This window comes from Meleagris gallopavo, chromosome 2 (genome assembly GCF_905368555.1).
Source record: "Meleagris gallopavo chromosome 2, MGAL_WU_HG_1.1, whole genome shotgun sequence".
NCBI classification, from domain to species: Eukaryota; Metazoa; Chordata; class Aves; order Galliformes; family Phasianidae; genus Meleagris; species Meleagris gallopavo.
Window position 1 is genome coordinate 16782585 of NC_139405.1, and position 144179 is coordinate 16926763.

Below are 144179 nucleotides of genomic sequence, written 5' to 3' on the forward strand. Positions count from 1 at the left end.
TTTTCCATGGGATTTTATTTATGTTCTAACGTGGCACACAGTTTGGTCTCCGTATTCGCAGAGAATTTGGAGGGAAGGGAAAGGGAAGGCTGATGATAATTTCTGGAGTGTTTACACATTTGTTTTGGTGGTTATATTCATTGTTCAGTCCTTCAGCTTAGTTTTAGGTCATCCTTGTTCACCAGGAGTTGGAGTCAAAACGCACTTTCAATGCAGTACTGGTAAAACAAATCCTGTAAAGTGGTTTTGGTTGCAACGAGGTACAAGATATTTTATAAAAAGTGGGATAATTCAGCTTTGGCAAACATTGACACCAGTGCCATATTTGACACCGACTGTAACAGTTGTTAAAGGGTTGAGCTGTTTTTTGTTTGTGTTTTTTTCTTTGTTTTAGTAAAATTGTCACTGGATAATAAAGCAGTCTGCTAGAACTGGGGTGGCATTTTGGCAACACTCGTACAATTCCTCATTTAAATTTCTGAATGCTATTGTGAAATCTGTCCATCGATGTCTAGAGACATATGATGCTTGTTCTTTAATGTTGCGTATTGTAGAAGTAGAGGAGTGGTCTGAAGACCACTGAATCGAACTGATGATTATGACACTATAACATTTTTAGAATACTTGCCAGGATATCTCAATAACAATCATATAAAGCTTGCAGAATGAGAAGATGCCTTCTTTTTCTGGTAGGGGGACGTAACTAAGCTGTTGGGGAGCAAGGAAAAAGCTTCCAAAGCTATCCCTGTACACAGGCTTAACAGTTCTGTATTTTCCTGACCTCATACGTTCTTACTGCTGGGTTTTTGATAAAGAGCAGATGAAAAAGAAAGAAGTGATTTCAGTGAAAGTGGGGCCAGAGCATATTACTTGAACAAGTTAGCATTCACTGAAATTGTTTAAGAACTGTCTTTGGAGTATGGAGACACTGAGGATTAAATAATCTAAATCACATGCTATTTAAGAAGGTTTTAATTGAGGGGGGAGAAATTTGACTATCACAACATGTATTACTGCTTTTACACATTTGAAAGAGTGTTTCTTTCATCAGACATTCATATGGGCTGATTTCGAGTTAACTATTTACTTCAGTTTGGGGGATGGTCACCTAAGAATGTTGAAATTGATATATGATTGGCAATATGTTAAAGTTGATTTAGGTTTATAATTTTAATTAAAAAAAAAAAAGTATATCTTGTTGTAATTGTCTGAGATAGGAAATAGAGCTTAGTTCCTAAATTCTTTGAAAGCTTAGCAAAAGCTTAGGCCCAGGAGTAGTGCCTGCTTGTTACCTTGTTATCTTGCACATTCAGGTTGTAGGTTGGCACAGTGATGTCAGAAATCAAGGAGCCTTGTAGAATTGCCTCCATTTTATAAGTGGATCCCAGGTGTTAATAAATGCCTTTTCTAACTTTTAGAAGCTTTGGTGTCCTAAATTTTACTCAATGAGTATTGTTTACCTTCTGTCCTACCTTGGTAAACTCTGAAGTAGCAAAGATGATGAGTGATTACTACAGTAATTGTTCAGCTACAGGGACCATCTCCTCCCTTCCCAGCTATATTAGAGCTGTTCCTGGTCAGACATTTTCACTTACCATTGTGACAGCATTTCTGTTCTGCATCTGCTTAAGCGCAGTAGAGTTGGAAGTGATCTCTCATGATCATCCCATGCTTAGATACTTAAGTGTATTTTCTTTATCAGTATCATGTGCCTGCTGGAGCCACTTGAGTCCTGACTAAACAGCTTTCAACTCAGCAATAAAGTTATTGTTGCCAATTATGCCACAAACTGAGGTGACTCGCTAGGGAAAGGAGTGCAGATGACTTATAAATGCCTCTTGCCCTCAGTTAGGGATAAGTATTCCAAACCTCTGTCCCAAAGATAGGAAGATTTACATCACCTTTGAAAAGGAATGAGTTGTATTGTTAATTGGATGACTGAGGGCCTTCTTTTGGGAGGACCTTTTTGAGGGAAGACTCCTTCCCTCATTTTGCTAGGACTATGGGTCTGTGGACAGTCTATGGCAGTTTGTCACTGCCACAAAGCTTTGAGGCTGCAGCAGATGAGAAACTTGAGAACTTTGTTTGTCTCTGCCAGTGTATGATGTTCATATCTGAGAAAGAAAAAACAAGGCCAATAATGTGCCTTACAATCTCTACTGAGTATTCTTTGTGTTTCTAATGAAAAAAGCTTTCCACTGCTCTCAGTCCTGCAGGCTGATAACATGCTAGAGGGTCAGAAGTGGAGAGGGGCTCACGAGGATTCCGGTCCCAATAGAGTTGCTCCATCATGGGATTTCACAGGGTAAGTGAAAAACCTTTCCCTTCCTCTGGTGACAGAAGAGGAGTCCTCTAATTGCACAGTTCTGGAAAGTCATTGGCAGTCTTAAAGGGCTGTTATGACCTACACTGATTTTGTCAGGAAGTCTTCAAGAATTGAAAGTGACAAAATAAATGAGAGAAGAACATCTTCCAGTTCATTCTGCCCTTTGGTAATGGAATATTTGCTTGCTAAGGCTTTTAGACTTATGCGCAAACCATCACCTGCATTCAGTTCTTTAATGATGGTCCTGCTCTGTGAGTCTGAAGCTATACATGTGAAGTCAGGCTCCTGACAGTTTGTGTTTGAGTTGGTTGTGGGGAGGGGAAAAAGGACTGCATAGGTTTTTGAGAAGGCTTAAACACCTTTTATTATTTATTTTAAATTTTGGATCATCTGAGATGAAACTTTGTGTGCTTTTGTTATGCTATTTAGCATTAGTTGCATGGAAGTGTCTATCTCAGTTACAGAAGGTGAAGCAGATGCCATTTCACAAGTCCTTCCTCCTGAAACTGTCTTTTTTTAAAATAGGAATTAGTCACAAAGTGGAAGTTAATGCTGTTGAATGACTTGAGTATATGCAAAGGGATGACCATAGCACCCAGTAGCAGCTGGGGAGGAGCACAGTCCTGGCAAACACAAGCAGTTAAGCGGCAGGAGAAATGCAGTGCCTGATAAAGACTCTGTAGCTGGAAGAGGATTGTAGTTAGCATGGGGTGCACAGGCATCGTCTGATTATCAGATGTTCTTATTCCAGCAGTAAAAAAGAAATACTCATTGCCTCTTACCTTTTTTTAATCTTTATTTTTCATCTACTTTGGTTGTGTTCCTTCTTGTCCACACTGTGGTGTGACAGTGTCACATCTTCACAAGATCACATTCCTACACAGGTCTCAAACTGCACAAGGGGTGAATATACAGATTGCTTACCAGTGACTGACAACTTTCAGGTTCCCTTTATGTAATAATAAAGCATTCTTCAGACAAAGCTTGTACAAAATAATTTACAGGTGGAAAACATCCAGACTCTGTAACTTCTGTTATATCTTGACAGTGCTACTGCATTATTTTCTGATAGAACCAGCCCCTGAAATACAGGTGTTCACTTTTGTTTTTACATAGTCTGTTAGTCTACATTAGTTTTCAAATGTATTTTCAGCTGTTGTTTCACTTGTGTAAATGTTCATGAGTTACTAGTTGCTGTAATTGTAGTAGAATCAGCAAGATGCTCTGTGCTTGCATTCAAGGACAAATGGTTGTCCTCAGGTTGAGTGAAACAACTGGGCTTCCTAAGTGTCTGCAGTTAGCTCTGCAGGGTTACTGGGAAGAAAAATACTTACAGGAGCTACTTGGTCATAGAATCATTCATGTTGAAAAAGACCATTAAGATCATCACGTTCAACCCCAACCCATCCCAGTGTGCCTACTGACTGCATCCCTCAGTGCCACACCTCCATGGTTCTTGAACACCTCCAGGGACAGTGACTCCACCACCTCCGTGGGCAGCCTGTGCCACTGCATCACAATAACCAAGAGCCTCTGGAAGTAACCTGAAGGTGCAGATCTGCGCATGTGAGTGAGGGATGGCGTTGAGTGGTGTGCCTTCAGGGAAAGGAGATCTTATAAGTGAATCAGAAGCACAAAGAAGTGGTGGGAAAACTTGAAGACTTCAGGTTTCTGTCAGTCACAAATGCAGTGTTTTGAAGAGAGCTACAGAAGGCTGTGAAGATGGCAATGTGCTTAGTATGTTCGAAATAATGATTGTGGATTGCTGTGTCTGGGTTTGGTGAGTAACCATGCATTGTTAAGGAAAGCAGAGAAGGATGATGCTTAGCATAGAGGAGAGGAGGAGAAATGAAAAAGGAGGGAAAGTCAGAAGTGGAGTATCGCCCATGGTAGGGCTAATTCCCTGTTTAGACTTTCTAGGCCTTCTCAAGCAAGGAATGAATACCTCATAAAATGCTCATTTTCTTGCTGTACTACTTTGCACTTATGCTTTTACTTTTCATTAACATAGAAATATAAGGTGAAAGGTATAACCCGAATCGTGTATTTCCAGTATTTGACTAATGTAATGGGGAAGGAGTTCAGTTGTGAAGCCAAAGTGCAGAGCCTTTCAGCACTACAGCTGAACATTGGGCAGACAGACTCCAAACAGTTCATCTGTGCATACCTGACCACAATTAGGGCCTGCTCCCACAGTGAAGTTTTGGGTTTTCCAGCGTGTAAGAAATTGTTGATTATGTTTGGTGTGAGCTGAAGGTCAGCTTCATTTGCCGTGAAGTCATTGGTCCTTTGGAAGGAAAGAACTGACATCAGTCTGCAACTTTTAGAGTAAATGGGTCATCGTGTATTTATCCTCTATGTTGTCATAAGTGCAGTAATTTCATGCTTTTAAGTGCACCCAAATTGCAGAAATCTCTCTGTATGCTCTCAGCTATGATAAAATACTGTGCATATTCAAGCCCTGAGTCTTAGCTTCTCTGAAGTAGATACACATTGTGTTACACAGTTTGGTTTTAAGTCTCCAATGTTTCTAGACATCAGATGTAATTCTGTCTTTGAGTATTAGTGGTCCTGTATTTATACAGCCTAGTAAATGCTGTCCATCTTTTTTATGCATCTATGAAAAAAAATTGCAAGCAATAAAACACAATATGAATTGCAGGAGGTGGCTGTTTTTCTTTAAACTGGAGGCTAGGAATGCTGCTGCTCATACCCACAGCAGGCAGCAGAACAGCTCATGCTATTTTCAACTGCATACTTAAAATCTCTATGCTCTGGACTTGCATGCCTCATCTGTACAGTGTTGCATGTGATGGATATTCCAGTATCTTCAAATGCTATTAACATGACTGCAACGTAGCACCTGTAGTATGCTGTAAATAACCAATAAAAGATATTTGACAGCATTTCTTCAACCAAAATTGATTTGCTAATTAACTCAAATACAGATACTGAATAAATAAGTAGCAGTTTCTCACCAGTGATAGATCCTTTTTGAATAAGCTTGGTAGTCTTTATGACTGGTGCAGCTTGGAGCAGGAGTTACAGGACAAGGCAGCAATTACACATCTGCTGGGAGTGTATGGGAGTCTTTGGGCTCTGTCTGCTACTGAGTTTTGGTCATACAGAGTTCGATGGAGGTAAGGAAGATAAGGCTTTGTATGGAGAAGTTCCTCAATAGTAATTCGGAAAGGAGTCAGTGTTTGCTTTAGAGTAAGAGTGAGAATGCTCCAAGGGTGGAGTTCTGTCAGTCGTCTTTTCTGATGTGCTATCATTGCCCAAGCTGGTGCTCACAGAGGAGAACTTGGTGCAATGCTGCAGGGGTGGATTGGAGCTGTGCTGAGAAGCATGAGGCAGCCACATGGTGCATGTAATTGTTAGGAGCTGTGAGTAGATTTCACGTTCTCTTGAAAATGTTCATTTGGAGACAGAAGCTCCTATTAAGTCTCAGTGATAACTCATTAGCTTTTTTCCCTCTTTATATCCATGCTTTCTTGCTTATGAAAGGTTCTTTTGATACAGTTCAGTATCATTTTTTTTAAATAAACACTGATAATTAGAGATGAAATGTGAGGATGCGTATTTTTTTTCTTGTCACTGGGTGCTGGTTTTCTGTGTGCGCCATTGATAGGTCATTCCACATCACACACACACACACACACACACACACCTATCTGTGGCTGGCAGGGCAGGCACCAGGAGAGTGTCTCCTGTGTGATGGGTTCCTTTCACAAAAAGGCTTTAGGTGCTCATCATTTAGAGCAGTGAGGGAAGCCAATAGGTTTGTCTTAAAGTCGTCCTTGATTCAGATGAGGGGTATTCCACATGGCAATTCTGTATCATTGACCTGTTCTCTGGAGGATGTTTATAGTCTTAAGTAGCTTCAGAAAAGGCAGAGGATGGCTGTTAAGCCATTCTCTTTTTTTTTAGTTTTAGTAGGATGCTATTTGATGGCAATTTGAATTAATTTGTATTTGTGTACTTCAGCGATTCTCAACTCGAGTACAGTGATGTGAAATGTGTGTCTCTCAGCTCTTGTCCCAGCAGGACAAACCTTTCTTGAGTTTCCCCTCCTGCCAGGTGAGTGTTCCCCAATTGCTATCTGGGTGAGCACACTGGATATCCCATGTGCAGCAGGCAGCACCTCTGCTTGACAGCCTGCTTTGTTGCAGCTGTGGTGGGTTTCTGTACCTGCTGCCTTAAATGATGATCAGAATCAGCTATACAAAACTGAGGGAAGGATTTAAAATAAAGACATCACTGATCCTTTAAAGGTTTTTAAGTTATTTTTAGATTGCTGAATTTGCTGGTTGAAGTTTTGGTCTTCTAAATGGTCTTCTAAAGAATGCTGGAGTATTTCAGTAGAACTCTGTTTGGGTGAGAGATGCGAGGAGGAAGGTTCAGGAAATTATTGGCTTTGTTTCTGATTGGGCATCAATATTGCTTTAAGAGCAAGAGCTTTAAGAGAAGGATTGAAATGCTCTATAGATTATAACCAACCCTAAAAGTGAAATATAAGAGAGCCAAAAGGAAGTACAACTTGACCAAGTCCAAATGATCAGCGTGAAGATAAGTAATCTAAGAAACCTTTTGGAATGGCATCGTGGAAGAGTTGCAGGAGATCCATGCCTTCCAAATCATGAGTTGCAAATTTATGGTTACAAAATAGATGAAAGAAGTTCTTTTTGATCTCAAAATACTTCATTTTTCTTGTAAAGAGATTCTGAAGCCTGAGAAATTAAAATGATGGGCAACTTTTTCTTACTGTATTAACAAAGTTCAGTACATGAATTCTGGTAATTTTTTCCAAGAATTTCTATGAAAGAACCCTTTTCAGCTATAAAAGTTCTTTTCAGCTGCTGTTATTAATGAGTACTGATTCACTGTAAAACAAATATTTGCAATAAAAATAATCTCCAAGTAATTTTGTTACTTATGAATTATGATCTGTCACTGAGACACTCTCACTTGAAACGAGAACAGGCAAATATAGGCCTTGTATTCATTTTGCGTGTGATCCAAACCCAGAGCAGCGTGCAGTGAGCCTGCAGTGTTCCTGTCCCCTCTGCCCACATTAGGGATTCTCTTTGATGCCTGATGGTCATGAGTTTCATGCATGTTGAAGATGCCTTATGAGCTTTAAAAAAGAAAAAAAGAAAGTAAATGATCTTACACCCAGGTTCACAATGGTGCTTAGATACCTTTACATACCTAATTCCCAATGATATTAAGTGCTTCTGTACTTATTGTGGAGTTCCATGCTTTTCTGCTGATGCCTCAATTGCTCTTCTTCCATAGCACAGTATTTCCTTTGTGTGGTGTGTGTTACAGTTACATGTTTGGAGGGATAAAGAGGTTCATGTGGCTTTGTACAAAGAGAAGGATTTTGACTCAGTGCTTAGTAGCACTTCTATGCTTCAGATCATATATATGAACTCTAGAGTCTGTCTCTTAAATAAATCTATATATATAGATAGATAGATAAATAGATAAAAGATGCATTCTGGACCAAACAATAGAATTTCAGTGTTACTGAGCTTGCAGCAGCTGAGATATTCTGCTTTATTCAAGGCAGAGTCTGGAATATATGTTTGGCAATCCTCATTTGAATCAAAGAATGTCTCCAAATATCTGTAATCAGGAGCTATTTTGAAGATCTCTGCTAAGGTGACTTGTGTTACAGTCATTGGATTCAGGTTCCAGGTGATCTGTACCTCACTGCAGTCTGTTGTGAGTTAAATAGTGATTGTGTGCTGCTGTAGTGTTGGTTCCCTGCAGCTGAGGGTTCCACCATATCAATATTCCTGCAGTTATATCTTAACAACAACTGCAAAAGTGATGTGATTATTAAAGGAAAAATGATCTGTCTGCAGCTGTAGAGAATGTGGGGAAAGGAGAGGTTATGCAACCTGTGCTGCTTGACGTAATGCTGTTTGCTTTAAACACGTAAAAGACACCTACCTGCCAAACTTCAAGAAGCAGTGGTACAAATACTCATGCATTTGCTGCAGTATGTAGAATTGAATTTAAAAATGCAAATGTACAAAATGCTCCACAGAACGCTCGGTTCAGGCTGTAGCCTCAGCTGTGGGGCTGTGTGCTAATGAGCAAGTAACCATTTGCTGTGAAATGACCCAGAAAAGGCGGCTGCCCAAGCAAGTTGTGGGGCAGTTCCACTGCAGATACAATGCCCAATATTGTGCTGTGTCATGGGAAACATGTAAAATAGCTGGAGTCAACGAAGAGGAAAAATGCGGTCTGTGGGAACAGAGGTATTGCTTACAATGGAGGGGTTACACTCTGCTAACTACAGTGAGGCAATTAGGGGAAGATGCATATGATTCCTAGGTATGTAAAAACTTGTTTAAAATTGGGAGGAAAAAAAAAAAAAAGACATTTCCAGTGGACAGTAATGGAATTCATGAGATGATGATCTGTAGGATATAGAAGATAGAAGTGTAGCTGGCAAAGCAGGACCAAGAAAGGGAAAAAGTGCTCTAGGGAGGAGAAATCAGAACATAACAGAACAAGGCAGCAGCGTTAGAGAATTAAGAAATGGCTGCGCCAACCTGCGGATGGGCCAGAGGAATTGGAAAGGGCTGCTCTGCCCTCTGTGCTGATGTACCGTTATCGGGATGACGGCTGCTCCTCCCTGCTGTGCCACAGGCCTGGTTGGTCCGTGCCACTTCTTGTGTCCAGAAGCCCTGGAATAAGTCGTGTGTTTAATCACCAATTAGTGCCTCTACTTTAAAAAGATAACTTCTTAACAGCAGCTCCTGATTTTTGAGTGCTAGCTTCTGCCTTCGGAATTCTAGCTGCTTCTTCAATGTAAGCAAAGACAGAATACTACCACACTTCAGTTCTAAAGTTTCTACTGGCATTGGATCATTTTAGTGCCTGATATTCCACAAAGCCAACAACTGCAGAACCATAGCATGATTAAGGCTAGAGGAGACTCCTGGAGTTCATTTGTTTTCCCCCCCATTCTCTAAAGAGGCTTTTCTAAGGCATCTCAACACTCTCACAATATGAATGTGATCATAGCTTCACTGCCTCTTTACCTCATGGCGTGTTTGGTGGGCTCTGTCTGTATCACTGGAATTGGGTAACACAGTCTCCATCGCCAATGAGAAGAGGCTTGAAAAAGGAGACTGGAGGAGCTATGGACACATTAGCACTGGAACAGACTCCCTGAGGCAGTGGTCATGGCATTCAGCTTGTCAGAGTTCAAGGAGTGTCTGGACAACACTCTCAGGTCTGATTTTTAGGTGGAGCTGTACGGAGCCAGGAGCCAAATGAGCCTTGCGGGTCTTTTCCAGCTCAGGATGTTCTGTGACCTGTGATCCTTGGGAGATGCTGACGTTATTAAAATGTGATTATAAGCACCTGTAAGGTAGGTAGTTTGGCTTAAAACAAAACAAATTGCTATCACAGACTTGAAGAGAGCAAACATGTCCAAACCAATTCCTTTGAATGAGGTCACCTGCTTGGTTGATAAGGATGAAGACATCAAGATTGTATCTCAGCTTTAATGATGCTCTGAGAGCATCCCATAAAACCACACAGGAGTGGCAAATGATGTCTCGAGCCCACTGCTGTTACAGTAATGACTCAAACCAGTTCACAGGATGAAGTGAAGATGATTTCATGGTTAATGAGCCTGAAATAGTTCATTCTTGTGTTCTTCACTGAAGGGTTTTATTAAAGGATCTCAGTGATGTCGGCTGAGGGCTACGTGATGGTTCCTCATTGTAGGGGTTTGACTGGATGATGCCTGGAGGTCCAATGCATACCTGCATTTCTGTTACATTTATAGAGACTTTGCTTGTGGAAATTCCATGCGGGAACACAAAGTAGCCTGTGGCAATAGAGGTTTTGATTAGAGGATCTAATCCCTCAGTTCTCATCCGGAACCAAAGCTTCACCTGTGCATAGGCTGCAGGTTTAGACTTTTTAAAAGGAGTTCTTCATACTCAGGATAAATAATCCCAGTAAACAACACGGGTGATATTGCAGGAAGCTTGCCCCCAAGTTCATATTGAGCATACACAAATAGCTGTGTTGCAGCAGAAGCAATTAATATGTCAAGTGATGATGGCAGAGTATAATCGAACACCAGTAGTCACTGGAGTAAAGGAGGAGGGCTCTGCAGCTGCTGCTTCCACTTCCTTCTGTCAAATGTGCAGTTGCTGCAAATTAGTTATATTTTTACACAGGTTCCATTCATTCTTCTGTGACTTTATTAAAGAATCCCTTCTCTTTTTCTCCAGTGTCTGAATGGCTCTTTCCTTGATCTCAGCCTTTGATCATGTTCAAGTGAAAATAACATCCTTCAGGGCAGTGCTTGGTGTTAATCTAGTCAAATTTTTCATGCATTTCCTCATCAGCCTTGGGTACTGTGTAGTAGGAGCTGAGAGAAAAAGCACAAGCATCCAGGCTTTACTTGTGGTAGCAGTATCTTGTGCTAGAAGAAAGAAATGAGATGCAATAAGCTGTATTTAGAAAAATGAAAACCTGACCTGGACTGACACCACTGTATTTCTAAGAGCTGACCCCAAAAAAACTGCTACTAAGACTGAAAGAAAAAAAAAAAAAAAAAAAAAAAAAAAGAGAAGGAAATCTTGGTTCTCTGGTTTGCATTATTTCCTGATATGAAGCAACATGTTCCTTTGCTGTATACCTACATTTAATCTAAGTACACAGAAAAATGCATTACGTAGGGCAGCTAATCTCATCAATGCATTTAGAGTCAAGATGATGAGTGTTACCATCTTGAGTCAAGTCCAGTTGGATGCTGGTAAGGTAAGAAGCTTTGGGGGTCAGTAAAGTTGGTTGTTGCTTAGAGGAGCCTAGCAGTGCTATTTGTTCAGCTGAATGCTGGACCTAATCCACCAGTTGCTTAAACAGCAGGGTGTGCTGGGCACCTGTTGCATCAGCATCAACCCTTTTTGGCACAGACATGGTCTGCAGTCTCCTTAAATGTCTCTTGACGTTTGCGGAACTGTCTTCAGAGTGGCAATGTGTTAATTCTATGATTTGAAGATCCAATTCCATATCATTTGTCTTATTACAGCACCGAATCCACAGCTCATCTCTCCTGGTCTCTTTACATGTCCTTTGAAACAATATTTTTCTTCTGAAAAGTGAAATGCAGGAAGTCAGGGTGTGTGAAGCCTGGCTCACTGTTGTGGTGAGCCGCTCCTTGGATAAGTCACAGCCCACAGCTGCCAGGCCTCAGCACGATGTTTTGGGCCTTATCAGACTCCTCAGGAGCACAGCTGGCAGCAGGCAGAAATATTGTTGCAGCAGGGCTTTCTCTACCACCCTGTCTCTATATGCTTAGCTATAGCTAAGGCATTAAGATCAGTTCTTCCATCTTTTCCCCATAGGAAAAGATGCTGAGACACAGCAGGCTGCCCGTGACTCAGAGAGCACGGGCGGCGGGATGCCACCACTGTCCCTGCTTCCCAATGCTCTACAGTGTCTGTTGTTGTCCACTGAGCCTCCTTCAGGGTGGATTAGAGGAAGTGCCTGGCATCTGCCACACACAGCCTTTCTTCTGGTATCAGATGATACCTTCACTCTTTGCAATGCTGTGGTTCTGTTTCTGTGCTACACTTGAGAACACCCCAGTCTCTGGGAGGGATGGTAATGCTGCAGGATTTGGGGGATTTTACTCCACTGAACAATTGGTGATTTAGGTCATTTTGTAGAGTTTCTGCGTAGGTATTATGTCTAAGATGTCTAAGATGTGCTAGTTAACAAGAGGTCTTCATTAATGACTCTGCTGTGTATTTTATAACAACTTGACTGCAGTGGCATCTGCTGGTAAGACCTACAACTGCAGGGTTTGCAGCGATAACAGATGGGATATCCGTGTACAGGCATTCAGGAATGTTTTCTAGAGCTATTTAAAATGCCATATCAAGGACATGTAAAGCCCCGAGTGAGCAGGCCTGGCCTTACAGCTCACAGTGCTGTCAGCTGCTGCTTGGACTGGGCTCCCCAGCTCTGCTCAGCTGGAATAACCCAGTGATGCATTTACAAGTTCAAGCCTTTGTTCTAAATATCATGCGATATGACATACTTGCTACGTTTTATTTACTTATTTGGGGGATTTGCTTTCCCTGAGATGGTGTCAGGGGTAGAACCCCTCAGAACTGTTGAAATCACCTTTTTTCAAAGTCCAGCCAGCACAGATGGAAAATGTGCCCCATGTGTACGTGATTCCCTACTCAGGCTGGGTAATACCAGTGTCTTTCATTGCAATGCTCTCAAAGAGCATAGTTTGTCCTCAGAGAGGAAATGCAGGCAGGAAGAAGAGCCTCAGGAAGTGGGGAGAAGGAGTGAAAGGACCTGAGGCCTACTGAGGGTACGGCACATCGCTGGCTGGCTGTAAGCAGTTCCCTGGGGCTTATCAATGCAACGTGTGCAGCCTGTAGGTCACTGATGTCATTGATACAGATGTGTAGAGGAGAGAACAGACATAGTACAAGATACTCTTGAATTAATGTTGCTGTGAAGACCTGTCAAGTACCAAGCAAGTTTGGGGAATTACATTTCTTGCAAAGCCTATTTTTCAGTTCAGCAGGGCAGCGATCTCAGGCATTTCTACTTAGGTCTTTGCTAACTTTAGTGCTAAAAAAGTCACTTTTTAGACAAACATTCAATGAGACAAACAAAACTAGCAATTGTTTCTTCTTCTTCTTTCATTTCTTCCTCCCAAGATTCTCCACCAGAAAAGATCTCATTTTCACTCTTCTGAAAGGACACAATGTAGTGTTGTTGTTGTTTTTTTTAAAGTGCAGAAGGGATTCAATCTTCTAAAGGTAATGCAAAAAGATATGTTCAGTTAAAACATATTTTTAAAAATGATGGCATTATATATAAACCTATAAATATTGCTGATAAGTATAGTGGCGAGAGACTCAAAAAGCTACATGGGCCTTCTCCTGTTCTATGTGGTAACTGATCAAGAAAGTGTGTTGTTGGTGTATAGATCAAAGGCATATAAAAAGAAATACTGTCTAACTCTTTTCTGTAGGTTTGCAAGAGCCACATGTACAAGTAACTTATTCTCTATGGTGGGAAATAATGGATAAATTAGGTACAGCAAAGATCTGCTCAAGCTTTCAGAAAGCTGTTGTGCTTAGTCTTGTGCCATGTAAATGAAGCTGTTTTCTGAAGGGCTGTATTGCATTTCACAGCTATGACATAAACCCAGAAAAACTGCTATGATTTTAACTGAGTGTAATTTGATCCCAAGTGGTGTTTGAGGGTTGGGGGAAACTCAGTAAGACTGATGCTCTGATACAGTATATTCCACTCTGGGGATTCTACAACGGTATCTTTTTTTTGAACAGTACAACGAAAGCCCTGCAGTAGCTTAACACTGATCTAAACAGTCCACTATATTATTTGAAAGCAAGTTTCGCTGTACTGTCTGGGTGTTTGATTCCTGACAGCTTACTGGAGCTCCATTTGGTTTTGACCAAATCCTCACTTTGTTGTGAGCACTTCAGCAACAGCACAGAGAAATTAACGGGCTAAGGCAACGAGCAGGAAATGATCTGAAGAAACCGCACTGCTGGGACAGTTATTTGTGCGTGCTGCTGAAGGCTTTCATTTGTCACGGTGGAAAAAAAAAAAGAAAGATGAAAAACAGAACAACCCCCTGCTGCTTCCTCCCCACCTTTCAGAAGGCATTTGGCTTGTCCCAATGGCAACCAAGAACGGAATGGGGTTAGAAGTACTGCTGCAAGCCTTCACACCATGTTATAAGCATGTGCGTCTGCTTGGCACAGCTTCAGGAACCCAAACAAATTCATTTCCTTATGAAGGACTTGACTATGGACTGTGTCTGGCTGCACGTGAAAATTTTAGTTGTGTTTTATATGAACTTGCATTGAACCCAAGCCATAGTTTTCCTGGTTACCATCTCCACCGCTTGTATCAGTAGACAAATCCTTCTGTCAAGCAGAGCTCTGTGCAGAGGTCTGACTTGATGAAGCCCACATGCAGAGGTAGATATGCCAGGCCAGGATATGCAGCTGGTGCATAGACACAGATTGTGTGCTCCTCTGCTGCACACTGAGAGTTCTGCATACACCTTCCTGCTTCCAGACATGCTGAGAGTGGGAGATCAGGATTTCACCTGACTTGCTGAACTGGAATCTTGCTGTTCCTAGAGGCAAACTGAATCTAACTGGCTTCTCTGTAATGCTTTTCCTGAAACACTGCATGGCAACAGAGGAATAATGAAGAAGCTAAAGAATTCTGTCAAGAATTGCCTCCAAAAGTGACAGAAGTATTTGTTTTGCGTAAGTTAGACGTTTAGAAATTCAGATACATGACAATGAAGTGCATGCTACTTTTCTTGTGGGGAGGGGCAGGGGGTTAGGAAAGACAGCAGTAAATCAAAAGCTTTCTACAGAAGACTGCAGGTGTACCTGGATCCAAAAAGTCAGAACTATTTTCTGTTTCTTTTTTCTAAGGAAGGAAAATACTGCAAAAGCTGATGTTGTTTTGCTGTTTATCTAGAAATGTCCACTGTAAACGGGATGAAACAAGAACTGTCAGGTTTTAGCATAAAATGTTGTCTCACCCTGAAACCAAAGCTTGCCTCTGTGCTGCCAAGCACAGCCAACGAGGCAGTAGGTGTAAAAATTAAAGAGATGACACTGGTTCATTCATATAGAACTTCTGAAGTGTTCAAAATATTGATTTTCCAAAGACTGGCATTACTTCTGAGATCTCTTATAAAATATAAATTTCAGTGTTCCATAATTCATAGTTTCAGTGACTTGTGGCAGCTGGGGATGTGAGAGAGGGATCAAGAATTAAATTAGTATTCTGCCACTTGAGGCTAAGCCTCAATCAGAACCACTCTTAAATGTTTTGCTTCGCAACGCGAAAATGGCCCAAGAAATATTCACTTTTTGAACACTTTCTAAGTGTTATGGAATGTTGTATTTTAAAGTATTTCTCCTGAAGTTGAGTTCTGAACTGAACTAAATCAGTTCTGCAAATGAAGTGTATGTGGGTGGGAGGTCCACTGGGATTTGAATTGGACCCAACCCTAAACATATAGATTATAGCTGATGTCGATCTTGAATCAAAAGAAATGCCAGTTTGATTCCCTCCCATCCCAGTTCTCTTCCTACTCCTTTAAACCTATTTCAGTAATACACTTGTTATTTCCTTCTGAGTTTCTGTATGCTGGTATTGTTCTTACCTACATGTTCCCTTGATTACATGGCTGTGTGCTGAGCCTGTCATCGCTGTTGTGGTTCCATTATGTGTGTAATTATTTCTCGGTGGGCTGCCAGAACTGCTAATGATGCTGCATCAACTGCTGCTGCTGTGAGAGCCGACGGCTGTGTGTTAACTTCCACAGAGTGTAATTAAAGGTAGTGCCTGTATGGAAAGAGCAATGTGGGTCAGTGCATTCTCAGGATTCACTTTGTTGAGGCACTGATGGAATAGGGGGTTTTGTACCATGTTCCCAATAATGTGCTCCATGAGAGATCTCTGAGTCTCCTGTGCTTCCACAGTGAGCATCTTCTTGGTAGCTTTTGGTTTGTGCACTGCATGTAGGTTGAGAGCTGCTCCTTCAGTGTGATTGCGATGAGTAAATTCATCCCAGTTCTCCAGATCCTAGCATTGATTGCTTTGCTCTTCTCTGGTCTAATTGTAGCACATAAAACCAGAAGAAATGCCAAATGCTCAAGCACGTGCTCTGGGTTGCACAAGAGGTACCTGTAAATAGTCCCCTGTGTTTTGAGCCTGCTCTCTTTGTTGTTGTCCAGAGTTGCTGTGGAAGAGTGGTTTTTTAAGACCAAACTCCTTTAATATGGAGAAATGGAGTGGCTCCTTTAACATGGACATACCCTTTAGGATATAATAAAACAGTAACACTGAACTAGGGTGGCCTTTTCAACTCGAGCCAGTGCTGCAGGCATCATCTCAGATATGCGCGACAAATCCTCATTTCCACATTGACCATGGAAGTATAGGTTTGCTAAATATTGCCCCTCGTGTGTCTGTCCCTGTGTGAAATGCATGTTGTGCTTGAGATTGCTTTCAAATGGCTTCCTCAAAGATCAGAAAAAACAAATAGATGTATTGAGAAGGTGCTGGATACGGGGCTGAAAAAGCAATTGCCTCATGCAATCATCTCATTCTGGTTCAGCTCACAGGTTAATACTGCAGTCACTGGGCTGTGTTTCTAACCACCCCAGGGCACTGCCCTGCAATGAAAGAGCAATGAAAGCTCTTCAGGTGCCACTGAAGCTGTAACAGACTGAATTTGCAGCTACAATTTCAACAGACAATGAGAATTTAGAAGGAACTCTATGTAAGCACTGGACAAAAATTTTTTCTTCTCACATTAGAGAGGTCTCTAGCTTTCATCAGTTCAGGTGGAGATCTTGCTCTAGTTAGTAACTAAGGTTATTCCTTAATGTACTATATGTTTGTTAATTTTGCCCCTAATACTTTTATTCTTCTGCATTGTATATGCCAGAAAGCAAAAGCATCCTAAGTTTGGTTATGTGGGCCAGGCTGTAAAGATACTGCATCTGAGAATAAACAAGCTGAATGCTGTGTAAAAGATGTATAATTCACTGCAGAACTTCTTCTATCTGCATCCTCCCATTTTTTTCCAACTCTGGAATTTATTTATTGATTTATTGATTTATTTATTTATTTATTTATTTATTTATTTGAGAGCTAACAGAATGTGCTTTAGTGAAATAAAAATCTCTTCTGTTCTAACTTGGGCATCTCCCGAGCTTTCTTCCTTCCCACTTTTCCAGGTATGGCCCTGTATGCTGTAGTGAGAATGATCCCAGGTTAAAGCCACGTGATATTTTGGGCTGGAAACATGTTTGTGGTGTTGCTGCTGTCACGCTGCTATGGTGACAGCAGAGTGCTGCTATTCTCTCATGGTTTCCCTTGCTGCATAGTGCAGCCAAGCACCTACACCCAGAGGACAAAATTCAGTTCTATTGACAGCAGCTTAGGAGAAGTGGCTGAAATAACAGAGCTCCTGAGGGAAGTATCCCAGAACTGCAGAGATGGGGCAGCTGCTGAGGATGCACAGCACAGGAGTTTTCCTGTTGCAGAAGCAAAACAAGGCATGGACATGTTGCTTCTGGAAATGCTCACAGGCAAAGATCCTGCTGAATGGGGTGAAGCTGTACAATAGATGCTAATGGTGTTGTGCAGACTGCAAGCAAAAGCTGCTTTCCAAAATTCCTGTGAAAGCTCAGCCAGTTTTACCAGGTACAATTTAACTCTAAAATTTGTTTCTTTACATTACAGATACAATGCATTTATGTACTGCAAATACAATAAGTATATATATGTTTATGTATATATGATTATTGCGCATACCTGTATGTGCTTACCAATTCTAACTATATATTCAAAAGATGTGCAATATGTGGCATATATAAATCTATATTCATACATGTCTCAGGTTCTTGTGTACACAACATCCTCATGTTTATAAACACAAGATGTTTATAGATAATTACTGCCAAAAGCACTAATTTGCTTGGCACCATTTGCCAACTACCAAGCCAGGTAGGACTTTGCTATGATTTATAACTCAGCTCCTCTGGACCTTTGGGAGCTATGCTATCTTGTCTATCTTCATGCACCTTGCTACTGCTGTTCTCTCTGATATTTGCATGTGTGCTAATAATAAAAAACACATAGAAGAAATAGGGTAAGTATGCTGAAATCCACAAAGACAAAAAGGACTCTCAAATGAAGGTTGCTGGAAATCACTTTTGCTTATTCTCATCTCAGCACTGGAACTGAGCAGAAAAGCAAACCCAAAGCAGAAGTCCTGTTCCTCATCATACAATGAGGCCAAACAAATGATGATTTTGCTTTTTTTTTTTTTTTTTTTTGTCTTAAACTTGTAAAAGTTTAAATAGAAAACCTGGATGATAAGACAGGCGTGCTGGGAGGCGCTCAGTAGTTCAAGAAGAGGAAATTCTCACAGGAAACTTGCAGCACTTGAGAAAGGTCACAAAGCTGCTGGCAGCTGTGTGCAGGAAGAGAAAATCGACTCGTCTTGAACTTGAAAGCAAAACTTGATTTCAAATGAGAACAAAATCAGCAGTGGATTGGCCAAGCTTGCAGCTCATGACCCATGCAGTTTGTTATATAAAACTTGGTATGTAGAAAAGAAAGCACTGAGAGAGATATTTCCCGGAGGTTTTCTTTTTGAAGTGATACAAGAAGCCTCTCCATGTATCATGCCTTCATGAAATAGATGTTTGTGAGATGAGAGGGGAAGGAAGGTGAGACTGCAGTGACGGTGGTTCGATATCGGCTTCGGTGCCCTGAATGTTGTGTTTCTGGATACCCTAAGGGGGAAGTTTCTACACCTGCACCCTTCCCCCCCACCCCAAGTGTTTGTGAAGCAACAATAGCTAGTTTAAAGATATGTTATCGAGTCAGGGCACTGAGTTTGCACGGAGAAAAAAAAAAAAATTTCTACTCCAAATGAGGAAATGCTTTAAAACCCCAGCTCTGAAGCAAGGCTGAAGGATTCAGTGATAATCTCTTCGTGTCTGTTCAGCCTGGCCCGACAGCTGTATGGCTTTTCATGGCCACAGGCAGCTGTCCTGCTATTTCATCTGGGAGAATCCAGGCTGCCATTTTGCATCTTCACCAAGAGGATGGCCCAATGGCAGTCGTAACGTGGGGAGAAGTGTCCAGGTAATAGTTTTGTAAATGGCTGATGGAAAAGGAGGATAGAAGGAAGGTAATCAGATGCCCTGCTGAGGTCTGTGGGTCCTCCGGCTCAGGCAGGTGCTGGATGGGCAGCGTCTGTTCAGGACAGCTTACAAGAGCCATTCTGAAGGGAAAGAAAACTAGATGGAGTCATATTGACTGCTGGCAACAATGCAAAGCATGTCCGAGCAGGAAGCAGCTTTGTGTGCATGCAGAGGAGGGTGCTTTCAGGTCAGGTTTGCACTCTCCGTGACCAGCAAAATGCTGGCTTGCCCCTGCCTGTGCTCCACCACTAAGGCTGGGGAGGAGCCTGGATTTCCCACAGAGAAAGTGTAAGTTGTTGTTTATTTGTTTGGTTTTGCATTTGACTGCATTTCTTTCTGGTCCTTCAATACTCATCAAAGCTCCCTGAGACTGCACAGTTCAGTGTGGGCTGGGGGGAAGTATCTGTGGGCTGAACCATCCCCAGGACACCGAACCAGCGTGCTGATGTCTGCACAGTGCTGTCTTTGAGAACAAAGTGTAGTTTCCCTTTGTGTGTATGTGGTTAAGCAGCCCAGAACAAATAAGCATTGCGTGGGTTTAGATAGTAACAGAAATCTTCTACTGGAGGGCTTGGAAATGCCTGGGGCTGCTCTTAGGAACATGAACATTACGTCTGCATCCATGGTGGGTACAAGTAGCTGCTGCACTAACAGTCAGGGATGGTTCTGCTTTTAACGTTTAGCATAAAGAAGAAGTGTCTGAAAAGTAACAGTCTACCAAATGCCAGAGCTAATTATGAATTCACTGTTTAGAATAGCTTGGTCTGGAGAGCAGCCTAACCACCCTTTTTCCTTTGTTTAAAAGAGAAGTGTGGCAGTAGCTCTGCCTCTGTAGGTCATGTTTTGGGCTTGGCTCAGCTTGCCTTGCAACAGGGAGAACTGGGGAGGAATGGGGAGGAAAGGAGAGAAAAACAAGAAAAAAGAGAAGACTGTGAGGTCTGCAAGTATCGTCAGTTCTTACTTGTTTCCAAGTTTCACTGAAACTTATCATATTATTTCATCACTTCTGTCCCTGGGGTTATCTGCTCAATGCTCACTTAGCCAGAACTGGGAAATCCAAATTCTGTGTTATAAATGTCCCCATAGAAAGTGGTGGCAGTAGGACAGATAAAGTCTTTTAAGGTTAAGGAAGGAAAGTAAGAAAGATTTATGAAAACAAGGGAGGGGTAGGCAAGGCAAGCCCTGAAGGGTTCTGATTCATTTAGTGAAATTGTTCCTAATGAAACTAACTTTCTGTGGTTATTTTTATAACGATCTTAGAAGTCAAGCACTGTAAAGAGTATGGGAAGGATGACCTACATGCATTGAGCTCTGCTCTAATATTTATTAAATATAGTTTCTTACAGCTGCGTGATGTTATGTGTGCTATGTTAGCTTGGTTTTTAGAAACAGTTTTTGTCCAGCTGGTTAGGGCAGTTTCAGTGGCAGACACCAGAACAATGTGAACTGAGCCCAGATGTCATATGTGGGGTTTACATTTTGGGTGGCCACGTTTGAATAAATCTCCCATACATTTTCTTCTGTTTGCTTCTTGCCAGCATTTCTCTTTAAACACTTCATCTTGATTAAATACAGAGTGGAAAACCTATGTACATGTATATATGCTAACATGTTAGTAGAAACATAGCTGTTGAAGCTTAAAGTTAATTAAGATTAAATTACTGTATTTTAAAAAGTAACACACAGGACTAGTTGAACAGGTTTAAATCAAAGAAGTCAATTTAACTGAAAGCAGATATGCAGCAATAGCAGCTCATAAAGCCAAGGTGTGTGAGCTCACCTTCTGTGAGATACGCCAGCCTGATTTCTTTGCTTATTGTCTCTGGCTTGGCCTCCATGTTGCAGTGATCGGATTTTGTTTCATTGTCTTACTAGAATAAGATGATGAGAGGCATGAGGAAAGTAGGAGCACCACAGAAAAGAGACTGAACATCAGCACCATGTTTAATAGAACCAGTTGTTTGCTGTCTGTGGTCAAATACTCTGCTCAAGTATTTCTCTTCTGAAGTAGAATGCTTTATCTTTTTAAATTCTGTTAAAAACATAAAAACCTATTTTTTACATTACTTTGAAAACCGTAATTGGGTGTAATGTCTCTGTTGCCTGGCCTGACTTGGTCTGCAGCCCTGCATGGCTCAGCACAAGTAGCTTTGCAGACTGTCACACTACTTGTTAGCTTGGTACCATCAGGGCCTTAATGATTTGGGGATGTAACATGGTTAAGATCTATAACTGGGGACCAAGGTCGAATTTCTCCCTTCCTCCAATGCAGGTTGTCCCACAAGAACCAGAGGAAAGTCACTTCTGTCGCTGCAGCATCTGCTGAAGTCATAGAATAATTAAGGCTGGAAAAGACCCCTACGATCACTGAGTCCAACTGTCAACCCATGCCCACTAACCCATGTTTCTCAGTGCCACTTCCGCAGTTATTGAACACCTCCAGGGACGGTGCCTCCATCACCTCCCTGGGCACCGTGTGCTACTGTGTCACCGCTCTTTCTGAGAAGAAGTGTTCCCTAATATCCAACCAGGACCTGCCCTGGTGCAGCTTGAAGCCGTCAACTCACATCCTAGTTGCTTTCTGCTCTGTGATGCCTTACTGAAAACTAAGGGGTGTGGATTAAAACGCCAGAAGCCTTCTGTGAATCTGTTTGTGAGTCTTGGAACCCAAGAGTGCACTAACGAATATTTTTAAGTAACTAAATTTTCTACCTTATTCTAGAATTAAAACCACATTCTGCTTAAACATTTACAACTCTTCAATGCACACAACTCTGACATGCCTTACAAATACTGGGAAATACTGCAGTATGTGTTTTTCGCAGTCCTCCAGAGATGGACAGTTTCAAGCGCTTACTGCTGGAGTAATTTAACAGTCATGCTGTGAAAATGGGAAGATAAGCAGCTCAACAGAAGGCACGGTAGTCAAAACTCTTACCTCACAGCTTCGAGAATTGCATCAACTTCCCTTCAATAATGAACCTTATTTATAAATTCACTGACAATACAGAAAGGAAGTTTGTGAGATCAAAGTTTCAATGTGCTTTTTTTCTGCTTCTCTTTAGAGAACTGCTGTTGGTATACATGTATCTGTATCCCTCTCCTCACTGCTGAGCATAGCACTGGTAGATAGTTTTGAACATGTTTTAAAAGCTGTTTCTGAAGATAAACATTTTACAAAACTTCCCAGCATGCAAATGCTCAGCTCAATTTATTTCCATCTGTACCGTTTGTTAGTGTGCACTTCCTCTGCATGGCTTTAAGTTCAAATTTGATGTACTATAAGTTAATATATAACGAGAAACTTCTTCCACAATCAACATAAACTGATTTCAAAACAAACTCCAAGTGCCTGTGCACATTCACATTCCTTAATTTTCACAAAAGCTTTAAAAAATGGATCGACCGTAGTCTTTCCACAGCAGTTTGTGGTGCAGAGATGTTTATTTTTTTGGCAATGCACAGAACAGAGTCTTTCTTTTTTATTTTATTTTTTCCAAAACATACAGTGCACATGTTCAGCTCTCAGATGCATGATGTGAAGCAGCAGCCATTGGGGAGGTTTCTTCCTCTACTGCAAACAGCAGAGATCTTCTCCAAGACAAGCTGGGATGCTTTGGTCATATACATTGCTAGAGAAAGAGGAAAAACATAGCAAGAATATGACTTCTATAGTCTATATAATATATGCACATATATATGTGGTGTGTATGTATATATATGAATAGAAACATTTATGTATATAGTACATATTTTTTTTTCTATAAATGCATGTTTTTATAGTAAGGTGGGTTGTTCAATAATACGAGCGCTATGAGTGTTTTCCTCCACAGAAGCAAAGAGCTAATCAAGAGAGGAAATAGAAGCGAATTACCCCACCCACCTCTGCAGCCTCTGCTGTGGGCATTTATCGTAATGTTTCTCAACCTGCTTAGGCTGGCAACAAGATAGAAGGTCTGTATTTTAGAACCTGCATTTTAAAAGTTTTGTTAATTCCCTCTCTTTGAATTTGGATAAGCATTCTCAGGAGGTAGGATTTATTTTCTAAGCCACACACTTTTTTTGTGTGTGCAAGATGAAAAAATGCGAGATAAGCATTGTGTATGTAAACACTATTATGTAGCAATGGAAAATAAAGGTCAAAGGATTTGTAGCAAAACTTTGTTTCAGGAAGTGTTTACAAATTATTAAATAAAGCAGACAGGTTTGGATACTACCTGAATTTAGTTCCACAGACTTGATTAACTTGAGGCCTCTACTGTGGGACCTGAGTTTTCATACAGCATTTAGAATAGATACATTTAGGAGCTTCCAGAGGTATTAAGCTTGATTATCAGCACATGCAGTAATATCAATAATTAATAATATTACAGGCAGTGATAACCTGGTTAATAATTCGGGGGATTCAAACGGTCACCAATTTGGAGTTGTGAGTCTTGTATTAACATCTGTTAATATCTCCAGACTTAAATCTTTTGATAGATTAAATTACTGAATTAAAGAAAATACAACAGCTGAGACACTAAATTCCAGTCTTGGAGTCATTATTTGGACAGAGGTTCCCTGTTTGACCAAAACCAGCTGGTGTATCTCAACTTCCCAGGACTACGTACATGAGTAAAATCATGTGAGTAGGCATAATATATGGAGGCCCTTAAAACTTATAGTCACAGTTAATTTAGATTTCACTCCTGCAAATATCTCAGATTCCCATTCCTCTTCCCACCTCCAGCTGAGGAGCGTTTTAGGGATGACACTCAGGAGAAGAAAAGGTGGCAGATACCCTCCATGGGACATTCTCCAGCAGCAGCAGCAACCTCTCAGATCCCTCCTGTGTTTCTTAGTGAAATTAAAAGGTTGGAATTTGGAAGGAACAAAATCTGAAGGGAATGGAGTTGTCTTGGTGTTTTCAGGTAGATGTGATACTGCAGTACTTAATGTTCATTGTTAAGACAAACAGCTGGAGAACTTTAGTCAGTTTTATATTGTGAGATCAAGATGCTTTGTTTTGATGGGCAAATTTCTCTGCTTCTGAGTTCTTCGTACAGACATAGAAAACTTGTAGCAGTGCAGAGGTGGTATTTTGATGATGATGGTCCAACTGGTTTCATATTTGTTCCATTTAACAGCTGATCTGAAATGGTTCAATCCATATATCCATATTTCAACCCTGCCAGCAAACCTGTTGATAATAAACAGTTCTTAACGGCCCAACAGCTCTCTCATCCAGGCTCAACAAAAGAAAACCACTGTTCAGAGAGAATGTCCGTTCTCCAAATGAGATCACGACTAAAAACCTTCATATTTAAGCATATTAATTGTAGGTCTCTGCCAACAGAATAAAGCAGACTCGTTCCAGGTATAAGCTGCTCTAATTAAGATGTTTACTGAAAACAGTTCTTGACGTTATAATTGTAAACTGTGCAATAATAAAACAACAGAAAGTTAGCTGGAGCCATTATTTGCAGCCAGAAGTGAAGCTTCAGTTGTGTTCTTTCCTATAGCAAATTGTTAAATATCTGCCTGACAAAAGCTGATGCCTTTGCACAGCTGCAGAATTCATCCAGACTGCACTTATTCAGCTCTGCGCTTTAATTCGGCTCTGTTTTTACTGAGACTTTAACCTCGCTTAGATGCCTTTTTTTTTTTTCAGGTCTCGTCAGCCTGCGTCACAACACAGACAACGTGGAGGGCCTTTAACGTCGGTACAGAAATAAAAGCGCAGGCGATCATTAAGGCTAGGCTATTTTCCCGAGATCCGAACGCTAGGCACCGGGGCGGTTATTTCACAGATAAACTCCCACTATCCCCGCCTCGGCGGGGCGCTCCCGCCGCCCAGGCCCTCCTCATTTACGGATGGCGCCGGGCTCCGCGCGGAGGAGGCGGGCCGAGGCGCGCCCCGCGCCGCCATGACGGCCGCGGCCCCGAATCCCCGCTCTTCCTGCCCGTTATCGGCCGCCGTCAGGGGGCGGGCTTCCCGTCCGCGGCACGGCGCCGGGCGCGAGGACCGCGCCATCGCCCGGCAGCCAATGGCGGGGGGCCGGCAGCGATTCAAACGGCCCCTCTCGGCCAATCGGCGCGCTCGGCGCCGGGAAGGGGCGGGCCCGGGGGGGCCGGACCGTCGCGCGGCCCTAACCGTCGCTCAGGGCGGTCGTTCCCGCGGCTGAGGAGCACCGCGCTCGGGGCCGGGACCCGCCGCACCGCGGAGGCGCCTCCTGCCAGGCCCGGTGGGGGCGGGCGCCAGGTAAGGGATCGGCGGCCCCGGAGCCGGCGCCGAGCGGGACACACCCCCTCCGCGGCCTGCCCGGCGGGGAGCGCTCCGGCCAATCGCCGCCGGCGGGCCGCGGCCTCGCGGAGGCCCCGCTAGGGAAGGCAGCGGAGGGGCGGGCGGCCGCGCGCAGGGTGGGCCCGGGGAGCTGCGCTCTTCGCTTCGTTCGGGCCGCCGGAACGCGCGGCCGCCCCAAAGCTGAGGCGTCTTGGAGGTGCGGCCCGCCTCCGCCGGGCCCGCCGCGGCCCCTCCCTTCCCCTGCGGTGGGGGCCCCGCGCCAGGCCCGGGCCCGGAGAGCGGGAGGGCGGAGCGTGCGGCCCACCCGCCCCTCCAGCGCCTCCCTTCCTGTCAACAGCCCGCTGCGGCCCCGCGGGCGGCTCGTCGTGAGGTCTCGCTCTTTCCGCTGAAACGCTGCCTAAAGGGAAGCGATTCGTTACCTTTGTGGTTTTGCTTTTTTCTTACCGCTTCGTACGCAGTTTCTCGTTTATTATTTTTGAGTGCGATGTCTTTCCTTACAGCTAGTGAGAGCATCACTAAGGAAGTGAGAAATGGGTGTATGTCCAGGGCAGTGGGCGCTCCCCCGGAGTGAGTTCAAGGAGCACTTGGACAACAGTACTCTCAGACGTAGGGTTTGGGTGATGCTGAGTGGAGCCCGGAGTTGGACTCAGTGGCCCTTGTGGCTCCCTTCCAAAGGGGATATAAGGTGTTTCTATGATAGCTTTGTCTGCAGCATTCCTCTGATTGCTTGGTTTGCAGTTGAGTCAGCACTTTCCTCTCAATAACCTTAAGATTCAGTTCTTTACAGAGAGAGTGGTGAGGTGCTGGAGCAGGCTGCCCAGAGAGGTTGTGGATGCCCCGTCCCTGGAGGTGTTCAGGGCCAGACTGGATGGGGCCCTGGGCAGCCTGGTCTGGTATCAAATGTGGAGGTTGCTGGCTCTGCATGTGGCAGGGGGGATTGGAGATTCATGATCCTTGAAGTCCCTTCCGACCTTGTCCATTCTTTGATTCTGTGAAGATTCATGGGAGTTCTTCGTGAATGGTCTCCAGCTTGGCATAGGAGACAGGATCCTTTTCAGACATTTCTTTGAATCTCAAGTTCCTTAAAGAAATACATAACTTCAGAATACCACGTATTTCATATCAAGAGTAATTGAGGATGCTTGCACCTGTGCATCTGTGCAGTGCAGCATTCCTTGTATGAAATAATTGCATTCTGAGGTAACACAGAGACGTATTTTGAAGCCTTTTTGAATTAAACAGTTTGCATAGGACTGCAATGAATGGTAGGCTGATACCCACACTGAAAATTAGCAGGAATGTGTGTTGAGCTTGAAGGAATGATAATTAAAAACGTAACTTCTAAGATGCATTATTTATTTATTTATTTTTTTATAGTAGTAGTATTAGTAGTAGTATAAGGTGTCCTGTTGTGGTTTTGTTTTTTATGCTGGCAGTTATTTCTGCTAGCTGAACAGATGAAGGCTTCCTTTAAAATGTGTAGGTTTTTTGAAGGGGGATATATGGAATGAAGATTGCAAATCTCCCTCACTGTGGTACACCACTATAGAAGAAGGTGGTAGTTTTTTGACAGGATAACTTGTAATACATTTTGTTTAGCGTTTAAGACTTGTTGTGAAGTTTTATTATTAAAGGAAAAATGGAAAAACAAGATCTTCCCATTACTAATACTCTTAATTGCTTTCAAATCACAAAATAGTATTTTTATGTGCTTAAATGTACCTATTAGACCATATCACTGACATCTACTTTGGGCTGAATAACGTAACACTTCGTCAGTTTCATCTCCTTCAGCCACATTTTCTAGCTTCTGCACCATTGGAGAGCAAGGCTGGAGGAGGTGAAGGTCATCCTATCTTGAAGAGTAATTGCACGTCCTTGGTCAGAACACAGTGAAAATGTGTTTCTCTTTTTTAGAAAGGAGTTAAGCACCAAGGGTTCCATTCTTTGTAGCTTTGCTCTAGGATCTGGTATAGCTGAGTCCTGGTCGTACTCCTGAGTTTACAGATGATGCCTGAGGTGTTCATGGTGGAAAGAAGAAACAATAGGCTGAGATTTAGGAGCTACAGAAGCAAAGAAGTCATAGGTCAGGTTAGGACATCTGGTCAAAGCTGTGGCTGGGTTGTTATACAGGTCTAGAGCTTTGTGTTTGGAAGGGGAGGAGGAAGCCGGAGCTGAGAGGGTGTGGGGGACGAGCAGCAGTTGGCATGGATCTCTGACCGAGCTGACTTCAGGGTGAGCAAACCAAACAACGAGATGATGTGGCACTGAGATCAGACCTGGAGCCCAAAGGTGGTGAGGAGGAACTGGAAGTAGTTCAGTGAGGAAGGGCAGAACAGGTAGAAAACCCTAGGGAATTGAAGGGGGGCAAGGAGAGAATGAAGAATTTAGGATGAAAGTATGGATGTGATATTTCATGAAATCACACGCGGAGCGTGGATTTGAGGGGGGCTAAACTAGCAGGACAGAGGCTTGAATGAGTTGAAATTCATATGAAATAAGAAAGTAACAAGAAACTGGGACAGGAAAATGTAGGTAAAAGATGGATAAGCTGGAAGAGCGTGTGCCTAAAGGCATAGTGGAGAACTGTTTAGATTGAGTAAGTGGTCATTTTCCTAATTAGCAAGTGGCAGTGAAATTAAACGATTAAGTTCAATCTTTTCACTCCTTCAAATGTTATACAGCACAGGAGATGGCCAGGTCTTTCTGTGTGAAGCAGGAAGCAACACTAGCAATAAAATCCAGTCAGGGCAATTTTGTTGAGGTTTTTGTTTTCTTCCTTCTGTCTTGGAGAACTACACATGTAAAATGTAGCAGCAGCAGCGTTAGGAAATGCCAGTTAAAGCTGATGGAGCAGCCTGGTTTGGCTCTGTCCCTTACTGTGCTAGGCAGTCTGAATGCATATTAACACTAGTTTTTCTCTTTTTGCCAAAGATCCTCATTTTTTGCTACAGGTTAGTTAATGTGTAATGTATAAACAGCTAGATAAATATTTGTTTCAGTATCCTTTTGTGTGGCTTCACGTTTACAGCAAACAAGTTAAAATGCTTTGAAACAAAACTTGCTGACTTTTCCTATTCCAAGTTCCAGTATTCATCATACAAGTGTATGTGCATATAAGTTTATGTGCATTTTACCATAGACTTTTAAAATACCCTCGCTCTATATATTGAGATCTGAGTCAGAACTTCAGGTGATGTGAATATCTATTTCCAGATGGCAGTGGCTTAATATCTGGCTCTTGTCAAAGTGCTGTGCAGGGCTTCACATTTAAAAGCATAACATTAAGTTGTAGTTGTGACTTCCTCGGTGCCTCAGTATCCTGGATCAAGGGTGGTGTTCACTTAAAGCATATTCTACAAATATCCAGTAAATCTTCTGATGCTGACTGGGGTAAAATTCCGGGATCTAAGCCTAATATTTAGCTGTGATATCTATTAATTTATTTTCTAGGTATTGTTTTGGAAAATGCCAAACCGGAAGTATGCTGATGGTGAGGTGGTGATGGGTCGTTGGCCAGGAAGTGTCCTGTACTATGAAGTGCAAGTGACTAGTTATGATGATGCTTCTCATCTTTATACTGTGAAGTACAAAGATGGTACCGAACTTGCTTTGAAGGAAAGTGATATAAGGGTGAGTATACCTTGATGTGAATAGCTGTATTTCTAACAGAAAATCGTGTTTATTTGGTGATGTAGGTAAGAATGCATCTTACAAATGGGCAGTCACTAACTATCTTCAAAGGTTGGTGCTAAATAATAGCTTTTTCTTGTGTGACATCTCATCAGACATTCAGCATGCTGATTGTATTTATAAAGAGGCCCTATTGTGTCTTTTAGGTTGAAAAAGCAGTGATATGATTAGGGGGAAAAGAAGTGCTGTCTTTCAGAAGCTCTGCAGCATGATTGTTTATTAAAAAAAAAAAATTGGTTTTAATTAGTATAAAGCTGGTAATTGGAGGCTTGGTATTAATTTATAGGAACTGTGTTTTATCTTTTTGGCAGTGGTGTACATGATTTGTACATGACTGGCTTTTTCTTTTGGGACAAAATGTTTCTACCTTGAACTACAGACATTTCATTGCTTTCTATCTAGCTTGTTTACTTTGTGCTCACAGGTCAGCTAACACAAGCTGAAAAATTACCTTCCTTTGTAGTAAAGCATTTGTGTCTTATAAAAGTCATGTTGTGTAAATTTTGAATCGGAAGGTTAGGATTGCACACTTCACAGAGAAATTAATGTGTATACTTCCAGGGAAATCTTATGATGCCAGTTTTCACATCTAATTTAACAATTTAGCTCTTTATTTTTTTTTTTTTTAAATGTTGATACAAGCTATACTGCCTCATTGCACCTTGACATGCCAGATGTATAGATAAAGCCAAGTAAATGAAATGGCAGGCTTTCTTTTAAGCCTTATGCTTAAGAGGATGTTAGGCTTATGAGCTCGGTGCTCAAATTGGTAGCTTCCTGATTTCTGTAGCTTTGGCAGGAATTGTCTTCAGTTGAACTTGGGGCAGGATTATTTGGGTGTTACCTGCAAAATGATATGCTATAATTGCTCTTTGTTAACAAATTTCATACAGCATCAGTAAAGAAATAGGAGGCAGTTGTGTGAAATTGTGTGCCAGAGACACTGTCCCAAAAAACCTCAAATTTTCTAAAGCTATTTTGAATGTTGAAGGTAAGATATTGTTTTTTTTTCTCCTCTGTCTGTTAGTCACAATCATCATTCAAGCAAAGGAAAAGCCAGTCTTCTTCAAGTTCTCCTTCCAGAAGAAGTAGAAGCAGATCTCGATCCAGATCTCCTGGTCGGCCAGCAAAAGGCAGACGTCGCTCCTCTTCCCATAGCAGAGAGCATAAAGATGACAAAAAGAAAATTATTCAGGAAACCACTTTAGCTCTACCGGTATTGCTTTGTTTGTTCTTGGTTGCATCTTTTTGTCGTTTTTTTAATGCATACTGGGATTATTGGAAGAGCCAGGTGTACTTCGTATTCCCTGAGCAGCATAAAGAGCTGCAAGAAAGGCATCACAGAAATGCCTTACTCCTTAGGAAATAGGCTTTGTAGCTTGCCAAGTCAAGAGGAGATTATCGAAATGTATTTTATGTTCTGTCTGAATGTGGTGATGCTGTGAAGTTCTCAAATTAAATACTTGGGCTTAGTTTAGTAAATTACTTCTACTGAAAGCATCCTTTGGCACTGTGAAATTACTGTGGTTTCTGTTTTGCAGTGAACTGCTTTTAGCTGTGTGACCAATAGCCTGTGGACCATATGCTCATTTTAAGTAGTTTGTAGCCAGCAGTTACACTTAACTTTGGACAAAAAGGTTAACATATTTTTTATGCTCTTCTCCTGGCTTTTAGTTGAGGAGTAGGATTGATCTCTTGGGTGTGGGGTTTTTTTTGTTTGTTTTTTTTGAAGAGAATTTATTTCTTAGGAAACCAAACTTTCACAGTCCTGCAGAGAGTGTCATATATATAACACTGAAATTTCCTTTGCTTTCACAAGCAGAATTACTAAATATGTGTGTACTTTGTACTTGACACTTCCTACTGATGAGTTAAAAATAGAATATTTCCCATGTTACCTCTTAATTTCACTGTTAAATTTAAGAAAAAAAGGTTTTTTTTCCCCTATTTTAAATGGGTTTTCCACCCTTCTTTTTGAGCAGAAGCATGCTTAGGGTTTTGAACGCAATTATTTTCATGCAGAAAAGGCCAAAACAGCTGCAGCTGGAATAAATTAGTTAGTGTTTTTAGTTATTCATTATATACTCACACTTAATGGAGATAGTATTTTCAGAAAGATAAAACTGTGCCTCTTTTAACCAGAAACCAAGTGAGAACAACACCAGAAGGTACAATGGTGAACCTGACAGTACGGAAAGAAATGACACATCCAGCAAACTCTTGGAGGTATGACAACAGAGAATATTGTTGTATGTCTTAGTTTTGTGTTGTGTTCTACCTTAGCTTTCTCAAAAATCAGTAGGAACAGGCAAGACAGTAATCAAGGAGAAATTAGAATGCAATGTAGAAAATACATTTACTGTTCAGCTGACTTGAGTTCAGGGGAGAGGAAGCTGTTGGAAGGTAGAGAACTGATGAGAGTTGTATGACATAGATTTTTCTTGCTTGTTTTCTCATCAGACCTCCACTTGTTACTTGTGTTCTACTGGTTTTTGGAGAGCCTTCGTTTAAATGTATTAGCTTAAGAGCTGTTTAGAAGTAGAACACATGTTGTTGTTCATTTATTTTTTTATATGAATAATGTCCAAAATAAATTAAAATTGCTAGGATTTTGTATTTTCTTTCTAAATGCTTTTTCTTCAGCAGCAAAAATTGAAACCAGACGTGGAAGTGGAGCGTGTGCTCGATCAGTACAGCTTGCGTTCAAGAAGAGAAGAAAAGAAAAAAGAAGAGATCTATGCAGAGAAAAAGATTTTTGAGACAATAAAAACTATGGAGAAACCATCATCGAAAACAAAGGAGCTTGAATTTGGTGGAAGATTTGGTATGTGTGCACGTTCTTCCTGTTTGTGGATCCTACTTGCGGACTCCAGAACCATGTTGGTGCTTAGTAGTCTGTGATGATGCTGGCTGAAGTCACAGAAAAATTGTGTATGGTTCTCCTCTGAAATGCAGTGGAGGGCTTGCACAGTGAGATTTAAATGTTGCTTAAATTTTAGTTGGAAATAACTAGCAAAGCTTATGTTTTCAAGAGCTAGGTGCTTCCAACTCAAAACTGAAGTATTCTTTATACAGTTTTTTGGGTGGTTTTAAAGGGATGTTTTAGATTCAGTCCTTCAGTTTGCTTCATTCCCCTCCGTAGGAGTGGGATGTCTCTGTATCCTATGATGTGATGGGAGACTGCTGCTGTTTTGCTGCAGGGATAGATAATGATCTCTTAATTCCTACTGATCCAGATTTATTGTTGGTAATGAAATGAGTTTTTTATTTTCCACGTTTGTCTTCTAATATTGCGCCATGTCTGCTCACAGGGACCTTCATGCTGATATTTCTCCTGCCTGCTACTGTATTGTACTTACTGTTAATGTGCAAACAGGATGACCCCAGCCTTATGAACTTCCCTCCTCCTCTCCCAACAATTGAAAGTCTTTGGGAAGCTAAAGTGTTTGGCGTCTTTCTTCTGTGGTTTTTCTTTCAAGCTCTGTTTTACTTACTGCCAATAGGAAAGGTAAGCTGGTTAGTAGCAATTGGGTCTTCGTGGATAATTAATTTGTGGGTCAGGCTGAAAGGTGGGCTATGTTTTTAGTGTGGTGATGGTGAAAGTAGATTAATTCCTTTGGTTATTGCTGATTTTTGCGAGCTTAAAATAAAACAATTTGTTAAGAATTTAATGGCAGTGCATTTCATAGACCTACAGTGGAAAAGGCAGAAAACAGAGTATAGGAGTTCAAATCAAAGTATGGATAACATCTGCTTAATAGAAGTCCAGAAGAATTTCAGATATCTGACTTCTAAACCCCAAGACTCCTTGATACCCAGTGTTCTACTGATAACCAGTGGATAAAATATTCCTTGCTTTACAATGCAACTTTCATTTCTGGGGAGTTGCCACTATTTATTCTAGCTGTACTGATCAGGTAAATGGCCTATTACACTCTTTTTGTGACTTGAAGGATACTGCCAGGTTCTGAAAGAATAGATTTAGTCAATCAAACTGTTCTATTCTTACACTTTTAACATTAGTGAAGCTTTTGTTTCCTTAATGCTGGTTAGGAGAAATAGTTCTTTACTTTAAACTGTTAACCTTTTCCTTTTGATATCCAAGATATGCTTTTGAGAACCAAGTATGGTCTTCAGATTTCAGTGTGTCCAGCTGGTTAACTTGGTTGAATATCTTTGTGCTGGAGACATCCCAGATTTTTCTTCCCTTCCAATGCTCTTAGATAGTATTTCACTGAAACGTTAGTACTTTCTCCTCCCTAGGTTGTGGAAGGCCTGCCTCTTTCAAATGGAAGGAAGCTGCAGTACCGGATCAATGGTAAGTGTGTTGCAATTGCTCATTCAGAAGTTCAGTACACCTACCACATTTGTGGTACTCAGAACCACAAATTAAAGATAACAAATGAAGAAGGATGCGCTCTGTGGTTAGACTACGTATCTGCAGAAGCAGTGGATCATATTTATGCTGCCTGAAAACTTCTGTTTTTTGACTTGCATCCGTAGTAGTGGCATAGTCCTGCGTTTATTTTTCAGTTTTTAGTAAAGGAAGGAAAGAAACCATGTGGTTTGGGTGGTTCCAGAAAGCCATTTTCTTGCTTTTTCAAAGGCCAATTTACAAAGCAACTTTGAAAACCTCTTTGAGAAAAGGAAGCTGACTAGTGACAGGGCAACACACAGAGGGCACTGAAAGACAGGACATTTTGTTTGAACATCAGAAAACGCTTCTTAACTGTGAGAATGACTGAACACTAACAGTAGTTGCCAGAGAGGTGGAGGAATTTCCATCTTGAGATGTTCAAAAGTTATCTGTCTGGCTGTGTTCCTGAGCAACCTGATCTGGGTGGCTCTGCTGAGTAGGTGGGCTGCACAAGTTGTCCTCTAGAAATCCATGCCGTCTTCTCCCAGTCTGTGAAAGTGCTCCTAGAAAGCACTCTTCTATGTGCGTATTCTAAATGTGGAATATCTGTATGCAACTGCCTCCTTTTATTTGTGCATCACTCTACTGCCCGTGGTTTTGTATTCTCAAAGTACAAAACTTTTGTGCTCAGATTTTGACTTGACAGTTATTTTAATGCTTTAATTACTGATAGCTGTACCAAGGCATAAGTTAAGATGAGGATAAATAAATACCAATAGAAGAAAATTTGTTTCCTGAGCTGTCCTCAGAGGATTTCTGAGACCTCCTGCCATTATCCAGTAGTAGTGGCACTATCCATTGTTAGAATAGGATTTGAAATGGAATCCTGTGTTGTAAAAGTTAAGGACTGCTCCGAGCATTCTGCTGTTTAATTTTTTTGAAAAGGAGCAAAAGAAATGTCAGAACACAGGTGGAATGCCTGAGGTACACTGTGTTGCCCCAGAAATTTGAAGTCAAGAGTATGGGATGTGGAACAAATTACAGGAATATAGGATCATAGAATGACTTGGGTTGGAAGGGACCTCAAGGATCATCAAGCTCCAACCTCCCTGGCCACAGGCAGGGCCGCCAACCTCCATATGTAATACTAGACCAGGCTGCCCAGGGCCCCATCCAACCTGGCCTTGAACACCTCCAGGGATGTGGGGCATCCATAACCTCTCTGGGCAGCCTGTTCCAGCACCTCACCACTCTTTTGGTAAAGAAGTTCCCCCTGATATCAAACCTAAATCTTCCCTCCCTTGAAGTGAAAGGGTGGGAAGGCTGGACAGGGTAGGTTCTAAGAACGATATTTCTGTTTTAGCTAATACGTTTTTCTTCTGTATCCTTCAGGGTTTTATGCTTTTGTTTTGACGACTGCAGCTATTGGAACCTTACTGTATTTTCAGTTTGAACTTCATTATTTGTATGATCACTTCATACAGTTTGCAGTGTCAGCTGCAGCTTTTTCTATGGTATTGAGCATTTATTTGTATATTCGGTCCTTGAAGGCACCTGAGGAAGACCTAGCACCAGGAGGAAATTCTGGTGAGTGGTAATTATTTTGGATAATTTACGGCTGTTTGCTACAGTTTCGTGTTTATCTTTAGGTTAGATTTAAAGTAGGTTGTTACAATATCTTGACTTTTACTTTCTCCAAATGTGAAAGTAATGTTGCCAGTTGAGTGGCCTTTTTTGTTTGCACACAGGTAGTCTAAAAGTGCTTAACGTTCTCTTCGGGTTATCTTGTGTAGGTTAAACCCCAGTAGGCAGGTAAATGCCACACAGCCAGTAGGGCTGTGTTCCTCCAGTAGGATGGGAGAGAAAATTGGAAGAAAACTCAAGGGTTGAGATAAAGGCACTTAAGTTAAGAGGAAAAGAAAGACCAGTTAAAACAAAATAAAGCAAAACCAGCATTTCAAAGGTAGTGTTTCTTTTACTGGACACTTGTGTATATAGTTAGAGCTTTTAAAAGGCAGTTTTGATTCAGTCATCAATCTGCAAGTCTGGAAATTGTCAGCTATATGCATATGTCTTTGTAGGACAATGAATATTGAGAAGAAGTCAGCATTAAGCATTAAACAATGTGCTTAGAAAAGGATCATAGAGTAACTTAGGGAGTTCATAGGCAGAACGTTTAGTATGTTGGAATGAAGTGTTCAAATATCCTTAGTTCTTTTGTCAGTGCAACGTGTATATGTGTGGAGGGAAATAATTTTATTTTTTTCTTTCTTCAAAGCAGTTCTAGTCTTTAAGTGGCACAGTAACATTCTGCAGCTGTTCTGCACACTGCTTTTTAGTTGCTAACCCAGCACAGGTTATCTGCAAGTCAAGGCATTTCCTTCTTGGCCATCCCCTTTGATGGTGCCATTGCTAAAGGAATTCTTAGTCACGGAGAAGAGTAAAGTAGTAGGAGGAGAGGTGGAATTAGTGTAAGATCATGGAAGCCATGATGAGAGCTTTTGGATAAAGCTGAAAACAAGGACCAAAGTCAAAGAGAGAGAAAACTACGGTAACTTGTGCAGTGTTTAGTCCTTCTAGTAACTAAAATATTTGGACCTCTTTAAAATACAAACCATTTAGGTTTTGCTTCATATTTTGCATATACTCTCACTCCTCTTTATTATTATTATTTTTTTTCCCAAGCTTAATGCTTTTTCATTTATAATGAGAGAACTTCAATAGGGAGTAGCAAGTGCCTTGCAGGGAATGTAGTGATGGATGAAAGGAATAATAGTACTGACAAGAAATGTGTCTCATCTTGCAGGATACCTTGTTTATGACTTCTTTACTGGGCATGAATTAAACCCTCGTATTGGCAGTTTTGACCTCAAATACTTCTGTGAGTTACGTCCAGGATTAATTGGCTGGGTGAGTCAATAAGCTGAGCTACTTTACATTTTCTTCCGTGTGTGGTGCTAAGGATACAAAAAGTATTTAAACTCAGAAAAAGAAAATAGAGTTTTGTGTTGATAAATTTTTAAGGATCATTTTTTTTGTTTACCTTAGGACAATTCCTACATTGTAGCTTGTTTGCTTTGTGGGGAATGAAAACCCCTGAGAGAGTATGAAAATGCTGATGTTACAGCTTTGGAAAAGTAGTTGTTCATGAAACAGGACTTTTTAAAAATCTTAAATATCATCCAGAACCATCCTTATTAAAATGTTCTATAGCATAATAGGAAAAAATACTTGTTCAAGGAAAATTTATAATTAACTTATTCTTAATTAGGTTGTTATAAACTTGGCAATGCTCTTGGCTGAGATGAAGATACATAATCAAAGCATGCCGTCGCTGTCGATGATACTCGTGAACAGCTTTCAGCTTCTGTATGTGGTGGATGCTCTTTGGAATGAGGTACAAGACAGTCTTCAGCCCTGTGGGAACCTGAAACTGTTTCTAACTAAATTGTTTAAATAACGAAGCTTTGTAAATTCTTAATTCCTTCCTCATTTCTAGGAAGCTGTTTTGACTACAATGGATATTATCCATGATGGATTTGGATTCATGTTAGCGTTTGGAGATTTGGTGTGGGTTCCATTTGTCTACAGTCTGCAGGCCTTCTATTTAGTTGGACACCCTATTGCAATTTCTTGGCCCGTTGCAGCTGCAATTACTATTCTGAACTGTAAGTTACAGTAAATGTTATTGTTACTGATAGTAACAATGTAGTAGTCTCTTCAGATCATTGTCTGGTTCATTTAATGTTGTATACTTGCAGTGAGTCAGTCCATGAAATATGCACTGGGTCAATAGAATAGGCACCTCAAAGTACTGGGCTGCTAGCAGAGCTGTCAGCTGTGCCACATCGCTTTACTTGGATTTCAAGCTCAGTGCTACATAAATAAACTATAAGTCAGTTATAAATGGAAAGTTAGATGTGGAAGTGCAGCTTCTCCAAAGTCTTAAAAGTTAGTAATTAACATGCAAGAGCATACGTTACAGTTCTCCAGTTGCATCTCTAACTTGTTAGAGCTTTGGGAACTGGAGAGTGTCACTTTTTCAGCAACAGAATTGATTTCAGTCAGTAAGAGTGACAAGGAGCATGTGAGAGCTTTTGTTGAAGGACACAAAGCAGTAGAAAATACTGAAACTGCAAAATAAATACTGTTTCTTTCCAGGTATTGGGTATTACATATTCCGTAGTGCAAATTCTCAGAAAAATAATTTCCGAAGGAATCCAGCAGATCCCAAGTTGTCCTGTAAGTGCATTTTTTTTTTAATTTATTCAATTACTTTACAGTGTCTCCTTTGCACTCGTGACATGCACATTTCTGTTGTTGTATTGACTGCAATGCTCCATTCACAGATCTGAAAGTTATACCCACTGCAACTGGAAAAGGGCTTCTTGTCACTGGTTGGTGGGGGTTCGTTCGTCACCCCAACTACCTTGGTGATATCATCATGGCACTTGCGTGGTCCCTACCCTGTGGTAAGTTCCGAAAGCGAAAGGAGATTCTATCTAAAATGGTTGTACGTTTGGGCATCTGACTTAATTTGAAATGTAAAGTGATAAGTGGGGTGATAAAAGGTTTAATTAAATTAATGGCAAGTTTCTGAGTTGCAAGCTTGATGTGACACCTTTTCTCTCTTAAATCTGATCCTTTGTGTCTTAATATTTATTTCTAACACTTCATAGTAGCAATGGGACTTGTTTGCTAACAAGTTCTTCCTTACTTTTTCATTTTAAGGCTACTACCAGTGCTGTAATGGTTTTAAAGGCTGTTTCTGTAAAGCTGGAAAACTCATGCAAGTTAGAAAAAGGCTTTAGGCCCCTCTCTTGCCTGAAGGAGTTTCCTTTCGATACAGACACACTAGTGAGCATGATAGATGTTCTGAGGTAGAGCTACTCAACCCTATGGCACAGTTTGGCTTCTGCAGGCCATGGGATGTAGGGAATTGTGGCAGAGTGGGTTTTTGACTGAGTAGTTAAGGCCCTAAGTATCAGCAGAGACCAGGAGTTGAAGTGTATGTGTAGGGATTTGGGATTTTAAATTGAAAGTAGACAATATTGATTTGCAAAAACACTTGTAGGCAGTATCTTGGAAGAGGATTGCTGCGTAAAAATGAGGAACTTGAATCCTCTCTTGGTAGCCACATGGTAGGAGTGGGAGGGGATCAGGTAAATGGTGCACTCTGAGCAGAGGTAGTTACCATCCACACCCAAAACAGAAATCCCTGTGTAGTTTGTGGGGCAGTTCAGAGCTCCGGAGACTTAAATATTGCTGTGGTTTTGGTAGCCGAAGAGCTTCAACATGTGCCAGGTTTGTATACACAGAGTGAAGTTAGTGGGTTTGAGACTGAATATAAAGCTTATCTGGGGAGTTCCCATTTACACATAAACATGTCATGGTATATGCGTGCTGTCCTGTTGAATATTTGATGCTTTATTATGAGCAGAAGGTGCTTCAGTCTCTTAAGTTCACATCACCAATGTTGTTAACAGCTAAAATCTTCAGAATTGTTCATGTATTAGAGTTGATTTTCCACACTTTATTTTACAGGTTTTAATCACATTTTGCCCTATTTCTACGTGATTTATTTCATCTGCTTGCTTGTTCATCGAGAAGCCCGTGATGAACATCATTGTAAGAAAAAATATGGTTTGGCATGGGAAAGGTATTGCCAGCGTGTACCATACCGCATCTTTCCTTACATCTACTAGAGCACTCCAGATACCTGATCTGCAAATTAAAATATACCTCTCACCTTTGCACTTGGTCTATTTGTTATCTAGGCTTTAAACATTAAATGTGACCAAACGATGGAGTGCTTCACCAAGTATTTGCAAGTAATCCTAAATACTTATGAGTTATGTGAACTGACTGTCTATGACCTCAATTCAAGAAAAAAAAATGGTGAATTTTAAAAAGTCTTGGAGCCCTAATTTTTCAAGTTAAATTTTATCTAGAATTCTGAGTTTACATTTTTTTTTTATTGCATTAATTAAGCACTGTGATGTAAAGTATATTATTTTCTTAATACAATAAATACAGGAGTTCCATCCAGTGAATTTTTTTGGTGTTACTTGTACCATCTAACTTCAGATGTCTGACTGAGCTGAGTGCAGAGAGCAGAGGCTCTGGGCAGCGGAGGATTCAGCTCCCAGGAGGGCCCACGCTCTCTGTGCTGTTGCCCTGTGGCCCCTGGCTCTGGGTAGTGGGATTTTTGGTCAGGAGGGCTCTGAATGGCCCCTCCTGACCTGTCCTGCCAGAGGAGGGACGGATGGGAAGGAGGGCACAAATATCCCCTCCATCCTACCTCCCTGAGGCAAGAGGAATGCTTGAGCTGCTCTGGCAGTGCCCCAGCCCCCCTGCAGGGGCTCAGACCCCTGAAGGTAGATGATACAAAGGCAGAGCTGTGGGAGCGGTGTATTCTAATCTGGCATCTTAACAGTGAGCACAGGAGTAGCAAAAGGTGCAACGTGTGCATATTTGACAGAAAAGAATAAAATGACCACAGTTGGCTTATTCTGATCTTTGTAAAATATGTCTTAATGTACCATAGCGTTTCCCAAGTGTGTATAATAAAGCTTCCAGGTTTTTTGCTGTACAGTGTTTGGATTTGAAAACACGCTAACTTTTTTAGGAACAAGGAGAAATTTTTAACTAAATCCATTTCCAGTAATTTTTTTAAAATGTTCATTTAATAAAGATTTTTTGTAAATTAATGTATTAATTCTTGAAACAATTGAAGTGTTCATTTAAATATTTGTATTGACAGATATGCTATGAAAATGTGGTAAGTGCTCCTCTGTCCAAAGTGGGTTTTTTTTGTTGTTTTTTTTTTTCAATTTGGCATTGCTACCTCATATGTAGGTTTTGCCTTTTGTACTGTTGCAGATAGAGATAATAGCTATTTTTTTGCTACTGCTATTTAAACCAACATTTTTTACATGAGCCTGTGGTTCAACTCAGCCACGTTCTAATATATTTTTGTATATATTTGAATTTCTAACTAATGTATGTGCTCTAGGCATTAGTTGTTTCCTTTGTCTAACTGCTGTAAATCGGATGCCACTTAAGTATTTTGCTTCATAAGTAGAGTAATTTTATATTTTACTGAAATAACCTTGCATTAACTAACTAGAGCTAGCATTTAATTCCATCTTCACCAGGGTTAACTTTTCACATACTTCCTATGTGAGGTTTATAGCACAACTTCTCCCCAAGACTTATTAGAGTCAAGTGTAGCAGGGAAGGAATTGCAAGTATGTCTGCAGTTGCTTGCAGGAAGATTACTAACAAATGAAAATGTTGCAATTGGTTAATTATGTTCAGTTCTTTTTAAATATTGATGTAATTGAAATCTAGCATGTGATGGGGTTTTTGTTATTAATTGAAAACCCTCTATTTTGCACACATGCATTTTTAATGACAATTGTACATGAAAAGTGTATATAATGTAGCTTGCTGAGCTTGATTGTGAGTGTCTTCAGAAAAATCTGTATTTTGTTGTTGTAAGGAACACGTGTTAGGACAAGTATTCTGATTTCTGCAACAGATAGCAGTGCCTGTAACAACACTGAAGAGCATTCACTTGTGTGAAGCAGCAGATTAAACTGGGCTTTTTTTATCTTTTTTTTTTTTCTTTAATGATTGCTTATTGGATTAGTAGGAATAGCAGTTGTTCAACTGTCCCGGCCTGCAGCTGGTGTTTTAAAATGTACTGAAGCTGGGGACAGTTTAACTCCTCAGCCCTTAAGCTCTGAGTTGCTACTGCCATCCCAGTTTTATCTGTTTCCCACACAAGATTGTTAAACCATAATTCAGACCCTTTCCTTTCAGAAATGGGTCTTGACTGATAACTTCAGTTCCGTTTATATGCTGAATTTGATGTGAATTTGATTTTGAAGTAACTGTTTTTAATACAAACAAGCATACAAGCTAAAATAAAGCTCTTGCTTAAAATTATGTAGTGCTTTTTTTTTTCTTTTGTCAGCTTAATGTGTTGTCTGATAAGAGTTCACATTGATTCATTTTAGTAAGTAAAGGCATCTATTTGCAGGTTCCTTTCTCATTGGTGGTTGTGGGCTGAGTGTTGTAAGGTCATGGAAAAAAGACAGAGGTGAAGCATTAGGGACAGACTGCAGCCCCCACTCCTCATTCCACTATGCCTTTTGGGGGCAGAAGTTAGAAGGGGGGGAGGGGTGGGGAAGGGGTGTTTATTCGACTTTTAGTTTCTCTCTGCTCTCATCTGTTAGTAAAAGGCAGTTAAGTACAGTGATCTCCCCCTGGTCAGCCTGTTTTGCCCATGATGGTAAGTTAGCCAGCCTGTTATTACCTCTGCCCTTAAGACTTTTTCTATTTCCATTTTCTCCCTGTGTTCCTTTGGGGAGAGGGAATGAGGGAGTGTTGTGGTAGAGCTGAGTTGGCCATCAGAGTGAGACTGCTGAAATAAATACTCCTCATTAAAAACTTTGCCTGAGAACTATGGTGCCTGCTGTGCCAGCTCTGTGACTCATGTTGTGACCCAGTGACTTTATCTTGCTTGCTTCCTAGGTTGGCTGTTAACTTGTAGGTACTCTGGGAGTCCTGTAAAGTAAGCAAGGCTAATGCAGTGCCCTGCAGGACACACAGAGCTTGTGTTAATACAAAAGCAAAATTAATAGAGCCTAAGATACCACCAGGAAATAAAAGTTGCCCTGAAATGAACAAAACAGGTCAAAGTGAAATAGATAAGTAAGGAACAGTCATAGTTTTGACAACATAAAGTTACTTACTGTAAGTTACGCAAACGCTTACTTAGAGTGGCTCATAATCCAAAACAATTCCCCACAAACCATCTCAGAAGCACAGTTCTTAGTTCTGTGCAGGGAAGGCAGGTTCAGGTAATGAAGCTTACCTGAAGGAAGGATTCCGGTAAAGTCAGGAGTTTTGATCACATCTGTCTTAAATTAGTCCAGAACTTACCACGAAAGTGTGGTGGATGTATTCATGGTGTAGTGCAACTAAATTAGCATTGCATTATTTACAAATAGTATAGGTAAGTCTATGTATATAAAAACGGAATCCTTTCTGCTACAGAAAAACTTAATGGTGTGTCATCATCGCAAATTTCACTTGGCAGTAGAATTCTCGTGGTGGAGTCAGTATTGCTGAGTATTTGTTGTTCTGCTTGGTTTGCTGCCAAAGGAGTCTGAGCAGAGTGGGTACTGCCAGCACAAGGATGCACATCTCACATCAGTCTGAAAAGGCTGCTGGAAATCTGAGCAGGTGTGTGACCTGAACTCCATCATGGTAACAGTAGGTGCAGACAGTGACTGCAAGTGAAGTTAATTTTTTTCTTGTGAGGCCAGAATTAAAACTCAGTTTTCTAAATGAGAAAACCTTTACGTTCAGCTTCAGAAAATGTGCATCACTCTGTGAGGTACCACAGAATGGAGAGCTGTTGTTGAACATTGCATTTCAGGTGAGAAATGAGTTCCTCTGCAAAGGACAGTCCTCACCACTACAGGAACTTAGGTTTACATTTAATGTTGGGTTAATATTGACCACACAAGGGGAAATCTGCTCAAATTAACGATTAGTTCTTTCCTTTAAGTCATACTACAGAACAGAGACTGGGAAAGGAAGGCAGAGCCTGAGTTAGACTACACAATATAAGTTAAGGTATTTAATATCCTATTCTAACTCTATGTCCAGGTGACTTTCAAGATCTCCAAGGGGACCCCAGGGCCTCTGGGCAGTACATTCAAGTGCTCAGATTGACCTGCCTGTTGGTCTGGCACAGCCACTGAAAAAAGCCTGGCTCCGTCCTCTTTCATAGAATCAGAATCACCCAGGTTGGAAAAGACCTTAAAGATCATCAAGTCCAATCATGACCTATCCAAACTACCCTAACAGCCCTCCACTAAATCATGTCCCTGAGCACCACATCCAAATGGTTTTTAAATACATCCAGGGATGGTCACTCAACCACCTCCCTGGGAAGCCTATTCCAGTGCTTAACAATCCTTTCTGTAAAGAAATTTTTCCTGATATCCAAACTTACCCTGGTGCAAGTTAAATCCATTTCCACTCGTCCTGTCACCAGTGAGAAGAGATGAGTCCTGCTCTCGCTATAAGCACCTTTCAGATATTGGAAGAGATCAATAAGGTCTCCCCTCAGCCTTCTTTTCCCCAGACTGAACAGCCCCAGTTCCTTCAGTCTCTCCTCATAGGGCACATTCTCCAAGCTGTTCACAAGCCTTGTTGCCCTTCTTTGGACCTGCTCCAGAACCTCAATCTCCCTTCTGTACTGAGGTGCCCAAAACTGAACACAGTACTCGAGCAGTGCTCAAGACATCAAATGTTAGATTCTGTTTTTAAATCTTACATGGGTTCATGAATAGCATTAGGATAGATATTAATCTATTAGAAAGAACACACAAAAAATATACTGTGTCTATTTATTATATATGGCAACAATTCCTGTGCTAGCCTGTGCAAGTAATTGTATTTGCCTAATACTTCTCATTTCTTAACTGAGCAGCAGAGGGCTCTAACATGTCAAGCTTTGAAAGCAGCTTGGAAGAGTCAATGTGGGGATAGAGATTTTCTTCTAAGGAAGGTCTACTTCTGTCCTTTTGGGCTGCATTCTGCAGCTGATACTTTCCTGTGCAATGAGAGGAAAGGCCACAGGCTTCACCCAGAAGCCTTGTGGCAGGCTCTAATGTCTGTGGACACATGAGGTTCCATTTCTTTCATGCAGTTTGTATTTTACAAAGCACTAGGAAAATGGAAGAAAAAGCTTAATGTTGTAACCATTATTTTGTTAAGTCCACTGGGTGTTATTTTATGGCATTTAGAAAATAGAACTAAATGAACCAAAAAAAAGCTGGTACAGAGGACTTTGTGTCAAGGATCTCATAACACATTTGCACATCACTTATGCCAAGGAGAAACTCCCTTTAATGTAATATGTAAATCTTATATATAAATATCTATATAAATCTATATAAATCTTAGGACTTGTCAGAGACACTAAAAGATAAGGGAAGTCTTTAAAGAATCGTGTTCTGTTGGTATAAAAAAAAATAAACCACAACTAATATTTGACGTTTGAGAGAAAGCTCCTGCAGTAAATTCATACAAGTTTGGGAGAAATCACAGCAATTAATTGTGTGACTTACTTGGAATAAGGATGTGTAAGATGCTTGAGAGTGTCCTAAGCATTACTTCACCCTAAAACCAAAACAAAAACTCATTGTAACAACAAACAGCTAGCAGAGTTGCAATTCTTTTTTTCCTTCCCTAGGAGATAAATTTTCTTTCAGAAAAACAAATGAAGATAGGAGAGTTTTGCCATGGGATCAAACACTGTTCCTACTAAGGAATAAATAGGATTCCCCATAAAATTGGTGCCATTGATGGATGGGATTAGCAGGCTTGAACTAACTCAGAAAACTGGCACGAGGGAAATGGAACAGACTCTAGCCTAGACGAGATAGGACAGGAAAAGCAGCACAGTGAACCCGAAGCAACTTAGCAGAGACCTGGTGGTTTCAGGAGGAGGTGCCATTGGTACTGAATGCCACCTGATTGTAAATGAGCACTGCTTCTATGAAACAAACTTTTCTTGGCAGTTTCCTCATAACAGCAGCATGCTGGTGGCAGCTGAGCACCAAGCCCTGGTGCTGTCCCACATCCCTGTCAGGAGAACGCAGAGCCTGATGTTTGAGCTGATCTGTTTGGTTTGGAGCTCATTAAACCCTGACCATCTTATGAGTGTGTGCTAACCAACAGATAGATCACTATGTCTGTATCCCACTTGCACAGTTTCTTTGCGCGTGGTTAAAATTGCCCCTGCAAACTGATCCAGAGGAATATTGCTGAGAATGACTGTGTTAAATTTAATAGCCTGTCTTATAAAGGTTGTCCATTAAGGCACTAAAAATATCATCCCAAGCAGAAATGAAGACTGACCTATCCTAATGCTCTACCTTTTCTTAAACTTCCTATTAATTTGAACAAGACTGTGTGTAATCCACACAATGACAGACACAGTTTGAGGAAGATGATCTGGCACTTTTTCCAAGATTAGAAAACAGAGAATTACTCATTGGATTTTCTTCTGAACTGTACAGGATCATACTCAAATAGAAGGCTTTTAAAAACCAGTCGTGCATATTAATTAAGGGTTTGGGTCTTGAAAAAATGAAATGACATAGCAAAAACCCAATAATATTAATGAATGACATGTCATGTATTTAGAATCACGAAGGGGTGGTTCTCCTTCAAATCAGTCATACACAAGGCTATTGAAACTAGATGTTGCTCATGTTGTTTTTACCAATCTCATACAGCCTGTTAGTGCCGATCAGAGAATCTTCCTCATAATCATCCTCTCCTTTCAAAACACCTCCAGCTGAATCACTATTAAGAGGAAGAGAGTAAATAAACCTGCAGCACTGCTGCTAACATTGAAATATATGTGTGATGGTGCACTTCCATGAAGTTGTAACCTGTGCAAAAATACAATTGGAAATGATTCTTTTGCATTTGTACAAAAAATTGCATCCTCCTCCAAACTTCTTTGAAACAAACTTTCAAGATGTTCTACATCTTTCTACGTAATTATTCTGGATGAGTCTTCGTGTAACATTGCCATCCTCCATTATTTTTGTTCTTTAAGTAAAAAAGACCATGTATTTTTCACGATGACTTCAAAAACATTCCCAGTCAATCTCTCTCTCTATATATATATATTAATCAAATCTAATCTTAATTCCCTTTGAAGTAAATGCTTCGCCTCAGAAATTCCAAAAGGACCATGAACAAACATAAGTATGCATTTAAACACTGGTTATTTAAAGTCACTGCATTAATATTTACACCTCATTTTCAAAGAGTAATTGGAAGAAGAAATTGGCAAATACCTAGCTTTAATCATGGCATCCCTTTGCTACAACATTTAACTGGCCTTTAGGGGATAGTAGATTGCTTTTTGTATAGGTAACAGAAGTCAAATGACTGCACTGCAACATAGTAAAGGAAAAGTTGGGCAGGGTGTGCAACACAGTGTGATGTCTTTCAGTCACTGCATTGCCCAATGTCTCTTCGGGGATGATTCCATTTGCCATTCATGACTGTGACTTTGGTGATAGTTGCGTCCATCCCAGCAATGCTACCACAGACTGTAAGGCTGGGGTAGCAGAAGAGAGGATTAAATTAAATAGGTGCTACATGCGCGGGTAGGTCAGAGTAAAATAGTACATGTGTATTGTAGAAAAAGCACAAACAACCTGAATATTGCATTGTCAGAAATTTACCCGAACTTATCATTTATTGTCTCTGGTTTTGAGTCTCATCAGATTTTTCCCTTTAAAATAAGAAATAAAATAAGAAAAGCTTAAATTCTTACCAGAAAACTGACTGCATACCCACTGGCAGTGAGATGGCTGCTGTGAGAAGACCATGCACTTCAGACACCATTCTGACCCCTGCTGGAAATCAACTTCCATCATTGGCCATTGGCATCATCTGCTACAGTTCATAAGTCTTCTCTGCATCAACTGGAACAAGATTAGCCACACTCAGTCAGGATTTGTTCCACTTGAAGCTAAGCTTATCAATACCTTCCAAAGGCAACCCACTGCCCAGTGCAAGTGGGCTATTCACCTTGGCTGTAATCACAGCCATTATTTCTGCAGCCAACCTACCATTCCTACAATTTCTACTGTCATGGTGTATGCAGATGTGTATGTGCATATGCACATATACATGCATACACAATATAAATAAGTCTATGAACACATGCATATATATATCACATATGTACATGAAAGACACAAAGAGCTCGTAAGCAGCAGAATCTGCCTGGCAGCATTCTTTTGGGTATTGCAAGCAAGTTACAGATCATTCCCTGTCACTAAAAATTTCTTTTATAACAACCACCTATTTGATAGCTGAAAAATGTACAGAAAAACATGTTTTTCTGATGCTTTTTTAATTGGATGTCGTGCCCTGAGAGATGCATCAGAAAGTGAAGACGTTGCTGTATTTATCTCTATGAAAAGAAAATTTGGCATTCCAACAGCTTAAGGATTTTAATTTACAAATACGGTTGTCAGGAAAAAAGCTTTGAAAAAGAAAAAGAAACCCTTCTGCTGGATTTCCTGCTTGAGAAGAGAATCCAAGCTTTACATTCAGCACCATGCACATGTCCCCTCTTGTCTGTAAAAGCTTCTTAGTGGAGAAAATAGAGCTGTTGAACTACTGAATCAGTTCTGTCTGATTTTGACACTGTCTTCACTGTCAGACAGGAAGCAGCCATTCTCAAAACCTGCATAGGTAGAAGAGGCATGAGAAGTTCTTAATATTTACATGTAGAAGTGTATCTACCTAGAATTTTGAAGATATCTTCTTGTCTGATAAATATTCTCTGTAAGGGAGCTTTCTAATATGCCTGAAAAAGAGCTGTGGGTTGTAGCAGTAGCTCAAGAAATGGCTCCGGTGCCCAGACTACCAAAATACAGCTGCCTGCTCCTTTGACTTGGTTGTTATTATTGTCATATAACACTGGCCAAAATCTAAAGAAAATAATTATGCCAGAAGTTAGCGGTGCTTCTATGAATGGATAAAGCAAAGCTAAACCCAGTCTTGTTGTTAAGGTACGTTCGATTCTGCTGGAAAGCTGTTGAAATATGAAATTACTCTTAGCTCTTCACTAACCCCAGGTTGTACTTCCAAAGAAGCACAGCTAAGAATATAACAGGTTATTGAGCTGTTATGGACAACATAACATCTGTCTGTGAAACTTGCTAACCTTGCCTCCAGCATGGCCAACTACCAGCAGTTAGTAGGCAACATTGGTTGTAGATGGACAGTTGGAGTAGAAGACTTCAGAGGTCTTTTCCAACCTCAGTGATTCTATGACTCAAGCTTGCATCAATCTAAGTACTAAGTACCTAACTGCAGGAAAATATTTTCAGTAAGATCACTTAATTCTAATTTAAAAGGGCTGGACAAAGATTGCTGTCGGTATACACAACCCCCATCCCTCCAAATATTACCAAAAAGCTAGGCAAAAGTATTTTGGATGAACAAAGAGCTCCTGGACAAACTCAGACACGAAAAGGAAGCCTACAGAGGGTGGAAAGTAAGGATGCGTAACCTGGAAGGAATAGAGAGACGTTGTCTGAGCAGCCAGAGATCAAATTAGGAAAGCTAAAGCCCTGACAGAACTGTATCTGGCCAAGTACAACAAGAAAGACTTCTATGTCAGTGATAAAAGGGATAGAAGGGAGAGTAGGAAAAATGCAGGCCCTCTCCAGAAATAAATGGGAGACTGCTTACCCAGGGCACTGAGAAGACTGAAGTAGTCAATGACTTTTTGCCTCAATTTCCAGCAGCATGTGTTCTAGCCACATCACCCAGACTACAGAAGGCAAAGGCAGGGACTGGGGGAACGAAGAACTACTCATGGTAGGCATCAGAGGAACATGAAGATGCTCAAAGTCCATGGGACCTAATAAGATGCATCTGAAGGTCCTGAGGGAACCAGTGGGTCAAGCTTGGTAAGGTACTGTCCATCATGTTTGAGCAGTTGTAACAGTTTGGTGAAGTTCCTCTGACTGGAAAAGGGAAAATATAATTCCCATTTCTGTAAAGGGAAAACAGGAAGACCCGGGGAACCACAGGTCAGTCATTCTCATCTCTGTGCCAAGATCATGGAGCTAAGCAAAGGCACATGGAAAACAGAGAGGTGACTGGGGACAGCCAACATGAATTCATTAAGGGCAAATTACGCCTGGCAAATTTGGTGGCTTTCTATGACAAGGTTATAGCATTGGTGTATAAGGGAAGAGTAATGATGTCATCTACCCGGGCTTGTGCAAAGCATTTGATCATAAATATTGACATCATTATCAAAAAGAAGTGTGTGATTCCAAAGTACCACTGAATTTTAAATATGGAGTTCAATCACGAGATATTCTCTTGTATCTCCATCAGTGTTTATGTCTTACCAACCACAAATCTGCTGAGCTTCAATATATGTACATTATTGTCTTCGATTTCATTATTTGTAGACAATGTGTCATATTAATCAAGTCATCAAAATACAATCTTCCTAATAGTTCAAGTTTCTATCTTTGATCACATAGCATATTTTGTAGCATTTGTTCCTACAACTTATTTCATTTTATTTGCATACTTACCTAGAATGGTCTTGAAATCTTTCAAAGAGATTTCTTTTTCTGTTGTTGATTCTGATGTTTTTAATTTAAATATTATCAGTCATTCTAAAATAATAATACAAACTGTCTGCTGCAGGATTACACTTGGGACATTGAGCTAGTAAGAGACAGAAGACTCACCACCTGCAGATTTAACATTGAGAGAGCAAAAACTGCAAATTTTATTCTGCACAACGAAAATGCCTAACTCTTAACAGCAACCAAATGCTTACTTAGAAACGTTAGGATTTTGACGGGGTAAAGATTACCTTAACACACTTGCAATTGCAGTGTTCCTGAAGCATGCTCAGTCATACGTAAGATGAGATGGAACAAGCAGCTCAATTTTGGGCAATTACTTAAATGCTCTAAATTACTGCAGCTCTGAAAAACAGCATTATCAAAAAGACACTACTGCAAAGAGCTCAAAATCGTATTTTCTTACATAAGAAAGTTCAACTTGTTATACTGCACAATCATTTAAAAATATTTTAAAGCCTGCTTAAACAAAACATATTCGATATTACTTTACCTTCAAGTTTCCCCTCAATGTTCTGTTATTATAATGTTAACTTATCAGGACAGAACTACTTTGTTTTATATAACTGTGCACATACCTCTGGGGCTTAAATATAGACTTGCTGAAATTATTCTTCTACAGTTGCCACTTAAGTCACATCTCTTTGTCTTTCGACACATGCACAGTCTATTCCCAGAAGTATTTCCTCATGATTTAGGCAGTTTTCCTTCTAGCTCATCGTCTCTTCCAGAATACTGCACTGTTTTATGTCAAGGCTAAGGAAATACTGACAGATGTCAGTACAGCCAAAATTGTATTATCTAACCTGGAAAAGAATTACTAAAAAAATTGATGACAAATGTATATATTTAAATATATACTGATACATAAACAAAACAAATAGCATGAATCACAGAATCAATAAAGATGGGAAAAGACCTCCAAGACCATTCTGTCCAACCCTAACCCAACCCCACCAATGTTGCCCACAAATCCATGGCCCTCACTGCCACATTCATATGGTTCTTGAACTCCTCCAGGGACACACTGAGTAATTCAAAACCTGAGGATATAGACACAACAAGATGATGCCAAATGTGTCTTAAGTGAATTGATAACTGCTTCATAATGTCACCGTTAAAATAGTTTGCACTGAGTCCCAGGAAGGACCTGTGAGATGATGCTGTGCAGCACAGATTTCTGTGCCTTTGGTTGAAGGCATTGAGGTATTCCAAGGGAGGGTGTCTCCAGAAAATGCTCCTGAGAATAAGATCTTACACTCAAGGTCTGTGGGTGAATATGCCCCAAAAAAAGGAGTACTGTAATGGGCAGAATTCCTATGTGAGTGGTCTACATTCAAAACTTCTTATTTTTGATAATAAAGCCATTATATGGTCAAAACAGACTTTTTTTTTTTTTTTTTTAATGTGTGAAGTAGTGTTTACAGTTTTCTGTAGGAATCAGAAAGGAGAGCCAACAGCGAATGTCTGGTTCAAGCAGGTTTGTGTTTCACCGTACTCCTTTGAAACTCAGCTTTTAATGACTGATGTACTGAATAGCATAACCAAAGTTACTTATTGCATGAGCGGTCTTCAAAGAGCTCTGCCTTGACACCACATTTAAGAAATACTAAGAATCAGAACAAATCAGCCGAATGACTTCTAAATTGCTTTTCTTAACGTATAGGGATCTAAACCAACAGAACCCTTGAAGGGGAACAACCCAGTGTATAACCAAGCTGAGTAGCCAAGATAGAAGTCGCACAGCGATTTCCTTTTGAAAAAGTCTTCTGCTCAAGGCTACCTGTGTGAAGGACCAATAAATGCCTTCATATAAGCAGTACTATACCTAGGAATGCAAACAAAACCAAAAATTCAACACAACAGATTCATGGGGTCTGTAGGGACTGCACTGTCTTTCACCATCTTTATATTTATGGGAACATCTAACTCAAATTTAATCAAATGCTGAAGTTTGGAGAGCTTTGACCACTTTCTGGGCTACCTACAGGTCACTGCTTAAGGTTGTATGATCTCAGGATATTTCAGAAGATATCTGCTTTGAATTGGACAAAGTTGATTTTGACAAAACATACTAGGACTATTCCACAGTTAAATCACTTAAAGTGCACTAGTTGAATGTTGATGAACTCCCACTTATGAATATTCTGCTTTTCGGGAAAGTACTACGTATCAGTATTAATGTATGAATTAACAAACAAGTCTGACTAACGCAAAGGAAAGAGAAAACATGATGTTTTTTTTCAGAAGACAACTCATCATATATTGTTTTTATTGATTCATTCCATAAATAGCCGCTCTTGGGTATTACGCTTTTATATCCCCTATTTATTTTGGTACCTTTCCCATCTCAATAACTTTACATTTTGACAAAGTATTACTTGATGGTCTATATCTTTCTCACTTTGTGGTTCTAGTGGAAGAGAAAGGACATCAGCCCTTTCCAGGTCCCTGCTTGGGATATGAGTGAAAGATCGAATCCATATGCACTTAGCACAAAGTTTATCATATTGATATAAGCTCCAGAAAAAGTCTCCTCATAAGACAAGGACTAACTAAAAAGTTATGAGAATAATTCTAACTAGAGGATACATTTTCATGAAAAGGGGAAAAAAAAAATCTCATGTGAAGAATAAATAATGTCTTTTTTGTCAGCAAACACAAGTATCATTTATACACCGGTAATGGAAGTCTTAAAGAGAAAAGGTGTAGTGTGACAGGGTTTTGTTTACTCACTTAATATATGGACAGAATTCCATCATTCACCCCATATTTAGCATAGATTTGGTGCATCCACTCTCATTTTACTAAAGAACAACGCAGTAATTATTATTTTCTATTGCTGAAAATCACAGCTCAGAATCCTACAAGACACTAGACAAACATCACTTTAAAGCTCATTTTTCTCCAGATTAAAATTCCAGGCTCCTTCACAGCATAAAAGTTTAAAAAAAATACTAGAGCAAGTCTTTGATGCTGTTATCAGCAGGTATTCTAGCATGTTTATAACGTTGTGGATTTTTTGCTTCATCAAGCATTTAAGGAAAAGAAGATATACATTGATAAAGTGTGCATCAGAGGATTCTTTAATTCTTTTCACATGTACAGCCACCTGCATTCAGACTGATTTGCTCCTGTTCGCCTTGCTTCTTCCAGCATTGATTTTCCAGTGCAGAAGGAATTTCTTCATTCTAGAAGCAACGGAAATAGTTATTTATGCATGCAAAGTTTGCAGACCGTCACAACTGCTGCCACAACAGCTCATTAACAGCACTTAACACTGTTGGAAGACAGATGCAAACGTAGGCAGCCATTTTCTGCCTTCTAAACATTGCCTCCTCACCTCTCCAAATATCTTGATGGAGACATGAAATGTGTAGCTAAAGCCTATTGTTTCTGCAAAAGGCAAAGTACACTAAGTAGACATAAGTGTTAGCTTGTATTAACCCAAGTACTAATGTGCCATACGAAAATACATAACTGCAGAGGTAATTTTCTACACCATAAACATCGTTCTGCCATTGCCAGTGATGAGGCAGAATATTTAAGCTAACTGTGCCTGATACAACCTGCTCACTATGGTTCCAGCTTCCATGGGTGGACAGCTTTTAAATCTTATCAGTCTTCCAAACATTCTTATTGTGCCATCCTTAATTCTCCAGTTAATGATATATATAATGAAATAAGATTGTGATTATTTGGTCGGTTTTTAAATGTGAAACGTGTTCTGACAAAACTAAAATACATTTTCAAAAAAGGAGTGAGATACATGATGCTTTCATTGCAGTGACTGATGCACATGCAAAAACTTGCGTGTGCAAATTCCACACGAGACACACGGTCAAAGAACCAAAACTGAATAACTTTCAGTAATCTTGCTTAGATGAAAGCCAAAAATAAATCAGAAACTAGTATCTGCCATTAAAAGGGAATAATATTGAAACAAACACTTAAGAAGTGGATTTTTAATACAAGTTTCTGCAGGAAGATAAACTTCAATTACCATGTTTTCACTGGTTTCCAAAACAGCTGATCAAAGGAATGTGAAAACTTTACAAGTAAATGTTTTCTTCTATTTTACACTATATGCTCTGCTCAAATACATTCTATATACAAGGTGAATAGTATCTGCTATCTCATACATTCTATGTAATGTGAAAGGTAGGGAATGAAAGAATTATTATGCCTCTTAAAATTTAGCACACATATAGAAAGTACCAGAGATGTTCTTACTTTTTCCTGCGTTAAGTAAGTAAGGAAAAAAACAAAAAATAACAAAAAGCAAGAGAATTTTTGGCTCATTCTCTATTTTGAATACTCTTCAAATTATTGAAAATGCCAATGCAGGATTTAACACACTATTAAGCTGGCATTTTATCATACAGAAATAAGTAACGTTATTAATGTAACTGGTTAACTTCAATTATTCTTTTCTTATTCTCTTACCTGAAATTGGAAAATAAATTCAAGTTGAGTAACCTGTAATACAGATGTCTTTCACGCAGCCATTGTGGTACTGGTGTGGCCTCCATTTCTCCTAATTTCTGGTTTACATGAAACTAGGATGGAAAGAGAAAAAAGGAAAAAGAAATGTTACACAGCTGCTTGTTTAAATAATTCAGTGTTTTCTGAATCTTCATTATCAAATACACAGGACAGAAGTAATGATGACCAGTGGCAACATAAACAATACTGAATAAGATGAAAAGAGTATAAAAGCCTTTTGGAAATATTTCCAATATAGCATGAGCAGCTGTATTCACCTGAAGGATGCTCAACATGCTCCCATTTGTCAGCAAACTCCCCAGAAAACTTTTGTTAACGTTTCCCACATCTTTCAGGTAGGAAAACAGCATCTTAAAGTAATAACATGCTAAGCAATCAGATTTTCATTCTCCAGAGAGAATGTTCACTCCCGTATGAAGGGATATAAAATTTCAAAATCATAAACTAGTTTATTTCCTTTTCCAGTTATGGACTAGTGTCTGGCTGGCACAAATGCAGTAAATTGGCAATAGACAGATGCCCTTATATAGGAATTTTCATTATCATCATTATGGAGTATATATCTTCATTATAGGAGCATAAGAAAGGGAAAATTGGGTACTAAGTGCTAAATAATTGTTTAGAATGAATCATTCTCTGGTTTAGCCAAAGCACGCAATAGATCTTTTATTACAAGACTTTGGAACAAATAGCTTTGCATTTAAATCAACATCATATTTCAAATTTACGTACTACAGCAGGCATCCCGAAAGCAAAGAAAGAAGTTTGCAGCCTTGTTTTCCCAGACAGGTTGCCAACATTTACGCCCCTCTTCCAATCCAGTTCTATAAAAGCTCAGTACCTCCACTGGTAGCAAATACATCTCCCCCATTTTGACTCAAGTAATTGCATCTGTTTCTAAGCTGTGCCTGTAATTGTCTGACATTCAAATAATGTATCATCTAAAAGTTTAACTTTAGCAGCCAGCAACAATCCAATTATGTACATTATGCAAATTATGCAATTATCACTTCTTCCATGCAAGGTTGGTGTCATACTTGTTCTAAACTTCACTGATGCTTAGGAGAACAAGGGATTGAAAACTGAGAAGGAAATCCAGTTTGCCTCTTTACAAAAACATTTAAGAACTGATGAAACCTCATGCAATGTGGTGATCATATTCTTAAAGGATATTATTTTTAGTGTTTCTTTGACGCATATCAGTAGTCTGCACGCCTGGTGAGATGAATTAGCTCTCTGATCTGACTGAAAATTAACATGGCAAACAAAATGAATACACATATAAAGTATTTTACTTCACTTTCAGCTACGTGACTGAGATTATCCAATATAGTCACCAAGAAATCATCAATGCCAATGCAACAGAGAGGGCAGCTTAGAGCCAGGTTCTCTGAAGGCTTATATAGGTTTACACCAACCATGAAAGCTCATTCTGTGCAGAGAATATACTTCAGTATTTTGTTTCTTTGTTTTGGTGGTTATGGTTAGTTGGTTACTTATGGAAATGTTGACAAAACTAAAGAAAAACCAATCAGAAAGTCACAGAGAAGTTGTCTATTCACAACACAAAGAATAACAGAAAAATGAGTAAAAGGATGAGCAATGTTAAGCCCAAAGCCAGCAGAAGGCTCATCTTTAGCAGGGACTGGCAAGCTATTCAATGAAGAAGGCAACATAACTGGGATTTCATAATAAATGAAAAGCAAAATGTTCTTTCTATGGAAATCTCCAGTTTATTTTTGTATAATACACTACCTTAGACACGAATGATGCTGTAACAGTCCAATATTCTTTGCTGTGCATAGCTGTATTTGTAGAGATAGCCTGTAAATTGTATGGGTTATAGGGAACTCGAAGATTGTTTTTGTATTTTTGAAAACAATATATATATTCACCACTATCTCTTGGCAGTAAAGGTCTCTGTCAAAAGATAAAATTATTTGTAAGTATATACATAATTTATTTTTTCATGATGACAAGCTGTACATCTCTAGATTATACCACGAGAAGAAAAAGTACTCGATTCTTTAATAATAAACAACACAGAATTGACCAGAAAGCTATTCTATTATCATCACTTTTTGAATTCCATTATTTATACTCATAATAATTATTTCTCTGTTCTTCCAACTGCAAGCTAGATATTACTTTTTCTTGTTGAGAAAACAGTCTCCTGGGATCCTATTAGCATACTGCAAGTTTTTAAATCCAATTTTGATGAAACTTTTCTGTAATTTTATTACTTCATGTTATCTTTCTCCATCTATAAATACAGCATATGTGTTTGTCTTTGAATGCACCAAATAAAAGAACACAGGAGGTGCCTGTTTGGCCACAGGAAGAGCAAAAGGCCCAGTCTCACTCATAGGCCTGATGCTTGGTGTGCCTGATCAGGACAGGCACATGGCCACAGTTCTACTTAATGCTAAGAGATCTGAGCCATGGGAAGCACTGGCTAAGTGCTAAGTTCCCATAACCATCATGCATCCAGAGGATGTAAGGTTCTAAGGCAAAATGTATTGTTTTCAGAGGGGAAAAACTTCCAGGAGATAAGTCTTTTAGATATACAGCCAATGTCATTTCTGGAATGTGCAGTTCCATAGGATGTGGAGAAGGGAAAGCAAAAATCACCGTAAGTGCGAACTTCTGAAGCCTGGCCACATCAGCCTCTCTAGCTAAATGCTCACAGGGTGGTAACTTTGTTTGCCAGCCAAGTTTGCCACGAAGCCTCAAAATGTGCATTATAATGTCATCATCTGTTGGCTCTGGTACATCAAGAAAAGCAAAGAAAAATAGTAATTTCTTTTTCCCTTAAATATAAAGCCTTTTGATTCAATGCATATAATAAGTATGGAGCATCAGAGTAATGACGTTCAAAATAAGGTGAAAGATGCTGAAAACACGTCTCAGAAAGTGTCTCTCACAAAAAAATAACAAGTTGTTATATATTCCAAATGCATTTTGCTATAATTGAAGAATGGCAGTTCAATTGACTTCAAAGTAATTTCATTTTCCAGTGATTTTACACTAATATTTGGTGTATTTTACACAGCAAAATTCCAAGTACTCACAAAAAAAAAAAAAATAAAAAAAAATCTGACTTACTGCCCAAAGATTTTAGTCAAGTCTAAAGAGAAAAAAGTTAGCAAAAAAAAAAAGAAGAAAAAAAAAGAATCCAATTGTGGTACCAGTCCCTCCCTCCCAGTTTTCAGAATCAGCAACAAAGATTATTAACAGAGAAGTAATGTTCAAAATCTATTTTTCTCCACGATGACCTTGGAAGTTAAGGAGGAAAACACACCTACTACTCTTTGAGAATCTTTTATTTAAAATAATTTTTAAAATGTAGCTAAATATCAATTATAAATAACTTTAAGTATTAAAGTACTGTACAGAAACAACTTACTGTACAAAATCAGGTATGAAAAATGTGGTGAATATGGAAGATGATGATGTCAGACTTTCCCCTGCACACGTAATTTCACTCTAAGGGCAGAAGGATAGGAAAGGGAGTAGCAGTTGCATATATTCTTTATTATATCAATGGAAATCTGACAGAAATGGACACACAACTATGAGCACAGTCATCCCCATGGGGCTACAACTTGCATACCTGTTTCATCATATGAATAAACTTCTGCTCTTATAGGCTTCTTCAGAGAACATTCAACATTTGGCTGCTCACAAGCCTTTTTAAGGCAACTTGGTTCCAAAGAAGACTTCTGTATTTCAGTGCTTCTATCTGCAAACAACACATTAAAAAGGAAAATATTATGTCATTGAAAGCAGATCACTATGCACAATAATTATTTAATTCAAGTTATGCTTGCAACAAATTTACATTTCTATAACTTCTACTACCACTCAAAATACACGACGGTCTTAATATTATTTTTACAGAGACATACACACACAAGATACTATTTTTGTTGAAAACACAATAAAAAATATACAAAATATCATAAATCGGCATCAGGTACTTCAGTATGGTTGGATAAGAAGTGTAATGCTTATTTTCGCTGTATTCCATGAGGTGAGAGGATCACATTCACTTTTGTCATGTGCTAGATGAGAAGGGTTTTGGCTTATTTGGTTTAGAGAGTTATTTGCGTTTTAGAGAGTTGATCTCACTTCATAGCTCAAGAAAACCCAGTGTGATCACAGGAAGAAAGGAGAAACAGCCATATTCAGGGGAAAAAACCTACTCAAGACCCATTACATGGGTTTCTCATTTGAAGAAGCTTGGAATAGATTAATCTGGATGAAAAAAAGCGTGGATAACTGTAATTGTTTAAAAACACAGTAATACATACTCATGCACTTTGCGGTTGGCATACTGAGGTAAAGCGTGTTCAGTCTTCAGTATCCCATTTTTAAATTATTTTTTTTAAAGATGCCAGCATTTGCAAGATTGTTTTTACATATTTATAATGATAAGGAAAGAAAGTCATATTTATTACTATTGCATGTTTCTGTCATTTTAGGTACTTTACCATATAGAGTTGAAGAAGGTGATGTACCACTATTGTCCTCTGAGGTTGTGGATGCCACTTTTGCAATGCTCCTCTTCGGCTCCATTGCCCCATTGTCAGACCCTCCCAAGGGCTGACAAACAGATTTTTCTCTTTCATCCTTATGTTTTTTTGAAAGTCTATAAACAAGCAAATGTAAGGGGAAAAAACCCTGAAGATCCAGTCATATGGTAAAATAGAAAAATCAACTAAACTATTACTTGTATCATAGTATGCATATATGATTGAAGTGCGGCTGTCCTTTGTACAAATTTAGAAGTTTATTGTTATAGAATACACAGTGAGGGTGACATCAAAATTAAAGATGTTCTCCAGACCTTGACATCTCCCATCAGAGTTTAGAGGCAAGCGATCAATCTGTTCAAAATCCACTGTGAAGAAACCAATGCATAAAATTACCTCAAGGATAAAAACAACCCGACTGTGGCTTTAATCCAACCCACAGAACTCAGGAATGGAGGTTTGCACGTAAGAAGGCATTCTTGCCTCTTCAACATGGGAAAACTACTTTCCTTTCTCACCACCTGAACAAAAAAGAAAAGGAAACCAAAAGATGACCCATGCCAGAGGTCAGGGGATTACAGGCTTCTAGAGCTTTCTGCTCTGTGTAGCTGTTGAGAAGGACAGCACTGGGAGACTCAGAAAGGGAAGAAACAATAAACCTGCTCTCTGTGAGAGCCTGACTCGTATACAGCAGAGCTGCAGCCCCAAACATCCAGAATCCAATATTTATGGATGCTACCATTAAATCCAAAGTATATTCATCCTTGTGTACTTTTACATAGACAGGTGAAAGTAATACAGTATATAAGAATAGTTCTTATAACTTCCCCATTTTGCTAGAATCAAAAAATACAATGCAACTAATCTCTATTTCTTTTATAATGATTGCCTGCACTTCTCCAGATTTTCATGGGCATAAACAAGATAGGTCTCTATTACAATCAGTCAAAATTATAATGGTTATGCCAGAGTGTTAATCCAGGCTTCACAGAACTCACAGGGAAGCAGTCACATAAGTCGGTCCATCGCTGTTTCATATTTTAACTAGCAGAGAGCAAAAACTTATCATAAAGAAAGAAATTTGAGTTTACATACACTTCACTAGAACACACACCACCTTCTTCATTTATTTCTGCTTTGTGCTTAGTTTCTGTTCTTGCTCTATAAACTGCCGTGTTAAGAATGGAGTACTTCTCTACTGGAGATGGCTGGGAACAAAGAACATAATGTATAACTATTGAGTAAGTGGTCATGTGTTACACTCCCAAAAAAACATTGAAGAATAAATTTATCTAAAAACTATGCAAAATGTTTTCAAAAGTTAAAGGATACCCTAACTCAGCTTTCATTAAAGAATATTTCTTACTTAAAATATACAACATATTATGTGCATGAAAACTACTTTTAAAAAAGAATCCAGATAAATTGCTTAAAAATAACGATGTGCAAAGCACTAAAATTAATATCTAGTATTTTCATACAGAGTATAGTGAAACATTAGTACTTCTTTTCCCATCAAACTAAGCCTGAAATAGTTACAACCTTCAGAAAAAGAAAAAACAGATTCTAAATTTAGAACAAGGAACCATAGTTTTGCAGGATACTTGTGCCAAATGCTCAGTGAACAGATTGCCATTAATCATGGAAATTAGATTAATTTACTGGCATTATAGATGGAGTAATAGGTTAACATATATAAAACATAGAAGACTGACTTCTGTTTGCATATTGACTTCACCCTGGTGCAAAAAACTTTGCTACATTACAGGAATGACTTGAGTAAACACTATGGACTGTATAAAAAAAAGGTCTAGGATAAAATGAGTCATCATGCAATGCCTCTGCTTCAGATTTGACAGCTACAGTTTACTGCTGTGAGAAGGTATTTTAACGATGACTTATGTAGCAGCATATTTGGTAGGAGTAATTCAGTAAGGGGAAGCTATCTGCTAAGTCTGCTTTGAAGAGAGAGAGGGTAGCAAGTCATGACTGAATTCAAGAGATTTTACTTTTTTCTACCTTACAAAACACCTCAATATACCCCAAAGTTCATCAGAAAACAAAATTGGTTCTGTAAACAGTAATTCAATATTAATGTTGTTGCAAGCATGTCCATTCTCACCAGTTCACTGCTGTCCTTTCTCCTGATGCCAGCCAGCCCACACATGATACATCTGCCTTTTGCCATAAGCAGCACCTCTGACCTCTCTGCATCAAAACGTAGATGAGACACTAATTGTTCTTTCAGCATTCTGTTTCGCCCATCCATCTGTGGTTGGTATCCTTTGTCCTAACAGTAAGAAAATCAATTAAATGAAATCTGCAATAATGACCATTTCTGCACTGTGTCCTTAAAGTGAAATTCACACTTGAGACCCACAGGCACCAACAGAAATCAAGTAGTGTGGGAACAGTTGTGGATGTTAACGTAGGGAAACATAGGATTTGTTACTCTCAACCCATGTTATAGATAGATACCTTAGAGCCCATGCACATCAAAATATAAGCGTAAGTGCTAGTAAAATAGTGTGTTGGGAAGCAGAATAAAGATGAGGCTGTACATCCAACCCCACCTTTAAGATTCATACACGTAAAACAGTTACTGTATCTTAATGGACTAATGCATGGCCAGTGGATCACGAGCATATTTTAGCACAGTAAAGATTGAGGTGAAACAGACTACCCAGACTGTGTCAGGTCTACCAACAGAAACTCAAAGAAAGCACACAGTTATTGGGAACCCTAGCCCTGCTCACCATCTCCGTAGCTGTGATGTCCGACCAAGGGCACTGGGTGGGATGGGCAGGGTCTGCAGAGCTGTGAGGGGTGATGGCAGCCCTCATCCCTCTGTTGTTCCTTCTCCAGTTATTGGAGAGCCGTTGGGGCCTAGAGGGCCAACGGCTGTACCTGTGGGCCCTGCCTGGCCACGGGTTGGCTGCCCATTGGCTTGTCCAAACCCAGTATCAACATTTGAGCCGTCAGCTGAGTTAAGCTACCAGTTGTAAACCTATGCGTTTACATAGATGTAAACTTATGTATTTACATAGATATGAGAGAGCGCATAACTAGTTAGGGTTCTTTTGTAATAAGCTTTTCAATGAATTCCTTGAACTTTCCAGTCATGGTCAGTGTCTCTTGCTGGTTAGTTGCTCTTGCTGTCTGCCAGAAAGAGGATGTCACAATCTTCCTGCTGTGATTGCACTTCTACGTCAGGGTGCTTATTCTTTAGTAGCCTATAAAAAGCTACAGAAGTTTATTATAACACTGTAATCTATTCAATAAAAAAAAAAAATAGTTTGACAAAATTGATTTTCCATTTTTTTCTGATGCGTTTGAGAAGTTTCCACCAGCTTTTGGATTTTCCAATTGTAAACGGCTTAGTTAACTTCTTTCAATAGTTTTAAGATGACATGGGTAATGTAAACAGTTGGATGAAGTAATCAGATGCCAGTACACCCCCAGCAAGCTGGATTTTTTTAAAGATAAAACTGCTTAGTACTTCAGTATCTTGAGCTCAGTCCACTTTTAAGTTTTCTTGAACTCCTACTGCACACAGATCATATTCTTTCACTTGTGTTTCATTAACAGTAACATTATAACAGAATTAAAATAACAAAGTGTATTTCAAGAAATGGAAATAGATTTTATCTGGACTGCCAGACACAGTTGGAGATCTATAGAGGACAAACAGTTTGCTCAGAACAAACTCAAGCATACATGATTTGACTATACAAGGTTTTCCTAAAGATTTAAATAACAACTAACCCTTTATTTGCCAACTTGAAACCATTATACCCAAATAAAATAAGATCTTTTTAATCATGTTAATATGAATAACTTTGACTTGGTGAGTGAGTAATAAGTGTCACAACAAACAAATGGAATCTCAAATGATACAAAAAATAAAATCCATGCACTTATGCAAAGGAGATTTACATGCAGAGCTCCTACTGAAACTACCTGTAGTTATAAGAAAAATTGGAATGCTGAAATAAATTTGCCAGACATAAAAATATGCGACCTAATCAATATCTGCAGATTTTTCTGTCTGTTTATAAACACTAGGTTTATGAAAGATTCAGAGAGGAATGACTGCTGAGAATGGAGACTTTCAATGCTATCTCATTATTCTAGGACAGTTTCAGTTGAAAAATGTTCACTTTTAATCAAAGAATAAAACTCCGTTTTCTAAACGCTACTGCTAATCTGGATGCAATTAATTTAAGTAGCAGTTGCCATTACATTAGCTGGCAGAAATAATTCCATGAATCTGGTTAATTATTGGAACCAGAAGCATTCTATGGCTTTTACATCAAATGCAAATATTTTACTTCTTTTTGTAACACACGATGGTATTTACACATTTTCTGTAGGTTTACAAATGGCAATGTCTCTTTGCGTGAGACTTTTGTGTCCTCTTTGTGCTGAGATAAATAGCATTACTGCAACAATGATTGAAGGGTAACATGCTCCAAACCAAATAAAGTGAATGAAATTAAAATTAACACCTGCTGACAAAGTTACAGTCTGCTAAAGCAAGCACTCTGCTTCGTTAAGAGATATGAGGAAATGCTTTAAAACAATTTTCACCATAAAACATTAAAAAACAAATCTAAGGGCAAATGGGAAATGTTGGAAAGGTCAAGGAAGTTCTAAAAGGAGCCATGTTTTTCCATTCTGATTATAAACATATTTAAATATAAATCTCACATCTTTAAATAGACCATTCTCTGGGTATAACTGAAAATAACAAGAGCACATTAATCAGCAAAGCAGCCTTGATTCACCTGAATCCTACAGGTTTTTAGTGAATTATATGGAATTCAGTCATGATTATCAGACTCATAGAATCATTAAAGTTGCAAAAGATCAACTGCCATCCCATCCCCACCAATACTGCCCACTGACCATGTCCCTCAGTGCCACATCCACAGTTCTTGAATACCTTCAGGGTCAGTGCCTCCACCACCTCCATGATCAGCCTGTGCCACTGCCTCACTGTTCCTTCTGAGAAGAAATTCTTCCAAATGTGCAACCTCAGAAGGAGTCTTTGTAGCAGACATAGATCCCACTGTACTGAAAATCCCAGGAACGACATGAATAAATAGTGTTTTTTATGAGTCCATAGCTATTTACAGTTCTATACATACACACACACTCCTATAGCAATTATACATATATAGGAGTATATAAGAAGTACATATAGAAACTGCTATAGGAGCATGGATACAGAAATTTTTTTACTCCCTGAAATAAAATCAAGAAGCCAAAATCATATGCAATGTACTGGCAAAAAAAACAGTACCCTTTGTGAAAAAAGAGCCTTTAATATTTTCAGACTTTAATGCCTTTCAGATGTTTAGGCAGTCTCAGGATGGATAAAGACAGATGGCTTTGCAGTTGCTACAGTAAACTGATTCTCAGGACTCTCCTGAAAAGTTTCCCTGCAGGCTGAGAGGACTTTGCTCCATATACTAAAAAATCCAAATTCTTATTATTTAAGAGAAAAATGCAGTGAGTATACTATGTGAATAAACACAGGACAATAGGTTACGAACTGAACTGTAAATTGATGGAGGTAGAGAAAAGAATAAAAGGGAAAAGTGAAATTATCACTGAAGAATACAAATGTGGCAAACACATGAAATAAATAAAGCACCTTAAATAAATCAGCAGAACATCCCAAATTCATTTTTTAAGGTGAAAAATGAAAGCATACCATGCACTTTGGGACCAGCTGACACACTCAGCCCAAAGCTTGGTTTACAATGAAGCATCGGCATTGTATTCGTGTCCCTGTCAGCTGCAACTATTTCTTCACAGGGGATCATGTGGTGAATAATCTGAGGGCTTCTTGAACTCCAGCATGACCTTCAAAGAGGAATTTTGAGAACCCCTAAAGACCTGTACAAGGTTTGAACACCCTCTTCATCCCAGAAGGCAATCTAAGCTTTTTATTCTGGAATTCTCACTTGGTAAATACCAGCATCAGTACACTGCCATAATACCAAACCAACATTAATACTGGGATCATCTACAATAGTCAGATCTCACATGGAGGAAATGCATCTATTTCAAGAGAAGGAAAAATAAAGATAAGGAATGGGATGGTGCCCTTAAACAGGATGATATTAAAAATGTAAGAGTGTGTTGCACTGACATGGAAAGTTTTGAAGAAGTCCATAACTTCTCTGTGTGAGAACTGAAAAGTCTGCAAACCAGACTGCTCCCTGATAAAAAATTCATCATTGTCCTTATGAAATATCAGCAGTACTATTCTGTACTCTTTTCCATATGAATTAAATACATCTATTGTTCCATTATTAATGTTTTAGTCACATATCATTATTCCAGTATGAATTTGATTTATGGTTTCTTTCTTATTGTGAAGGTGTCAGCAATATGGGTAAAGCCCATTGGAATTGGCATAAAGGCCATTACTCCTGTTGCTCAGTCCCTTCCATTCTCTAAGCAAAATTCAGGCTCTGTTGAAGTCAGTGCCAAAATAATAATGGTAATAGAAAGCCCAGGGCAGAACTGTGCCTCTCTCTCTTCTCCAAATTGTTTTTTTGACCGAAGTTTTTTCACACACAAGTTTCTCCCTGGTAGAGGAAGACCTTGCATGTGCACTTTATCACTTTTGAGCTGTTACATCTGAAATCAGAGATATGATCCCAAAAGGCTGGGAATTCTGTGCTGTAACACTTGTGTTCTTTCATGTATTCAGACGCTATGCAGCAGCAGTTACTCCCATAGATAGCTCATCAGACTTGTTAAGCTTAACAAAAATCAGCCAAAGTGTAAGTTGGTGTGAAACACTCAGCTGTTTGCTCATTGCTTGAATGAGTCTGAAAGGAACAGGCTGCTACTGTACAAACAACAAATACAACTACTAGCAGCTTTCCAGAGAACAGCACATAACCAAGCAGCCTGAGCTCAGAAACTTTGATTAAACAGTGAAAGGAAACCAAATGAAAAACAACTTTACACCTTACTTTAATGTCATGCAGTGTGGAATTTCTAAGTAGGTAAACATTTAATAACAGATACCAAACGATCAGACTTCAGTTCTGACAGCAGCAGGCTCCTGCAGTGCTTATAATTACCATTATTCTGTGCCACAGGACAGCTCTGACTGCACACTGAATCAGGAGCTCAGCTTCAGGGCCATACTCACCACCATGGCACCCTGGGTAACTGCAGGTTCCCCAGGCTCCATACTCAGAGGTAAGCTCTCTTGCAACTCAGAAACATACATAAAAAGACAGAACACATTTTTTTGTTTGTTTTAAATCCCCCTTCCTACTCACCTGTTCTCTCGTTAAGTGGTCATTTACCTTTGCCCCATCAATCAACTTTTCTTGACTATCTTCCTGCTTCCCTTGACATCTTGATTCTTTCCTCCTAATTGCAGAGCACAGAACTTGCATTTATTTATACCTTAATCATCAGGTCTCCTTCTAATTCAGACACTCACTGGATGTTTGTGGGATGTGCTTAGATATTACAGTACTACACAAGGCAAAACATCTAACTAGCCCCTTTTTATACAACAGTAACTCACCCTCTCATACTCAAAGAACTGCACAGCTGCATTTCAACATGCAGTTAATAGAGATCATAAGCTAAAACTACAATTCCTATGTAACATTTCCTAACGATTGTTACCATTAACATAGTTAAAATTACAATAACTTAAAAAACCCAAATTCTTAAGTTTTGTCAAACGTTTCCTTTGATTTCATTTACAGTGTAAGAAAATAGCTGGGTTCATACAGCACTTGAAAACTTTTCATATGCTTCTCCCTCCTGGAAGCTGTCATTCAGTCTGGGATAAGAAGCACAACATATGCATTAGCATTCAGCGTGCATTGTAACAGTGACCGACCGTATCAAGCGGTTTAGAAAAGACAGGTGGATTAAACTCCATGGGAACACAGAACTTAATCTGGGGCAATTACGGATGAAATCAAATCAGAGGTAAATAAATAAATAAATAAATAAATTACATCCTGTTTTACCATGCAGACCTACATGAAAAATAACATAGCCATCACAACAAGCAGTTAATCATGTAACGAAGTCAATGACATCATTCTCGTAGTCTCCCAGAGAAGACTGTTGGGCATGGTTAGGGGACAGCTGATAACTTTGTTTAGGTCCTCCATTACCCACTGCTTAATCTAAGGAATGTCAGATGTCATCACTTGATGGAATGAACAACCCAGATCACAAGTACACAGTGTCCATTCTATGCAATAAGGAGTGCCACTGGAGATGATGTTTGTTTGCTTCTCCATACAGGAAGATATTAATATTTCCCCCACAGAAGTTCTCTCCCTGAAGAAAACCACCTCAGTTCAAATTTTCTCATGTGCAATCATAGGAAGCTATATATGTATTTCTTCCTTCATATTATCCTTCCGACTTAAAAACACTTGCTGTTTCAGATCTAAGTGGTATGTATTATAAAGTGTTGTACTTTTATTAGATCAGAGTTGGAGCTAGTACAGTAATCAGAACTACATCAAGACTTCACAAGTCATTTTCTCTAATAATGCTCCTTGCCTTGACAAAGTGGGCTACCTGCTCTCTTTAGAGCAGATTCCCATTCCAGATAGGGAATCAGAGGTTGTAAGTCATATTTTTTTTTTTTTTTTTTTTTTTTTTTTTTTTTTACAGAATCACAGAATGGCCAGGGTTGGAATGGACCTCAAGGATCACAAATCTCCAACCTCCCTGCCATATACAGGGCCACCAACCTCCCCTTTTAATACTAGACCAGGCTGCTCAGGGCCCCATCCAATCTGACCTTGAACACCTCTAGGGATGGGGCATCCACAACCTCTCTGGGCAGCCTGTTCCAGCACCTCACCACTTTCATAGTAAAGAACTTTTTAGACTGAATATAAGGAAGAAGTTTTTCATAATAAGGGTGGTGAGTCACTGAACCTGATTGCTCAGAGAGGTGGTGGATGCCCAGTCCTTGGGAACATCCAAGGTCAAGCTGGAGGGGCTCTAAGCACACTGGTCTGCTGTAGGTGTTCTTGTTCAGTGCAGGGGAGTTGGACTAGATGGCCTTTAGAAATCCCTTCCAACTCAAGCTATTCTATGACTCTTTGAGGTCCTTTTCAACCCAGCCATCCTATGACGGCAGATGAATAAAGTGTATAAGTAGGTGACCATAATATAGATACAGAGAGTTTTTGCTCTGATCAGCTGAAGACATTTTTAATGTAAGCATACAGTAATAACTGAACACCATTACACCTCCACCTCTCATGATTCATCCATTCCTCTCTACATCTAAACATCACTAAGTACAGAGCTCTATGGATGCCATATCTCTTGCCGTTAATTTTGTTGTTTCCTCATGAGGTCTAAGACGAGCTGTCAGGCTTTTAGTAGCTGTGGATATTCAGAGAGAAACACTAATTAGTACAACTACCTACGGATGAGGAATTTTCTCCCATTAATGCCTAACAATCAGCCCCTCCATGCTACATTTCACTGCAGAACTATTTCACAGACTGCATTAATTATCACCTCCTTCATCTCCTTCACTTACTGAATTTAAATAAATCCATTTCAAATAGACTTAAATAAGAAATATAATAATACAAATAGTATATGTTACATAACATATATAACTTAATATACTATAGTAACATAATATATATCACAAAATCACAGAATCAGAGTGGTTGGAACGGACCACTTGGGATCAAGTCCAATCTGAAGCTAAAGCAAGATTATAATAATATAAGTAATAAATAAATGAATTTAAAATAAAACTTTAAAAGTTTTAAAACAAAATTCTGGTAACTATCAGTCAGCTAATATATTCCTGGAAGCTCACAAAGACTCAGACCTGAAATGCTATGTGCCATAATCCACAGATCTAAGAACTATTTGAGCTGCTAACAAAATGCATTAGATTTCTTACACACAGGAGCTTGGCTGATGAAGTTGTTGGGCTATTATGCAAATAAGGACATACAATTTATGAAACCAACACAACTCAATGATATCATTTAAAGACTTACGCTGAGGAAGCACACATGCAAGATGTTAACCGTTCAAAATCCCCCAATTTTCAAGTCAGCTAGCATTTGTGAGCTGTGATATTGATACTGTTCTTTCCTGTCTGACACTGCATCTGGAAGTTTCCTCATTCATTACAAAACTGCAATCTTCAACATTTATCCAATTTTAGAGAGGGAAAAGTCAATGTTCTTGAAAAGAAAGCAATGCCTCATTGAAAAATAAGTCATTAGGATAATTGGAAATAAATGTAGGCTTCCCTGTCATGTTCTTAAAATATTAAACTATGCTGGCTCACTTTAATAGAAGAAGATTTCTTGTGCAAGCCAGATACATTATACACACAATATTCAGATTTCTTTGCAAGTGATAGACAAACTTACAGTGCAATACTCCCTCCTTCCAGTGACTCATCATACAGCCATTCCTCTTGGCTGGACAAATCAGGATGAGTAAAATTTCTGTTTGGGGGCCTACGTGCCACACAGCTGCTTTTGGTCCACAGAGTCCACAGACCGTGCATCACAAGGGCTGGTGCACAGCTTTATTTTGGTTTAAAAAGTAGCTGATTTGGATTCCAAATCCAAATAAGGAATTGGTTCAACTGGATATCTCAGACCAATCTATCCAGTTGGATGTCTGCCCAAATGGCTATTGCAGTTGGAGCGCTCAGGGAAGACTTGTGCCTCCTGGCAGATGTAATTTAAACACAAAAATGTAAATATGCGAGATTGCATGTGGAGCACAATAACGAATAGCAAGCAAAATGCAAAAAATGCTGTTTGAGTCAACCAAATTAAAAATATATGCCATTATGCTACCATAAAAGGAGACAGAGGCTCAGATGAGGCATATAAAAATAGGTGCAGAAGCACTCGGAATCCTAGTATAGATCACTTTAAAAAGATGACAAAATGGTTCATAACAGAAATTGATAATGAATATTGTGAAGGTGACACATCAAAATTTTCTGCTTTGCCAAACTCAGAGAATGGAGACTTTTAATAAACCTAGGAATACATTCTAAAGTAATATATATCTATTTTTTCCAAACAACATCTAATAAAATTCTGGAGCCCATAAGCAAAAAAAAATAAATAAAAAAAAATTAAAAAAAAATCTGTTGGAAGAAGACTGGATATTTGAATCATTAAGAAAAAAAAAAAAAAAAGAGTTGTGACTAATGCTTCAGTGATATTAACTTCAACCAGCAGAGGCTTATACTAATCTCCTTCTGTATGCGGCCAGGATGAGACTTGACATACTGGACAGATCATAACACATCCATCAGCACTCTGTTAGATGTTCCTCTAAGGCTCTGGCACTGTAAGAATTAGGTTGCTGAGCCAGGTATGTACAGCTGGGCCTGAACACCCACTGCTAAGACCATCCCAGGCACTTGATGAGACTTGAGGTTACCAATGATCCTGGTTACGTGGGCACAACAGCTCCTCAGGGCCTCCAGCACTCTGTGCTGAAAAGGAATCTCAAACAAACTTGAAAGAAGTCACTACAGCCCAGAAATACTGCTTCCTCTCCCCACTTAGTGTAATCCTGTAAGAAACACCAATGCTTGGACCTGCTGTGATACACAGCATCTGTAGAGATATAGATATATAATGCAGATTTAGTCCTATTTCAGAACAAAAAGAATTTATATCAAATTAGCTGATTTGCATTTGTACCTAGTTAAAACCAAATGAAGATGTATTTTATTACCAAATAAACACCCACAGGCAGACAAACAATGTAGGTACAGCCACTTTAGCCTGAGCTTGCACTGGGCATGCTCTCAGTGCAACACTGCAAGATCAATAAAATGGGATGTCAGTTGTGTGATGAAGGGGGAGAATAAAAGGTTGTAGCAAGGAGTGGTTAGAAGGGTGCAGCATGCTAGAACGAGTTGCTTTTCTGTTTCCTTTATTATCTAAGTTTTATTGCTCTTTGGCAGCATTGAGGTACAGCCTTATGGAGGGAAAAGCATTGAAGTCTGTCAGCTAGCTCTAAGGCTCAGCAATGTACCAGGTCAGGCATTGATCTTAGCGACAGTGGAACAAATGCATTTTGACTAATTCTACTGAATTCAGTTGCTTCCTCCCATGAGGAAAAGAAATATTAATTATTTACATTATAATACCATCTAGCCCTGTAGTTCCCAAATTCAGCTCTGTAATGCTAGGCATTACTTAGAGAAAAGAGCTCCATCTTACAAGAGTTCACAATCAAAATTGATAAGCCAGACAATATGAGAGAGAAAAGGAGTACTACCTTCTCCACTTAAGGATGGCGAGCTGAGAGCCAAAGCGCCTGCCCAAAGTGGCAAAGGAACAGGACAGAATTAAACTATCATTTTCTCAGATCCAATACCTGAACCATGACAATTTCTTAAAACAAACAAACAAACAAAAAAACCCACCTGGTTTTGTCTTATTTTTATTTCCAAGTAACACTGTAAAATATCTGAGCAACACATCAATTTTTTTCTGCATTAACTTCCTTTCTGGGTGCTTCCAAGGCAAACTACTCCTGAAACAGCATACTTTGCTTTATAAGGCTTTAGCATACAGAGCATCAATCACAGAATGGTTTGGGCTGGAAGGGACCCCAAAGCCCACCTAGCCCCAACCTCCACCCCCATCAGCTCAGGCTGCCCAGCGCCCCATCCTACCTGGCTTTGAGTGCTACAAGGGATGGGGCACCACAGCTTCTCCAGGCAAACAGTCTGTGTCAATAATGTGCCAAAAGTCATTTTAACAGTTTTATTCTCAGGGTAGAGAAGTTCATAATTTGAAACACAGCTTCTGGTTCAGTGGATGGTTTGTTCTTGTGGTAATTTAAGAACAGGATCTGAATCTTCAAATGAACAGAACAATGGCCCATTTGGTTCCAGCTGCTATCTCTAATTGCAGGCCCTTGTCACTTCAGAGCAAAGCAAGAAATGCTTCATAACTGATAAGTTGGACAAAATGTATATAGCCTACTGAACTGAATTCACTGATAGTTAAATGTCTCCTGAGATACACGGGTTTGTATCTCTTTTGCAGCTTTACTCTTTCAACAAAAACTTTCACTGATTAGAAACTGGTTTAGATTTCTTTCCATGCGTTATATCTTTGCCTCTCAAATTTCTTTCAGTGCTCCCATTGTTTTTACACTGAGAAAAGACAGATAAGAATCCTCCTCCTCCAGATGTTTTGTACAGCTTTATAATTCATTTATGTACCTCTCCCTAGCCAGACATCCACTCAGCAAAGAAACAGCAGGAAAGCTGAAAGTCAGACCTGAGGAGAAATCCATTTCAAAGAGATGGATTTAGTACTCTTGAAACTCTACTAAAACACACCCTACAAAAGGACAGCTGGGAGGAAGGTTTCCAAAACCAATGTAGAGACACTGCTTATTAGGCACAGAAAACAAATTCTCCTTACAGACAAAACAAAACAAAAAAACAACAAACCACCTCAAAACAAACAGATCAGGGAGAACTGCTTTTGCCTTAAGGTTTGACCAGCGTGTGCTTGTAAAGACAAGGTAAGTCAACATCATTAGCTGCAAATGGCTAAGAGTTCTGGACTGTCATGTTCTTACTTTAAGAAAGAGCGATTCAAAGTGACAAAAGGAATGTCACCTGCTCTGTAGTAAGTGTCCCTACATGACAAGATTTCTTGGTGGCTGTGAAGACAACCAAGCTCAAATTTGCCTTACTGCAGAACTATTCTCGACAATGGCTATATTCAGGTACTTCAAAAGTCCAGAGACTCTTAAATGTAATTTCTAGGTCTCATTACAACAGCAAAACTATCTGGATATTTGCTAAAGAATCAGCTACATTTACTGTATTTTGCATTTGCAGTTCTTTATTGTTATTATTTTAATATATTTATATTTGCCACATTGTGTCAGGTAAGGTCTAAAAGTTCCTGTTTCAAAAGAAATGAATTTATGGATTGCTAAAGCTGCAATTAACAGCTCAATTCACATGTCCTGTAACTTTACTCTGTCAATAACTCTGAAACAGTAATTATTTGAAATAACTGTGGCCAAACTTTGCATTCCTATTAACAGCAACAGCCTGATTACCTTCTGTCTTGTGATTTACATTGTTTTATAAACTAAGCAAAATGGGAGTACTATACTGCAGATGGAGCAGAAATTCTGGTGTGAGCTATCCCACAAGACTACACTTTGGCTGCATAAATCTTGGCACAGTTTGTAGGAGCTATGCTTTCCTGGCAGTGTTTCATGTCAATGATCAGTATTTGGAAATCTGCTTAATAAGACTGAACTACCACAACAGCAGGACAATCAGATCTTTTCAGATCTGTCAGGACACAATGGTGATATTAGAGATATTTCATGGAGGACAAAAAAAGGAACATCTATTCAAGCTTAGGACAAAATAAGTACTTCTAGCTCTTAACATTTTGTTCCACTTCCATAATGTATGACCTACATACATTACTAGAAAAAAATATTTTTAAAAGGTACTTTATTTCCCCCAGAGCTTTACTGAGAGTCTGACTACCCAGAAACTCATAGAACTAGGCCATGGAACTACATTTGCTCTTGAATGAGAATTTGCCCACCAATTTACAGGTAAGAAAATAACTATGTTAGTTGTACAAGCACTTAAAAATATTTACAGAACAGTGGTTTGTTAAATTGCAGCACAGGATCATCTGCAGCCAATAGCTTCATCATTGAGATGTATCACTGAGACCATTAGACTTTTGTTATCACATACAGAATATTTGGGAGGAAAGAAAGGGGGAAATGCTGAATTTCTGAACAGAATTTTCCCTCCTGCCCATCTACAATTGCATTCCTGCACAGAATAAGTCAGAACAACATGTTTGTGATTAATGAATGATAAAAAATGGTAAGCTCACCAGAATAAGAACCGATTGAGATCACTGATGTAAAGCTCGGTGCTGCATGGATGGTAGATTGATAATAATTGCTCCTTAAATAAAGATACTATATTTTACTTTAATCTTTTTACCTCCTGTTCTGTTTATGGTAATACAAGCTTTATCTAATATCCTGTAAGATCTTTGACCAACTGAAGTTATTTTGTTAATTTTTTCCTTCTGTTTTTAGTTTCCATTGTCACCTTGGTAGGAATTGCACAGTGCTGAGGGGGACTCACATGAAGTAAGAGACAAAACTTCCATTAACTCCTTTGAAGCCAGATTTTTACCAAGTTGGCCTAGCATTCACTGGCAGTCTGGCACTGAAACATACCTCTTATCCCTTTGATGCCCATGTTCTTCTTCCATGAGTATAATTAATACAAATGGATGTGACATCAAGATCTAAAAGACAAGACACAATTTACCAGCAAAATTCTAGGGAGTTTCTAATGCAATTCTATTTCCCACATAGCTCTAGAACAATACATGGGCATGATCCAACGTCCTTTGGAAACAAAGGAAAATCTCCAGTAAATTCCAGGACTTTGGACCATGCCCCATAAAATTATTAATATTATTAGTTTTATGTATCTGTGTGGAGACAGAATAAAGAAAGAAAAGCAGAGTGCTAATATCTGTACTAATGAATGAACAAGCACAAGCCCACAGCAGTGGCAGGTCATCGCAGCCTCCATACAGTTTCTGTAGGAAGGCGTAGGACAGTTTTCAGTGCCTTAGTGCAGAGGAAGCATATGGCCCCAGGAAAAGACAGGAAAACATTCATGACACTTTAAATGCATTTAATTTTTTGTAGGTGAATCATACTGCTATCAGCACTGTCTTGCTGCATTTGAAACTGAAACAGTCATAGCAGCAGCGACTTCTTTCAGCATCATTGCAGTTCAGTTACCTGACTATAAATAGAAGAAGAGAAGCACAGAGCAGTTCCTCCCCATTGGGGCTGTCTTTCCATCATAGCCAAGGGGAGGCAGCTCTGGGCCAGCATGCTGTGCAGCCACTCTGTTGATATGCAGCTCCTTCAGGTTTCATCCACTCACATTCTGTTTTTCCACCTCCTACCTTTTTCCTTTAAGTACATTCAGCATTCACGAAAATAAAGGGAGTATTATACGTGTGGAAAGATTTCACAAGGTAGGTAGCACCATTCTCACTTTACAGATGGTACAAATGAAGAAAATGAATGTGTGTGCTCACTGCGCATCTCTACAAGGGAGCAAGGGAAATAATGTGATTTCTTATGACCTTTGTGGGGTTCCTATCACCAGAGCATGCGAGAGAAGAAAACTGCTGCTCCTAAGCAATGGTATTTACTTTTTCAGGAGAAGAGGCAGGAAGTAAGAAGGCTTGAGGAGGAAATATGCAACCTCCAGTCACCAAGAAGCAGAACTGGTGACTAAAGGGATAGCAGAGATTATTTCTTCCTTAAGTGTCACAAAGGGAAGAGAAGATCTTGTAACTGAAAATCTCAGAACTTTTTCTATTAGTCGCTATTGTCTATGCAGATCCACTTGCCTGGTTTGGTCACAGTATGCTTTGCTCATAGCCAGGTACTAAGAGGGCAACCTGTACCTTTATCATTCTTCCTACCTCTTTTCACACTTTTTCTCTCATAACTTATCTAGCAAGTCTAACAGTGAAAATGGTAAATCTGGTTATGAAATCATCCACTACACATAGGTATAACTGTTTGTTCAGCAGACCACCCTTAGCCTTGACACAGAAGAATACATGGAGAATTTATGGACCTTTTAGAGCAGTGAAAAATTTTCTACTACAAAAGTTACAAAGCAAGGAAACAAAATCCTGTCATCATGAGAAAATGATTAATCTGGACACAAGTATGAATATGGTATTGAAGTCCATCTGCCATAGCAGACACAACACATAATGGTATAGCCCATGACTGCAGCCAAGTGCTGTTGGTCTGCTGGGCCAATCCAGGAAGATACTGCAACATGTCTGGGCAACAACACCAAGGAATGAAAATATCAAGGGCTGTATATGCTGCCTGTGAGATCTGCAGTATTAGCAGCTTTTTAATACTGTCAGATACCTTAGACATGCTCTTGAGTTCTGGACTGGAGATACATCCAAAACGTCCTCCAATTAATGCTTTGGCAAGTTTTTTTTTTTTTTTTTTTAAGTTATTTATACTCAGCAGGTTAACTAAATTCCAGGAAAGGAAAAGTATCCTCAATTAAGGATTTTTTTCAATTGACTTAGACCACATTTTTTCTTTAAGATAAATCATTATTGAAAGCAATGGAGTTATTTTTTTTTAATAAGGGTTATTAGTAAGAAGTAAAAAAGCCAGCTTTTGTTGTCCACACATGGAAAGGATAAGTTTGGATAAGACAGACTCAAGAATACTCTAAACATCTCTCATCGTCCTCCCTCAAGAAAGATTAATTTGGCCAGAAGAGCCAGAGAAATCCTTTAAAGATGACACAGAAGATGGAGAGCTTTACTACAGAAAGATGGAAGAAACAGCTCACTTCTAACAGCATGGAAGCCAAGGAGGACTTGTGCCTTTTCCTGCAAGACCTGATCAGAATTTTACCCATTCAGCCTCACAAAAACATGCCAGGATTTTTCACGAAACTAACTTCAAAGCACTTATCTGGAATGTTGGAAATCTGAATTTCATTTTTTCCACATCTGATGCACCCTGGAAGATGTGTGGAAAAATTCAGTCACCTCCTTGGAGTTGAGTTTTATGAGGTAGCAAGATGTCTAGAAGTTATTACAGCAATGCTGATTTTCTCCTGTGGAGCTAGCTTGCATACTACTGTAGAATGTTTTCAGCTAGTATGTACAGAAGAAATCCAGTAACAGACAATCTTCAGCTTTTTATGGATTATGCATTAATTATACAATGGCACAAGAGCTATCAGAGTTAGCTCTGTAACCACTCAGTGTTCCTTAGCTCAAGCACTCTTCAAGCAAATACACCCATACTGATTGCAATATCAACGTTATTTGAAGAGCAGTTCAGTCACTTCTGTAACACGTGCAATCCAAACTCATGAACCATCAAGCAGAAATTAATTTCCCAATATATGGGGCTGCTGAATCATGGCCTGAACCTCTGATTAATCACCTGAGGCGAGCAATGAGTCAGCCACAGGAGCACAGGTGAAGGCAAATCACCTGTGCTGCAGGAAGGGGTGGAGCCTGGCTGCATCCCTCCTAAACCCATTTAAGAGCTGACTGCCAGTGGGGAAGGATCTCTCTGGAGATCCGCTCCATTGGAGTTCATCTCACAAGCCCAGGATAGGGTGAGTGACTTTCTCTCATTACTCCAATATAAATTATATCAGCCAAGCTCCTGGATATATATATACCATCTGTATATCCATTGATTATACACCCAAGTAACCTGATATGGCAGCTCTATTGTGTGCTTCTAGAAATGGAAATGCTAGGCTGTAAAAATTAAAACTGCACAATGCAAGACTATCAGTTATGTTTGTACTAGTAAATTGTAGAATGTCACTGCTAAGCAGAACTTCATTTAAATATTGTTTGAATGACCTTGGTATATCTTTTACAGAAGCCAGTTAGCACTCCTCCAACCCATGATCTTGACACAGAGTAAGAGAAATCAGTTAGCATGCACCAACTGTGCTTTGCAGGCTAAGAGGATTTAATTTTGTCAGTGTAGGCTGATCAAACCAGAAAAAGCCTTGGCACTGTACACAATGTATTAACTCCAGCTCAGTTCTTATTTTGCCAGACATTAGATTACTGCATGCAGCCATTGCTTCTCCAGCATGCTCTAGGGTTTGTTAGCACAGGAGCAGTGCTGAATGCGAGACTGGACCTTTCTTTCTGAAGTCTTGTGCCTAAAGTCCTTAGGAACAATTGTGGGCTCTCAACAGCCACACCAAATGTGGCAGGGTGTGCACTGGGCCAAAGCTAACGAGACCAGTTGTGAACAAGCTGTTTCCATACAGAACTCTCTGCCCTGCTCTCCTCAGCATCTGTGCCAAAAAAATGACTTATTAGCTCATTCACAGTGCAGGACCCGATCTCTGTGTGTGCTGATACTAGTCTTAGAAGCTTCCTGATGCCCAGGGCACCAGTGATTGTCTTGAAATACCTTAGTGATTCTGAGGGAGTCAGCCCTGGTTCACTAGTTTCAGTGCTGAAACATATTTAGCATCATCTGTTCAGAACTGCTGCTTTTGACCTGATAAATCAAACAGATTAACAAAAAAAAATGAATAGACTGTACTTACATAGATGTGTATTTGTATATACATATATATGAAGATTTACAGCTCATATGTATAAAATTAAATATTAGTTATACGATAAAATAATAAAAATCCTTTTAAGTTATAAAAAGAACTGAACAACTTAAATACCCACCTCATACAGAACAAAACCATGTTGTGACTTTCAGCATAAATTTGACAGCAGAAATGAAATTGCACAATAGAATTTCAGACCACAGTCAGGTCTGGTATTTCATTATCCAGAATTCTAATGAATATAATATCTATATTACAATCCTCTTTACTTATGTAGCTCTTACCAGTCTTTTCTGCAGTCAGAGGAACACTACTCTGGTACGTGCTTGATATGGTTAGGCCGATTCCAATGTATTTATATTTATCACTATGGTATTGATGCATCACAAGTGAAGTACAGAAACATACTGGATGTTTGTCTACAGTAATAACATGTAGTTAGCAAACAGAACACTCCAATTTCTAAATAATTTTGTTGTTATTGTTAAAGAGGAGTGGGGAAAAAAAGCCACAGAAAGCAATTCCCCAAGATCCAACACCCTGTTTGTTAAGTGTCACACAAACACCCCTGTAGAACAGTCACACATCTTGTCTGAACCCCAGTTAGTGCTCATTTTCATGACGTATTGTGTAAATGTTCCTGCTGTTTGTGATGATCTTGTCCTCTGCTTCCTCAGAACAGAACAGTCATTAAAAAAGAAAAAAGAAACTTTGCTCCTTGGAAGACAGTAGGGACTACAGTTTATGATGAATCCATTTAGCTGAGCAGCATTATCCTTGAAGAGGAAAACAGTTCTGTAACTCAGTCTATTTGTTGCATTTTTTTTTGTTTGGGTTTTGAAAGTCATTTGCTGCAACACACAGAGACAGGAGATAAACAGTTAACTCAGCCATTCTTCATGGTACTCTGCTTCTGCATGGTGTCTCTGTCACATACTCTATTTACTTCTTGGGTTCAAAGTTTTCTTCTCTTTAATTTTCATTTACTTATTTATCTTTGAATCATGCATCACTTGGCTCACTCCTTGCACCTCCACAGCTTTTGTTGTATTCAGTCTTTAATGATGATCTTTTAGTTAAGAGCTCACCAAAGTGTAGATCATGCTGAGTGAAAAGAAAGACACAATATGAAAGTATCCTTTTGAAACATAAAGAGCACTTTGATTTTTATAACCCTTTACTGTCTGTTCCTCAAGGTCTGACTGTAATGGCCAGTGCCTTCCTTTGCATTCTCTCTGTCTCTCTAAAGTATCTTAATTATGGTGGATTCAAGATGGATATCAAAAAGGACTCAAGAAATAGCAAATTCATTAGTGATATCCTACTGTACCACAAGCTGTGTTTGAGCTTATTAAAATGTGCTCTGATGTCTGAATTTGAACAGCAAAGAAACAAAACCATTTCACTTTCACACATTTGATATTTACAACTTCAACCAGCACTCTCAGTGTGGCAGGCAAGGTTTACCACAAAACTACATTTTCTTTCCTTCGGAGAAAAATCCATACAGTAGAAGAAATAAAATGCAGACAACCAGCTAGCACAAATCCATACATATTAAGTACAATTCTAAAAAATGAGGAAATTGCAGTATATTATCACAGTCCCATTTTACTGCAATTCTAGCTCTTGCAATAAAAGCACAGCAAAAGTGGATATAGTACTGTTTTATTAAGGACCAGGCAGCAGACCTTGACTTATGGCCACATTTTAGAATGAAGGAAAACAGGGCTCAGCACAACAGTTTAGTTCCAGCAGAAATACTCAGACAAACGCTTGATATTCTACATGTAATGAAGTGTCCGCAGATTTAAGCACACACTGCTGATGCTTCCCTGAATCAAGATCAGAAGCAGTTTTGTAAGGCTAAGAAAGCATAGACACTTGTTCCAGACATTCCTAAATGCAATTTCACATGTTAAATGAAAAGCAGCTACTATTCCCTCAGTAAAATTACCAGACTTACCAGTAAAGATAGTAGAAGAAAGAAAGGAGATAGAAAGCTAGCTTACACCAGGCCTCTTTTTGACAGTAACTCAAGGTATCAGCATTCATGACTGCAGGCGGATCATAAGCGAGTTCTGAACTATCTGCTGGGCAACGAAAATACCTGAAAGAGAAGGAGAACTCTAGAACAACTGTAACATGCTGTATTAGATATGTGCTGACACATATGTCCTGATCATCACCTCAAAAGAAAACAATCTTCCGCTGTATAGGAGAAATTTACCTCTCTTTATCAAGCCTCACTTTCTGGACATGATTAAGTCAGAATGCTAGTCTAGATATACTGCAGAACCAAGCAATTCATGGATGTGAAATTTCTGTGCTCCATTAAATCTTTAGACTGCAACATTCCCCCTGCCTATATAGTTCTTTCTGGCTTACTCGCTAATAACTTGTATACTGTGTGTTACAATATGTGGTCTGTGATCACAGCATGGAAGAAGAATTACTGGGCTTTAACTGCATCCACACAACTAATTTCATTTATGATGAGAGGTGACAGTCTCACCCAGTTGATAGCTCAGTTTCCTCTACTCTGAAAAGGAAAAATTCAATATGGTATAACAAAAGAGTTAGCTAACTTGTGGTTTTTTTACACATAGCACTGCTCAGAAATTCATTATCTAAATAATTTTTATCAGAAAATGTTCTTTTTATGAGGGAGAAATTTCTTATTATTTTCACCAGAGACTGGATATTTGAAAAAACTATGATGAAAGATGTTTTTGGAAAAGGAACTTTAGTCTCAGTTACTTTGCAGCTTCATTGGAATGATAACACACAGTTATCTTCCCATGGTTTTATGCAGAAATTTTTACAATGAACCCAAGGGTAGCAAACAATGTGAGTAATTATGACAATACATACGGAGAACCACAGAAACATATCCTAAGTTTGGCATCATTATTTCAAGTATGACCATTTCCACTTTGTATTTTTTTCTACTTTTCACACTTGAGTTGTTATCCTTTGAAAGACAGCATCGTAAAACACCATGATCTTTATTATACCCAACAAAAGAGCACTCATAGCTTCATCTCATTAAACTTTCTGATAAATATGCTGTCACTCTAACTTCTGGATAATATAAATCTACCACACGATGTTGCATTATTACCAAGTTTTGCAGAAAACAGAGTTTAAAAGCTACTATTTTTTAATTCATAGCTGAGGTACTAGCAGTGCCTTCTTCACAGAGTTATTCTTCAAGCTACTTCACAACAGCAGCTTCCTGCTACCATATGTATCTCTGTAACACAGAAAGAACCTGACAGACAAAAATTGTCTGTGCTTTTCCAAATAAAGTGGGAATGCAAAACTAGTGAAAGACTGCAGACTGACAGACAGAAAAACGAATGCCTCTTGCCTATCTTCAGAGGTGCCAGATCCTCTACTAGAATTCAATGGAAGCTGTATTGCCCGCAGCTTCAGTCCAGAAAACATTAAAGCTGCTCCACAGCAGCTCCCACACAGTCAACTGAGGAAGTCCTTGAGTGAGCACAAACATGTAGCAGAGACCCAAAGCTGAAGACAGCTGGAGAATCCAGCTGCTTGGGGAGATGAGGGAGTCATCATCCAAGGAGGTGTTCGAGAACAATGGAGATGTGGCACTGAGGGATGTGATATGTGGCAAGGTGGGGGTGGGTTGGTGGTTGGACACAATCTTAGTGGTCTTTTCCAACCTTAATGATTCTGTGATATTAACTCCCTGACAGCTCCCAGCCTGTACAGCTCTTAGTGCTCCACCTTCAGACTCCAGGCCACTTCAAGTTCTCATGTGGGTGTGGTGATTCCATCTCACACTCAGAATATTCAAAGTGCTTATTTAAATGTAGCTACCTAAATTAGGCTATTTGAAGCTACATTTATGTATTATAGGTTTTCTTTCCCCATCCTGAACATTATAATATACTTTTTCTCTGCAAACTTGTGCCTTAGCTGCCTTTGGGCCCTTTTCCTGCTGCTGAGCTTCATGCTTCATACAATCTGCATGGTTGATGAGTTGGCACATATGGCTAACAAGCAGTCAGAACATAAAAGATGGGCTTACCTCCAGAAGTGATAAAAAAGCAGAGGAACATTTAAGCCCAGTGTGAGCCATTCCTGAGCACACAAAAACATTATGCAGAAAAGGCTATGGATGGAGTACTCCGGCAACACCAGCTGAAAGGAACAGAAATAACAGATCAGTAAAATATCCCTGTGACTTCCGTCACTGACTTTGCAGAAGGCAAACCTGCACCCATCCCCAGACATACCTCAAGAGAGGGACAGCAAAGCAGAGAGCAATGAGCACAAAGCATGGAGCCATCCTGGTTCTGATCCTGGCTATATACTGTGGGCTTTTTTATAAGTTACATTCATCCTAAAGATATCTAATCCATTACTAAGTTAGCTTTTTGAGCTAAAACCCACTAAGAAGGAAAGCTCACACCCCTGGTAAATCCATGGCTTCTCACACTGCTTCTTGCAGACCAACACGATCCTTTCTATTAAAAGAGAGAGTGAGTGGGCAGCTGGCAGAAACAGAAGTTTATGTGATGTTGATTCAGAGTGATTACTTCTAAAGGCTCTTTTTCACCCCCCTTTCTTAGCTGGTCTTCTCTTGTTTTCTTATGTCTTTTCTCAGAAATTCAATTCTTATCTTTACCCAAGCAATAAAAGAATTTTATTCCAGTATCTTTCATTTCCTCAAAGCCAGACAATCCCACACACAGATCATCTGTATCTCTTGCAGTGTCTCCAAATCACATCAAAGTTAAAAAAAAAAAAAAAAAGCACACAAAAAAAACAACAAAAAAAACATTTGAGGGACTTGTTTCGATGTCAGTTCATCTTCGTCAGTCAAATAGTTCAAGTGAGTCTTATTTCTGAAAACAGTGAGAAGCCCACTACAGCTACTCCCAACTTCTACCTTCTCCCATACAGTTGTGCTGCAACAAATTCCAGAGTTTTAGGACTTCTTCCACTTCACAAGGAACGTATTTTTTCACTTTCATATCTCTAAGTCTATGCAGTCAGTCTAAGCATCCTCAAAAGCTTATCTTATGTGGATGACAACTCACGGTACAATTGCATAGCACAGATTCCAGATGGCAGTTATTTATCACTGCTGGATTTTTTTTTTCTTTTCATTTTTAGAATGTGATTTAGAACATGACTATAACCTTTACCAAGAGAATGATTCATCCTCGCCATAAATTACAGACAAGAAAGGTCTTAATGATGAATGGCTTCCGACTAAGCATCACGGCACTTTCAAGTATATAACATTCATTATCACATATTTGAGTTCCGCTTCTAACACAGTTCACAAAATTAGCAAAAACACAATGCTGTTGCTTGATCAGTGGGCTGGCTGATAATAGCTGAGAAGGAAACCCAAGGTGGAAATTTATAAAGGAGATTAAAAAAAAAATAAATAATCATCTGTGAAGCTAGAAAGGAAACATGGGAAGCAGTAGAGAAGAGATTCACTCTCCAGTCACAGTTTTTAGTGTATACTAGAACTACCTCTGCTTTTAATTGAATAACAGATGGGTCATCTCATCTCTTCATCTTTTTTTTTGGAATAATATTTTTGCATCGGCATAAATAAATACAGGATCAATTCTGATCACAATTTCCAAAGAGAATTCATGGAAAGAAGCAAACAAACACCAGTCTGTAAACCAGTTGCAGTTAACATTCAAACGTTTTAGCCGAGGGACTAAATCTAAAAGTAAACGAGGGAAGTAAGAGCATAAAGGAGTAACAGCAAGGCTTGTGACGAAAACTAAACTGAAAAAACAAAATGTAACACTGCCTCTGTTCCTGGCTGGAATAGTCACCTTGCAGTCCTCTGTAACCAATGGAGACTCCAATGCACTTCAGCAAATACAGGATTTGGTTCCTGGAGGGAAGAAAGCAGTTCAGGAACCAGCAACTGTCAATCCTTGTCATTGCTGCCAAGTTAGTCCATTGCAATGGTAACTTCTAATATATGAGAGTTGTGCTACAGGAGTTGTGCTAGGATCTTAAATTCATTTCTGGGACAGTGTATAAAGCTGTCAGATGGCAATCATTTTAGGATATAAACAGTATGCTTCAACACTCTGATTCAGATAATGAACTCTGCTTTCTGACACAGCTCAAGATGAAGTCTGGGGACGGTTACAGAACACAGATCTGGAGGAGAAGCTGCAAAGAAGCACGGCTCTTGAGAGCTGAAACATGGTCACTTGGAATTCCGAACTAACGAATGGCATTGCAAATTTACTATTAGAAATTCTGCTGGTTGATGTTTACCCATGGAAAACCACAAAAAAGTCTGAAAAGGAAATCAAAGTTTCTAGATCAAAGTGATGCTAGTCAGAAACATCTCTTGCTATAATGTAAGCATAGGAAAGAAACTACTATACCTTCGTATGTATGCTCTGATATGTACATTTAATACATGTATCAGCAAAAAATTCAAAATCTTTTTTTCACAAACCATTTGCATTTCAAATGCAAAATCTTTGCTAGATATCAAATCATTATCATCCCATAATAAATATTCAGTACACTCTCATACAAAGTAGTATACACATGCATATAGGTAGATAGTTTCATCCTTGTAGTTCCAAAGCAAATAAGGCAGCCTTTGCTGTGTGTAAACAGCAAGTTTGGCTGAACTGACGCATGGGAAAACATGCACTGAAGCTAACTAAGAACATGCCGGCAGCTTCTCTGCACTTACTGGACCACAAAGTCATCTGAAGATATCAGCTGCATCTCTCACGAAGTTCAGTCCTTTATTCAGTCACTTTTAATCAGTTTCCTCTTCCCTAATTGTGTTCGGTTGTTCTTTTACAAACAACAATCCCATCTTTTCCTGTCAGTAGTCTTCCTCCTTATTGTGCTTATTACACATTACTACCTTCTTCTCAACTGTAATTTTGCTCTTCCAGAACATTCTATTGTTTTTAAATGGAATGACTCTCACAGCTGAGCTCACCAGTGAATATGCACATGAAATACCTCTCTGAAACTCAATTTGGGAAGATAGAACAGAGTGAACAGTGATCTCCCTTCATCAGTGCTATTAAAATCTCTTTCTTAGAAAAAAATAATGATAATGTAACAAGTGAATCAAACTGTTTTCCCAGTCACTGTTAAGTCACTAAAATGCCAAGAACTCATGCTTCTGTCGAGTACTTTCTTTATGTCCAATACTCCTGAGTACTAGACAATAATAGTAATTCTTACAACATCACTGTTTTCCTCCCCCAAGAAGTCTCCTTGCACATAGCCCAGACCCTTCCTTTAACCACGAATGTGCCACTTTACCCATAGGTGGGCAACCACCAGACACAGCAGTGCTACATTAGCACAGCAGTTAACGCTGCTGCACCTGCTGCTGGCAAAGGATGGCTGCAGCTTGTTTCTAAGGTGCTCACTTTGCTGCTTTTTCTGTAATAGCCCTTACTAAAGCTGACACACAGGGAAAGAGGGGAGGGAGACATACCCACGGTGTTCAGAGTTATTTTAATTACACTTTGAAGTCCATCCTAGTAGAACCTGCCAGAGCTAACCAATCTTACTGAGGAGTATCAGCTGCTGAATTTAAGACATTATGAGCTCCTTTGGAGCTGATTATTTAGCATCTCTGAAATCCTGCTAATTGAACAATGAAAAAAAAATCAGAAGTGAATAAGCAAGTGAAAAAGAGAAAGGATAAGCACACAAAAAAACTGCAGTAGTATTTCAATTTATTCAAAGTCATGTAATTCAAACTGCTACAAGCATTCAGCAGTTTGCTATGTCATATATAACTAGCTCAAAAGAAAATGGCTGGAAAATAAATTTCTGATCATATAAAGAACACCTGCAGTTGAACCTAACAAATTCAAATCTGTATCTTTACATTTTATCAGGGGACAGCAATGTTGCACGCACACAGTACTCAATGTTATGGATCAAATGCAGAGCACAAATAAAAAAAACTATTTAACACCTGTGCTTTCAGCTCTCCCCTTTTCTGGGCCACAGTGACATAAAGTAGAGCAAAACATACACGTTTGGAAAGGAAATATCCTTAATTTTAATGCTCTACTGGAATTTGTTTAAACAGTATCAAGAGAATATAAGAGAATTCACTCCACAGCACAAACAGCAGACAGGGAAACGAGTAACACAAAGAACCTAATTATCATACTCACAAAGCACTCCATATCCATCTGCAATGCAATACAGAAAATCAGGTATTCTAATACTGGATCTACACTCTCTTTCCATTTCGGGTACTGAACACACTTCTATTTAGGCCCATCATTTTAATACTCGTTGTCTCATGTTTATCTTCTGTAACATAGAGGTAATTATATTGTAAGTCTAAGATTCTAATGGAGCCAGTTTATGACTGGCACATTTAAACTTCGTCATATTACAAATAATAACTTCAACAACAGTGACAGAGGAATATCACATCTTTATGGATCATTTATCAAAAATATCAATAAGATTTCTGTTCTGCAGAGCCTACAAGAGGTCATAAAATAATAATATTAATAAAAAGCTTCTCCACAGAGCACAGCCTGCAGGGCATCAGCATTGTTCAAAAAGCACCTCATCCTTGGATGGTACCTCATTAAGGCAGCAGTGCTGTGATCTTAGAAGTGATGATATCTTCACAACCTTTTTTATTTATTTATTTTCTAAATGTAAATTCAGAACCAGTAATAGAAGCTGAGTTTGCATCCCTGGAGCACGAACATCTAGTTTTCCTCCACACTGATATGGAATAGGGTAACAAATGCCCTTTTGCCCTACCTCTCTCTTGTGTTTCAGACATAATCAGAGATGAGCAGAACTGGGATAGGTGATTCCTATCCTGCTACTCTAACAGGTTTTTGGAAACTTCAGCATTTGAATGCAAGGTAGGACATTTAACCCCCACCAGAAACCATTCCCATTCATATAACAGATACGACGTGAAATAATTCCACTCTATTTTTAGGGATTGCATTGTTTTTTGTAGGATCCAATCCTGACTTAAATCCACAATGAAAATTCTGCTAAACATAGCAGCAACATTTGATTTAACCCCAGTTCCTTTAGTTTCATTAAAATGCAAATATATATTTTATTGCATACCAAATTAAAGCAAATACAGTCCATTAGCAAGTCAAATTTTGCCAATATCTTCAACACAGCTCTGAGGAGCAGATGCATAAATTACATTACCCCAAGCAACTGAGAATTCTCATCTCAGGAGCGCATTAGAGACAACAGTTACTCATATATATATTTTTTGCTGCATCTCCAAACCTATTCACTGCTTCTTGCAGTGTTCTGAGAATAAGGCCATATCCTCCAGAACAGTACTGGAGGGAAGCTGAATTGTAATGCAAAAGGTTGTCTTACAGGGTGATACTTCGCCATTTTATTTATTGTATAAACATTTAAAAGATGACATTAACAGCAAAATACAGTTGGTTAAACTGATATAGATTTATATGTAAATATTTTCAAGAGTAATAATATTATTTATAATAAATAATAAACATGTATATCTCCCTCCTCTCCATTTCCATCAGGCATTGTACTGGCAAATCTTACTTCCTCCCCGGAGTTAAAAATGGGGTAAAGACCAAACTGTGACTGAGTCACAAGCTTGAACATTTTAGGTTTGCAATAATTTCACAGCTTTTCTTATCTTTCACTGCTGCTTCAAACACCTGTGCAGACACAGCAAGATACAGCTTTCCATGAAGCAAACAGATGTCCTTAGGTAACAATTCCTAAAAATAACTATTATGCTCTAACTTTTGAAAATGCTGAACTCAGGAACTTGTGAATTTGACTAAAAATAGCACTGGCACAATGCACATAATAAAAGAATGTGACAGCGCATAAAACAAACAAGTGTTAGCAGTGAGTGGATTGCCTGCCAGAAATACTATACTTCCTCTAAATTCTTAAGTGCTATGCATTCCCCTTTCCCAATTATCACTCTCTATTCTAGTCCTTTAAGATGCCATAATTAGCACATTAACCAAGGCTGCAGCAAATAAGTTTAGTTTATTCATCAGCCTACCTGAGAAAACACAAACAAAAAACACAAATTTCAGCAATAGCATTGTATGTTGACTGGTCTTCATAGACTAGAAGAAAAACACAACCCAGAGGACAGTTGTTTGATCTATAATCAAATAGACAGAATCTATTATCTCAGACAGGAACAAGTGACATCCTTTAGTGCTTTAAGTTTTCATAACTTCCTATCTCTGGTGGTTCCCTTTGAGTAACAGTCACAAACTGTTTCCAAAATTAATTGAGAGAAAGTGCAACATGAATCTGTTGAGTTAATGGGAGTTTTCATTCAAATCAAAATTCAAATGAATTTTTTAGACTAAAGTCAAGTTCTGAAAGAAATATTTACTGAGGGAAACTTGCCCTACAATGTTTGCTGCACAGATATGGAGTCTGATTTATTATAACTCTGAGCAAAGACATCTGAAAGGAGGAAGATAATCCAGACACTATTACAAAATTGACTGGGAAACCTTTTGATTTAATTTGATTGTCTAACTATAGTTCTAGTACATATTTGTGCAACATTTTCTAGATTTGATGGGTTTTCTTACTCCTCAAGATGTTAAGAAAAGATTAATATAAGCACATCCCCTTTGATTCAAAGAGAAATTAGAAATTTGCTTCACATATTCAGCAGATTATAAGAAGGTTGAGAACAGAAATTAGAATAATTAGAAATTGATTGAACAGAACACAAAAGACAGGATGCCTTACTGTTATTTACATTCAACTCTGATTTCTGCAGTCATTTTTTCAACATGTAATGCAATCTTCATTTGGGCCTGCTTTTAAATTCATTTTCAGATTTGGGAAATGTGTTTTGCTTTAAATCACAAGAGAGTATTGATGCTGTCCTAGGGCACAGGAATGTAAGAGAAATCCTTTTCAGGTCCCTTCAAATCTTCATTTTTTTTTTAAATAATTATTATATGATATATACATGTAAACCTCAAACCAAACAGTCTAGTAAAACAGAGAAAAGAAAGGCCAAAAGACTGGGAATACCTTTAAATAACTACAAGTCTTAGCACAGAGTTTGTATAAGCACATCAATCCCTTACTTGGAAATGAAGATAATCAGATAACACAACTACTGGAAAGGGAGTTATATACAAGGAAATGAGAAAAGGGATTGTGGTCAGTACTTCTATTGCAAAAGCAATTCCTTTTGAGTAATTATGAAACTGAGATATTCACAATAAAATAAAAAGTATGAGCAGATGCCCTGTCTCTAGCCAAGCAATATTTATGACATTGTCTTTGTATAAAGTAAAAGCACTGCCAGCTGTCTGGCCCCAATTCTATCATCATTTTTGCAAAATAGCTACTGTAGTCTCAACAACAGATCCCGCATTTAAATTTCTAAGGAAAGCAGGATTACTGAACTCTTCCATATTCATGTATCAGATCAGTTAATAGAAGGTTTAGACCTTAATAAAACTAGAGATGAAATGGAGATAGATCAAAAGGCATCCTTGCTTCTTGGAAACATGAACCACTCACCTCCCTCTGTGACAGTCCTCTCTTAAGTAGAGTGCAAACCCAAAGGATGAAAAGGATGATTTTCTGATGAGTAAAATATTATTAGCACAAGTGGAGTGCTACAAAGGAACCTTTTGAATTGTCTAATTAAAATCTGTATTTCTCCCTCCTTGTTTTATTCGGTTTGACCTTTATGGTCTCTTTTGAATTTCACCAAGAACTCCCACAGAAATTAATACAAATTTGGCTATAACCGCCAACAATACAATACAGAGTTTTTATCCAAATGGTGCTTAATTTAGGAGAACTTCAAGACCAAAACTATGTCCAGGGCCTATGTTTATGTTTGAGTATCAACAATATGTTGATACTCAAACATTTATGTTTGAGTATCAACAATATTCTCATCTCAGAGCAATAAACAGAGTTTGTTCCAAGCCGTCAATGTGAAGGAGAGACTCTGAAAGCACCCACGGAGAACTATCACATCTGGTTTTGTTGCTGCCTGACCTCAGAGACAAATGGTAAGCACAAATGTCAAACATGAGGTCAAACCCTTCCTAAATCCAGAGAGGTTCAGAAAGTTTTCTGATATTAACTAACTCTGTTTTGAACTACTGTGTTTTTTTTCAAATGAGATTATAAAAATAATTTTTAAAAAATACGTAATATTTACTTGCTTTTCTGCTAGACAGCAATGCCTGCAATCTTCTATATTGCACTCAGTAATAGAGAGACAAAGTTTTGAGGAAATACTGCAGGCATGCAGGTAGACTTCCTACACACACAATTCTATATTCATTCTTCAGACGCTAACCACACCATCTCTTGATTAAGGTTCATGCTCTCAGGCACTTGGTAGGAAGAATCTCCTGAAAGATTTCCTACTACCCAGATGATTAATCAAACTCAGTGGTTCCATTGTACTGAGGTTGTATGAAAAGAGACAGCGTTAGATACATCAAGAAATACAATATGCATTGAGAAGCCAGTAACAATGATGAACTCCTCAGTCTCTAATGAGTGGACAAAGTTCAGGTGCTCCATCACTGCAACCTTCACTGTTAATGGAGAAAGTGTCACATGGTGCCATTTTCTGTTCCCTTTGTGATCTTTGTTACAGCAGCAATTTATCAGAACTCTGGACAGAGAAGCCTTTTTGTCCTGTGAGCAGCATGCCACTGCTATTTCCACATCCCAAAAATACCTTGTGACTAGATAATTCTGTTTTCCTCTCAGATAGCACAAGCACACGGACTTGAAAGATGACATGCTCACTGCTGGTTAGGAGGTGCCGAATACGCATAATACCACAACCCTGGTGTGAATCACTCCTGCAAAGACAGTGCAAGTATCTTTGGCTTAAATGACTTCACTCTCTAACATGGCTGTGATGAAATGCTTTTCATAGTTTTTTTTTTTTTCTGTCAAATCTAGCTAAGTGAGAAATTAACACATCTTTGCTGAAGTTCGAAGTAGCATACAGTACAACAAAAGGCAAAGTTGCTGCTGCTTGCAACACATTTATTTTGCATCAAATTGGCCTACTGCTGTAGTCTCAGCCAATGCAATTTTTCAAATCTGTAGAAAGTATGATTCTTCTTATACACGGATGGTTACTCATCACTTAAAAAAAATTCCACCAAAATTACTAAATTGACTTATATAGCCTTACATTAAGCACTTTAATGAACCATGCAATAGGCTTAGAGACATACCCTGCTAATAACTATCAGCCTGGCAACTAGCTAAAAGAATGTCAAATATTTATAAATCCCTAAATCCATGATGAAGCAATGAACTGATACATCCAGAAATGCATGCTATAAATATGACACATTATCTCCAACTTGTCAGTGACCATGAGGCAGAAAAATGGAAGAAGTGATCAGTATAATAACAAACAAATCATAGAATCATTAAGGTTGGAAAAGACACTAAGATCGTCAAGTCCAACCACCAACCCACCTCTACCATGCCCAGTGACCTTTTCCTCAGTGCCACATCTCCACAGTTCTTGAACTCCTCCATGGTGACTCCACCACCTCCCTGGGAAGTCTGTGCCAGTGCATCACCACTCCTTCTGAGAAGAAATTTTCTTAATATCCAACCTGAACCTCCTCTAGTGCAACTTGAGGTCACTTCCTCTGGTCCTATCACTGTTACCTAGGAGAAGAGCCTGGTCTCCACCATGACAGCCTCTTTTCAGGCAGTTGTAGAGAGTGATAAGGTCTCTCCTAAGCCTTCTCTTCTCCAGATTGAACAATCCCAGTTCCCTCAACCAATCACCATCAGACTTGTACTCCAGACACTTCACCAACTTGGGCACACGCCAAAGATTTCTGCAGTTAAATTTCTTGCTGAATTTGCAAGGTCCAATTACCCCTTGCCAAAATAAGCAATCAAACAAACAAACAAAATCAAACCAAATAAAATGAGGATAAAGGACTGAGCTCTATAAAATATAGATTTGCAGTTTCATGGATTTCATGCTTAATTTAACTTGCTAAAATGCTTCCACTGTAACAGGAAAATGAATAAAAGTCTTATACCTAATTTTCCTCACAAGTATCGCCAGTTTCATAATTCAGAAACCACTCTTCAGATTAATGGGGTTTAAAAACAAATACTGGCTAAAAATTTGATGAAGGTCATTTACACTGTTCAGCAATGTCTAGCATGAGCAAACTCAAGTCTGAAATACATTCACTTAGAATAAAACGAGCTTAATCAACTCTACTCATTAGTAAGGATTTATCTGCTTAAATCAAATATTAAGATGCTGTTGCTTACAAGTATAACCCTAATCACAAGTTAATTTAAATTTCCCTAAAGGTAAAGCAATGACTTTACAATGGTTGATTAATGAAAGAGACCATGTTTTAATGTAGAAAATAATTGTCCTTAGAGCTAAAATAAGTAATTACAAGAGAAACCAACCATGTAGTTAGATCATTTGAAATACACCTGCAATTATAATTGTACAATAATGCTGCCTTCATTAATCAAATATGTTTTAATAGCCTCACAAAATATTGGAATGGTTTTATACTGCAGGAGGGGAGACTTAGATTAGATGTCAGCTCAAGTTTTTCATGGAAAGGGTGGTGAGATGCTGGCACAGGATGCCCAGTGAGGTTGTAGATGCCCATCCCTGGATGTATTCAAGGCCAGGTTGGATGGGGTCCTGGACAACCTCAGGTAGTACTATATCAAGCGGTTGACAGCCATGCCTGCAGCAGGGGGGACACAACTAAATGATCTTTGAGGTCTCTTCCAACCCAAATCATTCTCTTATTCAATGATTTAATCACAAAATCATGGTGTAGTTATATGGCATGCCCCCATTATCTCATCAGAAGCACTAATGAACCCAAAAATCCTGTACTGATACTTATACTCAATGATTTTGAATGTATTTTCCAACTTGAAGAATTCTATGATTTTGTACTGCTAATGGTACTACTTCCACTAAGCCAAGACAGCTCATTCACAACTAGTTGGCGCATCTCTACACAGCATTGTTGTGCATCATGTAATCATATCCTTGGAGAAACAACGGCAATTTATTTAAAAAAGAAAAAAAAAGAAAAGACTGCACAGATCCACAGCATTCAGCAATACCAGTATGTATTCTGTGTGAACAATGTAACACTTGCATGACACAACAATGTCTGGACAACTAAATATTCTACAATATTCATCAAATGCACATCAACACAAATCGATAGTTAAAGCCTTCCAAACACATAATTGAATGAAATGAGGTATCTGCATCCTCCTCACTTTGTGCTGGCTTCAGAAAGTAAGTCCTTCCTGTCACACACTTCGGAACAGAAGAGAGATAACCATGGCTCTGTGAGGTTCATAGCTCTTTTTTTTTTTTTTTTTTTTTTTTTTTAATACAAAATCATTCTCCTGTGACTGGGAAACATAGACAGACCTAATTCTAGCTCTCTAGCGCCATAAAAACATGGACTCATCTCTACATGTGTGTATACATGCCAGCACCATATAAACCTTCTTCACATGCTCCCTAAGTTTTTTCTGTGCTATGAAAACATTTTCCCCAAAGCAAATGTCTGAAAGTGTCTGGCTGCTGAAGGATTCCATCCTTCATACCATTTTGGAATGTACAGCTAAATTATATAGCATCTGATGACATATCATGTACCTGCAGTTTGTTAATAATCTTCTCCAAGTATTTTGGAGATAAAACCAAAAATCCATCCTTAAAAACACTCTGCTCATTAGAACCATTCATACTGCATACTATATGCCTACTCAATCATTTCCAAAAAAAACCAGGCTATAGTGAAACAACAGTTTTAAAATCTGCCTATAATCTCTTTTGAAAACAGATTTACAACAGATCTTTATTGTTAAGTTCTAATGTCATAAATAGTAATATGGCACTATATTCAAAGCTATTTGAAATAATTATCTGACTTAATGACACTGGGAAATGGATATGTTGCTGCTTCATAGAAGGAGAAACAAACCTAAAGCCTCACAAAGTTATAACGACGGATATATTTAGTGCTTGCTGATAGCATCCTAACTGCTGTTTTCCTGTATCTATACAACTGACACTTCACTGTTTTTGCCAGAATTTTTCTCCAACAGTGAATACTTTATGCTACATAGACTAAAGCTATTTTTAGTGACTGTCAGTTTTAACAACTACAGATCTCTGTAGTTAGTCCACCTTCTTCTTGCATATCATCTCTCAATTAAAACAAGTGCATCCCTAAAGAACTCTGAATAGGTTGAATTAACAAACTATTTAAGTGAAGCAGAAGCAAGCCAATCCCCTATGAATACAGAGTCTGTAATTAGCCAAAATACTCAATCTTACTGTTCACATGAAGACTGAGGCTCAATAAAAATTAAACACTCATGAAGACCAAGTACTCTTATGGGGCTTACATATATTAATACATTATCACTCACCAGTTGCTTTACGTCTTTATGTTTTATTTTTCTTAAACTGGGACACAGCTTGAAAATGGCTTGCTGCCAATTTGACAAAAATGGAAAGCTACTGGTGATAAGTATTGTTTCTTCTTGTCACATCCCTAGTGCCTTACCCTTGCTAAATAAGTACTTGAGTGTGGCTCTTAAAAACCACATGCTCATAATTGTGACAAGCAGGAACAACTCAAGTTCTGTCTAACTTGAGAATGACAATTCATAGATTGAGTGTGGTCACAGTTAGATTTCTGGAACATCCCAAGAAAATAAACCTCAGCACTGGTTTTCCCCAAACCTGTAAGGATGAGGCCATCAGCTTATTAAAAAAACACCTGGATTTAATTCTTACGTCGATTAGGGAATGCAGTCAGTGGTCCATATTTCAAGTATTATCATTTTTAAGCAAAAATGCTGAATAATTTAAGTGACTCCATTACTATCCTGGTGAATTTATAGAAACTTGAATATAGGGAGTAAAGTGTTTAGGAACAATGATTATTTTGACTTTATTAGTACAGAGACAGGAGAACAATGAATGTTTATGAAAGACCTCTTTCAAGCTACAAAGGAAAGGTGCAACCTATAACCATATCAATCCTACAGTTTATCAACTCATTCGGTTTCCTCAGAAACTGAGGCATCAGTATCTGCTTGGTTGAGTTAGAATGCTGTATCAACGTTTTTATTCAATCAATTCAAAAACTTAATTTCTAAATATATAGCTAATATAATGTTTAATTCATCAAACAGCAAGCCCTAATCAAAAACTGTATTACAACACTATGATCAGATGATAGGACTATTAACATCTTAAGCTACAACAGCAAAATGATTCACCACCTTCCAAAAGCACATTCCAAAATGAATGGGCAGATGTTCTGAAACCTCAGTTCTTATCCAGAAATCCTCTTCTTATGTTAACTTTATGTAATTTGTCTCTATCTATTCTTACAAGGTCATCATGAATTTTACTTCTGTAGTAGAACTCAGCCGTTCAGTAGAGAGTGAGGATCATTAAAAAGAGAAAATGAAGGCAGATTATCACCCAGTGGCTTTAATTCTCATCCAATTAATAAACCTTGGGCTAGTTTATGCTCACCTTTCGCAGGAGGAAGCAAATACGTTCAATATTTCTCAGCCGCTCTCTCTGTTAAGAAAAAGTAGGGAAAGAGGTGGAAGATTAGCTGGTGCTATAAATTAAAGATATTACCAGTATAGTGAGTCAAAATCATAATTACTGGCTGTAGAGATGAAACATTATTCATCTGAACCAACTGTATTCACTTCTGATGTACTGACTGCAAGTCAAACAATCTGCTCATTTCCAAGTCCCAATGTTATTTTTTTTTTTCATCTGTTACGGAGTGTAGCAATAAAAACAGGGGTTTCAAGTCTATGTTAGCTGTGAGTCAGAAGCTCAAATCAGTGTTTGTGACTCTAACCATTGGTGCCAATCTACACCACAGAGACCAGGCTTTGCATTTTCAGGTACTTGATTTTGGCCTCAAGACGTTCCTGAATGGGAAAAACAACTGCAAAGTTCACATGGTAGCTCTTCTGTTTCACTAATAAAGTACCTGAGCAACAAGTGATATTAGAATTTAACTTCTGCAAAATCAGCATTTCTTGCAATTCACAGTGAGTTTATGGGGGCAGGTTCTGCTGTCAGTTGTGGTGATACAGATCTGATGCATGTTTAATTGGAATCAGCTAAATCATTTTGGATTACAGCTTTCACAGGAAAAAAAAAAAAAGAGTTTTCTTCTGCTACAATCTGGGTTGCATTTTGGATCATTAGGTAAAAATGAGTTCACAGTCTCATGGTGACATTTAAACTTTCACATAACAAATGCAACAGAATGTGTTATTTACTTCTCAAGCACAGGAGAACAGCCCTGCTCTGGGACAAACACATCTAGGAAAATGCACTTCTTATAAAATCTCTTCAAAGATTTTGACTGATCTTTACAGACAGTTTTGGGAAAGGTCACCAAGCCATGCTGGAAAGCAGAGAAAGCAAATAGTTTTTAGAAAGAAAACTGGTGCCACAGAATCAAAAGAAAGTTCTAGCATCACATTAGGAGTCTTTTAGGTTTTAAACTTCCAAATTATTTCCCTACCTCTTCCAGCAAATAGGAAAGCTATCAGGATAAAGAACCACCATCTGGTTTCCCAGGTCTAATCCAACACATCAATTCACCAAACTAGAACTGACTGCACAACAGGCTCCACACTCATACTTTGACGTACGGCTCAGTGTATCTTCTCCTGTTTAGCACACCACTGGTTGTACTCACTGCGTGGGCTGGGTTGCACTGATCTATTGGGCTTTTGAAGTCCGTCCGTAGCTCATCAAAGGCGATTATCTGAAAAACATTTTTTTTTCAAACACTGTAATGTATGTTCAAACAAATGCTTCTTTTTCTATTAGCAGCTAGTTAGAAGGATGGTCTCATTGCCTCCCTTTCTTCTGCTTCCTGAGAAAATATGGAAAACTAGCTTCCTAATACACTCCTTTCAGATCTAATTCATTAAAATGAAATGTGGGGTACTCCCATAGACAAAATCTGGAATCCATTAATCTTTCTGTTACACTGTAAAACCACATCTGCAGCTTTTCCAGCATGGTTTCTGCCCTTAGATCAGCTAGACTTCATTCTCAAACTTTCAAAAGATGTTAAACCACTTTCCAAACAAATGTATCTTTAGACCTGATGGAAAAAAATCACAAACTGCCTAATATAGAGATGCATCAGATACAATGCACCAGGTTTAATGCATATACAAGACTCTTCTTATCAGTTGTTGAACTTATTTCAGATATTAATTCTGAATTAGTGTTATCTTTATTATTATTAAACCGCTATTCGTTATCAAGCACACTCTAAAGAAAAGCATGCCCTACCTCAATTGCAGCAGGTTTTGGAACACTTAACTCAGACATAATTAATGGAGGGAAAGCTTTTGCACAGGTCCTTTAGTTTCATCCATCAGCTGATGGATCAGCTGGTAATTACTGCCTGCTTTTACAGCACAGCATAAAAGTGCCTGTAAAATAATAATATGTGATAATGTTTTCTTGGAAATGAAACAGCTGTAATTGCCCTCAGCATGTTTCATTCAAAGATCTCAAAGAGTGTTCTTAACTTCACTGTATTTCATTAATACCTCTGCTGGCTACAATCGAGGAGCAGAGGCTCCCTGTGACAGGCATCACATAAAACACAATAAAACACTGACTCCTTTTTAGACAATTTACAACCCAGGAAAATATTTGTATCCACTGAGAAGATGAGGTAACAGTCAGGTAATTGGTATATGAGTGCACAAGTCATTCTGTGACATGTTCAAACCAAGTAACCGAGGGGGGATCAGCCTGTTGTATAGTTAATATACCTGCTGTATAGTTAACGCACATTCATTTTACAGATATGACATGCAGCGACAAGAAGTCTGAAAATGAGCTGTCCATGACTACCATCACAATCTGCTGAGAGGTCTGAAGATAAAACCCAGTTACACACATTTAACCAGCACCCTAATGCTGCATTCATCATCATCCTGGAGCACATTTATAATCAAAAGTGGGGCATTTTATAGGAATTCTACAGAATTCAATTTATTCCACTGTGACAAGTCAAAATGCCAGAACAAACCAAAAGAACTATAAAGCATGATAAGTGAAACATTTCTCCCCATTAATGTAATATCTCTGTAAATCAAGATTCAGATCAGCAATAGGCTGTTTAGGTGAAAGTCTAGTAACAGAAACTGTGAGAGGGTCATAATACAGCTGTAAGGAATAAGGCTCATTATAATTCTATACTTAATATTTCTTGAGCAGCTCTTCATTTACTCAAGCTGGGCAAACCATTGGGATGGTAATGACCATGCAGCTCAGACACTTGCTTCTTTGTAAACTGATGTGGGCACTGGCTGCATCCCATAGAAGGAGAAGGTAAGGGGGTGCCTCTGTTCACAGCTCTGCCATAGATCTACTCTGGGATCCTGTGCATCTCCCCTGAATTATCTTTGCCTCACTGCACCAGTACTTACAGATGTCATTTTAAGACAGAAAAGCATTAGGAGATTTGAATGACAAGTCTTTTTAATGTACCATGGAAACGGGTGTTGCAAATACAGAGATGAGCTCAAAATTTCCTTGAAACGAGGAAATAAACAAACCCTCAGTGAATTTGCTGTGGTGTTCCTTTTGGTAGTCAGTAACAGCAAGGAATTTGAGAAAATAATGAAATGGCAGTCAGCAAGAGCCAGATCACGGCTCCCTGTTCACTGCAGGGAGATGGACCAGGTGGCCTTTAGGGGTTCCTTCCAACTCAAATGTTACTATGATTCTTCACTGGAAGGGAAGACTGATCTGAGATGACAACGTGGAGAACTGGAAACACTGGAATAATTAGGTGGACCCTATTCCACAAGGAGTCCAAAAAAAGGCTTCAAAGCTTCGCTGAGTGTAGAGGTTATGATGATAACGCTGGAACATGTTTAGATACAGAAGAAGTAGGTCATTTTGAAAGACAAACATTAAGGCAGGGCTCTGTTGAGCAGGCCTTACCTAATGCAGAAGTCTTGGAGAAATACTAAATGTAAAAGAAATTAACTTCAAATATGCTACATTTTTAGATTTCCTGCTCTCCCTCTCTCTCCTTTCCTCCTCCTTTCTCTAGTAGCATCTTCAGCTCCACAGACAAACCCCTGCTCTTTATTTGCTGGCAAGCAATTCATTTTTCATTATCCCTCCATAATATCTAAATGCACTGAAATGAATCAGAAACTATTAAGCATATGGCTTTCTCCAAATCAATAATTCCAAATACAACAGTCTATCAGGCAGACCACTTGGGATTACGCCTGTAAGTCATGACAATTTTAAGATACATTTCTATTACACCTGCCAGAAATAGACTGAGAATTTGTATCAAGCACACAGAATTAGAGGAAAGTTTCTTCAGCAAAAGTTTCAGTCTCACTCTTGAAAGAGGCAGACAGAAATAAACCCCCCTAATTCTTAATGTTTACTTTCATACTAGTTTATACTTTGTTAAATCCAGAGGAATGGAGATCCAGTGATTATGTGATGATACCTTCTTTCATTCATGAAAATACTGTATTCCTATTTGTCACTCACAGTGAAAAGCTGTAAAGTGCAGTGTTAGGCAGGTTCACAACTAGAAGGGATGTAAAGAAGTTCTCTCTTTTTTTTTTTTTTGTTTGTTTGGTCAGTTGTGTTTTCGGATTGCTCTCAAGTCATCCAATTCTAAAGCCACAGGTAGGAAATAATGGAAGCAGAACTGTAGTTTCTTAAGATTGGTGGTTGCACACAATACATAACTGTAAAACAAACCATGTTGCATTACAGGTGGGCTGTGCTGCTGAGTAGTTTGCATAATCAATTAGTAAACATCTTCCTCTTCCAATTATAACTAACCTTGCATAGAAGTTCAGTGCTCTAAGGTATTGTGTGGTTGGAGTTGCCATTTAACCCTACAGAAAAACAAATAATTAACTACTTGCCATTATTAAGTATTTCACGGGAGGTGTCAAGTTCTGGCCATACTCCAAAAAAACCAATCTGCTACCCAATTATTCATACATTTCAGCTTGATGCAGTATAGCTACCTGCTTTCCATGCAGAGCCCATCAGAGATGCTTACTGCTATGGAACAGCATTTGAGTGTGTTTGAGGTCCACTTCATTTCAGAAATTGTCAGTACCGTGACAGAGCAGATCATTTAAAGGCAAGCAATGGAATAGATCCCATCAGGGATTGCCATCATTTAGCCTTTGTAAAATGAATGTGTTTTAGAAGCTGTTCTGCATCTTTTAGTCATCCTATCTGATTTGATCCAGTGTAGCAATTTAGACATACTCACGTGACCTGGGCAACCAACACACTGTTCCAAAGGAAAACAACCAACTTCCAGTCAGTACCTAACAGAGAGCCACATGGTTGGCATTTTGGAAGCATACACCAGGGACTGATCTTAAACAGAGAAGAAAATTACCTATTTTAGTAAACGTTACTGTTGAACGTGGCTTGATAGAATAAGGATCATTTCATTTTTTCCATGTTCAAAGACTTTAATCATTACTGCAAAAGGCACAATGGATGCTGACTCACCCTTTGACTTGGAAAATTTTCCCTGATTCCACACTGCAAAACACTGCAGGAAGGTTGCCCTACCACTGCCCTATCTGCACTTTTTTTTCTATTGATAGAAATATGCTTGTGGGTGTTACCAGTCTAATAAAACTAAAGGTTTATAAGATTAAGAATTGCATTCTCCTGTGATTCACATCATCTGCAAGTCTCAAAGATCTAAGTGTAAGTCAGAAAGGAGTTTGCCCAGTTTAAACATGCTCTGAACAGATGAGATGGGGATGACATCGTAGGTTTCAATACACCTACAATTGCACTCAGATTTACAAAACATGCATTAATTATCTGCACTCTCTGTGCTCATCTCTCTCAACAACAACAGCTTTGAAGAACAAAGTATTCAAATAGACAAAACCTGAATTTTGTCTTCTCACACTTATCCACACAAACTGAAAGTTTCACCTATTAATGGCAGGAATTAATTATAACCTCTCAATTTTAGGGAAGGCTTTTTGTTTTTAAACCACTGAGCTCTTAAAGAAACACTTTTCAATGGAGAATGAGATGTTTTCGGGTGGTGGGTGGAGTTACTGTGCATTTGAATTCAGTGACAACAAAGAAGTTGGATATTACTGCTCATTGGTATCTTAGAAAAATTAAAATATATGTAAAACAGAACTTAGTGACAACCACACTAAGCACAGAACAGAACAGCAACACTTAACATATGTTTCTTTGCCACCACCCTGCCAATCCTGTCCTGCAGAAACTGCTGTTAATGGCTCATCTAAACATTTGTCTCCCCCTCTGCTCTCATGCACAGCTCCCACAGCACCCACACAGGCAAGCTCCTGGCTGTCTGCAAGTCAGCACATGGGCAGAAGGTAGACAGGCTTAGGAGCACACTGTGCTTACATTCATTTAATGCCTGCCCATCAGCTGCTGGATAGATGTCTTTACCATGTTTGGGAAATATTGTTGATCATTAATCATGTTTGAACTACGCTGGGTAGTTCAAGGGCAAGCTGGGTGAGTTACTTTGATGGATTTTGTTGACCAGAAGCTGTGAGTCAAAATGTGTGAGAGAGCGTCAGTCAGTGAAGAACACAGAAGGAGCTGAAAGGGAAGATACATCACTTGGTATGATGGAGCACGGGGAACTTGCAGAGAGATGAAAAACAGCACTGACGTGGACAAAGTGACAGACTGAGAGAACACTTCCTGCCAACCGATTGTTACTCTGATGCAAAATGAAACCAAACAAGAAATTTCGCTCTGAGGTTGGTGAACATTTGTTCAAAGATGGTTTGTCCTCTCCTTCCATCTGAAGTGATCAGGTTCAAGCTACCAAGCAACGTAAATACAATAAGGAAGACTCTTCAGAGGACTTCCTCTGAGCCAATACTTCCCGTGTCATCTCCTTGGTGAACATTCATTTGAGCTTAGCAGCAGCTGATCACAGTACTTTCAAGATTCTTGCAACACTCCATAAATCAGAAGAGATGTAAACTGTACTGCAAGGATTAATTCTAAAGTCTCCAGTATGGCCCAGAGATATTCAGTAACGCAGCTGTCAGATTTAAACTGCTTTTTGAGTATCGCCTTCCTCCCCCTCACCAGGGCCACTTTCTGTACCTCAGCACTCATGATCATCGACAAGTGAAACCAGGTCTGACTTAACTTGACAATCTTATTTTAAAAAACAAACAAAAACCTGATACAAGGCCAGGAGAGAAAAATAAATCTAATATCACTGGAAAAACTACCAGCTCCTCTTTTCTGACATGATATTGAAGTACAGCTGAGAACAATTCAGCCTATATGGTTCACTAACTCAGGAAAAGGGTGGAATGCAGGTTGCACTGTCACAGGAGATATTTTCTTTACTTCCAGTGCTTGCATGTACCATTCGTTATTTGTTTTTACCAACCACTACCTAACATCAGATGGCCTGGGGTTGTTAAGGCCTAGAAACTGAGAACTTGGCTGCTCAGAGGATGCACTGTTCAGCTCTCATTTCATGTTGCATTGGAACAAATCAGCATGTTCACACCACTTCTTGCTGCTCAGGGGCACAGCCCAGATTTCATGTTTCTGTGCAACAGCAGGGTCAGGATCTAGCTCACTTTAGAACACTTGAAGCTGGGTACATATGCAGCAAAACAGTAATTCCTAGACTCCACTCCCAAGTCACTTTCTGCCTTCAGAAGAGAGGACAATGTAGGCTGCTGCTGCTCGAACTAATTCAGGAAAAATGGAATAGGCTAACCAATGCTATGCAGCATCATCACATATGCTAGCCCAAAGCTGAGAAACAGTCTGTCTTTCTAATTCTTGGGATTAACTTTCACACTTTCCAGAAAATCTCCAGACTTGTACAGCTCTCTGCATTACACTTCTTAAAAAGGGAATTTTTGTGTTCTTATTTCATACATTATAAATTCATCACTTATTGTGTTATTCATGCACTTAACACTAGTGATCTGTACTCAGTACGGCAGCTGTGCTTAAAGAGCATGAAGGTTTTTTTGGCAGCCCTCAGAACTGCTTCATGCTCAGGTTCACACATTCAGTTTGTGATCCATGGGAAGTGCACTGAATTATTAATCAAGGTTACAACCGTACCTGTAGTAAGCTCACTATTTCAGTAAGGCAGACACAGAAACACAGTGACTAAAATGCTGGAGGTATACAGTATTACAAGTATACAAAACTGTTCTCACACATGCCCCCCAAGAGCTATCTTTTTTCAGCATTAAAAGATCTGCAATAAAGCAAAAGTTCATCACAAAGCAAACTACTTTGTTTATTGAAGGTCCAAAATAAGTTACTGCACAGCTTTGTAATATTTACACACTTGAAGGCTGGGGAGCTGCTGTGCAACTAGAAACATCATGGAAACACAGAATCATTAGGGTTGTAAGAGACCTTTATGATTACCTAGTCCAACCACCATCCCATCCCCACAATACCCACTAGTACTCAACCTGAGCCTGCTCTGGTGCAACTTAGAGCCATTACCTTAATGGAAACAGTCTATAGAAGAAACAGCATGACTTAAGGATGTAATGCAGCAGTAAATAAAACATAAGCTACAGTGACCACGACTTGGAAATGAAAAAGCACACAAGCATCCAGGGAAATGTTTTTGGCCTCTTCTAGCCTCCTATTCCATAAATAAAGAACATCTACCAGTGACCCTGCACACCAATCTCATTAAACAGTGCAAACAAGATACTCATTTTTGGTAGGAAGTGGTGCATACATCAGAGTTTTCAAAATGCTGTATTTTCTCCTGGTCAGAACTATTTCTGTCATTTTCAATAAACTAATACTCAAAGAATATCCAGACGTAACACAAAGTCAGAAATTGTTCCCAAACCACGTTTTTACCTTTTGACTTTAGACAACTAGATTGTGAGGCATAGTTCAATATTATATCACTGTATTTGTTTTAATAAAACACACTGCTTGTAGAGAGTGAAACGTCTTACATTCTAGATCAAAGTGCCTCTTGCTTGTACCATAATGAAACAGTAATGATAGTAAGTGTTATTATATTACTATCATTTAATTCTCAAAACAGAATCCGTGAAGAAGTATCGGAGGGGACATCTTGGGCTGCCAAGTATAGCCCCTTATTTCTGCCAACCCAAGTGATCCAAGTGATGACTATGCCAAGCTTATCTTGAAAAGGAGGCATATAGTTTCCCCTCTTACTGTTCCATTTGGAAGACCATTCCATTTGGAAGCATTTCCAAAGCTGCTGTGAAGCTGTGAACCTGTTCCTAAACGAAATTTGTTCACAGATAACACCGTGTATGCCACTGCAAAGCTCTACTTCGTTACAACAGCTATTTAATAAAGTGAGAAAGTTTTATTTTGCAGGAACTTGCAGTTGGAGTGATTCCAAAGCCATTCGTCTTCAGTTCAGCAGAAGACTCCATCCCAGTTCCTGCTAGCTGACATTCATACAAACCCACACATACACACACAAATCCTGTGCATTGCAGCCCTTTACAAGAATAGGAATTAATAACAGAGCTAAGTGATGCTGGGACTATGTCTCTTTTTCAAGTTTTTCCTTAAAAGCATGGGTTAACTCTTGTATATCTGGCACATTTTATCTTGACACCTGCCAACAGAAGCTAAATCTAATCAATACCTTCTTTTGAAAAATTAAAAAATATTTTTCTTGCCAAATTTCTGTATGAGCATTTATACGCAAGTTACATGTCTAATTATCTCAGCATTTATTAACCCTTCACTTCTTAGCAGGTTGATAAGAAGGAAGGTCCTTCTGAAAAAGAGAAGCGCTGAGAGATGTACAGTAGTGCAATAACAAGCAGCAGAAAAATACAAAATGGTGAAATATATTTCCTTTTTCAGGCTTCATATGGCTATCCAGTATTTTGTGGGTGAGAGGACATCACATTTTCCCATCTCCAATTTTGGCAGGGACTGATGGCTCCAAAAAGAATCAGTGGCTGAATGCCAAGGAAAAGAGAAGTCCCTAACACTGAAGCACAGCAGGAATTTAATCCAAAGATGATGTGACAGTCAGGGAAATCCTCCTATGAGCCAAGCTGTGGCCAAAGAGATAAGAAAACCTGCTTGCTGCTACCCATATGATTCCACCTTCACAGCTTTAGTTTGATTGGGAACCATCTGAGTGGAGAGAGCTGGCACAGCCCTGCTCACAGTCCCTGCAATCAAAGCCACACTGCAGGAATTTACATACGGCAGGTGCAGGGACTGTCTGAAAAGTCAGCAAAGCTTTTGAATTAGTAATGGAATTCAGTCAATCATCCAGAAATTGGAGAGAGTTTCATACTGGCAGATAACACCATTGCTATTTATGGACTTCAATATCTCTTATAGAAGGATAAAGATACGCAAAGACATGCTGAAGTCTGATTCTTTAGACAGCAGTTCAGACTCAGGAGGACAGTGTTTAGAAAGCCCTACAGTCCAAACGCCTACATTGTTTGTACTGCAGGGTTTGCATTTCAAACCAGAAATGAATGAATGAAGCAAATGAGTATTGCCCACCTGGCCCACATCATGAGTTTTCAGAGTACAGCTGTCAATGCCATGCACAGATTATGCACTTACCTATGTATTTTTGTAGCAGGCACAATTCTACAGCATATATGCAGGTTTAAACCTTTGTGCCCTGAAAAAGTTCTAGGTAATGGAAAAGCAAAAAAATAATTAAGCTCAAATATTACTAATGCTGTAATTTTAGATGATATATTATCCTAACAGGTGAAATACTCCAACTTTCATGCTGGTACTAAACAAACCTTTAATCCTTTCCCATCAATTACAGCCTCCCTTCCCTTCCCTCTACTTGGATGTTTTTAACTGCTTATCTCTGAAGCTCAGCACGTGCTCTGATATTTGTAACAGCACTTCTTCATGAGCCACATGGTATTTCAGTCAATGTCTCAGTATTACCTCTTATGACATAGTTCTCTGCCTTCTTATAGGATCTCAGCCACAAACCCACTCGGTATTTCAGATGGCCATACTGAGATGCATTTGCATCTTCATTTTATTTCTAGTGAGTCTTATATTTCTCTGGAAGTTGGAATTACATAGCCAATGAAGCAAGGACAGGACATAACGCAGAAAAATATGGAATGATCTTTGCATCATTAAGCATAATTACGGTGGAAAACACCCTCCTGGCTTTCCGCTTTTATGAACTCCTCTAACAGAGAGTGACAGACAGCAGTTTCTTAAAGTGATTATTCAGAATTGCAGGAATGGATCGGTAACTACCCTCAAAAGCCAAATAAGTTAATCTTTTTTTTCTCCCCACATTATTGTATCCTTTTGTTAACCATCTTTTAAAATATACGTATGTATTTTTTTTTTCCTTTTCATCTTATCTACCCACGTAACTCAGTAGCTTTCTAGACAATATATCTAAAATGCTGGTTTTGATCAGAGTGTCTACAAACAGAGCTTAGAGAGGAAAGTGAGATGAAATGTATTTATCAATAAAAGTAAAGCGTAACAATTATGTTTTGCATTTAAAAAACTTACTTCATGACAATGAAGACCTTAACAAACGTATCACTCCTATATTTTATTCCAGGGGAAAAACAAATTGAGGAGTTAAACAAATTGAAGAAATGGTTGCAGATGAAAGAGAGCCCCCTGAATTTCTGCACTAAACCTAAACGTTTGGGGAAACAAAGAATACAAGAATACTGTCAGCAGACTAATAGTATATGAGAAGCAAAACTATGCATTTCTGTCTGATTATTATACTGTCGTTCATCCCTGGAGCAGAGCACTGCCTTAAGCTGTGCCTTTCTGGATTAAGATTGCAAATGGTTTTAAACCACTCAAGGGTAGAAAATTGTTGTATCTGTCAGATTTCACAGTAATAATTGTATGGCATTTCTCTGCTCTACTTAACTTGAATTTCTTATCCTGCTACTATTAAACAACTCTCTACATTGCTAATGCAAACAAAGCATTTGTGGCTCCATCCAGGGCTGCACAAACATACAGCTGAGCAACTGGCTTTCGATTCTTAGTTCTGTGTGTGAGGTGGTATTACATTTAATCCAATACAGTTCAAACTTTTGAGCTCTAAGTGGAAGTTTAAGATAGCTTAACAGTAATTAAAATCTTACTGTAACTTCTCAACAGACCCTAAGCCTTTTCCATTAGAAATTCTGATCTACAAAATAAAATACATGCAGACTATTCCACAAACACAATTGAAAAGGCTTCCCTATCTACCTATGGAATTGTAGAGGCATAACTATACTATTCTAGTTAAATAGTGATAAAAATCCAAAGGCAGCGGCTCTCCTGCCCAGAACATGTAGCTACACCAATGCAGATTGCTATGCCTGCACACATCACTGTATTCCCCCACATAAACAATAACTACACAGATAGACAAAAGCAGCAGCGTCACTTCAGCTGCACCAAGTCAGATTTCTGAGCATGTGGAGAGGTGCAGGAGAAACCACAAAGAATAAGCATTTGGCAGACACCTACTAGTCCATGTATTAGCACAAGAATGAAAAACTAGCCACCTTGCGAAAGAGGCAGAGATTTATCTTCAGGAACACAACCATACTGTGCAGAGTTTCAAGTATTTTGAATCGAAAGTTACTATCTCAGTGTGTTACTGGTTGCTATTATTATAGCAACACTACAGACAATATGAAAAACCAACCTGATTTCTGCATGTAAAAAAATTCACTTCTTGTTTTGACAAAAGCACAGAAAAAACTCTCAGCAGTTGCAAAATTCTGTTGAGAGCATGATGTTCCCAGAAGGCTGATCTGACAAGCATCTATTGACAGCTTTCTGTAACTGTTTATGAAAGGGGTGTTTTAAAGTCACCTCATCCAATTGCAAGGAGAAACAATTTTAATGGGCAACCACAGGATTCTGGACACAGATTTCAGTTTTCCTCCACAATCACTGAAATATGTTCCCCAGTTATCTAGAAATTGAGATGTGCCAACCTTCTCAGTCAGGAAGGAAGAAGTTCCACCTTTTCCCCCAGGTATGGAGTTCAGAGATGACCTACAATTGTGCCACAGCTTCACACTCATTCCCTGGCTTTCAGTCCAGACAAGTTGAAATCCAGCCATGAAAAAAAAATTAAAAAAAAAATAAAATAAAATCAGCTTTGCACAGATAAATTGCAGTTCATTACAAGAAGGAAAACAAGCAAGCAGGCTGCACAGGAGACATGATCCTAACACAGTTGTACAGAGTCTGTTTCTGAAGAGGCTAATAGTTCTGCTCCCTGCAGCTAGAACACATTTCAGAACAGACTTCCAATGGAGGAGGAGTTTTTAAGGTAGGTGTGCTGCTTCATTACAGTGAGACAGCTCAGAAATCAGCAGCATTATGTGAATGAAGAACAACCCTTGACATGCTTTAAGGGACAGAATGTATTGATAATAACATCAACCAAAAATAAAACACCAAAGCAAAACATCTTCACTAGCAGGAAAAAATGATGGCTACACCACATTGCTCTGAGCAGATTAAATGTACACATACCTAGAGATGCATTACTAAAGCACATTTACATTCAGCATTGCTGAGGAAATTTTTCTGCCAGCATAGACTTAAAAATCATATCTTCTATCTCTCACAAGAGCACCTGAACTCATTTCTTGAAACATTTTTTGGAAATGAGGTTAATTCCATTGCCATTATCTTGCTACAGTGCATAAAGTCATTTCATTGAAGGGTTTATTCAGGCAAAAGACCTACCCTCACTTTTTTTATACTAGAAGTGTATGAAATACGAGACTGTTGCACCAGCAGGTCACCCATTTCTGGAGACACTGTGAGTCCATGTTGAAGGTGACATCAGGGCCTATCATCAGGATTTGACAATCAAGCACAGAGCCCCAAATCTGAGCACCTTTGTAGGCACTCAGAAATAGTCTGTGCAGCAAAGGGAGCTGAACACACATCTCCCACACCTGCTGTACTTTCAGTGTAAGCAGACTGCCAATAATCTGCTCTGCATATGTCCTCCTATTGCTACATGCAATGGAGCGTTTCACATGGATTCATGAAAACCAGGCTTTTCCATTTAGGTAACAAAATCAAAACCTTTTAAACGTTGGACTATCTAACCACTTCTGATTCTTCAGCTCAGCGCAGCAGTGACAACAAACTGACATGCCCTATCAGCAGTGCTGTCCCTTGTTAGCGAGGCACTAAGTTGATGTGACAGACAAGTCTGTTCAGAAAAACCATCTGTAACAGTGTGGATTCCCAGTCGTGGCCACACATTCATCAAAGTAACAGAGGGCAACCTAACAAAGGTCATACAGACTCAAGCCTCACTTTGCTCTTCTATCCTGGAAAAGAGGCAAACAAAGACCAGATCTGCAAATAAATTGTTAAAAAAATATATATAAAGTTGGCCAAAGCATCATCCATAATCTCAGTTTCCTCAGCGGGCCAAGGGCAAATTACAGGTGCTTGGATTCAAGCTTTCAAGCTGAGGTGCTGACATGATTCGTGGCTCTGATTCAGATAATGGACAGCACAGCTGAAATGGCTTGCCGACCTCCCAAACAACACTGGAGAGAAGAAAATGATGGCATTTTGTATCCAAGCCCAGGAGAGACTGGAGAACTCTACTTTCAACAAAAGAAGGAGAGCGCTGCTCTGTTCTTGCTTCTCAGACTAAATGTCACACTAAGAAAGTGCAAAGAGAAATGAAACAGTGAGGAGGTTTTGCTCATTACCTCTATGTCACCAACTCATTACTAGAGATTTGTACATCTTCTACTTGTATAGATCACATTCTTTACTACCCAGCTTTCCCCACGTCAGGAACAGGCTAGGTTTGGGCTTGTTAAAGGCCGGACACACAAGGGTAAACTTAAAGGGTGTTGGCATGGTCACATTGGACTGACAGTGGGTTAATCCTGCTGGAAACTATGTAACAAGAGGAAGTATTCTTCTCTCCCTGATTTTCCTCAAAATTATAAATTATTTCTCATCTAGCTCACCTTAAATGTGCTCGCATGCAATGTTACCATTTGCTTTTTCTCCCCTCATCAGACCTCCAGTACGGGAGATGTGGAAGCAAAGAGAAACAGACTTTAGAGTTCTGTGTTCATAAATTATTCTCAGAAAAATGTACTTCAGTTCTTTCTATTAGTTAACAATGTAACACAAAGCTAGGAACAAACAGTATGCTTCTGCAGAATAATTTCATAGAAAGGGTAGTAAATAAATGAGGAAATTTACCAAAATAAATACAACTGGAAAAAATATCTGCTTCCAAAGAGGAGATAAGAGAATGAGATCAGAAGACAAGATGTTTTTCCAGCTTCAGTAGGACAGAAGTCAATGAAAGTCTGGTCAACTGGCTATTGCTATATCTAACAAGTTTCCAATCTTATCATCACACCACAACTTATTCTACTTCTTAGTTTTCAAAGAATCCTACTTATTGTTACAAGTTATTATTTTGACATTTTTAATTTGTTCCATGCACTCTTTTTTTCCAGTCAGTTCTCTCCTCAACAATTCATAGTGTAAAAACTGATGTTTAGGAGAGATACCTTCCCCCACTCCTTATGTGGAGTTCTCTTCAATTTCACCACAGGTTTCCCATTGCTGCTGTCATCTCTTTTTCCTCTCTTGCGTTCCCATTCCTACCAGCAGTGATTTATCCATGTTCACCAAACCCCACAAAGCATATAAGTGTACCTTATATTAGTTCTGCCACTAATAAATTCGTCCAAGCATATCACATTTTATAGCATACCCTCACAGAAGACTCATTACACAGGCCATCCAAAAATGCCTACTATCTGAATTCAACTATAGTTTCTGCATTCAGCCAGCCTTCTCTTCTCAAGTAACTGTCTCTCAAGCAAGAATTCTACATTTTCAATCTTTCTTCTTTTTAAACCTCTACTCATAATATACTTTTTATGTCTAATATGATCTTCACATCTTTCTCCCTAGAGTTCTGCTTCCCTTACCTCAACTTCTCCCTTTTCCATGAAGATTTTCTTGCTCATTACCCACTGAGCAATGTGGTAATAGCAATGCTGTCTCAGAAAGGAGCCTGCTATGGGGTGGCAGACCAAAATGCTGGCCTGTGTTTCTTGCCTCCTACCTGCACAGCTGGAGCCCAGCTGGACCAAGAGGCAAGGCAATAGAACAGGAAGTTCTCCTGAAGGTAGCATCAGGCAACGATGACAATGCTCATAATCTCTCCCAATGTTCTTATCCATGAAGAACTTGAAGGAAGAAACCCCAAGGCACAGACACACACACTCACCCACCAGCAACACAGCTGTGTTTACAGAGATAGGGCAAGGTGAAGCAATACATCTGTGGTGCAGTTGTGTTTGCAGAAGGCAAGGGAAAGGCATGGGACAGCCGCTAAGAAGGATGAAACAGCCAGAGTAAGATAATCGAACAGCAGCACTTTTTCATGCCTCCATTGTCTACCTACATTCCTATGAAACTGATTGTTCTAATTACAAGAGCAAGATTAAGGATAAAGACAGATTTCAGCACAGCTCCAAACAGACCTGCCATTCAAGTGATCAGCAAATCAATTTCCTAAAGGATGTAATAGTGTTTAAGCAATAATGCAAGCAGACCAACTCTGAAGCACACACAGTCAAATCGGCCTTCACGGAGTCTTCATAATGCTGGCTTATAAATGTCCGTTTATGTGGTGATACAAATAACTGTTTAGCACAAACTCTTAACATGATAAAATAATAACACTGCAGAAGATTGACTGAACAATCAAGCACTTGAAACAGTGACTCACAGCATAAAGATGGCTGGCATTTAAATGCATTGAAAAATCAAATGACATTTCTTCAAAAAAAAGAAAAAAGTAGTGCTTCTGTCAACAATGCCTGACATTTGCACAGAAACTGTTATTGGAGAATTGCAAAGACTTTAACTTACTAATTCTCACCATTTTACTGCAGATCATCTTTGCATTTTAAACTCCATTACCCCAGTAATGCACTTAGTTCAGACTTCCAGCTATGTTACAAAATATAAATCTGATAGCTAGGATATGACAGAACTCCCAAAAGCTTAGAAATACAAAAGGACCCCAAACCAACCCAGAGGTATTTCATGACCTTCCGCACAGGTGAGGAGCTGCAGGCAGCGTTCTATAGGACAGCTCCACAAAGGCACTCATTTTTTTCTACCTACTCTTTTTATCAAAACATTAGGTGTGAGTTCAGCAATCCTGCACTATCTTGAATACAAAACCTACTTCTGCTGTGAAAGGTTTGTGATTTTTTTCAGTGCCTCTGATATAACTTTTCACAGTAACATCTCTAAAATAAATTCTTGCTTTATACAGTAATATTTTTCCAAAGGAAAGCAGATAAAATTAGATGGACCCTTATCCAGCTGTCACAAGGTGCTTTGATGCTCCTCAGAGTTTTCAAGGGTACACAGCATGACACTAAGCAAGAGAGATGCTGTGTTCCAGCATAAAAAAATCTGTACCCAAACTGGGGTAATATGGAAAGGATGGACAGACCACAAGGTGAAAAACTGACTGTTATCACTAGGGTGAAAGACAGCAGTCACTGGTTTGGAGATTGCCCGATAACCAGTTTAGAGTGGAGTTCCTCAGAAATCAGTATTGGTGTAAGTCTTGTTTGACATCTTCATTGATGACTTGGAAGATGAGATAGAGCAGTTTGCAGGTGATATCAGGAGGTACCACTGCCATTAAACACAGCTATTGGAGAGGGGATCCAGTGACTGGGTTTCCTTTAACAGGAATAGGATAGGTGTAAATTATTACCCATGAAACACAGGAACCATCATGCTAATAAACTGCATCTTGCTTGTTGCATGGCATCATAGCCACAAACTGAGCATTTTTAATAAAATTTTCAACACTCCTCTGCCTTTCCTTCATGAAATTTCCTTCCTCTGTCCTGAGACTTCAGGTGACTCTCTTTTTGCAGAATGAAAATAACAATACTTGTTTCATACAGGAAAGCTACCTTGTTTCCACAGAAAGTTGATGTCTTTCCAAATGCACCAACCTACAAGAGGCAAGTCCTCAGTATCTTTAGCTTTTGATATTCTGAGACCATTGAGCTGCCTGGTGGATTCACCTCTAGCTGTCAGCAGTAGAAACAGTTATAAATAAACCCTATGCCAGAGACAGAGAGGAAGAGGAATGGGTCAAACAGATGTGTCTACGTTCTCAAGCTGAGCATCCCCCCCTTCCTGAAAGAGATTTTGATAGAAGGACATTTATCCTGAGACAAAGGACGCAGGCAAATCAATGAAGCCAGAAGCCTGAATGTTGCGTTTTAAGTGTGATTTAACATATCTGGTGGATGAATATACAAATATAAATAATAAGAGCCTCATGCCTCAGACTCAATCAGAAAGTTGTACTCACAGACTAATGCAATATGACAGCTGTGTTGCCTTGCTTATTAACACGCAGAGCGGCTGAAATAAAGCACTACAAATATGCTGTTTACCAGCTTTGAGATAACATCCGTTTAGTAAGTAGATTTTCCAGCTAATCTTATGATTAAAAAAAGATGTGACAACTAAATATCATTGAAACAGTTCTCTGCATGTTTCTGAAGGACACATGAGACTCCACAGAATAATTTATTGTCTGTAGATAATGGAGTCACTGTGAGTTGTGATACAACCAGTGGCAATCATTTACAGTTTAAAACCTTTCTCCAAATAAATCTCATAATGACAGTTCAAGCATGGAGAGAGCACCAATTAAATCTTTTTACAGCTTTTAAGTCCGTGGTGAAGACAGACTTCTATCATTTTTAAATTATTTTAAAACTATTATTTAAGCATGGCAAGGTAGCTGCACTGAAATGTATTTATTTTTCAATATATAAAATATATTGTGTTAAGCTGCCTATGTTTCCTAGGCTGATATCTGTCTGTCAGCATTAATGTGACAAACTTCCAAGAGAAGAGTTGTAAGGGAACTGTCAGGCTACGTTATAGCCAGCCCAGTCTGGCTGTGCTCAGTCTTCAGAAAGAGTGGAAATAACAGGCGTTTCTTAAGCTGTCATGACTATGAAACCTTCAGGGACAATGTGCTCAGCCACTCAGAGAAGAAAAACATATCTTCAAGAAATATGGATAACATAACAACAGTGTTTATGTTCCTACTCCTCAAACATTCATCTGATACTATTTTTAATTACATGATTATCCAGTATTCTCAGAAAATTCAGTTAATGACTCATTAAAGTACAGGACTGAACTTCAATAACTGAAAGAATATTCAAGCTCAACCGAATCTGTAAGGAAACTACTTCCATTTCAAGGCAGGCTCTTAAAGGAGGTTAAATTGAAGTGGCCAGCAGCATTTAACGAAGAGAAATCCCCATCCAGCTAGGTTACAGCTCTTTATATCAGATTCAGACAGAACAGCCAGCTATCCTCCAAATCAGTTACTGAAACAATAAGGCACTGATGCACAGAGAAAACTGATAGAGTAGCAGGCACTTTGAGATCAAAGTGTTTGTTCAACTCAACTTGCTATCAACCCAAGTTTTAAATGATTCTCTTGAGGACTTTCTACTTATCTTCAAAACTAAGATCATTCAATTCATCAAAAATTAGGGTAGGAATTTTCTGAGGAAACCTAGTGAGACAGAAACTGAATATTCACCAAATTCCATGTACATATCTCAGAGAGGTTTCAAATATTTTAACTTAAAGTACTGCAAATTGAGTACTAATAAATAATAATAAAACACAGTCCACATCATCAGAAGGCAGAGAACAACAACAGTATTGGCAACATCTTCTAAGTACACAGTAGCTCCAGTTAGAAAGCAAAGACATTTTAGGGATATAGATATATATTTTTTAAATTAAAATAACAATGCTTGGGGTTCAGTTCTATTACCCACACTCAGTACATGTGTCCTGTCAAGGGAGATTCAAGTCGGATGTTAAGAAACATTTCTTCTCAGAAAGAGCATTGAGGCACTGGCACAGCTGCCCAGGGAGGTGGTGGTGTTACTGTTTCTTGGAGGTGTTTGAGAACCATGGAGATGTGGCTCTGAAGGACATGGTCAGTGGGCACGGTGGGATAGGTTGGTAGTTGGACACAGTGATCTTAGAGGTCTTTTCCAACCTTAATGATTCTATGTTGAAGTAACTATCATTAATTTCAGCACACACTGCTCTTGCCATCATGCAGTTGTTCTAACACATTGAAGTATATTCCATAAGCCTGGGTGATTTGGTACAACTGCTTAGGCAAGCCCTATTCATTATTCCACTGGCGTAATAATCCTAAACCTTTCTGGCAGAGCTAAAGTACTACTGGTTACTAAGCAATCACACACATTCACAGATATGCTGGTATGAGCTTGAAAATAGATAGTCTATCTCATGAATTATTTTTTTAACCAACGTCTATCATACTTACGATTTTTTGCCTTTGTGGTATTACATAGTAGAACACTTTGAAAAATTATTTTATAAAGCTTTCTTTGAAATAACAAATCTCAAGGCACACAACTTCATCTTAAAATATGAAGAAAGGGAAGGAATCTCTTACAGAGTCAGCTTACCCAAATAATTGCACTGAGAGAGTTTGGAAAATCACGTGTTAAGGGACAACAATTAAGCCACAATTTGATCACCTCCAGTCAACTTCAATTCAAACATAACTGAAATCAATGGAGCTATACAGAAAAAATGTAATATGTCAAACCTGGCTGGGAGTTCAGAAAGAACTGACATGGCTCAGCTAAACCTTGCTTCAGAGCAGTTCAGAATGGAGTAAAACTGATTAGGTAATTAGTGTGTTTTAATGAAGAACTACAAAAAGCTAGAGACATAAACCTTCTGCATAGTTTAAATTCTGCTCATATCAACAAATTTGTGTTTTCTTCCTTGACAGACAACAGTGAGCACTCAAAGGTAGGAAACAGTGTTGTTATGTGTACCAAAAGCCTAAAGGAGTTTCTATAATTCATTTTCAACTCCTTCCAATACTCTGACCAGCTTCTGGCTGCCCTGAAGAGTACAGGAAAGAAAAAGAGATACTTCAATTTAGAAGAATGGCATCAGAAGAGTATAGTTTCAAAAAAATGAACATCCTCACTTTACACTGTTTTGGTTTCACAGTTTTTATTGTATTTACTACACCGATATGAATGAAAATTACAATTCTTATATAAGCCATCTGACTACCAAGCAAGAAGAAGGAAAAAAAAAAAAAAGGATTCTGTTTGAGTCACTGTTATTTCATTCCAAAGAACTGCCCAAACTTCAGTCAGATTTGGGCTGGAACAACACAAAGTCAAATGCTTCCATTTGCTTTAGTCCTTTAAAGTAATCTACAAGATGCATACTCAGATTCAGTCTTAGAACCTTGGAAATCATTCAATGTGATGAGATGCTCTGATTAATCAACCATTTATTTTTAGGAACGATGCATTAAAAAAAATAATAATTAAAAAGCATTTTAGCAGGTAGCAGAAAATGCTACCTTCATAAACTTGTATTTGAAATATAGCAACTGTTCATTACAAATATACTGCAGTGGAAAAAAAGATAGGTTGCAGTGGAGGAGCAGGAGCTTTGTTTCTCAGTAAGACGTTCACAATGAGATGTTCAAGGTAAAAGAAACTCCTATGACACTAAATTTAAGCTATACATCAGGCTACATTTCAGAAGAAGTAAGAAATTAAGTTATAACAGTTCTTAGAGAAAAGACAATAAAAATTCCTGTGTTTTGTATGTAGAGGTCATGTTTAAAAGTTTGTTCCAGCAATGTGTTCAGTCTGTTCTATGACCTTCACAAGCCATGCATTTCAATAGAACTATCTATTTATAACTGTACCAATTCTTGCTCTGTTACAGTAGAGCACTGTTTCCCAGTCATTTTCAAATTCAATCCCTCAATAATTTTTCAACAAGCACATTAAAAATGAGTCTATTGACAAAAGCTTTCCTGTCTTAGTTGCTTCTTCCGAACCTCTAGAAACAACAGATTGCTCTCCACAGTCTTACAGATCTAAAGTTGATAAGTATTTCACCAAGAGTGAATTCAAAGTAACTACCCTAATTTACGGGAAGAATCATAGAATCATTTGAGTTGGAAGGGACCCTTAAGGGCCATCTAGTCCAACTGCCCTGCAGTGAACGGGGACACCTACAGCAGATCAGGTGCTCAGAGCCCCATCCAGGCTGACCTTAGATGTCTCCAGGGATGGAACATCCATCATCTCTCTGGGTGATCTGAGCCAGTGCCTCACCACCCTGATTGTAAAGATCTTCCTTATATCCAATCTAAATCTCCCATCTTTTAGTTTGAAACCATTTCCCCTTGTCCTGTCACAATAGACTACTAGAAATCCATCCCCTTCTTTCTTACAGCACTCCTTTAGATATGATTTGCCCCATTTGCTAGATAGACTGTGCATCTTCAGGCAACAACTTCAGTCCGTAAAGAAGACAACTGCTGGAACACGATAACAGACTTCAAACACATGAAAATTATAAAAATGCATTCATAATTACGGAAGAAAAAAACAGTTTAGTTTATAGCAAGCGATTGAGTATGGAAAACACTTTTTAATCTCAGTAAGTTTGAAGAATCTGTAAACTCACACTTTTAGAAACCTTATGGTTTGAGGAAGCTGAGAGAAGAGCACACGAGTGAGTAATCACGGCAGTTGTACTCCTTTCCTCGCGGAGAGCAGGCGCTGACTGCTAGAGATCCTTTCCAGCCTCGCAGCGCTTGGCATCACTGTCACGTTTTTTGTCATTTCGTTAATAAGAAAAGCCTTGTAACTGCACCATTAACAGCTCAGATCTTAGATTTCAAAGATCACTCCGCGGAGAGAATTCTATTTCTACCTCTACCACGCTTACACAAAACTCAGCCAGCAGCTTTACTCTAGTTTGAATAAGAAATTCCGTCTTAGCTAACAGCGAGGGGTTTTTAATCTTACAAACACCACCGCTTCCAAGCGAAACGAACGGTCCCGCGGTACTCACATGCCAGATGGCGAAGAAGATGAGCGCGGCGCAAAGGACGAGCGACAGCATGTAGCAGAAAGCAGCGAAGGTGAAAGCCATGGCGAGGGGAGCCCGAGCCCCCAATGGGGAGACGGGCACCCGCACCTCCAACACCGGCAGAGGCGGAGTTGCTCGCCTTCAGACACAACCAGGGAGGGGAGAAAAAGCCGTCCGGCCCCGGTGGAACCCTCCACCTGCTGCTGGGAGGGGGAGCGGCCCGGCCCCTCTCGCGCTCTGCCCTCCCCCGTGAGGGCGGAGGAGCCTCCAGCGGGGGGTGGGTTCGGCACGGGTCCCCCCACCGGCGGGGCGGGGTCTTCTGTCACCACCGCGTGATTCTAACTGAAATCCTGTCACGACAGCGTGAGGGTGGTCTGGTACTGAGGCTGACTTGGGCCGGATCGTGAATAAAGAACGACTTGTCCAAACTTGAAGTACTTTATTCTTTTCCTTCTTACGTTTTCTTTTAGCATGAGGTAAGTCTAGCTGCGGCACAGGCCGGGGATGTGGTGGAGTCACCATCCGTGGAGGTGTTTAAGAACTGTGAAGATGTAGTATTGAGGAACGTAGTTAGAGGGCATGGTGGGAACGGGTTGGTGAGAGCTGTTAATGAGCTAAAGAACAGCTATTTGGATTCTGTTTTTGTTTTATTTTGTCGTCCCTACTTTAATATTTGGATATACATCTCCTGTGTTAAGACTCATCACAGAACACCTGAGACTTTCAGGAATGACAAAACATTTCCTTCTGGAGCACTTAGAGTATGCATGCATACACACATTTATGTATATAAATATACTTTGTTTCAATATCTTTAATGATAACAATCATTAAATATCAGTTTGGACTCTAAGGTAAATATTTTCCTGTTTTCCACTTCCTCTCATCTTCTTTTACATTTCAACTATCCATTTGGAGCTGTTTGAAGAACACAGGTGAAATATGCTTCTCATTTTGCAAGGAAACAGTCCCACAGCCAAATGCTTCCAGTATCACACAATCTTTCCTGGTATTCATTTAAAAACATGCATTTCCCAACAGTCTTATTTCTAGTAATTTTTAGTGACTGTCTCATTGCAGAAGTTTCCAATACAAAGTTAAAGGGAAATCCATCAAGCTGCTTTCGGTTTGTTTTTGTCCTACCTTTTTTTTTTTTTTTAAACCATAAACCATGAGGGTATCTTAAGCACCCTGAGATACTCAAGTGTTGGAAAATGGTAGAAGGATTTAGCCTTCACTCAGTACCTCTCTAAAATTGGCTATACTGTATTCATTAAAAACATCTTCCTTATCTCCATCTCATCAGAAACTCATTACAGCTTTCTGTGGCACAAGGACATCGCAGGGGGAAGCTGTACCATTGTCATTTCTGAACTAAATTACTGCAAATCACTCAAACTGTCTCAAAAGGTGAAAATAACACAGACATGCTCTATCTTTTTCTCACCGGCTTAAGCCCTGAGAGCACAGCAGGAACATCAAGCTGTATTTTGGTGCCTCATTCACTTCTAAGGTCTTGGTCTTAACCTTAATAAGCTGATGGATCTGATCCCAGCTGCATGAGAAATTACAGCCCAGTACACAGCTGTGTTCCTTTGGTGTAATGGATACCAAAGAGGGCTGAATGGATAGTACAAGAGCTGATGATGCTGCATCACCAACTGATGGTATCTGGAATAAGCATAGCAGATGTACAGAATACCACCACCTTTGGGAAAAAAATAAGAAAAAAAAAGATTTTTCACAACTATTATTTTCACACTTCCCAAAATAAACAAAATGGCATCCACATGTCCAGACATCTGGGTTTCATAGAAGTCCCAGAGGTTCTGCAGAAATCCAGTAGGAAATGCACCAATCCTTGACCTCTGGTGGCCAGCAGCTTACTTCAGCAGCTGCAGTCTCAGACCTGGCACCTCAACTTCCATCCCATTGTCTTCAATATGTCACTAATGCTCACACTCCCTCTAGGTGGAATATTCACACCTGACTCCCAAATCAGACATTTGTTCTCACCCTCCTGCACACATCTGTACCATGGGAACGCAGTAGCAATAATTACTCAATGTAGAAGCTTGAAGATGAATTTCAGACCAAGCAGAAAGTAAGGACTAAATTTATGTTCAGATTGATTAAAAAAAAGCTCGCATTTCTCCTCTCATCTTTAATCAGTTGCTGTTTTCTTTCAGAAGTATTTGATGGAGGGGTAACAAGTTTTTTACATAAACTGGTTCTGTAGAGCTCTCTGCCATAATACACAAGCAGATGATGACTTCCACATCAGATGCCATTTTATTTCACACTGCCCCTCTGCTGCCATCTGTCACACAGCAACAAAATGTAATGGGATATTAGTGGAAAGGTTTGACCTGTACTGCCATATCACCAACTTCTTCCTCTGAAGTCATGGGCCAACATAATAAAATAGGAGGTGTTACTTTCAGAGCAGCCCTCATAGTTTTAAATTTAATATATTACTGAATGCGTATTGGAGTAACAGGCATTTATTAATTATACAAGAGATTTTTCTCATTAGATTGAGTACATTTTAAAAATACAACTGGCTATCTTTGGTGAACTTTGATTAATACTAAATAATTAACAATGTTTACATAAAATTTGCTCTCCTTGGGCTTCATTGTTAATATCCTGCAGAGATTCATAGAAGCATTTTGTACTATTACGCATTATTATCTGCAGATTTCAGATGAAATGATTGCATCATTTCTGGTATGTTCATTTTTGAAAGGTTATCCTTGCAATCATAAAGGTAAATGACATTTACTTAATGAAGTCTTTTTTCATACACCAGGAATATGATAGTTCATAAACACAATGACGATAATCTCATCCTACTGCCAGGAGAATAAGTTCTCTATTCCAGACCTTCAGAATTTCAAAGATTCCTGTCAGATCATGATCTCCATGCTTAATAAAAATCCATAGAAATACTTCTACATAGAAAAAAAGGACTTCAGAATGATTAAAATTATCCAGAGACCATTTCTGGCAACAGCAGAAGTCATGTTCATCACACAAGAGTTACCTCCTTCCAGATGTGAATTCTTTCTAACACATAGAGAACGCAGCAGCCTCCCATTAAGAATTTTTCAGCACCAAAAATATCTTTTTTTTTTCTGTGAATCATTTGCTGAACTGTTAAAAAACTTCGGATTGCCCATCACACAAATGGAAGCCCACTGAGGAACAAAAAGTAATATCTCAACATGAAATATCTGAAGCAGGCTTAATTGCATTTGATGCTGTCTATATGCTTCTAACTAATACCTGAAGTCTTTACTCATGTAGTGCTTACTACACATCATTAGTTCTGCTCAGGTTTAATGTAATTTACACTTGGTTTGGGAAGAGGGGGTCTCCAACTTTAACACTTCTGACTGTATTCCTTCAGAGCTGAAAATACAATATTACATTTTCTGACAAAGTGAACTCTGAGAAACGCTTCACAAGACTCTGAAGATGCCACATCCTTACTATGCTACTAAGGCAATTTGAATAATATATAGGGGGTTGGTTTTTTTTCCCCCCCAGACACTGAAATTCTGGGCCAGGTTACTTTGTTTTTTAATTGTGTTTCATTTTTTTCCCCACCACATAACCTGAAATATTCTGCCAATCTATAAGACTTGCTTGTTGCTCCTACCTATTGCAGACCCTGTAGGATTCAATTCCATAACTCCATCACTACGATGAGAGAAGCCAGAATAAGGATTGCCCTTGGATGCCCCTTCCCAGAGGGGTTCAAAGCCAGGCTGATGGGGCTGTGAGCAACCCGGTCTAGAGGGAGGTGTGGGAGGTGCCCCTGCCCATAGCAGGGGATTGGAACAAAATGGTCTTAAAGGTCCCTTCCATCACAAACCATTCTGTGATTCTATGATTCTAACAAAAGCAGACACATGGTGTACTTCAACAATTGTCCTTCTCAGGAGATTACATTCTGTATAATCAATGAATATATAGATGTTATAATTAAGAAATACATAAGAGAGTTTAGCTAAGCAGGTTATTACACCAAAAAAGAATAGATAGAGAACTTACCCCTGTCCTGGGCTTCTTCCACTGGGCTTGCTGGAAAACTCGAAAAGAAGGGATCTCCAGAAAGAGATTCTTCCTCACTGGCAGTCAGCTCTTAAATGGGTCCAGGAGAGGTGCAGCCAGGCTCCACCCCTTCCGACAGCACAGGAGAATTGCCTTCACCTGTGCTCCCAGGGCTGACTCATTGCTTTCCTCAGGTGGTCAATCAGAGGTTCCGGCCGTGATTCAGCAGTTCCCATACACATTCTTTTACATCAAATGATATGTTCTTTATCTCCTTATACTGAGACTGCTATTGCTCTACTACATTATCAGCCCCTGTGTCTGGAAAACAAGAATCTGTATTGCAAACCAAGGCCTGGTGTCTTTTTTATAAAGAATTTTCAGTGTTTCACTGAAATAACTATTCTATCTGAATTACATTATATTACATCAACTATTCTAGCTGAATTCATGGTCTTATTCGTTCTCAGTTTGCATGCATAGATAAGCAGCTTCAGCATGGTCTGCATAAATAACAGTGTTGACTAATGAATGCATCAACATTAAGTTGTGACTGTAGGTTTTTTTTTTCAAGTGTGTTCACTTTTGACACATGAGAGGTCATGTTGTGCATCCACAACATGAAAGGGAAGTGAGGCTGTACAGACATGAGCAGCACACACTGCAGAGTCAATACAGACAGACAGTAAAACAAACAGACCGACTGCCATCTCCTCAGGACCTTTGTAGCCCCTCATTGTTGTCCTCTGCAACCGCTAAGTTAGTATCAGCTTTTACACATCTCATTTTACAGAAGAAAAAAAAAATCAGTGGTACCAAGAGCTATACTGTTAGTGTATCCACAATATTATTGAAATACTGAGTTTAGTTAAAGATTCTCCAAATGAGTCCCCTAAGCTTTTGCAACTTTGAAACATATTCATCAAGTTATAAAAGAGAGAAAAATAAAAGCCCATAAATGGGAATTTTTTTTAAACTGGGGGAGTTATACTAATGATGTAGCATTGTATCTCTTAGAATTTCAAATCAGTTCAGCCAGAGTCCCTTATAAAAATTGTTTTAGTATTTAATAACAACAGCTGAATAATTGATGCTGTAAATTGGAAAAATACCAGAAGAAAAGGTTGGGGGTGGCAACGGAGGAGTGGGAACATGTAGTAAGAAGTCTCATGAGAATGGCAGTGCTGAAAGATCATTACAATTCTAAAAATAAGTCTTCAATACATTAAGACAAAGTGGTTCTTTGTGATTTATCCATCTCTTAGGAGAAGAGAACAGAAAACATTGGAAATCCTGGTTGGAAGTTCTCGTACATTTCATGCCACAAACTTGTGCTCTTCATTTGGGTTCTTTTCATTTTCTTTCTGTTGAATATTCTTTCTTGAAGAATATTTTATTAGAACACAAGGTCAAATAATGAATGTTTGGGTCCAGATCTTCATAAAAAAATTCAGAATGTTTTCTAAAACACTAATTTTAACTCCAGGAATTACTACAAGAAACTGATTGTGATGTAGCCAATAAAGAAAAATATTCCCTCATTCAGCTTATTTTTGGAAAATATAAAATCGATGTCATTTGGAATTACTTTTTGCCAAGTTCTACATATTTTGTATAATTAATCAGAAAGGACAAGATACGCTTTCTTCTGCTAAACCAAGCATCAGTTTTATTTCATAGACAAAAATGTCTGAGCAGCAACAGGTGTCAGCTCTTGTTACCCACTCTCTCCAAATGGAGCTATCTTGTGTTATTTCTTAAAGACTTGTTGCTCAGAACTCTGAAGTAGTTGTTCACTGGAAGATCAATGAAACACAAGCCTTAGAGATTACTAGAGAAACAGAAGTTCTAAATGTGAACTTCACTAATCATTATCTGGAAAGAGAACAATGACTTACATCGACTTCATAAAGTTAAACAGCCTTTAAGAAATTAAAATGACTCACAAACACTGGGAAAAATAATATAAAAGAAAAAGAAAAAAAGAAAAAATCTGTTCTCAGTTCAATGCACTTAGTTCTTCTACAGAGAAACTAAGATTTCTACTTGAACCAGTAATAACAGCATTAACGTTACTGCCCTGACACCAGCCAGAGAGACAATTAAGAATACTAGATGCTGCTATCACTATGTTTCTTGCTGACCAAGTTACAGAAATAGTTGACCTAAAAATTAATGTGAAATAGCACATAAAGGAATGAACCTTTTTTCCCCTCGAACAGGCGATGTAAGAGTTTCCTTTCACTGCAATTCAAGCAACACTGAAGATCAAACTAGCTTTCAAATTGTTATCTAATAAAACACATTCTTTTTGCAAATATCTAGGTGGGGAGTTGTTTTCTGAAACATTCATTTTAGTGACTTTAATTCTGTATCCATTGAAACAATCACCACAAACAATGTTATTCTGTTAAGCAAAGCTAATGAAGTTGGCAGATTTGGGCATGAAACAGAAGCAAAGACAACATTTTTAGCAGTACTGGCATTTACAACTTGTGCTGATGATCTATCAGTTAATGCTGTCACTAACATGTTTATGTGGATGCTGCCTTCTGAAAGATACGCCAAGCAGCCATTTATCCTAACTTAGATTTTGGTGCTATTTCACATCACATTTTTGAATGTAGGTTAAGAAAGACGGGTTTGGTTGATGTTCTTATGTGAATATAGTAATATGTGGGCAAACAGATGTTCTTACAATTCATGATTCACTGTCAAAAAAGAACAATTTTGCATTTGGGATTCTATCTCAGGTCTAGCATTATTCAAAACTCCCATTAATATTTTGGATAGCACAATGGAGAGTATTATTAAATACCATTCAGCAAGCAACTGTAGAGGATCTCTTAACTGCCTGTGAAAGGGAGGAGGCAAATTCAGAATCAGTGATGAGTTAAAGACTCAGTGTGAAAAGTGTAAGCAACTCAACAAAGGCAAATGAGAAGTACTGCACTTAAGTAGGAATAAATACACACTATTATGAGCTGGAACAATCAGACAGCAGCCCTTAAAAAATAGCTGAGTATTTTATCACAACCTGAATATGTGTCAGTAGCTTCAATCTGGTATGAAAACAGAAATCATACTGGGGGAAGTAAGCCAAGATGTGGAGTAACACCATTTTGGGACATTATGCTTGCTGAAACCTGGGGAATCAGTTGAATGCAAGTCAGGGGATGCTAGGGTCATAAAACACACGACCTCTGAGGTAAGGCTGAAAGAACTGAGCTTATTTCACCCAAAGAAAACTCTGAAGACATGCATGACAGTTGTGTTCAAATGCATAAATGAGTACAGAGTGTGGATATAAAATAGTCTATGTTTACTACAGATAAAATTAAATGTGACCTTCTAAAGTGGAATAAAAAAGGAAGGGCAATTGATATTGTCTATCTGGACTCCTGCAAGGCCTTTGACTTGATCCCACACTACATCCTTTTCTCTTCCAACACAAGCCATTCTTTAATTCTGTGAAATGCAATGGTCTCAAATTACAAAAAAAAAAAAGTTTAAAATTAGAAGTTAGGAAGAGTTTTTTATTGGTAAAGGCAATGAAATAATGGAATAGATTTCCTTGCAGAGACAAGTTCCATTAATTGGAATATTTCAAAAGCAGCTTACACAAAGTTCTGTCAGGCATTTTGATATACTTTCCAACCTTGTTACCTATGATTTAATATTTTCAAGAGATAGAATGTTCTAATTTGTATTAATTAAATAACTAAGGGTAAAAACTATTAGCTTATTTCACACAATCTTCACTGTAGCTATATCAAGCAAAAGAGGCATCAGTGTCATTAACAAATGAAATACACAGCAACCACATTACAGTAGAAATGATACTCGGGTTGAATAGCAGGTCACAAGACTTCTATGAAACAACTTTTGGAAAAATACATTAGCCTCTTCAAATTGTATGTTTTATTTTTCCTCAAATCAAGGACGTAACATAATAGATGAGCATAAGGATATAATGTTACAATATTGTCTAGGCATCAAACTAGAACGTGATTTGCATCTCCAAAAAAAGTGGGAGTAGTAGGAGAACATATAATTTCACTTCTGTTTAAGAACACTGCAACTTCCAAAATTTCGCTCAGTGACGTCTCTTTAATACCCAGTTGTGACGGTAAATCTAAGAAAGATATGCAGGATCTGTATGTGGCACAGAAATTCGAGCAGTGTAATTGCTTTGTCCTATTCCCTCCATTTCCTTAATAATGGTTTATATGGAAGATACATTCCCAATAACTTTCATGTGTACTGCAGCTAAGGTCAAAGGCGGAATGGTTAGCTAGACTTTATTTAAAGTAACAAACCCAAGATTCATTATCTTACCTAACACAGCCTAAATGATTTCTTACCTTTTATTCAAGGCTCTTCAAAAGGTTTCTTGTAATTTAGGAAAGCACAAAGAGAAAACCTATCTATTTTTAAGATCCAATATTCAGACTGCTTCTTCTGGTATTATATCCGTCCTGTAGGGTAGCTAAATTCAGAGAGAAGATTAAACACCACTACCAACCAGAACTCTCTGGGTCAATATGCATGAAGGGTCTGATTTTATTTGCATAAGAAGAAAGAAAAATGCTAATTTCTCCTGGAATTGTAAGTGCCATGCAGGAGCAGGGAAAGCAGTGGAGTAAACAAACAGTAGGGGATGGCACAGCCATAAAATATAACATTATGGCAGGCAATCACAGTGCACAACTACATTTAGAAATACTGTGTGGTACTCTAAAGCTCACTAGCTGTGTTAGCTCATTGCCTACTGAGAATATGAGCTCAACTGACTGATTTCTCCTATTTATCTTAAGATTTTATTCTAGATACAGAAGGTTTTCATGACTAAGAATAATTGAGAACAGATTGAACTGTAAGTCTTCAAGGACTGTAAGAGTATGCAACAGAAGCCCAGATATGGCCATTCTGCTCAGAGGAATCTGGCTCCAGCTTTGCTCTGCTTACTTTATTTTTTATTACAGCATTTTCTGACTGCTTGGCATTATGTTATGAATGGACTAGAGAGGGAGCAGTGGGAGAAATACAGAAGATCAACTGTAACAGGAATAGAGTAGAATTAGAATGAGGACTAACCTGCACATGTACAGACCAGCTGAGTAAGTGTCTGCAGTTGGAACACTGCATGAAAGTCTTGTCGAGCAGATAAAGTATATTTAGTATCAGAAGGAGCATCTTTTTGGGTGCGATCTCAAGCCTACAGCATCTACGTAGGGTAAAGAAACAGGTGGTGGTAGTGGAGTGACAGCTGATAGGTAGAAGGTCTGCTAATGGCCAAGATTTCCACATGTGGAAATTCAGCTCTCTTTCACTGCTGTAGTTCCTGAGATGCTAAGAGGTGTCTTAAAAAATTTCTGTGTTAGAAAGAAGTTCTAGGCATAAAAAAAAAGTATGCACAGTAATTTCAATGATATTAGCAGCTAGTGAATGCTGTCATTTAAATGGAATTATGCAGATTTGGTGCCCCCTGCTGTCTCTTCGTCTGTTGTCAGAGGGACCAATGAAAAATATCATTAATGAACTACACGAATGGCCCCCAAAGGGCAAATCAAGAAAGCCACACACAAAGACACATTGAAGCTAGAACAGGAGTCCACGTGCTGTTTGGGTAAAGTTTCCAGGAGTTACGAGAGCACCACAGGGAACAGCACGGAGATCTTGAGCTTCAGCTGCAGTAGTGTATTAAAGTAGATGTCATGACCTAGAATGGGACTGCCCACTGAGCATCACTGGGCCTAACCTTCCCTCCTGCTGCTCATTGCCAGTCCACTCATGTTGTTAGCACCAGCAACCATCTGGTGGCACACAGGTCTTGTTTAACTTCCAGACTCAATTAAAAACTAATCTCTCTTTTTTCCTCCAGGTCTGGTGTTCTGCTGGATCTGTTTATTGTGTGATGTAAGAAGGGGGAGGAACGTACCTGTTGGCAGCAATATAGTCATAGATCGGCTTTGGCTAATCATGAAACTTCTGCCCTAAATCAAATAAAGGTGTGAGGTGCCAACAGGTACAATGATTTGTCCAAAGTAATACAGCACGTTTCTAGCAGAGCTGGCTGAAATCCCGTAGTGATCAATGGCTTAGATTTTAAATCTCTAGCATTTTATATTTCTCCATCAGTTTCTTCCCTCTTTTCCTGTACTTCTGGAACAACGCACAACGTAAGAGATGATGAAGCAAAGTTACAGTGCCTCATTGGAGACTCTGCAGAGAAACAGACAAGGCTTTTTGAGGATGTCCACTTATGTGATTTTCTATTTTCAGTCAACCACAGATTAACAATCAATAACTCTATAAGCTTATTTTCAAAGATTTCTCTCTAAACAGGATTGTTCAGTAAAGTCACAGCAATTAATCAATTTTAATCATTCAGTGTATTCCTTATTGCCTTTGGTATCTGTGCTTGAAAAAGAAAAAGAAAAAAAGGGCATAAAAATAACTTAGAGAAGGGACAGTCCTGCCTTGCTGACGCAGACGTTTCACTACCTGTATTCCCTGGCAGCTTCCACTCTGGCACTATTTACAATTCACAAGATCCCTTCTTGATTAATAATGACCGTTCCAAAGTTCTGTCAAAAACATGTCTAGTGATTTCTCAGTTGTGTTTTGTAAGCTCACATGTGAGCATTACAACTCTCCTCAAAGTTTCCTGAATCAAACACTGTGCTCCTCCAGCCAAGTTTGTGCACAGCTTTGAGTTAATATTCACTCTTATTCATGGCACATTGACTAAGACTTGTTTTGAATACAAGGTGAGGTGCAAAATAGTGGCACGGAAAACACTGGTGATAGGATGGCACTTCCTTGTGCTTCGGGTGGATGTGTGGCAGAGAACACATCACAATTTCACACTTGAATTGTATTGGAAATCTTTTCAGACTGACATTGACACTACAAGTCATGGCATGTTCTGGAAGGGCTTCCAGGTGAACAAGATGAAATTTCTGTGATTTTCAGGCTCTGAGAGGGCTTGGAGCTTCAAGAGAAAAAAGAATTTATCCATCATCTCTGACATTTGTTTATGTATAACAATCCTAAAAATACATTTTCAACTTTTGAACTCCTGTGACTTAGTGAGGTGGTACAATTTGTATTACATCTGCAATAGCAGAATTTAAACAAAAATATTGTTAAAGATTTTCCTCACTCCTAGCACCCAAAAATCTCATTTTGCATTTTACATGTAATATTTTTACAAATCAGTATTCAAAACAACAGAAGGCACAAGTTTGACCTGGAAATTTTTAAGTGTTACATTCTGGTACAAAATCAGCTTGTACTTGCTGTTTACTCCATGAACTCTCTGCAGGGGCTGAGTCCAACATTTACGTCTATCTCCTTGGACTGTTGTGTAAGCCAGCGGCCTGTCCTCTTTTCACCCCTTTTCAGAGTGAAACATCCACATGCAGCCATGTCAGACATTGTGCAAGATGCAGATTAAGAGGGTGGACCCACTTGTTTTGATCTCCTGACAGAGAACTGTTGCTCACCCTGCTCTCAGCTTCAGGGCTGCTCCCGCAGCCACCTTTCAGCTTTTTCTCAGTCCTAAGCTCTCTTCTTTCCCCTTTTTTATCCCCTCTCTGAAAGACAATAAATGAACATGTGCGTCCAGCAGACATCAGTTGCAGCATACTGTTTTGTCACAGAAGGGCTGTGTGGAAGAGGAACAGAGGAACACACGAGGAGTTTTGAGGCAGACGGACATAGTATCACTAGGCCTCAGGGCACCAGCTTATCAGTAGAGGTGCAGCTTTATTGGAAGAAAGTGTATTTATGATATTTTTGTGTGCAACTGAAACATTTGGTTTCAGTGAGACAACAGGGAGGTGTCATCAGCCACTGGCTTACTACATCATGGTAATTAGGAAGAGTTACCAGGGGATTCTCCTGGGCATTGCCAGAACTGGTATGCAGAAAGAGTTAAATGTATCACCATTCATTGTCTCCCAAACACATTAAGTAAGGAAAATATCAACACACGTCAGACTTCATGCTTCTCTCAGCATACTTTTTTTCCTATAACTCAAGTACTGAAACACACATCTTCCAGCTAGCACATAATCTGCATCTTCTTTTATCCAAAAATGTTAATTTGCATATTGTAGGTTGCAGAACTGGAGAAAAAATAAACCACTTCTTAATATAAACAAAAGATCTTACCCTTACTACACTTGTTGGAAATCCTACCTGGAATGGCAAAGTGCCTGAGGCTTTGCTTATGCCAGCTAGCAAAAAAGTGCTGTAAATAGAGTAGAAGACAAACTGTTTTCTGACATAATTTGTCCAGTCTATGAGGATTAAAATCAATTTTTTTTTTAATGTGAAAAAGCAACAATGACAAGCAAGTAGAAAATAAACAAATAAAAAAAAACAAATGCTAGTCTAAGTCAAACTGAACTACCTGTAATACAAATGAAACGAGAGCTTATAGATACAATTTAATATATTATATATAATATATATATAATACATATAATATTATGGAACAAGGCTTATCTACAGCCCAGAGCCAGCATTCAAGAGATTTGAATACTGAATTAACAGAGGGGGTGTGCTAAGCAAAAACAAATTTTGATAGCAAATATCTCTACTTTAGAATTAATTTAAAGAACAAAAGATCCATTCATCATCTGCTTCTGCACACTAAACCAGAACTGCACCAACTGCATATATATATTATACATCAGTAAGCATCAGCACATATACTTGTTAGAACAATATTATGTCACATTCCTTTATTCTTATCAGCAGCTGGAAGGCAAAATCACTGCCTTTTATTCACAGTGCAGTTAAGAACACCAGGTGATAATCTCAGTCTATATAGTACACACTGCATTTTTGTGGAGCATTATTTCGTTTTCCTGGAGTGCTCTCTTCAATGTTGCTGCCTGTGGTGTGTCTATACTGTAAGCTTTCGAAAGAAGGGAGTAATTTTTCTTTGTGTACTTGTAAATATAGATCAGTGAGTTCAGAAACTAGGGCTGCTAAGTGTTACAGGAATTTAAGTAATGACATGCAAAAAATCTCTATTTTTCATTTTAAGCTCCAATATGTGGTGTCATTTTAAGGTATTTTTTTTGTCTGAGATTCAGTATTTAACCATTCTGGTTACAGTTCAGCATTTTATTTCATCTGAACCCATTAAATGTGAAACATTTGTAGTCATCACTGATGAAAAAATGGTGTGAAAAATTTAATACTGCCAGACTATCTTGCCGCTCCCTTTTTGGTCACAATTTCCCTACCTGGGTAGGGTAGAGATGAATAACTGGTGGGAGCTTAGATGTCATCCAAATTCTGATTGTAGACAGGATACATGCACTCCAGGAGCTGAAAAAAAACCCAACACTTCTGAGGCACACACTGTAGACTTAGCTAATGCAGCCAAGAAGAGGGCCCTAGGCAATAATTGACTTTCCAGCTGTCTAATCTTCAGTTGTATAACTGGGTACCTTCTGATGTTGCTCCTCTTGCTATGTAATTCTTCCTGCCTGCAAGGAGAAGCTTCCAAACAACATTCCCAAACAACAGATATAACAATGCATGTAGGATGCATGTGACAGTTGGTTCACTGTAATTAGATATTATGAATTTTCATGGTATTACTTTATTTAAAACGTGTCACTAATAGTTAATGTCTTACAGTCAGCAATCCAGAAACAATAGAATTCAATATCTCACTTATTGAATACATGGGAGTAAATCTGTATCCAGTGCTCTGCAATAAGACACAGCACATAAAGTAATATTATGGTTTGGAGCATAAATATATATTCTACACTGAATAAATGGCATAAATTATTGGAATTGAATACCTCTTAGACTAATATTAATTACAACTCATACCTTTATGAACATGCTGACTGAAGTATTTATCAACCATTCACACAAGTAATTTACTCTAAGTCACACAATGAGTCAGTGGCTAACAAAGGAGGGGGAACAAAGTCCCATTTTCTTCCTGGTTTCCGCACTAGTTTCTTGCCAATAAGAATTAAAAGCCATTTAATATTTTATGAAACAACTTTTTAAAATTCATCTAGTGTGTCTTATCCGTGTTGTAACTTAAGCCTCACAAGATTTTAAAAATCTTTGTAGGAGTAAATGCAAATATATATATGCTAAATATAGTAAAGCTAAAACTAAATGGATGAAAATCTTACTACTCCTCAAATGGTTTATTTTCACTGTATGTACACATTTCCGAGGAAGAGCACTACTCTTGAAAGCAAAAATGTATCGTGCAAGCCTTAGTGTTGTGTAGCCTTTGGGTTCGCTGCAGTCATTCTGTACTACATTTTTATGGTTCTTTCGATGACCACTGGGTGTCACAGTTATCAACAGTAAACTCTGCATTTGAAGGACTTCTCTGGTATATGACTCAAAATAGAGTCTTATGATAAGAGATAATACCAATTACTGCACCCATAATATTAATAACTATACCCATTCCAAGACTAGAAGATGGTCTCCTCAATAAAATCAAAAAATCCATTTATTGTTGAGTTAATATGGTGTTCTTCCTGAAAATATAGCAAAATGAAAACTTGTCTTCTAAATTTAGTCTAGCAATAAGATCCTATCACATAGCATATTTGTGAAGTATTTCCTCTGATGCAGTGAAATGCGAGAATTCCAGCTTTCATGGGCTTGAGGAGTGATTTCCATTTCAAAAATTCATTGATAAGAGAGTCATTTTTCCTCTCCATTTTTAAGAGGTCCATTCTCTGAAAGAAAGTATGCATAACAGTACAGTCTTGTGGTTCAGGTCCCAACTCTCAGAATTAATCAACAAGCGAAAGAATGTGAGCTCTCTCTCTCTCTCTCTCTCTCTCTTTTTTTTTTTTTTTTTTTTTTAATTTAAAAGTAAGTTTGTTGTTTCCAACAGAAGAGAAAATATGACTCCAATGTGATCGGTTCTTATTCAAGGTTGCAGATCACAACTTCAAATCAGGTGAACTGCTTCATGTCTTTGTTCATCTGTCAGCTCCAAAGGAACAAATCAGAGTCATTCCCATCAAGGACCCTGTTGGGTGAGGAGTGTATGAGCTGGGCTGGTTTCACCCACCAGTGTGAAGACCTTATATTTGAAGTACTGGAGAGCTGCTTCCTACATCCAAAGAGTAGGCAGCAGTGTGGGCAACACAAAAAGTAAATTATTTGCAAATATTCAGGCTAATGTACTTCATAATTTAAACTATGTAAGCTTCAGTGCAGGCCCCACATTCTCTCAATTAATATCATCAAGAAGGGCTCATCAAGAAGGGCTCATGTGGCGGTGGACACTTGGGAGCAGATATGGTGGATAGTCAAAGCATGTCAGGACAAGCAGGTCTGGAGGCACCAATATCTAGGAGGCCTGGGAAGTGCCAGCAGTGTATGTGCTGAGGGGTGTTGGTCTGGAGTGGGTGATGAGATCAGTCAGAGATTCTCATTTAGGATCGGTTTAGACGACAGAGTTTATGGGATCTTTACTAAGACCCATAAGATGCCAAGAAGGAAGAACAAAGAAAGGAGGAAGGTTTTTCCTGAAATATACTGGAGTTCAGCATTTGAGGGCTAAAAGAAGGAGCTTGGGAATAATTCCAACTCTTCCATCTCTTATCCACTAGCTGGGCAACTTGCAGTTGCTGCAACGTTTCAAGTTTTCTCATTTCCTAATTTTTTTTTTACCTATCTCTTATTTTAGAAATTGAGAGAACTCAAAAAGAAAGCAGAAAATTAATTTAATTCCTGAAAATCAGGCCTAACAGAAGCAGCTGGCTGTAGTTCGGGTGACAGGTTCAAGGCTGAGGCACAGGCAGGTGAGACTGAAATGCCAAACAAACACTGTCATAAGAGATGAGTAGCACATAGCAGGCATCAGCCTCCCTCTTTTGCAGTGTGTTTGGGGGCTTAGATTGTCTTAAGTAAATCTTCCTGCCCTGCCCAGCGTTTCCAACTTGTAGCTCTGTACTGCTCTATCTCAGACCCTCAATCCTTGATTGCTAAAACAACTGTCTCAGTAACAAACATATTTTTTCTTATTTTTTCCTTGCGCCTATTTTCGTCTGAGCCCAAATGTACACAAAAAGGCCCACACTATATTCAGTTAGAAGAATGAAAGCTGCAGCTGATGCATAAAAGATTCAGAGAGGAAGAGAATTAAGCAGTTCTTCTTGCCCAGTAGAGCACGATAAGAAGTAATGGGTGTAAACTGCAGGTGGGAGTTTTAGATTAGAAGTTAGAAATGGCTTTTTAAGAGTAGGCATAATGAAGGACTTGAATAGATTGCTTGGAGAGTTTCTGAAGGATTTAAAAAACAAGTTGGATAAACATTTATCAAGAATCATACTGATATAATTGCAAGCAAGAATTATCCAGTCCTGTCTTCCAGTGATTTTATGATTCAAGGAAGGCTCATGGCCTATCTTCTGCCAGTGATCAGTCTTGAACTAATCTCACAATCTTAAAAGATTCCCAGCAAAAATAAATAAATAAATATTTTTTAAAAATCAAGAATATTTATTTTTTCATTAACATAATCCTAATTCTTTCTCTCCTTAATCAAAAAAAGTCCTTCTACCCTCCAACATAGTCAGCTGCAAAGCTGAATACAGCAATTAAAATACTGAAAGCTTTGTACTAGCAGAACTGATAAATCTGCAGCAATAAAGTAGCAAGTGATCTTAAGTCTGTATTTCTATTTTCTGAGTTCTAGCCACTTACACTCTTCTGTCTTCCTCCCCACTCCAACACAATGTCTGATTTTCTAAATTACTGCAGCTATTATGTACGCTTTCATTAACATAGCAGGTGCAGTTATTTAGACCATTAATGTCCTCACAGTAGTGTAAGTCAGAAGTGACCCTACTGCAAATTAACAATTCAAACGCAAGAGGTGAATGGTGTTTTAAAATACAGCTGGAAATCCTCTACTGTACCCAAATAGGATTCAGTCCAGTGTCCTTGTCTGAAAGCTGCTCCCTTACTACTACTCACTTGAGTTGGAGGAAGAAAACGTTACAGATTTTTTTAGTTTTATTTTTTTAAGAAAGAGGATCCTCTCTCCCAGTTGAAGTTAAAAGCTGTCAGCAAGCACCAGCAACACATTTGGAGATTTTGGACTGACTCCTCTTGATTTAACTATGAACTTCTTTTTCCCTTTCTATGGTATTATTTCAATAAAGCCATTTACCAAAATACTTATTCTTTCTGCCATTTCCCTTCACACTGCAGTGCCATTATTTCTCTTCTTTTTCTCCCCTTCCATCCTATCTCAGTTTTATCTTCATTTCCCATGGTTTGAAAGTTGGATGCCAATGTTGTACTAAAAATCTACAAAAACAGGGTTCATCTTGCCCAGTCCTTTAGTGATTACTGGCAAATGGATATTGAAGTATTGTGTTTATGTACTATAAGTAATGTGTTGCTGGATTGTGGTTACTGCTAAATACCTTACAGTGGAAATGGAACAAAAACTTCCTGAAGAATTAAAAAAAAAAAAAAAAAGTGAGATACAAAAATAACAGTATGATACATTGTATTGGGAATGCTCTTGTGCTGCTTACAACCACACAGGTCAAACCACACTGACAACTACTGAATACAGCACTGGCCACAGTGCGGGGTCACGCTGCACCTGCTTGTCATTTGCATCATGCATGCTCCATATTCCGAATAACTTTGGTTTAAGTACCTGACCGATTACTCACATAAACCCATAGTTAAATGGAGGATATGGCAGCACAGCTCAGCACTACACTCCTACCAAGCTAACTCCAAAACAAAATGCTGGATTGGTGTGTCACCAAGGCACTCCACCCCAACTAATGAGTGCAGCCAGCACTGGGAAGGCAGGAGAGGGCCAGAGCCCCGCTCCTCCCTCTGCTCACACTGACTGCCCCAGCCCACAGGCCAGAGGAGCTGGAGTGAGGAGTATGCCAAATGTTAGACCCTCTCACTTTTAAGACGCTAACTAATAGCTTTTTGATGTCTGTGTAGGACATACAGATGTAAAGATCTGCCTCTTTTAACTGAGGAACCTCTTTAAGTGGGATTTCAATCCAGCTAGACACAGCCATCCCTCTTCCCAGCAGAGTTATCAGAATGGCAATGTGATTAGAAGTTGCAATAAATTGGGTCTCATTGCTACTACTTAATTACATCATTCAAGAAAATGCTCTCTTCTTTCAATGGACCTTCTGTGACTTAATTCCACTAAGAGTTAAAAATAAAAAATAAAAATAAAAATGCATTGAAACCAGAAGAATTACACAGGTGCAAGCCAGTCTTTCAGAGCAAAACCAACTTAAATAACAAAGTAAACAAATAACAGACCTACTATATCATATATGCGAATTTATTAACATAGAAACCTACACAAAGTATCATTTGGAGTAATCACCTTGGGCCACACCCAGAGCCCTCATTCTGATTTTATTTATTCTTCTTCACATAAAATTTCCATAGTGGAAGGAAAGCAGGATTAAGCCAAATGAGTCCATGAAATCATTACCTTCTCACCACAAAAACAAATCAGACACGTGTAAGAATAAAAAGCCAGTTTTGCAAGATACCATAATGCCAAGTCAGGTCAGTCAGGTTACAATAATAATTTCTAATTAACACTCTGCTGAGTTTCAGTGTTATTTATTTGCATGTCAGTGTCACTCAGAACAATACAATGCTCTTCCCTGCCTTTGAAAATCTCTAACACAACTGAAAGAAAAATTTGCACCCTGATCTGTACAAAGCAAAATCCAATCTAATGACAAATAAAATGTATGGTTGAACTTGAAAACCTCCTTAGAAATGAGAAGACTGATACAAGTCTGCTGATCAAGAGGAGAAAACATAGATCAGCATAGGTGTAATACCACTGAAGATGTGATTTCTATGTCTTACTTTGATTAAATTAATGCAAGCAGCAAAATTTCCCCCTTTACCGTGCCTTGCTTCTGAAAGTGCTCCCTTTTGAAATGTGGAGTAGTGCTGTTTTCTAAAGGCTACCGTGGCCCAATATAAAATTCTGTAGGTCAAGCTTGCTGGAAGGCTTCAATAAAAAATGAAATATTTTAATTATGCTTGGAAACTGCCTGATAGTCAAATAGCCACCTATGTAACATTATTTAAGAAGTCTTGTTTCAAAAGCGAAGTATGAAAGTTCTGCTGACAATCTGAATTTGCCTCAACTTACTGTATTCGAAATATTTGTAGCTAAAAAAATTCAGATCACATTTCCACAGTTTCATACACTAAGGAATTTATCACGTAAATTGATGTTTACAGGTGTACTTGTTACATAGATAAAATGATAAAACCATTGGATATTGAGAGGCATAGATAAAATTGTCATCCCTGTGATAAACTTTAGGACATATAAAAAATGTTTTAGTTTATGTTTCACATAATAGTTGTCACATATTTTACTAACAGTATTAATATTTTGTTAACAGCATTGATTAAAATATTAATAGTTAGTCAATGATAAAAGTAAGTAATAGAATAATATATTCATTCTTTGTGAAAAGACAAATTTAAAATGTTTTAGCATCGACTAAGACTTCAACAAAGTCATAGTATTGATATCAGACATACTAAGGTACCTGCATGGTCAAGCTTTTTTAACAATTGAGTAGATTCTCATAAGTCTTCTCTCAAAATTGAATAATAATGCCTTGAAAATGCAGTACTTCGAGTACCTCTTATAGGGTAAGTGGGTTAGTGACCCTCCTAAATTTAAAAATGAATTTTAAAAATGGCTTGAAGGAATAAAAGAGTGTATTTTAGAGTTTCGTTGTGAAAACTTTATTTCCAGGATAGAGTACCTGATACTTGTCGTTGTTCTTGTTCCTACCAAAGAAAAGAGATATCAGACAGAGGATGTCGGTTCACCTAGAAGTCGTGTGACAGTATGGCTCCAACAAAGGGATCAAACATGCAGTTCGTGAGCCAAAGGTTGGCCTCCCAGTAATAAGGGAATAAGGATTACACCGTCATACCTTACTGTGACTATCAGTGATGTATTGGCCCACAGTGACAGTGTTTGCATTTTCAAATCTACCAACAGATGAGTGAGCTTTGGCCAGAATTTACCTCTTTTAGCTTTACTCTCTTAGAAACTATTGATTTAGTCTAATACAGTTGGGCTAGGCTCCTCTTAAAATCTATGTTGGGGCACCAGAATGTGATTCATCTCATCCTAAGATAAGCATCTGGAATGAATCACCTCTGCATGTTCCTCCAAATCTTCAGGGGATGCCTAGAAAAATAGCATGGGCTTGGTGTTTACAAATGCATAAAGTCAGATGAGATGAATATCAAGAAGTACTTTTTTTTAAACAAAGTTCTATCAGCTTTCCTGCTAATATTGTTGTTACAACAATAATAGCAAAGCAGATTCATCAAACTACCTACTTTGCATTTGTGTCAATGCTCCTGGCAAAATGGAACTCGTCGAGTTCAGCTTTGTTGCTGGCACTACATATCTTTGGCACCACACTTCTAAGAGCACATGGGGATTCTCTTAGCTTCAAGGATGAGAGCCTTTGTTTTCTGAGCTCATTTCAGAATGTACTGTGAAGTTTTGAGTAGTCACAGTGTGCAATACAGCAATAGCTGAGTACTTTTAGGTGATAGGTTTGTTACAATTCATAGCACCAAGTTCCAACTGGGAAAATGTGACAAATAGTACTACTCATGGAAGCATACCTACATGTGCACTTAAATATTTAAAAGATCAAGCCTTTGATCCTGATTTTGAAAATCTTCCAGCTGGAACCACTTCCCACCATCCTCCAGCATTGCATGAATTCAGCAGGACGCACTCCTTCCTCAGATGTGGTGTTTTGAAGGAGTGCTATTGAATGGGAGATGCTTAAATAGAAGGCACTGGTATTTATAGAAAACTAGGAATGAATTCAAGTATACTGAAGGCATAATTGACTATATTGTATCATCATGCAGTGACAGATAAAAATAGAAATGGCAATACATAGAGTATCCTCCCTAATAGTCAAACTGGTAATGAGTAATACTGCCAAATGAATATTGGTTAGCACAGCCTTTCTTCCATGCCGTGCTTCAGAAACCTTCTTGGCACTCTTCTTAAAATACAAGCCACCAAAACATAAAGATTTAATTTGCATGTATTTGAAATGACTATATTATTCATAAGGTACAGGTTCAAATAACTTAATATAAGCCACCTTAAGCAACTGTCTGTAAAAAGTATGTCTACCTGTGTTCCACAGACTGTATACTGTTGAAAACAGAGCAAAACAAGATACATGTAATCTAGAAAATTTGGGGAACATTACCTTTGCTATTTGAGAAACCAGGTTGTTTTAGGACCAAAAGCCTGAATATATTTGTCAAATACAAAAAATAAACAAAACCAAAACAAAAATAAAAACTGTAAAGTATTAGGAGCCTTCAGATAAAGATGTTAACCAACTCTTCTGAAAATCATAATGTAATGTAATGTAATGTCACAGATCATCAGATCATATGTGTTTAATATCTTACAGCCTGCTGTTAGCTACAGAAAGAACTTTGGTCTTGTGTGAGTACCTTTCTGAGAGCTGAGTGATCAGACTTCAGTACAATGCTGCTGTACCATGTCTTTGCTTCCCTATCCTGCAGCTCAGGCCAGTGTGGCTCTGTAATGATGCTCTTTTTTAAGTACACAGAGGAAGAATTTCTGTGCTGGGTAATTGGTGTCTTGTGTTCTTTATTATAATAACTACATGAAATCTTACGAGGCCTTACGTATGAGCAGTACTGTCAGAGAAGATGAAGTGGAAAACAGTTACAAATTAGATTAAGTGGTGAAGGTTTCTTAGCATGTAAAATCACAAATCTATCTGTTCTCTAACTTCATGGCTCTTTATTTCTAAGGTAAACAATCTGCAACAAGGCTGTAGAGACTTGTGCACAAAGTTTACCTTTAAGCAAAGATACAACTGTAACAAAAACTAGTGCCTTCCCTTAAAAAAAAGAGCAGTGAAATAGTAGTGCAATGACATTCCTGTGACAATAATCTTTAACCTCTTGTCCGAAACAAGTAAGGAGGCTCTGATTGTTCATTTTCTTTTTCAAACGTAGAGTTGAGAAAACTGCATATTCCTGATTAAGAAGAAAAAGAATAGTAACAATAAATAATCCCTGGGTTCCAAGGAGCTACTCACAATCTTAACATTAAGATGTAATCTGGTGATAATGACGTAATAATTTCCTTCTCTGTTCATTTGAGAGTGGATATGAGATACTACAGTTGACATGCCTGGTCTTGAATTTTTAGTTCCAGGTGTAAGAGCTCATTGCAAATATAATCCTCTAGAAAAAAAAAAAAAAGAGAGAAAAAAAAAAAAAAAGGAGAAAGGAGAAAGGACTACCACCATACATGTCATTCTGGGAGAGGCAGGGCATAATTCAACAGCAAGGCAATAGAAAGTGCAGCATTACCCCACTCAGGATTAGGCTCTAGGAGTCATGTGGGAGTTGGCAGATACAAATAACAAGCCTGAAATAACAATTGTCTTGAGAGCCGGCACAAAGTTAAAGGCAGGGGAGAGGCCCACAAGTAGGAAAAGTAAAATAACTGCAACAATAGAATGATAAATCCAATCTTGCACAAAAACACTAATAACTCATCTGAGTTCTGGACATGAAATCTACACACTAATGTTAAGCACTACACAGACTGTGGGAAACTCTCTAAGCAACGGGCCTAGAATGCTCCCCAGGACAAAATCGCTGCTAGGCTTTTCCATGGAATACATGCCAGCTCCCCTTGTACACAGTAGTCAGAATGGGATTCAGTCAGTGTTAGAATTAACATTTATGCATATTGAGGTGTCAATTAAAAAAAAAAAAAATCCAAGCATGCTGCTTGGCAAGTGTGGAAACATCTCTTTGAGGCACTGACATGGTAGCCTAGTGTCTTTCCAAATCCAGGCTACAAATAACTTTCTGGTGTATCTCAAAATGACTGATATACCACAGTACACACAGCCAGATTTTGCAGGCTGATATCTAGGATAGTCCCAGACAGATCAATCATGCATGCAAAGCAAGTCTGATGTGTCAGATTCACAGCATATGCAAAATTGTTTTCTGTACATGCTCAGAGAAGTTGCACAGTAAATATCAGTGTAGTTTCAGACCTCTTAGATAGATGTGCATGTTCATCTGCTCATACAGTTAAATCTGACTTGTCCCAATACAGGGCATCCTGGGCAACCAGAAAGACACCTATGATAACAAAAGTACAAGAAAATCTGTGACATTTATGTTCTTTTTATGTTAAGTTGTGTTGACCATAAAATGGATCCTGTCTTAAACAGGTATTCCACAGTATGTCGAATCTTCAGCACTTTCTGATGCTTTTTTTGTTACCATGTCATGGTGTGTATCCCCAGGAGGTTGCAGAGGTCATCATCAGTGTAATGCACGTGGTTTGGTGGACAGGAGACAGTGTGATTACTTTATATATAATAGATTACAACAGTAGCACTAATGCCCTCCTCTTTGCCAACACCGAAGCTCTAGGATACAGTATCACTAACCCCCAGATACAATCATAGAGTCACTGATACTGCTCCCCCCCCCAGGCACTGGGTTTCTTTCTCGAAGTGCATTTAGAATCATACCAATAGAATCAAATTAAAGTTGAGAGAGTTGCTCTAAAGGCCACTCACTCAACCTCCAGCAATTTTTAAAGCTAGATTGTTCAGGGTCTTGTCCAATCCAGTTTTGAGTACATCCATCCACGGCTGGAAATTCTACAGCCCTTCTGGGAGCCCATACCAGTATTTGACCAGTCTCACACTGAAAATTTGCTTTCTTATACACAGTTGGGATTTCTCTGGGTGCAACTTCTGATTTTTGTCTCTTCTCCCCTAGGTGTGCATCTCAGAGAGAAGCCTGATGCTATCCTTTCTATACTTCCCCTGAGAAGGTGGATGCTGTAATTAGGTCCTGCTGCAGTCAATCTCACTTCCTCAGCTTCTCCTTGTACAACACATGCTCCAGCATGTCTCTCTTGGCCTTCATGAGGCTCTTACTGGCCCATTCTTACAGCTTGTTGAGGCCACTTTGAATGGGAGCTGCAGTCTGCAAAATGTCAACTGAACTCCATGGTCTGATGTTGAGATCACATACTTACTGAGGGTGCATTCTACTCAACCCTCAAAGTCGATGATGAACTTATGAAACAGGGCTTATCCCATTATTGATCCCTAATTCTTCCTAAGAGGGCATAATTCAGGCTTCAAGCTGAAGATACCCTTCAAGCCTGGTGATACAGCAAGTTTTTCCCAGTTGTAGTCTACCATCCATATCTCCCCAGTTATAAGGTTACTGAGGGAGATCCTATCAAAAACCTTAACAAAATCAAACTTAAATGACAGCTTCTGTTCTCCCCCCATTTATTAAACCAGAAGTCAGTGAAGCTGGACCGGATATAACTGAACTTTAAGACATGACATTTGCTTGTTTTCAGTTATTGGTGGCATTCTCCAAAATACCACAAATATAAGGAAAGAGCACACAACAGTATAGGCCAGCTCCCTCAGTGCTCAAGTGTGTGTGATGCAGTAGACTTCGAGTGGATCCTAGAGTCCCTTTCTACCCAAACTCCACTGCCAGCCACAGAAGCTTGTGAGATGCAGAAGAATTTTCTCCCAGTAAAGGCCGAGACAAAAGAGGCATTGAGTACCTATGCCTTTTCCTTGCCCTACACCACTACGTCAACTACTCAGTTCTGCAGCAGGCACACGTTTTTCTTCACCTGATGTTTCTATAGAAGCTCTTTTTGTTGCACCTCATTTTCGCTTCTGATTCTACTCCAGACCAGCTTTGGCTTTCCAGATTTCACTCCTTCACTAAAATACTGACCATCCTCTGCATAATGTGAAGGAATCACATCTCAGTGTGGTTTAGTTACAAATCCTCTATTTACTGAAGGCTTTCTAGGAATGTTATTTAAGACAAGTGGCTGTTTTTCATCTGCAGCTCTTTTTTTGAAAATTGCAAGCATATAGGTGCTGTTCAAGCATTTATTTAGTTGGTGCCATGGAAAATACCATTGTTCCAAACGATTCTTTCTTCATTTTTTTCTTTGCTTTCAGTGGGTTTGCTTCCAGTAACCTCAAATTCAGTGCAGAAGAAAAGGAAGCTTAGATTTGGGGGAGTTGGTAGCAGTGGTGGAACTAGATGATCTTTAAGGTCCTTTCCAATCCAAATCATTTTATGATTCTAAGTATACACATATACATCTGATAGGAGGAATCAAACAGTTCATTACCTTCATTGTGCAGTTTTGAATACTAATCCATCTCTCCATAGTTTTCTTTAACATTCTGTAGTAGTTCAGATCTGCCTAAGCAGCTTTGCATGATTGGCATTAAAAAAAAAAAAAAAAAGCCACTGCCCCTTAATGAAAGAGTTCCTTCCTATTATTCAGATCTGGACTTCCTGCCCCATCTCTAAAGCAAAACATACTCTACTTCAGTAACATGGTTGATAATCTGACAGTTGCCTTTAAGGCTGACAACATTTTCTTTATAATCCCTTTTCTGGTTGTTTATAAATTTGTCTATTTTTAGTGCTAAGCTTTTGCATTGATTCCCTACTTTTGGAAAATCTGAAATGGTCTGGGTATGACAGATGGGTACCTCTTATTATGGCAAAATCTTCTATAACAAATGAGATGTTACTTTTAACCACTGGTTTGTCTAATTATTCAAAAAACTGCAGGCTTGTTTGCATTTCCAGCAGTGTCTCACAGGCATGTAAAATAGAAGGTTTCAAATCAAGATTCAGCTGATGAAAGATTTGCCAAGAAAAGTGCCATCACCCCCTTCCCAAGTCTCCTGGTCCTTTCTGTAACATAGGAAGCAAGGTTCACTGGCCACAGATCTGCTTCTCAGGATCCTTTCCTGG

At 38.9% G+C, this 144179-nt stretch overlaps 3 protein-coding genes and 2 long non-coding RNA genes across 10 annotated transcripts; 2 read left to right on the top strand and 3 right to left on the bottom strand.

Moving 5' to 3' along the window:
* Positions 1-5827: 5827 nt before the first annotated feature.
* Positions 5828-18618, bottom strand: LOC104909565 (uncharacterized). 3 transcript variants are annotated; one of them, XR_014881896.1, is made up of 3 exons: positions 18279-18618; positions 9388-15742; positions 5828-9030 (listed from the first exon to the last, which is right to left on the bottom strand). It is a non-coding gene; the product is annotated as an uncharacterized LOC104909565 (long non-coding RNA). The 3 variants fall into 3 exon arrangements; XR_002111696.3 differs by having other exon boundaries at positions 5828-10790; positions 15561-15742; positions 18279-18601; XR_004158791.2 differs by having other exon boundaries at positions 15561-15742; positions 18279-18600.
* On the top strand, positions 15707-22154 carry LOC146544883 (uncharacterized). Of its 2 annotated transcripts, none has more exons than XR_014881894.1 (2): positions 15707-17611; positions 21395-22154. It is a non-coding gene; the product is annotated as an uncharacterized LOC146544883 (long non-coding RNA). The 2 variants fall into 2 exon arrangements; XR_014881893.1 differs by lacking the exon at positions 15707-17611 and adding an exon at positions 19421-19747.
* A 3071-nt stretch (positions 22155-25225) lies between these two features.
* LBR (lamin B receptor) lies at positions 25226-41411 on the top strand. Of its 2 annotated transcripts, none has more exons than XM_085219143.1 (14): positions 25226-25366; positions 28862-29041; positions 30129-30317; positions 31244-31327; positions 31745-31925; positions 32413-32609; positions 33365-33419; positions 34851-35045; positions 36265-36368; positions 36730-36855; positions 36958-37126; positions 37620-37700; positions 37808-37930; positions 39003-41411. In XM_085219143.1, exons 2-14 carry the CDS (start codon positions 28877-28879, stop codon positions 39161-39163), a joined length of 1830 nt encoding a protein of 609 aa, XP_085075269.1. In that variant the 5' UTR covers positions 25226-25366; positions 28862-28876; the 3' UTR covers positions 39164-41411. The 2 variants fall into 2 exon arrangements, with proteins under 2 accessions (XP_085075269.1, XP_085075270.1); XM_085219144.1 differs by having other exon boundaries at positions 31748-31925.
* A 9435-nt stretch (positions 41412-50846) lies between these two features.
* On the bottom strand, positions 50847-78381 carry DNAH14 (dynein axonemal heavy chain 14). Its single transcript, XM_085219150.1, has 12 exons — positions 78256-78381; positions 77818-77907; positions 64457-68145; positions 63683-63813; positions 60860-61027; positions 59833-59945; positions 58696-58853; positions 57816-57944; positions 56834-56967; positions 55958-56122; positions 54143-54255; positions 50847-52887 (listed from the first exon to the last, which is right to left on the bottom strand). Exons 3-12 carry the CDS (start codon positions 64566-64568, stop codon positions 52815-52817), a joined length of 1296 nt encoding a protein of 431 aa, XP_085075276.1. The 5' UTR covers positions 64569-68145; positions 77818-77907; positions 78256-78381; the 3' UTR covers positions 50847-52814.
* On the bottom strand, positions 77950-118567 carry CNIH3 (cornichon family AMPA receptor auxiliary protein 3). Of its 2 annotated transcripts, none has more exons than XM_085219149.1 (6): positions 118155-118567; positions 96790-96858; positions 95592-95639; positions 82029-82141; positions 79984-80081; positions 77950-79075 (listed from the first exon to the last, which is right to left on the bottom strand). In XM_085219149.1, exons 1-6 carry the CDS (start codon positions 118233-118235, stop codon positions 79071-79073), a joined length of 414 nt encoding a protein of 137 aa, XP_085075275.1. In that variant the 5' UTR covers positions 118236-118567; the 3' UTR covers positions 77950-79070. The 2 variants fall into 2 exon arrangements, with proteins under 2 accessions (XP_085075275.1, XP_003203886.1); XM_003203838.5 differs by having other exon boundaries at positions 79938-80081; positions 118155-118560.
* Between the last annotated feature and the right edge of the window lie 25612 nt (positions 118568-144179).

Coding starts and splice junctions, on each gene's coding strand:
- LBR (XM_085219143.1), top strand. CDS start 28,877: ATGCCAAACCGGAAGTATGCTGATGGTGAGGTGGTGATGGGTCGTTGG. Junction 31,926..32,412: donor TGAATTTGGTGGAAGATTTG/GTATGTGTGCAC, acceptor GTCTGCTCACAG/GGACCTTCATGCTGATATTT. Junction 35,046..36,264: donor AGCACCAGGAGGAAATTCTG/GTGAGTGGTAAT, acceptor CTCATCTTGCAG/GATACCTTGTTTATGACTTC.
- DNAH14 (XM_085219150.1), bottom strand. CDS start 64,568: ATGATCCCCTGTGAAGAAATAGTTGCAGCTGACAGGGACACGAATACA. Junction 59,946..60,859: donor GAAAGGACAGCAGTGAACTG/GTGAGAATGGAC, acceptor CTTTGTTCCCAG/CCATCTCCAGTAGAGAAGTA. Junction 57,945..58,695: donor ACCTTCTTCAACTCTATATG/GTAAAGTACCTA, acceptor TGTTGTTTGCAG/ATAGAAGCACTGAAATACAG.
- CNIH3 (XM_003203838.5), bottom strand. CDS start 118,235: ATGGCTTTCACCTTCGCTGCTTTCTGCTACATGCTGTCGCTCGTCCTT. Junction 82,142..95,591: donor TTTGCTTCCTCCTGCGAAAG/GTGAGCATAAAC, acceptor TGTTCCTTTCAG/CTGGTGTTGCCGGAGTACTC. Junction 79,076..79,937: donor TTCTTCTACTATCTTTACTG/GTAAGTCTGGTA, acceptor CTTTTCACTCAG/CATGATCTACACTTTGGTGA.